At 42.6% G+C, this 144,179-nt stretch overlaps 2 protein-coding genes across 5 annotated transcripts in view; one reads left to right on the top strand and one right to left on the bottom strand.

Annotated features, from left to right (window-relative positions):
* LOC121531719 (protein MON2 homolog) overlaps positions 1-46,238 on the top strand; it is a 51,756-nt gene extending 5,518 nt beyond the window's left edge. The window contains exons 2-35 of one of the 4 annotated variants that reach the window (XM_041837119.1): positions 3,792-3,855; positions 4,069-4,196; positions 7,677-7,808; positions 8,213-8,342; positions 8,917-9,014; positions 12,143-12,268; positions 13,779-13,973; positions 15,759-15,883; positions 16,085-16,224; positions 16,475-16,628; positions 17,394-17,584; positions 17,907-17,988; positions 19,738-19,919; positions 24,469-24,581; positions 24,721-24,825; positions 25,073-25,153; positions 25,397-25,561; positions 28,636-28,737; positions 29,791-29,793; positions 30,613-30,723; positions 31,118-31,293; positions 31,501-31,663; positions 31,882-32,175; positions 35,361-35,559; positions 35,817-36,472; positions 36,808-36,951; positions 39,078-39,095; positions 39,519-39,647; positions 41,261-41,451; positions 42,070-42,130; positions 42,237-42,360; positions 42,651-42,858; positions 44,882-44,964; positions 45,458-46,238. In XM_041837119.1, the coding sequence (XP_041693053.1) occupies positions 3,792-3,855; positions 4,069-4,196; positions 7,677-7,808; positions 8,213-8,342; positions 8,917-9,014; positions 12,143-12,268; positions 13,779-13,973; positions 15,759-15,883; positions 16,085-16,224; positions 16,475-16,628; positions 17,394-17,584; positions 17,907-17,988; positions 19,738-19,919; positions 24,469-24,581; positions 24,721-24,825; positions 25,073-25,153; positions 25,397-25,561; positions 28,636-28,737; positions 29,791-29,793; positions 30,613-30,723; positions 31,118-31,293; positions 31,501-31,663; positions 31,882-32,175; positions 35,361-35,559; positions 35,817-36,472; positions 36,808-36,951; positions 39,078-39,095; positions 39,519-39,647; positions 41,261-41,451; positions 42,070-42,130; positions 42,237-42,360; positions 42,651-42,858; positions 44,882-44,964; positions 45,458-45,621 (5,037 nt within the window). In that variant the 3' untranslated portion in view covers positions 45,622-46,238. The remainder of the gene's footprint in view (positions 1-3,791; positions 3,856-4,068; positions 4,197-7,676; positions 7,809-8,212; positions 8,343-8,916; positions 9,015-12,142; positions 12,269-13,778; positions 13,974-15,758; positions 15,884-16,084; positions 16,225-16,474; positions 16,629-17,393; positions 17,585-17,906; positions 17,989-19,737; positions 19,920-24,468; positions 24,582-24,720; positions 24,826-25,072; positions 25,154-25,396; positions 25,562-28,635; positions 28,738-29,790; positions 29,794-30,612; positions 30,724-31,117; positions 31,294-31,500; positions 31,664-31,881; positions 32,176-35,360; positions 35,560-35,816; positions 36,473-36,807; positions 36,952-39,077; positions 39,096-39,518; positions 39,648-41,260; positions 41,452-42,069; positions 42,131-42,236; positions 42,361-42,650; positions 42,859-44,881; positions 44,965-45,457) is intronic. The other 3 variants (XM_041837120.1, XM_041837121.1, XM_041837122.1) reach the window with 3 other exon arrangements.
* A 16,744-nt stretch (positions 46,239-62,982) lies between these two features.
* LOC121531718 (protein phosphatase 1H-like) lies at positions 62,983-107,826 on the bottom strand. The gene is made up of 10 exons (XM_041837118.1): positions 107,230-107,826; positions 95,957-96,128; positions 88,532-88,891; positions 85,385-85,497; positions 85,221-85,305; positions 84,540-84,658; positions 76,562-76,625; positions 74,446-74,553; positions 64,586-64,737; positions 62,983-64,093 (listed from the first exon to the last, which is right to left on the bottom strand). Exons 1-10 carry the CDS (start codon positions 107,460-107,462, stop codon positions 63,946-63,948), a joined length of 1,554 nt encoding a protein of 517 aa, XP_041693052.1. The 5' UTR covers positions 107,463-107,826; the 3' UTR covers positions 62,983-63,945.
* Between the last annotated feature and the right edge of the window lie 36,353 nt (positions 107,827-144,179).

The following is a 144,179-nucleotide window of genomic DNA, read 5'->3' as shown; positions in this document are numbered from 1 at the left end:
TTCACATATCCGAACTGGCTTGTGGCGCAGCCTGCGTGACTTGGGAGAGAGGTGCCGCTCTGCTCGCTTGCAGCGGTGATGGGCATGGGCCGGTGTGTTTGACACTGGAGAGAGAGAGTAGCCATACAGACTTGCGCTAGTTAGACAAATTTGTAGATGCCGTAGGTTATCTATCATCCCATCTAGTAGTGTCTGTCTTGACTGCATCAAATCGATGTAAAGAACTAAGCTAGCTAGCTAGCTTACGTAGGCTAGTTTTTACATTTTTACATTTTAGTCATTTAGCAGACACTCTTATCCAGAGCGACTTACATCAGCAATTAGGGTTAAGTGCCTTGCTTAAGGGCACATCGACAGATTTTTCACCTAGTCGGCTCGGGGATTAGAACCAGCGACCTTTCGGTTACTGGCACAACGCTCTTACCCACTAAGCTACCTGCCGCCAGTTGAGGCCGTTTTGCTGCACTTCTCGTCCTTGTCTACAACAACTCCATTCAGATTAAATAATAGGGTCGTTCCATGTAATTTCAGCAAGCCATGACAGTTAAAAACAGATAAGTTAAGCATTATCTTGTTGAAATATAATTTAGTCTCTGAGAAATTAAGCTCATTAATTGCACCCTAATTGGCTATTTTAATTCATCGATTCCTATTATTATATTCCTATTATATTCAAGAATTATAGTACCTACCAGCTAATTAATTGCAGCCAAATTGGCAATTTTTTAATTTATAGGATTCATATAATATTGAATAAATATAGTACCCAAAATCCGATTTGGACCAAACTTTTTTCTAACAATGAATTAGACATGAGGAATCCAAAGTAATTGTCAAAGCCATCCACGGATTGGCGTGGCGTGTGGGGGGTCCGTGGTTGGATTCCTCAGAAAATCGTACAAAAACACATTTACTTGAACAGTGCAGATGCTAAGTTACCAAACGATAGATTGCTTTTACGATAGATTGCCATAGATTTTCTGTTAATTACCAAAATTACTGAAGATTCCGGTAACTTTGGTAAATTACTGGTAGCTTTGCAACCCTACCCTCTCCATTGACTCTCCATTGAAATCCCAGCAATCTGCTTCTGATTCAAGGCTCTCTGACTTGCTTTGTTATGTGACCGGTTGAAATCTCTGTATGGAGTTCAATGATCTTGATCTTCCTTCAAGGTTTCAGTAGGAGGCAGTTCATTGTTTGCCTGGATTGCAGAACCCATACTAAGTTTATTTTTAAACCAGGCATGTTAGACTACAGCCTCATTGTTATACATTTTTGTAATCATCCTCATCACCACCACCGTCGTCATCTTCCTGCCATGAGTGGCTCCCGTTTACATTGCATACAGGGTCCATTCACTGTGGCGTCTCTGATCGCTGCTAGTGCTAGTCCCACCTAACCACAATGGATGGTGTGTGAGGAGGGGTTGAGAAGGACCTTTTAAAGGCTGTTTATAACACGGCCTTCATAGATAACACAGCCTTCATAGATAACACAGCCTTCATAGATAACACAGCCTTCATAGAGAACACAGCCTTGCCTAGTTTAACTCAACAGCACTTTGGTCAAATTCACTTTGGAAAGAATTTCTGTCATGCCACAAGGAATATCAATGGTTTAAGAGCGTGGTTATGGTCAACCTGTTATAATGTATGGAGAGAACCAGCGCCCTGAGAAACCTTGTCCAGTGCCAACTGCTGTAACTTCATTAGCCAAGATAACAAGACTAACTTCATGATGAGGAAGTGTCAGCTCAGCAGCTGCTGCTTATCCAGCCACCCCCTATCAACAACACCTAGAATAAGAACTCAACGGCCCTATATTGCCCCTTCCCCCCCCCAACACAGATTTTATTGTCCTTTTGTGGAGGCCTAACCATGTTTGTGGCAGAGAGTTAATGTTCTCAACAAAAAAACGTCCTGCCTGCCTCCCATTTTGAATATGAGCCGCAGCCAATTGAATATTATTTTCATTCACTTCGTAGCACCGATGGCTGTATTTATATCTCAGTTTGGGCAAGCTTTAAAAGTGGCTACACCAGCAGGAACGGAATGATTATTAAAGAAAGTTCTGTATGTTGGTTTATTGCCCTGTTAAAGCCCTCAGCCTCGCTCCACACTGAGAACAAAGGAGATGAGGGAGACTTGCATTTCTCCAGATTAACTTTAAAGTCGCAGTGTGGCGTGGTGATCGGGCCTGTAGTTCTACACAGTTTGGCTCAGTCCACACTCCGAAGTATTAAGGCCCTGTTGCCTGGTAACCAAGAGGTTCAAAAGGTCGCGTCCTGTCCCGTTGACTCCCGTCTTCTGTGCGGCCTTGTTGCAGTTCAAATGAAATATTAAGTGATATGACTGTATAAAAGCTAGGAGAGGTGAAACACCACAGCACAGTAGCCACGGTCAGAAAGAACAACAACGGCAAGTGTTTCTCACGCTCTGTCTTCCTAAGTGGTTTAACATCATATGAATAGGGGGTGACTGCTTCTTGTTATTCATATCCTATGAATGACCTGCTGAGGTCTCGCACACTGTTCTCAAGCTAGGCCCTTTGTGGTCAGATGTTACCTGAAAGAAACCCTGCTAGGCTATGCATGTTTGAGTATGAAGGAGAGGCAGTGACTAGAACAGGATGTCTTGAACTTGGAACACCAATCCAATATTTTTTCAATTTAACTTGGGACTAGAATTGTGAGCAGTTGCCAAGAAACAATCGCTCAATGTCAAAGCACTTCTTGCTGTCAATTGTGGCACTTGACATCATTTCAATTATGATTATTAAATGCAGGGAGTGTATGTTAATAGGCCTTTGTTTTTTGGTGTGTTCTTCAGAAAGGGCATTTTCATGGTCGAGTCAGCCTATGAAATATTGGACACTGACAGTATGTTTATGTAGGCTATAGGCCCAGTCCGTATCACAGTGCATAGGCAATTGTTAATGATCTGCTTGCTGTTGTGGTTGGTTTAGGAATGGGAAGAAAAGAACAAGGCAAGAGAAGCACAGAAAAGAGGAGAACGAGGGGGCGAAGTTGGAGAGAGGGAGAATATCTTGACAGAGCTGCAGTTGCTGTAGAGATATAAAGAGGCCTCTGTTGACTGCTGAAAGCACAGCATGCTCTCTCTCTCCTTCCCTCTCCTCTCTCTCTCTCTCCTTCCCTCTCCTCTCTCTCTCTCTCCTTCCCTCCTCTCTCTCTCTCTCCTTCCCTCTCCTCTCTCTCTCTCTCCTTCCCTCTCCTCTCTCTCTCTCTCCTTCCCTCTCCTCTCTCTCCTTCCCTCTCCTCTCTCTCCTTCCCTCTCCTCTCTCTCTCTCTCCTTCCCTCTCCTCTCTCTCTCTCTCCTTCCCTCTCCTCTCTCTCTCTCTCCTTCCCTCACCCTCTCCTTCCCTCACTCCCTTGCTTTCTCTTTCTCACTCCCTTCCCCTCAGTCGCTCTTCTCTTCCCCCATCTTTCGCTTTCCCCCCTTCTCTCCCTCTCCTCCCTCCATATCTCCCCCATCCGGATCTTAGCCTCTCACTATGTTAGGCAGCACAGCTCCACACAAGAGAAATCACTATGGTTCCCTCTGTGTCTCCTCTCAGGTAAAGGGACTTAGGGTTAACTGATTACAGCCCTCAATGTTTCTGGCCACGCTTGTCTTCTCTGCCCTCTCCTCTGAGGATCATTAATAAGGACTAGGAGATGTCTACCTCAGGTATAACAGTGGATATAGAGGTGGTAACGCATCGTCAGCGGTCTCATAAGGAACATATAGGTCAATGTAATCTTAATGGGCCTCTTGTCTGTGCTTTCCTAGGCTGCCGAGTCGGGGATCGTCAAGATCAAGACCATCGCCGCGAGGAATACAGACATCTTGGCGAGTGAGTGAAGGAGGGAGGGAGGGACACCCTTAAATGCCTTGTTTGTGCGAGAAAGATGTTTTGGCTGAACCAATTATCCACGTACAGATCAGTGATTTAGACCTAATTCAAACAAGCAAAGGAAAGAAGAATGCATTCTAAGAGAGTTGTTCTAGGTGTGTTTTTGTTCTATAACAGCTGCCTGACTGCGCCCATGTATCGTCTCCCCCTTAGCTCTGAAGGAGAACAGCTCGGAGGTGGTGCAGCCGTTCCTGATGGGCTGTGGCACCAAGGAGCCCAAGATCACCCAGCTGTGTCTGGCTGCTATCCAGAGACTCATGTCCCACGAGGTGGTGTCTGAGGTAAGGAACACCGCTATGGGTCTAATTCTAACTTCCGATTTTTCACTTAGTCATGTATTGATGGCAGTGGGAGACTAAGTGGATGTTTTAGGCTCGCCCCTATAACTCTTTATAGTCTCTTTGATTAATATTGCATTATCAATGCGTATAATGCATGTACCGTGTTGATTGAGAAGGCTGAAATGAATTATTTAGGAGGAAAATGGTCCTAGCTGATATCAAACCTGCTGTGACTCATATATTTTAAGGCTAGTACAATACACACGGTACTAAACGCCTGGACAATTGATAGTGGAAGTGTACTCTCTGTTCCTGCATGGTCGCTACAACACAAAAGACTTCTACGCTTTCATTCTAAGCCCATTGAACAGTGCTTTGGTCTGGATGAAGGCCTACATTTGAAGTCAGGGCAGGGGGAGCACATTATTATGACCCTGGGCTTATACAAGTTTAAATACCACCAACTCTATCTGAGAGGGTGGGTTTTCTACTTTTTACTTCACACTGCAGTGCAAATCCCCATCTCTGTAGAACCGCTACCTACACCTCAACATGGAACCCAGGCTATTGTGACTGGCCCTTTATCCACTAAACCTCAACATGGAACCCAGGCTATTCTGACTGGCCCTTCACTCCCCGATTGCGGCCAATTTCCTTGACTTGCCTGGTGTTATCAGGGACACCTTGAACGACCAGCTAGCTAGCTAGCCAGGCCTACTGTGTGAATAACAACTCCCTGACTGACTGGCTCCCTGCCTGACTGACTGTGTACACCCTGCCGTGCATGCCTGGCTGGCTGGCTGTGTTTACGTGCTATCAGCAGACACCCTGCTTGGAGCCTTTCAACAGAGGCGTTCTGCCATGCTCCAGCACCTCCCCTCTATATATCACCGTCTGTGTGTCTGTAAGCCCAGGGCTTAACTAGTAGGATGCGCTTTTAAATGGGTAGTTGTTGGCTCCCACGTCTATGGGAACAGCTAGCATGTCATTGCGCTAACGCTAGTAGCAATGCACCCCACTCCCCCTGTTTAGTAGCAATGCATTGAAACCCTGCCCCCACCTGCCTCCAGCTTTCCTTGCCACCACTGCAGAAAAATATCTTAGGGGAAACACTGGACATGGATGGGGAAGAGGAACGAATCTACCGCAGTATTGATTAAATGTCTTGGTTTGTATGAGTGAACGGGAGTCATTTTTGCCTCAGGAAGTAAATGACCTGTCATGGTATTGCCCCCTCTTTTGAAGGACAGGTTCTTTTTTTCTTCAACTGGTTCGACTTCCCCCAGTTCCATTGGTTTTGTACGAGTTCTGTTGGGTTGTTCTGACCTCAGGATGTGACACAAGGACAATGTGTGTGGAGTCACTGCCCTGGAGTGCCACAGTGGCAATGTACAGTGGGGAGAACAAGTATTTGATACACTGCCGATTTTGCAGGTTTTCCTACTTACAAAGCATGTAGAGGTCTGTAATTTTTATCATAGGTACACTTCAACTGTGAGAGACGGAATCTAAAACAAAAATCCAGAAAATCACATTGTATGAGTTTTCAGTAATTAATTTGCATTTTATTGCATGACATAAGTATTTGATCACCTACCTACCAGTAAGAATTCCGGCTCTCACAGACCTGTTAGTTTTTCTTTAAGAAGCACTCCTGTTCTCCACTCATTACCTGTATTAACTGCACCTGTTTGAACTCGTTACCTGTATAAAAGACACCTGTCCACACACTCAATCAAACAGACTCTAACCTCTCCACAATGGCCAAGACCAGAGAGCTGTGTAAGGACATCAGGGATAAAATTGTAGACCTGCACAAGGCTGGGATGGGCTACAGGACAATAGGCAAGCAGCTTGGTGAGAAGGCAACAACTGTTGGCGCAATTATTAGAAAATGGAAGAAGTTGAAGATGACGGTCAATCACCCTCGGTCTGGGGCTCCATGCAAGATCTCACCTCGTGGGGCATCAATGATCATGAGGAAGGTGAGGGATCAGCCCAGAACTACACGGCAGGACCTGGTCAACGACCTGAAGAGAGCTGGGACCACAGTCTCAAAGAAAACCATTAGTAACACACTACGCCGTCATGGATTAAAATCCTGCAGCGCACGCAAGGTCCCCCTGCTCAAGCCAGCGCATGTCCAGGCCCATCTGAAGTTTGCCAATGACCATCTGGATGATCCAGAGGAGGAAAGGGAGAAGGTCATGTGGTCTGATGAGACAAAAATAGAGCTTTTTGGTCTAAACTCCACTCGCCGTGTTTGGAGGAAGAAGAAGGATGAGTATAATCCCAAGAACACCATCCCAACCGTGAAGCATGGAGGTGGAAACGTCATTCTTTGGGGATGCTTTTCTGCAAAGGGGACAGGACGACTGCACCGTATTGAGGGGAGGATGGATGGGGCCATGTATCGCAAGATCTTGGCCAACAACCTCCTTCCCTCAGTAAGAGCATTGAAGATGGGTCGTGGCTGGGTCTTCCAGCATGACAACGACCCGAAACACACAGCCAGGGCAACTAAGGAGTGTCTCCGTAAGAATCATCTCAAGGTCCTGGAGTGGCCTAGCCAGTCTCCAGACCTGAACCCAATAGAAAATCTTTGGAGGGAGCTGAAAGTCCGTATTGCCCAGCGACAGCCCCGAAACCTGAAGGTCTGTATGGAGGAGTGGGCCAAAATCCCTGCTGCAGTGTGTGCAAACCTGGTCAAGACCTACAGGAAACGTATGATCTCTGTAATTGCAAACAAAGGTTTCTGTACCAAATATTAAGTTCTGCTTTTCTGATGTATCAAATACTTATGTCATGCGATAAAATTCAAATTAATTACTTAACAATCATACAATGTGATTTTCTGGATTTTTGTTTTAGATTCCGTCTCTCACAGTTGAAGTGTAGCTATGATAAAAATTACAGACCTCTACATGCTTTGTAAGTAGGAAAACCTGCAAAATCGGCAGTGTATCAAATACTTGTTCTCCCCACTGTAAATGTTTGGCGGAATGAAGGTACATGTGACTCAGTAGACCCTGATGCGTTTAGAGCTGTGGGCTGGTCCGATCGGCTGCTCCGCTGTGTGTCTGTGTCTAATTCTTTGTTTATCGGTGTGTACATGTCTGCCTGTGAGCTCTAGTGCTGCTGTCACTTGCTCTGTTCTGTCACATTCCAGTTGATTGTGACCGTGACTGTCACTGCCTCCTTGATGTACAAGTAGGCTACAAGGCTCCCGAGTGGCGCAGCGGTCTAAGGCACTGCATCTCAGTGCTTGAGGCGTCACTACAGACCCCCTGGTTCGATTCCAGGCTGTATCACAACCAGCCGTGATTGGGAGTCCCATAGGGCGGTGCACAATTGGCCCAGCGTCGTCTGGGTTTGGCCGGTGTAGGCCGTCATTGTAAATAAGAATTTGTTCTTAACTGACTTGCCTAGTTAAAGGTAAAATAAATAAATAAATTAACTGTGTGTGTGTGTGTTCATCAGGCTGCAGCAGGGAACATCATTAACATGCTGTGGCAGTTGATGGAGAATGGGCTGGAGGAACTGAAGCTGCTGCAGACTGTCCTAGTGCTGCTCACCACCAACACTGTAGTACATGACGAAATACTCTCCAAGGTACCATAAACTGCGCACTGTATACAAACACCAAATGTTGTCATGCATGTACACAGTTGTACACAATACAAACACAGGTATCTTGCCTCGTGTCACAGAAGGTTGATATTTGCACAACCATTGCAGACATTTCATATATTCACAGTCCAGTCAGATAGCACATTCTTAGTCCCACAAACGTCTCATATTTGCCCGAGGAGTCATGTACTATTCCAAGTCTGTTTCCACATGCATGTGAATCCAGATGTGTGCCTTAGTAAATCTGTCTACGTTCAATTGTCCATACTAGTGTACCGCTTAGAATGTATTCCCCAATACATGGCTTGATCCTTGGTGGTAGCCTATGTTTTTCTGGATATTGTAACAGAGCCTGTGTCTCCTCTCCCCTCGTCCCTCCCTCCCAGGCTATCGTGCTGTGTTTCCGCCTGCACTTCACCAAGGACAACATCACCAACAACACGGCCGCCGCCACCGTGAGACAGGTCGTCACCGTGGTCTTTGAGAGGATGGTCGCAGAGGATGAGCGCTTCAAAGGTCAGGGTCAGAGTGCTCATGGGAAATGGAGTTCTTCTAGGACTGAACCATTTCTGTTTCTGTCCTTCAGTATTCTGCATCACACACACTTCCTCTTTTACCCTCCTCCTCTAACTTTGACCCTGTCACAGAGTAAGGGAAGGGAGTTAGTTTCTCCTTAGATTGCCTAAAGCTGCTTATCCCATGATTTAAGCCTGAGTTCAATGAATACATAATTCGTTTTTGTTGAGGTTTTTGTTCTGCCCCTTAAGATTTCACACTGCTGTCTTCCCACTCTGCATCTTGGGATTGGGAATCACTATTTAATTAAGTGACTTTTCCTTTTTGTAGTAGGTGTTGGACCGGCCTTTTCTGAGAGTGTGTTGTTTGGTGGAATGTGTTTTGTGGTTTGTGTGTTTGTTTGAGTGTGAGCGATTGATCCCTCCAGGCTTGTAGCCACAGCTGTGTCCAATGACCGTCTCTCCCATGTGTTCTCTCCCCCCTTTCCCCCTCTCTCTTCCTCTCACTCTCTTCTCCCCTCCCCCTCCCCCTCTCCTCCTTCCCCCCCCCCTCCTCACCTTCCTCTCTCCTCTAGGCATCGTGGAGCAGCCTACTCCAGTTCAAGGTAACACTAACCGGAGGTCTGTCAGCACCCTGCGGCCCAGCGCTAAAGACGCCTACATGCTGTTCCAGGTACGTCCACCAGGAGACAGTCCTCCATACCTCTCACTGTACCCCACCTACACCCTCTCGCCCATCAGAAGAGGGGGTGTAGATAGGGTTTACCCTGTGAACGAGGGCAGGAGAAGGGAGGGAACGAGGGGAGGGGAAGGGAGGGAACAACTTTGTGGAATGAAACACAGCCAGGCTGTCTTTATATACACTACAGTGGCTTGCGAAAGTATTCACCCCCCTTGGCATTTTTCCTATTTTGTTGCCTTACAACCTGGAATTAAAATCGATTTTTTTGGGTAGTTTGTATCATTTGATTTACACAACATGCCTACCACTTTGAAGATGCAAAATATTTTTTATTGTGAAACAAACAAGAAATAAGACAAAAAAACAGAACTTTAGCGTGCATAACTATTCACCCCCCCCAAAGTCAATACTTTATAGAGCCATCTTTTGCAGCAATTACAGCTGCAAGTCTCTTGGGGTATGTCTCTACAAGCTTGGCACATCTAGCCACTGGGATTTCTTCCCATTCTTCAAGGCAAAACTGCTCCAGCTCCTTCAAGTTGGATGGGTTCCGCTGGTGTACAGCAATCTTTAAGTCATACCACAGATTCTCAATTGGATTGAGGTCTGGGCTTTGACTAGGCCATTCCAAGACATTTAAATGTTTCCCCTTAAACCACTCGAGTGTTGCTTTAGCAGTATGCTTAGGGTCATTGTCCTGCTGGAAGGTGAACCTCCGTCCCAGTCTCAAATCTCTGGAAGACTGAAACAGGTTTCCCTCAAGAATTTCCCTGTATTTAGCGCCATCCATCATTCCTTAAATTCTGACCAGTTTCCCAGTCCCTGCCAATGAAAAACATCCCCACAGCATGATGCTGCCACCACCATGCTTCACTGTGGGGATGGTGTTCTCGGGGTGATGAGAGGTGTTGGGTTTGCGGCAGACATAGCGTTTTCCTTGATGGCCAATAATCTCTATTTTAGTCTCTTCTGACCAGAGTACCTTCTTCCATATGTTTGGGGAGTCTCCCACATGGCTTTTGGCGAACACCAAACATGTTTGCTTATTTTTTTCTTTAAGCAATGGCTTTTTTCTGGCTCTCTTCCATAAAGCCCAGCTCTGTGGAATGTACGGCTTAAAGTGGTCCTTTGGACAGGTACTCCAATCTCCGCTGTGGAGCTTTGCAGCTCCTTCAGGGTTATTTTTGGTCTCTTTGTTGCCTCTGATTTAATGCCCTCCTTGCCTGGTCTGTGAGTTTTGGTGGGCAGCCCTCTCTTGGCAGGTTTGTTGTGGTGCCATATTCTTTCCATTTTTTTATAATGGATTTAATGGTGCTCCGTGGGATGTTCAAAGTTTCAGATATTTTTTTATAACCCTGATCTGTACTTCTCCACAACTTTGACCCTGACCTGTTTGGAGAGCTCCTTGGTCTTCGTGGTGCCGCTTGCTTGGTGGTGCCCCTTGCTTAGTGGTGTTGCAGACTCTGGGGCCTTTCAGAACAGGTGTATATATACTAAGATCATGTGACACTTAGATTGCACACAGGTGGACTTTACTTAACTAATTATGTGACTTCTGAATGTAATTGGTTGCACCAGATCTTATTTAGGGGCTTCATAGCAAAGGGGGTGAATACATATGCACGAACCACTTTTCTGTTATTTATTTTGTAGAGTTTTTTGAAACATGTTATTTTTTTCATTTCACTTGACCAATTTGGACTATTTTGTGTATGTCCATTACATGAAATCCAAATTAAAAATCCAATTAGATTACAGGTTGTAACGCAACAAAATAGGAAAAACGCCAAGGGGGATGAATACTTTTGCAAGGCACTGTATATATACAAAAGTATGTGGGAACCCCTTCAAATTAGTGGATTCGGCTATTTCAGTCTCACCTGTTGCTGAGAGGTCATGCAATCTCCATAGACAAATATTGGCAGTAGAATGGCCTTACTGAATAGCTCAGTGACTTTCAACGTGGCACTGTCGTAGGATGCCAATTTTCCAACAAGTCAGTTCGTCAAATTTCTGCCCTGCTAGAGTTGCCCCGGTCAACTGTAAGTGCTGTTATTGTGAAGTGGAAACGTCTAGGAGCAACAACGACTCAGCCGCGAAGTGGTAGGCCACACAATCTCACACAATGGAACCGCTGAGTGCTGAAGCGCGTAGCGCATAAAAATCATCTGTCCTCGGTTGCAACACTCACTATCGAGTTCCAAATTGGCTCTGGAAGCAACATTAGCACAAGTACTGTTCGTCGGGAGCTTCATGAAATGGGTTTCCATGGCCGGGGAGCCGCACACAAGCCTAAGATCACCATGCACAATGCCAAGTGTCAGCTGTAGTGGTGTAAAGCTCGCTGCCATTGGACTCTGGAGCAGTGGAAATGCGTTCTCTGGAGTGATGAATCACGCTTCACCATCTGGCAGTTTGATGGATGAATCTGGGTTTGGCAGATGCCAGGAGAATGCTACCTGACCGAATGCATAGTGCCAACTGTAAAGTTTGGTGGAGGAAGAATAATGGTCTGGGGCTGTTTTTCATGGTTCTGGCTAGGCCCCTTAGTTCCGGTGAATGGAAATCTTAACGCTACAGCATACAATGACATTCTAGACGATTCTGTGCTTCCAACTTTGTGGCAACAGTTTGGGGAAGGTCCTTTCCTGTTTCAGCATGACAATGCCCACGTGCACAAAGCGAGGTCCATACAGAAATAGTTTGTCGAGATCGGTGTGGAAGAACTTGACTGGCCTGCGCAGAGCCCTGACCTCAACCCCATCGAACACCTTTGGGATGAATTGGAATGCCGACTACAAGCCAGGCCTAATCGCCTGACCTCACTAATGCTCTTGTGGCTGAATGGAAGCAAGTCCCTGCAACAATGTTCCAACATCTAGTGGAAAGCCTTCCCAGAAGAGTTGAGGCTGGTATAGCAGTAAAGGGAGGACCAACTCCATATTAATGCCCAAGATTTTGGAACGAGATGTTTGACGAGCAGGTGTCCACATACTTTTGGTCATGTAGTGTATGTACAGCCTAGACTTCCAGACTGTATCACAGAGGCAATGCTAGTAGCTGTCTCCAGCTGTCCTATGTGCATGTCTATATCCCCATCTTCGTGTGTGTCTATCCAGGACCTATGTCAGCTAGTGAATGCTGACGCCCCCTACTGGCTGGTGGGGATGACAGAGATGACGCGGACATTTGGTCTGGAGCTCCTGGAGTCAGTCCTCAATGACTTCCCTGGGGTCTTCCTGCAGGTAAACACACAGTACACACAACATAATACACAGTCCCTCCAGGATTTTGCAATCCCAATTTTGTTTTTGCTAAATCAACAATTCCCCAAGCGAGGGCTTGCAATTTTGACCAATCATTAGAAAAATAGATTTCTGCATAAAACAGTCTAGTTTTGTCACTATACCAGAATTTTGACTTCGAGAGCAGGTTTAGTATCACGATACTTGAAACCGAAATGATACTCAATACCAAAACGATACTCGATACTGAAATTATACTCAATACCAAAACCATACTCAATAACAAAAAAAAATCCATGTATTAGCTAAAGTCACAGAATAACCGCTGGCTTTATTTTCTTAAACACTGAACAATATGTTGATAACTGGTAAAACAACTAAAATAACAAATAGAATATCTTCTATTCTATATAACATGTAGGTCCAGGTTGTGGGCCCAACTGTCCTATACTGAGTATTGCCAACCCATAGTCTTTCCTGAGACATATTGTGCATTATATGTCCATTGCGCTGCACACAATTTAAACATAGTCTTGAATGATGCATGCCAAGATATAGAAGAGATAAGGGACTGTTAATATTTGCAATCACGCAACTAATACGCCGGTTCACCAGTATGAACGAAATTACAAACTGATTTTTTTGTTCAAGGCCTCTAGAACTGTTGTCCGCTAAAGATGATAATCTGTTTGCATCTGGCATTTTATTGGCTGTCCAGTATCCAGACGACCTGTCCTCAGAGATTCCTATACAGTTAATCTCTTTCCGTAACATGTTGAGGCCTGCTATTAAGGAGAATGAAAGGCTCAATTAAAGATGTTGCAAAACGGCTGTATTTGAAGCACCACTCCCTTCTGCCCAGTTTCCCTGATGTTATTATGGCAATCAAGCTGTTTTTACCATCCCTGTAACTGTCGCTTCTGCAGATAAATCATTTTCTGATCTTAAACTCTACTAAGAACTACCAAAGAAGCATTAGGCTCTTGGTCTGATATGCGCTTTTGAACACCTGAGTAAGCTCCCCTCATTGCACTGGCACCGTCGTAGCCTTGCCACGGCATTTGTTCACTGAGATCCTCTTATACTTTCAATCAGTTAAATTTTTTATTTTTCCAAGGCCTGAGGCACTTTTTCAGTCACATTTCAGTCACATTCCTGAAGAACACTTCCTAGTACATATGGAAATTAAAAAGGTTTATTAATGACTTTTTGGAGGGTTACTGTCAAAATGATCAATTCAATAAATAAATAAATAAATAAAAGATAGATGAATAAGAGCCAGAGCTCGTGGGCCCTCCCGCCTTGCGTGGGGGGTCCAGTACGACAGTGACAACGTGATACAGTAGTATAGTACAATACAGTACAATATAATTAAATACAATTAAGTATTATATGCATTGAAATAGAATACAATATGTCATCTCACTGTAGGTGTGTGTGTCTTTTTATATTTGTACTCTGACCCCCACCTCCTGCTTATCCCACCTGTTGCCATCTGACCACTGTATAGCACCAGGAGTTCAGCTTCCTGCTGAAGGAGCGTGTTTGTCCGCTGGTTATCAAGCTGTTCTCCCCCAACATCAAGTTCCGACAGGGCAGCAGCAGCGCCTCCTCGCCTGCCCCTGTAGAGAAACCCTACTTCCCCATCTGCATGAGGCTGCTCAGAGTGGTGTCTGTGCTCATCAAACACTTCTACAGCCTACTGGTGAGTCCCTGTGGTTATCAAACACTTCTACAGCCCACTGGTGAAAGTCAGTTACAGCTAGCTATTACCTAGTACTGTCTAAATCATCAAACACAACTACAGTCTAGTGGTGTGAGAAAAGGCAGGAACTATAGTTTGGGTAAATTCCATCTGAATTCAGTCAATTCAGGAGGTTAACTGAAATTCATCCTGTTGTCCTCTTATTGTAGAGATATATACTACCGGCCAAAGGTTTTAGAACACCTACTCATTCAAGGGTTTTTCTTTCTTTTTTACATTGTAGAATAATAGTGAAGACATCAAAACTATGAAATAACACATGGAATCATGTAGTAACCAAAAAAGTGTTAAACAAATCAAAATATATTTTATATTTGAGATTCTTCAAATAGCCATCCTTTGCCTTGATGACAGCTTTGCACACTCTTGGCATTCTCTCAACCAGCTTCACTTGGAATGCTTTTCCAACAGTCTTGAAGGAGTTCTCACATATGCTGAGCACTTGTTGGCTGCTTTTCCTAAAACTCTGCGGTCTGACTCATCCCAAACCATCTCAATTTGGTTGAGGTCAGGGGATTGTGGAGGCCAGGTCATCTGATGCAGCACTCCATCACTCTACTTCTTGGTAGCCCTTACACAGCCTGGAGGTGTGTTGGGTCATTGTCCTGTTGAAAAACAAATGATAGTCCCACTAATCCCAAACCAGATGGCGTATTGCTGCAGAATGCTGTGGTAGCCATGCTGATTAAGTGTGCCTTGAATTCTAAATCAATCACAGACAGTGTCACCAGCAAAGTACCCCCACACCATAACACCACCTCCTCCATGCTTTACGGCGGGAAATACACATGCAGAGATCATCCGTTCACCCACACAGCGTCTCACAAGACACGGCGGTTGGAACCAAAAATCTCAAATTTGGACTCCAGACCAAAGGACAAAGTTCCACCGGTCTAATGTCCATTGCTCGTGTTTCTTGGCCCAAGCAAGTCTCTTCTTCTTATTGGTGTCCTTTAGTAGTGGTTTCTTTGCAGCAATTTGACCATGAAGGCCTGATTCACACAGTCTCACCTGAACAGTTGATGTTGATGTGTGTCTCTTACTTGAACTCTGTGAAGCATTTATTTGGGTCTTCCATTCCTGTGGCGGTCCTCATAAGAACCAGTTTCATCATAGTGCTTGATGGTTTTTGCGACTGCACTTGAAGAAACTTTCAAAGTTCTTGACATTTTCCGTATTGACTGACCTTCAAGTCTTAAAATAACGAAGGACTGTTGTTTCTCTTTGCTTATTTGAGCTGTTCTTGCCATAATATGGACTTGGTCTTTTTACCAAATAGGGCTATCTTCTGTATACCCCCCTACCTTTTCACAACACAACTGATTGGCTCAAACGCATTAAGAAAGAAATTCCACAAATTAACTTTTAAGAAGGCACACCTGTTAATTGAAATGCATTCCAGGTGACTACCTCATGAAGCTGGTTGAGAGAATGCCAAGAGTGTGCAAAGCTGTCATCAAGGCGAAGGGTGGCTATTTGAAGAATCTCAATTATATAATATATTTTGATTAGTTTAACACTTTTTTGGTTACTACATGATTCCGTATGTGTTATTTCATAGTTTTGATGTCTTCACTATTATTCTACAATGTAGAAAATAGTAAAAATAAAGAAAAACCCTTGAATGAGTAGGTGTTCTAAAACTTTCGACATATGTGTACATATGTGGGTAGTTAGCTTGGGGAGCTGAGGATTGAGGTGTGTTTGTCTGTGTTGTGGTTGTAGGTGACAGAGTGTGAGATCTTCCTGTCCCTGCTGGTGAAGTTCCTGGATGGAGAGAAGCCTCAGTGGCTCAGAGCCGTGGCCGTGGAGTCAGTCCACAGGCTGTGTGTACAGCCACACCTGCTACGGTGAAGAGGAGGAGCGCACACGCACCCTCAACACACATATCACTGACCTCACCATACACCTCTGACACTAACCTTATAGCACACACAAACACACATCACTAACATTACCGCAAAACCTCAGCGCACATAACCTCAACAATCTCCTCCATATTATATATTTTTTACCAAACTTCCTATCAACCCTGTCTATATCCCCTCCAGATCTTTCTGCCAGTCCTATGACATGAAGCAGCACTCCACCAAGGTGTTCCGGGACATCGTCAACGCTCTGGGCTCCTTCATCCAGTCCCTCTTCATCATCCCCAACACAGGCAACCCTGCTGCCACCAATGCCCCTGCTGGTCAGTACCACACTGAGCACATTGAGAGGGACCTACTGTTGTCTTTACTTGTGTTACAGCTTGAGACTGTAGTTGGAAATAAAGAAAATGAATATCTAGGATAGGATTAGGCAACTCATGAGGGTATGGAAGGTTCTGGTCTGCAGGGTGCGAAGGCTTTTGTTCCAGCTCAATACTAACAGTAATATTTTGCTCTCTCTTCTACCTTCCCTCCCCCCTTCCATTCCTCAATCTCTCTGTCCCTCCTTAGGTGGGTCTGGGTCGGGGGCCCAGGCGGCTGCCCAGGGCGGTCCAGGAGCAGGAGGTCAGGGTGGGAGTCTGACCACTCAGGCTGCCTTCGAATACCGCGGTACCTGGATCCCCCTCATGACCGTCAGTGTGCAGGGCAGCGCCAAGGCTACCTAGTGAGTAGTACTACACACACACACACTAGACATCTAGCTATGTCTGTCTAGGTTTGAATCATCCATCCAATTATCACACACAGGGGCGCAATCTATTTGAGACAGATATTTAAACCAGAGAGAAACGGTTTGATTTTAAACCACAGGGGACGGAATTACGGTCATTATCAAAGACCTAGACACCCTGGAGGACAGTTGGCCTGTAAATACTGTCATTGTCATTATTCTACTCTAACTAGCTGCTATCTTTTAGTGAGGGGACCGAGACAAAGGCAGGAACAGAGAGAACACAAACACAGCAGATTCCACATGACACACACTGTGCCTGTTAGAGGGGAGGAAGGAGTTAATTTAACTGTGGATTAGTTGACCTAGCTCTGCTCTCTATGCATGGTTAGGAAGGGAATAGGATCTGTTGTCTGTAATTATGAGGAGATTGAGCAATGCTGGTGTTTTGATAGACTAGAGAATGAAACTAGCTGGTTTGTTGATGCAGGAGAGATGGTTGTCAGTCAACATTGTCTTAACACAACTCATTGTGTGTTTGTAATGAACACTGCCAGGGAAAGCTGATCCTGCAGGTGTCTAAGCAGCAGTCCAGTGAGAGTGTGTTTGTTAGTGGGAGCTGAATGAGTGTTTTTATTTGCATGTAGCTCCTTTGGACGTACACACTTTTTCTTACAACTGAGTAGGGTAGACAGACACACACACACACAATGCGTCATATCATACGTTTCCCTTTCCCTTTCCCCTTCCCTGCCCCAGTCTGGAGATGTTGGACAAGGTGGAGCCCCCGTCCATCCCAGAGGGTTATGCCATGTCTGTGGCCTTCAGTGCCCTGCTGGACCTGGTCCGAGGCATCACCTCCATGATAGAGAGAGAACTGGCCAAGGAGGAGGAGGAGGCGGCTGTACGCAGGGAGGCCAACCCAGACCAGAACGCCCAACCTGAGCCTGGTGAAGAGAGGGGAGGTGGAGGAGGATGAGGGAGGGTTGGGGGTTAGGACCGGGGTGCTTCTCTGGGCCAACACAAGAAGCCGAACCCTAGCTTGCAATTTTATTGACCTCTAGTGGCCAATCCAATACCTACAGTTCCTGAGGGCGTTAATGAATGTAGGCTTACTACAGTGATGAATGTGTTATCATCCCTATTCAAAAGCAGCATTCTGATTTTATATATAGATATATAAATATATTCAAAAGAAGCATTTAAATATAGATATCTGTACAAATGTGTATTTCTTGTCCACTCTGTTGCTAACTACTGTTTCTCGGTCAGGAGCCCATCTGGTCTGGGAGGAGATGGTCAGTGCGTGTTGGTGTGGTCTACTGGCTGCCCTCTCACTCCTATTGGACGCCAGGTAACAACACTTCTTATAGATCACCTCAAGGTCAATATAAACGCAACATTCAACAATCTCAAAGATTTTACTGAGTTCGTATAAATTAGGCCCTAATCTATGGATTTCACATTACTTGGAATACAGATATGCATCTGTTGGTCACAGATACCTTAAAGAAAAAGGTTGGGGTGTGGATCAGAAAACCAGTCAGTATCTGGTGTGACCACCTTTTGCCTCATGCAGCGCGACACATCTCCTTCGCATAGAGTTGATCAGGTTGTTGATTGTGGCATGCGGAATATTGTTCCACTCCTCTTAAATGGCTGTGCGAAGTTGCTGGATTTTGGCGGGAACTGGAACACGCTGTCGTACACGTCAATCCAGATCATCCCAAACATGCTCAATGGATGGCATGTCTGGTGAGTATGCAGGACGTGGAAGAACTGGGACATTTTCAGCTTCCAGGAATTGTGTACAGATCCTTGCGACATGGGGCTGTGCATTATCATGCTGAAACATGAGGTGATGGCGGCGGATGAATGGCACAACAATGGACCTCAGGATCTCGTCACGGTAGCTCTGTATATTAAAATTGCCATAGATAAAATGCAATTGTGTTCGTTGTCAGTAGCTTATGCCTGCCCATACCATAACCCCACCGCCACCATGGGGCACTCTGTTCACAAAGTTGACATCAGCAAACCGCTCACCCATACGATGCCATACATGCTGTCTGCCATCTGCCCGGTACAGTTGAAACCGGGATTCATCCATGAAGAGCACACTTCTCCAGCGTGCCAGTGGCCATCGAAAGTGATCATTTTCCCACTGAAGTCAGTTACGACGCCAAACTGCAGTCAGGTTAAGACCCTGATGAGTACAACAAGCACGCACATGAACTTCCCTGATGCGGTTTCTGACAGTTTGTGCAGACATTTTTTGGTTGTGCAAATTCAGTTTCGTCAGCTATCCGGGTGACTGGTCTCAGACGATCCTGCAGGTGAAGAAGCCAGATGTGGAGGTCCTGGGCTGTTGTGGTTACACGTGGTCTGCGGTTGTGAGACCGGTTGGCCGTACTGCCAAATTCTCTAAAACGACATTGGAGGCAGCTTATGGTAGATAAATTAACATTAAATTCTCTGGCAACAGCTCTGGTGGACATTCCTTCAGTCAGCATGCCAATTGGGCGCTCCCTCAAAACTTGAGACTTCTGTGGCATTGTGTTGTGTGACAATACTGCACATTTTAGTGGCCTTTTATTGTCCCCAGCACAAGGTGTACCTGTGTAAATATCATGCTGTTTAATCAGCTTCTTGATATGCCACACCTGTCAGGTGGATGGATTATCTTGGGAAAGTAGAAATGCTCACTAACAGGGATGTAAACAAATGTGTCTACAATTTGAGAGAAATAAGCTTTTTGTGCGTATGGAACATTTCTGGGATCTTGTATTTCAGCTCATGAAACATGGGACCAACACTTTACATTTTGCGTTTATATTTTTGTTCAGTATAGTATCCCCTCAAAGTAACTTGAAAGTGTGACGGGTGAAACTCAAGGTCAGTGTTAAGTTCAGGAGCAACCGAAGTTCTTGAAACTACTGCGCCCAGCAACTATGGTCGTGGACCATAGGTTGTTGTGTAACGTGTCCGCCGATGAAATGGTCTTCTGAGACTTTTTTTCACAAGTCAAAACGTTGCGGCAGTTAAGCATTCCTCAGTGTTTGTTACAAACCCATAACCCTCTGTGTGTCTCGTCCCCCTCCAGTACTGATGAGACGGCGACAGAGAGCATCCTAAAGGCGGAGCTGACCATGGCGTCTCTGTGTGGTCGTCTGGGCCTGGTCACGCCCCGCGACGCCTTCATCACAGCCATCTGCAAGGCCTCATTGCCCCCACACTATGCCCTGACAGTCCTCAGCAGTAATGCAGCCAACCTCAACAACAAGGGTCAGTACCCTGTGGGTGTGTGAGAGAGGGTGTTTGTGTGTGTTCATAGCTGTCTTCACTCATGGCTTTGTTACATATAGTAGGGTATCAGCTCTGGTATAATAAACCTACGTGCTTCTGAGGAACTTGATAAGCCAGTAGTTAGTAGTTTATGTGTACACTTAATTAGCTTTTCACCCCAAGTCTCTCTGTGTGTATACTACCTGTCAAACGATTTAGAACACCTACTCATTCCAGGGTTTTTCTTTATTTTGACTATTTTCTACATTGTAGAATAATAGTGAAGACATCAAAACTATGAAATAACACATATGGAATCATGTAGTAACCAAAAAAGCGTTAGAAACAAACCATATATATTTTATATTGTTAAAATAGCCACCCTTTGCCTTGTTGACAGCTTTGCACACTCTTGGCATTCTCTCAACCAACTTCACCTGGAATGCTTTTCCAACAGTCTTGAAGGAGTTCCCACATATGCTGAGCACTTGTTGTCTGCTTTTCCTTCACTCTGCGGTCTGACTCATCCCAAACCATCTCAATTTGGTTGAGGTCGGGGGATTGTGGAGACCAGGCCATCTGATGCAGCACTTCATCACCCTCCTTCTTGGTCAAATAGCCCTTACATAGCCTGGAGGTGTGTTGGGTCATTGTCCTGTTGAAAAACAAATGATAGTCCCACTAATCCCAAACCAGACGGGATGGCGTATCGCTGCAGTTTGCTGTGGTAGCCATGCTGGTTAAGTGTGCCTTGAATTCTAAAGAAATCACAGACAGTGTCACCAGCAAAGCACCCCCACACCATAACACCTCCTCCATGCTTTACGGGGGGGAAAACACATGCAGAGATCATCCATTCACCCACACCATCTCCAATTTGGACTCCAGACCAAAGGACAAATTTCCACCGTTCAAATGTCCATTGCTCGTGTTTCTTGGCCCAAGCAATTCTCTTCTTCTAATTGGTGTCCTTTAGTAGTGGTTTCTTTGCAGCAATTCGACCATGAAGGCCTGATTCACACAGTCTCCTCTAAACAGTTGATGTTGAGATGTCTGTTACTTGAACTCTGTGACGCATTTATTTGGGCTGCAATTTCTGAGGCTGGTAACTCTAATGAACATGTCCTCTGCAGCAGAGGTAAAACTGGGTCTTCCATTCCTGTGGCGGTCCTCATGAGAGCCAGTTTCATCATAGCGCTTGATGGTTTTTGCGACTGCACTTGAAGAAACGTTCAAAGTTCTTGAAATGTTCTGTATTGACTGACCTTCATGTCTTAAAGTAATGATGGTCTGTCGTTTCTGTTTGCTTATTTGAGCTGTTCTTGCCATAATATGGACTTGGTCTTTTACCAAATAGGGATATCTTCTGTATACCCCCCTCCCCCCAACTTGTCACAACACAACTGATTTGCTAAAACGCATTAAGAAGGAAAGAAATTCCACAAATTAACTTTTAAGAAGGCACACCTGTTAATTGAAATGCATTCCAGGTGACTACCTCATGAAGCTGGTTGAGAGAATGCCAAGAATGTGCAAAGCTGTCATAAAGGCAAAGTGTGGCTATTTGAAGAATCTCAAATATAAAATATATTTTGATTTGTTTAACACTTTTTTGGTTACTACATGATTCCATATGTGTTATTTCATAGTTTTGATGTCTTCACTATTATTCTACAATGTAGAAAATAGTCAAAATAAAGAAAAACCCTGGAATGAGTAAGTGTTCTAAAACTTTTGATCGGTAGTGTATATGTGTGAGAGTGTGAAGGTCTAGAGCAGGGATCATCAACTAGATTCAGCCACGGGACATTTTTTATTTTTTTCTTGAGCGGGTGGTCGGGGGGCCAGAACATAATTCGTAGATGTCAAATTGACCGCAAGAATCTCAAACAGATACAATATTAGACTAAAACATAATTTCAAAACGTATTTACATTTGTATACAATCATGTCTCTCTATTATGCATGGCAATACTTGGGAACAGATTTCCAAAATTAAAATAACTTGTAGCTGATTTCCTTTTGTTTTTACACTTTTATGTCCAACAATTAAAATTCCCCTATATATATATATATATATATATATATATATATATATATATATATATATATATATATATATATATATATATATATATAAATATAAATAAAGTTTTCTGCTCAGAAAACTTGGCGTGTCAAATAAAACCACCCGGGGGCCGCCAGTTGGAGAACCCTGCTCTCGAGCCCTGACTATGCGTGATCTCCATACTAACAACTGTGATACTCCACATACAGTGGGGAGAACAAGTATTTGATACACTGCTGATTTTGCAGGTTTTCCTACTTACAAAGCATGTAGAGGTCTGTAATTTTTATCATAGGTACACTTCAACTGTGAGAGACAGAATCTAAAACAAAAATCCAGAAAATCACATTGTATGATTTTTAAGTAATTCATTTGCATTTTATTGCATGACATAAGTATTTGATACATCAGAAAAGCAGAACTTAATATTTGGTACAGAAACCTTTGTTTGCAATTACAGAGATCATACGTTTCCTGTAGGTCTTGACCAGGTTTGCACACACTGCAGCAGGGATTTTGGCCCACTCCTCCATACAGACCTTCTCCAGATCCTTCAGGTTTCGGGGCTGTCGCTGGGCAGTACGGACTTTCAGCTCCCTCCAAAGATTTTCTATTGGGTTCAGGTCTGGAGACTGGCTAGGCCACTCCAGGACCTTGAGATGCTTCTTACAGAGCCACTCCTTAGTTGCCCTGGCTGTGTGTTTCAGGTCGTTGTCATGCTGGAAGACCCAGCCACGACCCATCTTCAATGCTCTTACTGAGGGAAGGAGGTTGTTGGCCAAGATCTCGCGATACATGGCCCCTTCCATCCTCCCCTCAATACGGTGCAGTCGTCCTGTCCCCTTTGCAGAAAAGCATCCCCAAATAATGATTTTTCCACCTCCATGCTTCACTGTTGGGATGGTGTTCTTGGTGTTGTACTCATCCTTCTTCTTCCTCCAAACACGGCGAGTGGAGTTTAGACCAAAAAGCTCTATTTTTGTCTCATCAGACCACATTACCTTCTCCCATTCCTCCTCTGGATCATCCAGATGGTCATTGGCAAACTTCAGACGGGCCTGGACATGCGCTGGCTTGAGCAGGGGGACCTTGCGTGCGCTGCAGGATTTTAATCCATGACGGCGTAGTGTGTTACTAATGGTTTCCTTTGAGACTGTGGTCCCAGCTCTCTTCAGGTGATTGACCAGGTCCTGCCGTGTAGTTCTGGGCTGATCCCTCACCTTCCTCATGATCATTGATGCCCCACGAGGTGAGACCGAGGGTGATTGACCGTCATCTTGAACTTCTTCCATTTTCTAATAATTGCGCCAACAGTTGTTGCCTTCTCACCAAGCTGCTTGCCTATTGTCCTGTAGCCCATCCCAGCCTTGTGCAGGTCTACAATTTTAACCCTGATGTCCTTACACAGCGCTCTGGTCTTGGCCATTGTGGAGAGGTTGGAGTCTGTTTGATTGAGTGTGTGGACAGGTGTCTTTTATACAGGTAACGAGTTCAAACAGGTACAGTTAATACAGGTAATGAGTGGAGAACAGGAGGGCTTCTTTAAGAAAAACTAACAGGTCTGTGAGAGACGGAATTCTTACTGGTTGGTAGGTGATCAAATACTTATGTCATGCAATAAAATGCAAATTAATTACTTAAAAATCATACAATGTAATTTTCTGGATTTTTGTTTTAGATTCCGTCTCTCACAGTTGAAGTGTACCTATGATAAAAATTACAGACCTCTACATGCTTTGTAAGTAGGAAAACCTGCAAAATCTGCAGTGTATCAAATACTTGTTCTCCCCACTGTATGTCATTAATCCTGGCTGTGCCTCAACTGTTTCCCTGTTCCCTCTAATTAGTATCACCAAGATTAATGTGTCAGGGGGGTATGTACAGTCACAAACATGCTCTCTCTCTCACACACACACTATTTGCATATTTGCTGTGAGAGATAAAGCTTGCAAATTGGCTTCAGCAGGATGGGTTTTTGCCTTAGGAGTTAATTAATCAAGTCTCTTGCATGTAGCTGGCTTGTCTCTGTCACTCAGTCTAGTATATGCAGGGGCGCAACTTTGGTTTAAAAAGTGAGGGGGACATTTTTTTTTATATTAATGTTTTTTAAAATCCAGTTGGATAAACACTCCAAACAGCCTACCCGACCGTTCGGAGGCATCCGCATGGTCCTAAAGCACACCGTTGTCTTGGTTTGTCACATTCCAATGATAAAACTGGGGGGGGACAAAAATGCAATTTCAGATGTCCCCCCCCCCCCATCCCCAGTGAAAGTTGCGCCCCTGAGTATATGAATGGAAATTACTGTCATTGTTATTATCAGGGGTGTCTTTCTGAGCTACATTGTGAGGATAAAAAAAAAGACTAATGTCGACTAAGGAGTAAATATATTGATTGACCTCCAAATGATTTGGACCTTGTGATCATTGCTTTCGTTGAGGACTCTAATTAAATGTGTGTGTGTTTTCCTGTTCTCCTCAGCCTACTCTATCCAGGGCCAGAGTGTGCAGATCATCAGTCCCTCCAGTGAGTCTCATCAGCAGGTGGTGGCTGTGGGACAGCCTCTCACTGTACAGCCCCAAGGCACTGTGGTGGTAAGGGACCTCTACACAACATTACTACAACAACACAACTAGAGGGCACGTTAGATGTTCACATATACAGTAGAGACAGTAGTGTGATATAACACTCTCTCTCGCTCTCTCTCTCTCTCTCTCTCTCTCTCTCTCTCAGCTGACAGCTAAGAATATCCAGTGTATGCGGACCCTGTTGAACCTGGCCCACTGCCACGGGGCAGTGCTGGGCACCTCTTGGCAGCTGGTGCTGGCCACGCTGCAGGTACAGTACCACCATACTGTACCCACCACACACACACGCACTGGCACAGCTCTACAGCATATTATAGCCAAACTGGGATTTCCTGTCTTTTTCGTCTATTGACAAGGCTAAATATTTCAATTAAAACATTTGTATTATATAGTAGAAGTGGTCTAAGTGAATCACTCTCTCTCTCTCTGACTTTTCTCACCACCTTCTCTGCCCTTCCTGTTCTCCATCTATCTCTCCCTTCCCTCTCCTCCCTCAGCACCTGGTGTGGATCCTAGGCCTGAAGCCTGGGGTTGGAGGTGCTCTGAAGCCTGGTCGTGCAGTAGAGGGGCCCAGCACGGTAAGATTCTATCTCCCTGCCTTACGCAGTCACACTGTAATGAGTTTAATTCTCTGCATCAATTAGCAACAACTCCCATAGGGTTTCATTGGCTATTCGCTACTCCTCTTCAGCCTTTAAAGCTAAACACACCAAACGTCAACCTAAGGTTTACATTGCTCTGCTGGATCGTACAGATGAACCACAGCCCACCAGCTTCACCTTTCAGCTATCTGACTCCCCCATGTTGTCTGTGTGTTACAGGTGCTGACCACGGCTGTGATGACGGACCTGCCTTTCATCTCCAACATCCTGTCGAGACTCTTTGAGAGCTCCCAGTACCTAGATGATGTGTCACTGCATCACCTGATCAACGCACTGTGCTCCCTCTCTCTGGAGGCTATGGAGATGGCCTATGGGACTAACAAGGTAATTACTACACATACATTTACATTTTTACATTTTAGTCATTTAGCAGACGCTCTTATCCAGAGCGACTTACAGTTAGTGAGTGCATAAATGTTTCATACTGGCCCCCGTGGGAATCGAACCCACAACCCTGCCGTTGCAAATGCCATACTCTACCAACTGAGCTACACATGCACTTCATTATTGTAGATGTAACCAGAGCGACAACGTATGACCTCTCTATCTTCTGTATGAGCCTTGTGTTACTTAATGTGTATTAGAAACCGGGTAGTTTGGGTCCTGGATTTTGATTGGCTGGAAGCTGTGGTATGTTTAAGCAACAATGCACGAGGGGATGTGGTATACGGCCAATATACCACGGCTAAGGGCTGTTCTTATGCATGATGCAACGGGGAGTGCCTGGTTATAGCCCTTAGCCGTGGTATATTGGCCATATACCACAAACCCCCAGACATTATAAACTGGGTGGTTCGAGCCCTGATTGCTGATTGGCTGACAGCCGTGGTATATCAGACTCATATACCACGGGTATGACAAAACATTTATTTGTACTGCTCTAATTACGTTGGTAACCAGTTTATAATAGCAGTAAGGCACCTCAGGGGTTTGTGATATATGGCCAATATACCACGGCTAAGGGCTGTATCCATGCTCCATGCTGTATCTATCCTCTATAACATCCGTAGAGTGCAACCTTACCTCACACAGGAAGCGGTGCAGGTTCTAACCCAGGCACTTGTCATCTCCCGTCTGGCTACTGCAACTCGCTGTTGGCTGGGCTCCCTGCTTGTGCAATCAAACCCCTGCAGTTTATCCAGAACGCAACACCTGGTGTTCAAGCTTCCAAAGTTCTCCCATGTCACCTCACTCCTCCACACACTCCACTCGCTTCCAGTCGAAGCTCGCATCCACTACAAGACCATGGTACTTGTCTACGGAGGCTATGTCCAAACCCTACACGCCACCTCTGGTCTCTTGGCCCTCCCACCCCTACAGAAGGACAGTCCCGCTCAGCCCAGTCCAAGCTCTTCTCTGTCCTGGCACCCCAATGGTGGAACCAGCTTCCACCTGAAGCTAGGACAGCAGAGTCCCTGCCCATCTTCCCGAAAACATCTGAAAGCCTATCTCCTCTTCAAAGAGTATCTTAAATAATCCCACAAACCCCCCTTGCACCCCCCCACCCCCCCGCTGACTTTGCTGATAGCTACTTCACTGAGGATTTTACTTACTATGAATGTGATATGAGGTTGTCCCACCTAGCCATCTTAAGATGAATACACAAACTCTAAGTTGCTCTAGATAAGAGGGTCTGCTAAATGACTAAAATTTAAATGTATCCAGGCACTCCACATTGCGTCGTGCGTAAGAACAGCCATTAGCCATGGTACAGTGGGGGAAAAAAGTATTTAGTCAGCCACCAATTGTGCAAGTTCTCCCACTTAAAAAGATGAGAGAGGCCTGTAATTTTCATCATGGGTACACGTCAACTATGACAGACAAAATGAGAAAAGAAACTCCAGAAAATCACATTGTAGGATTTTTAATGAATTTATTTGCAAATGATGGTGGAAAATAAGTATTTAGTCAATAACAAAAGTTTCTCAATACTTTGTTATATACCCTTTGTTGGCAATGACACAGGTCAAACGTTTTCTGTAAGTCTTCACAAGGTTTTCACACACTGTTGCTGGTATTTTGGCCCATTCCTCCATGCAGATCTCCTCTAGAGCAGTGATGTTTTGGGGCTGTCGCTGGGCAACACGGACTTTCAACTCCCTCCAAAGATTTTCTATGGGGTTGAGATCTGGAGACTAGCTTGGCCACTCAAGGACCTTGAAATGCTTCTTACGAAGCCACTCCTTCGTTGCCCGGGCGGTGTGTTTGGAATCATTGTCATGCTGAAAGACCCAGCCACGTTTCATCTTCAATGCCCTTGCTGATGGAAGGAGGTTTTCACTCAAAATCTCACGATACATGGCCCCATTCATTCTTTCCTTTACACGGATCAGTCGTCCTGGTCCCTTTGCAGAAAAACAGCCCCAAAGCATGATGTTTCCACCCCCATGCTTCACAGTAGGTATGGTGTTCTTTGGATGCAACTCAGCATTGTTTGTCCTCCAAACACGACGAGTTGAGTTTTTACCAAAAAGTTCTATTTTGGTTTCATCTGACCATATGACATTCTCCCAATCCTCTTCTGGATCATCCAAATGCACTCTAGCAAACTTCAGACGGGCCTGGACATGTACTGGCTTAAGCAGGGGGACACGTCTGGCACTGCAGGATTTGAGTCCCTGGTGGCGTAGTGCGTTACTGATGGTAGGCTTTGTTACTTTGGTCCCAGCTCTCTGCAGGTCATTCACTAGGTCCCCCCGTGTGGTTCTGGGATTTTTGCTCACCGTTCTTGTGATCATTTTGACCCCACGGGGTGAGATCTTGCGTGGAGCCCCAGATCGAGGGAGATTATCAGTAGTCTTGTATGTCTTCCATTTCCTAATAATTGCTCCCACAGTTGATTTCTTCAAACCAAGCTGCTTACCTATTGCAGATTCAGTCTTCCCAGCCTGGTGCAGGTCTACAATTTTGTTTCTGGTGTCCTTTGACAGCTCTTTGGTCTTGGCCATAGTGGAGTTTGGAGTGTGACTGTTTGAGGTTGTGGACAGGTGTCTTTTATACTGATAACAAGTTCAAACAGGTGCCATTAATACAGGTAACGAGTGGAGGACAGAGGAGCCTCTTAAAGAAGAAGTTACAGGTCTGTGAGAGCCAGAAATCTTGCTTGTTTGTAGGTGACCAAATACTTATTTTCCACCATAATTTGCAAATAAATTCATAAAAAATCCTACAATGTGATTTTCTGGATTTTTTCCCCTCATTTTGTCTGTCATAGTTGACGTGTACCTATGATGAAAATTACAGGCCTCTTTCATCTTTTTTAAGTGGGAGAACTTGCACAATTTGTGGCTGACTAAATACTTTTTTGGCCATATACCATACCTCCTCGGGCCTTATTGCTTAATACCTATATCCTCCAAACGAATCACTCCTATGTTCTGTTCTCGTCCTGTGTCAAGGAGCCGTCTCTGTTTGCGGTGGCCAAGCTGCTGGAGACTGGCCTGGTCAACATGGACCGTATAGAGATCCTGTGGAGGCCCCTCACTGGACATCTGCTGGAGGTATGTCTTATAGTCAACATTATAGTCTACTTTAGACCTTGTAATGGAAGAAGAGGGTAGTAAAGTGGTAGACTGTGTGCAAGTCTGTTTCTGTTCTCTTGCCAACTCCTTCTGGAATTGTCATGCCTTGACAATGGCAGCAATGGAGTTGCTGCTAGTAAAAGAGCACAAACGGATCTGGGGCCAGGTTAGTGAAGTGGGTTTTTTGGATATGCTGTAGCATGTAGCTGTATGTCCTTTGGTACATACTTTTCAAGCCCTCTCATATCATGGTAGGGACTCTCCCATTTCTAATGCTATTTAGTCATAGTGATATAGCTTTACAAATGCGGTCAAATATATTGCCACCCTTACACGATTCCCTGTTTCTTCAAAAAATAAGTTAAAATTGAAAACACTTTGTGTTCACATGTGTATTTGTTTGATTTTCAACTGCACAAATAAGAAGAAAAATATATAAACTGCAAATGCGATTTTTCAAAGTCAAAAAAGGCCTGGACTAAATGATTTACTGTGCCACTGGATGAATTTAACATTTTGATGGGAGACTCTGTTACAGAGGAGTGGATCATGTTGTTGTATGTTTTAATTCTGTAATGTATTGATTGTTGCTGCCTTCTTGGCCAGGTCTCCCTTGAAAAAGAGACTCTGGGTCTCAATGGGCTTTTCCTGGTCAAATAAAATAAAAATAAATGTGAATTAATTTCGTTGGAGATAAGTGATTCTCGTTTATGTGTAATTTACCTCACCTGTGGTAAGTTGCAGGGTAAAAATAGCGATTCAACCAGTTTTGAAAAGAGAAAACAGAGCATTCTGCTTCATTGTGTTGTAAATGAGAACTTGTTCTCACCTGGCTTACCTGATTAAATAAAGGTGAAATAAATTTAAAAAATAATAATAATATTGCACTCCATTGTGAAGTGCAAGGGTGCCAATATATTTGACTGTATCGGTTCTGTGTGTATGGGTGTGTGTTTGTCTGAAACAAACGGTTCTCTTTAAGTTGTCTTTTCTCTATCTCCCTCTCTTTTGCAACCCATGTCTGTTTTGCAGAAGGTAAGCTCGGAAACTTCTCCTCCCAATCATTTGCTTTCTCTCTCTTTCTCTTTCATTCTGTCTGTCTCCGCCTGGCATCAAGGTGTTGGAGCTGAGAGTGTGCAGCTTGCAACAGATTTATGTTTGCTTCGCTGTTATGTTTGATCAAAATGTCCTCGCACACATGAGTTGCATTTTTGGAACTCTTGTGTTTATTTGTATGCATACTATACAGATACCTGCACATTTAATGCATCTTACCTTATCAGCTCTCATGATATGCCAGCCTTTCTAGGCAAGTCACACACTTGTTTCACGTTGGCCAACAAGTAGACAACACAGACACTTGTGGGCTGTAAAGGATGATGCCAATATGGCATCTCACTCACTGTTGGTGTAGCTAACAGCTCAGGGGAATAGTGAAATGTGCAGCAATGCAAAGCAACGAAAGCTAGCTGATTTTACCAGAGCTTTCATGGTTATGTGTCTGTCAAATGGAATTACCTTAATTTCAATGTTGGGCGAACAGAAAATCACAGGCATACAGTCTCTGTTTTAACCTGCTGTGAAAAACAGGTGGACATACTGTTTGAACAGCCCCTGACTCAGATCCCTTGCTCTCTCTCTATCAATATCGCTCTCTTTCTTTCTCTCTCTTCTCTCTCCCATCCCTTCCTCTCTCCCGCTTTCTCCCCCCTCCCCACGCTCTCTTTCCCCCCCTCCCTCTGCAATGCCTGTGTGTGTGTACTGTGTGATGTGTCTGATCTCTCTCTCTCTCTCTCTCTCTCTCCGTGCTCCTGTGTGTGTGTGTACCCTACCCTATGATGTTATCTGCTGCAGGTCTGCCAGCATCACAACGCCAGGATGAGAGAGTGGGGGGCTGAGGCTGTTACCGCCCTCATCAAAGCTGGCCTGGCCTACAAGCACAATCCCCCTTTAGCACAGAACCAGGTACTACTACTACCCCATCTCTCTCATCTTCACCCAGTCACATAGTAACCCAAATACAGGGACTACTGTAACCTATTCTATCTAGAAGTCGGATGACTGTTACAATGCAATGGAAGGTGATAAGATGACTTGCTATTAGCCAGCTTCTCCATGCCAACCCACCAACACATAGTTGACATTATATATCTTAAGGCAGTGGTTTGTATGCTTGCGTTGTTAATGTATTATAACCACTCCCTTCTCTCTCTCTCACTCTCACTCTCACTCACTCACTCACTCACTCACTCACTCACTCACTCACTCACTCACTCACACCACACACACACACACACACACACACACACACACACACACACACACACACACACACACACACACACACACACACACACAGAGGCTGCAGCTCCTGCTGTTGAACCCTTTGAAGGAGCTGTCCAACGTGCTCCATGCAGACATCCGTCAGAAGCAGCTTGAGAGCGTGCTGCAGATCCTCCAGAGCCAGGGGGACAGTCTGGGGCCCGGCTGGCCCTTAGTGCTGGGGGTCATAGGGGCCATCCGCAACGACCAGGGGTGAGAGAGAGGAGGGAGAGGGGGAGTGACAGGGGGATGGATGAAGCAGAGGGAAAAGCTCCTTGATATTTTAAAGCTGAGATTAAACCCTTTTTAAAACCTATTTCAGCTTAACATGCTGTATTTCCTCTGTTGTCTAGTAGTTGGCTAGTCTCTCTGTGTTTGTGTAGGAGTCTGACAAGTGTCTGTCTATCCCCTGTCGCCTAGAGAGTCGTTGATCCGAACAGCCTTCCAGTGCCTGCAGTTGGTGGTGACTGACTTCCTCCCCACCATGCCTTGCACGTGCCTCCAGATCGTGGTGGATGTAGCCGGCAGCTTCGGCCTCCAGAACCAGGAGCTCAACATCAGCCTCACCTCCATAGGACTCCTGGTACAACTGCAGCGTATTGCATATTGTTTTATATTCTATATTGTATTGAGTTTTTACTTCATTCTAGTTCATATTGGTGCTGCGGTTATACAAAGCTTATAATTGCTGTTGCGTCCCCCCAAATCGTTACCTTTCTAGTATTTCAACATGATCTTTGAAAGTGACAGTCTGTACTAGTGATTTAATCAACCTCTCTCTCTTCCTGTTTTCCCCAAAAGTGGAACATCTCAGACTACTTCTTCCAGAGGGGCGAGGCCATCACCCAGGAGCTAGAGAGGGAGGAGGCAGCGTTGCAGAAGCAGGCCCATGAGAAGGGTGAGCCCCTGAACAGGCCCTTCCACCCGGCCCCTCCCTTCGACTGCCTGTGGCTGTGTCTGTACGCCAAGCTGGGCCAGCTGTGTGTGGATCCCCGGCCTGCCGTGAGGAAGAGCGCTGGTCAGACCATGTTCTCCACCATCGCTGCCCACGGCACCCTGCTGCAGCAGCCCACATGGCACATCGTCGCCTGGAAGGTATTCCGTTCAGTCAATTACAATAATCATAGAGAAAGTTAGTCCTGAATAATGCATGTCTCTGGCTGTAGACTCCTATGATTTTTTTTTTTTTATTCTTATTTATCCATTATAAAAGAACCAGTGACAGTTCTCATTTCACAGCCAAAAGAGCAAAAACAACCGTAAAATAAAAATAATTTATAGTTTTGAGGTAATGGATAAACTAAAAATAATTATAATATTATTTCAAAATGGAATGAAGGGAAGATTGATCAAAAAGTAGAGAAATAAAAGGGATTTAGGGTCATCATGGTTTGTCATTGCTTGTTATTTATTTTTTTCCCTAATGAAGGTTTTGGCTTTACCGGAAAAAAAAAAACAAGGGGGATGACCAGTGAGATATACCGCTGGAGCGCAGACTACGGGTGGGTGTTGCTATGGTGACCAATGAGCTAAGATAAGGCGGGATTTGCCTAGCAGTGATTTATAGATGGCCTGGAGCCAGTGGGTTTGGCGACGAATATGTAGTGAGGACCAGCCAACAAGAGCGTACAGGTCACAGTGGTGGGTATTATATGGGGCTTTGGAGACAAAACGGATGGCACTGTGATAGACAACATCCAATTTGCTGAGTAGAGTGTTGGAGGCTATTTTGTAAATGACATCGCGGAAGTCAAGGATCGGTAGGATAGTCAGTTTTACAAGGGCATGTTTGGCAGCATGAGTGAAGGAGGCTTTGTTGCGAAATAGGGAAACCGATTCTAGATTTAACTTTGGATTGGAGATTCTTAATGTGAGTCTGGGAAGGAGAGTTTACAGTCTAACCAGACACCTAGATATTTCTGTAGTGTTCACGATTTAGGTCAGACCCGCTAGAGTAGTGATTCTAGTCGGACCAGCTCGAAACCGGATTGCATAGCAGAGAAGGTAACAGTGGGATTCGAAATGGTTGGTGATCTGTTTGTTGACTTGGCTTTCAAAAACTTTGAAAGGCAGGGCAGGATGGATATGGTCTGTAACAGTTTGGATCTAGAGTGTCACCCCCTTTGAAGAGGGGGATGACCGCGCAGCTTTCCAATCTCTGGGGATCTCAGACGTTACGAAAGAGAGAGGTTGAACAGGCTAGTAATAGGGGTTGCGACAATTTCGGCGGCTAGTTTTAGAAAGAAAGGGTCCAGATTGTCTAGTCCAGATGATTTGTAGGGGGTCCAGATTTTGCAGCTCTTTTAGAACATCAGCTGTCTGGATTTGTGTGAAGGAGAAGCGGGGGGGCATGGGCAAGTTGCAGCGGAGGGTGCAGAGCTGGTGGCCGGGGTAGTGGTAGCCAGGTGGAAAGCATGGCCAGCCGTAGGCAAAATGCTTGTTGAAATTCTCAATTATTGTAGATTTATCGGGTGGTGATAGTGTTTCCTAGCCTCAGTGCAGTGGGCAGCTGGGAGGAAGTGCTCTTATTTTCCATGGACTTTACAGTGTCCCAAAACTTTTGGAGTTAGTGCTACAGGATGCAAATTTCTGTTTGAAAAAGTTAGCTTTTGCTTTCCTAACTGCTTGTGTATATTGGTTCCTAACTTCCCTGAAAAGTTGCATATCACGGGGGGCTATTTGATGCTAATGCAGTACGCCACAGGATGTTTTTGTGCTGGTCAAGGGCAGTCAAGTCTGAGGAGAACCAGGGGCTATATCTGTTCTTAGTTCTGTATTTTTTGAATGGGGCATGTCTATTTAAGATTGAGAGGAAATTACTTTTAAAGAACAACCAGGCATCCTCTACTGACGGAATGAGATCTATATCCATCCAGGATACCTGGGCCAGGGTCAATTAGGGAAGGCCTGCTCGCTGAAGTGTTTTGGGAGCGTTTGACAGTGATGAGGGTGGTCGTTTGACCGCGGACCCGCTACGGACGCAGGCAATAAGGCAGTGATCGCTGAGATCCTAGTTGAAGACAGCGGAGGTGTATTTAGAGGGTAAGTTAGTCAGGATGATATCTATGAGGGTACCCATGTTTACGGATTTAGGGTTGTACCTGGTAGGTTCGTTGATAATTTGCGCGAGGTTGAGGGCATCTAGCTTGGATTGTAGGATGGCTGGGGTATTAAGCATATCCCAATTTAGGTCACCAAGCAGTACTGAACTCTGAGGATAGATGGGGGCAATCAGTTCACATATGGTGTCCAGGGCACAGCTGGGGCTGAGGGGGTCTGTAGCAAGCGGCAACAGTGAGAGATTTATTTCTGGAAAGGTGGATTTTTAGAACTAAAAGCTCAAACTGTTTGGGCACAGACCTGGATAGTATGATGGAGCTCTGCAGGCTATCTCTACAGTAGATTGCAACTCCACCCCTTTGGCAGTTCTATCTAGACGGAAAATGTTATAGTTGGGGATGAAATTTCAGAATTTTGGTGGCCTTCCTAAGCCAGGATTCAGACACTGCTAGAACATCAGGGTTGGCGGAGTGTGCTAACGCAGTGAATAACTCAAACTTAGGAAGGAGGCTTCGATATTTATGTGCAGAAAACCAAGACTTTTACGGTTACAGAAGTCAATAAATGATAGCTCCTGGGGAGTAGGAGTGATACTGGGGGGCTGCAGGGCCTGGGTTAGCCTCTACATCACCAGAGGAACAGAGGAGGAGTAGAATAAGGATACGACTAAAGGCTTTAAGAACTGGTCTTCTAGTGCGTTGGGTACATAGAATAAAGGGGGCAGTTCTCCGGGCGTTGTAGAAAAGATTCAGGGCATTATGTACAGAAAAGGATATGGAAGGATATGAGTACAGTTCAGGTAATCCTAAGTGTTGGGTAACAATGAAAGAGATAGCATCATTGGAGGCATCGATTGAGCCGGTCTCGGCGTGTATGGGGGGGGAACAAAGGAACTATATGAGACAGTTTGAGAGGGACTAGGGTTCTACATTGAAATTGTATAATAAGAACTAACCCAAACAGCAATAGGCAAGGCATAATTGACATAGGAGAGAGGCATAAAGCAGTCACGTGTTATGATGTACCGAAAGGTAATCAAATGTTCAGTCACTGGGCCTCGTCTATCATGGAATTGTACTTTTGGGATCTATCAATTGAATGATCATACGTGATCAAGTGCTGAAGCTAATACTTTATACCCAGTATGCTTGTAACAACCTTATTGGTAATCTGCCCTCTTGCGGTCCATATTGACTACATTTATGTCTGTGTAAAACCAGGTACTGTTCCACCTGCTAGACTGTGTGAGGAAGTCTTCCTCCACGGCCGATAAGGAGAAGATTGAGTCAGGGGGCGGGAACATCCTCATCCACCACTCACGGGACACGGCTGAGAAACAGTGGGCGGAGACCTGGGTGCTGACGCTGGCAGGGGTAGCTCGTATCTTCAACACCAGGAGATACCTGCTGCAGCAGCTAGGTGTGTGTGCGTGCGTGCGTCTGCATCAGTTGCCTGCTACTGTAGATAGATATGATCTCATAAAGCCGTCAGTCTAGTTTCTAACTCAGTTGACAATGGTAAATAATAAAGACGGTACTCCTACTCCTGTCAATGCATTTATCCTGTCTCCACGCATCTGCAATACAATACCTTTAATACAATACAATCAATAGAATAACTTTAATAAATTAAGCCCAACAATTACCTTCTTATCTGATTGTGTGTCTACTCCACAGGTGACTTCTTCAAGGCGTGGGAAGTGCTGCTGGACCACATCCAGTCTGCTGCCCTCAGTAAGAACAGCGAGGTCTCCCTGGCCGCACTCAAGTCCTTCCAAGAGATCCTCCAGATTGGCACACCTGTCAAGGACTCTGCCATGCCCACCGAGGCCCTCGCCCTGGCCGTCATGGGCGTCCCCCCTGTCCTCATCGACCCCCTCAGCGCCTCGGGCCCCGGCAGACCCCTGCTGCGCTCCGACTCGATGCTTGAGAGGCTGATGCGCTACAATGGAGCTGAACTCCAGGCCCCTCCCCCGGGGGAGGAGTCAGCGCTGGAGGACGCAGCTCTGTGGTGGTCAGCATGGAACACCTGGTACCGGACGGGCACGGACAGCACGAGGCCCCCTATTGGCGGGACGGGGACAGACAGACCCTCCTTCATCCCCAGCCAGCCCTTTCTGACAGCGTTAGTCCAGATCTTCCCTGCCCTCTACCAGCACATTAAGACTGGCTTCAGCATGGAGGACCTGAAGAAGCTGGGGGTGATCCTCCATGGGGCCGTGTCCATACCGATCAGCAGTGATGCCTCGCCCTTCATCCTACCCTCCTACACCGAGGCTGTTCTCACCAGCCTCCAGGAGGCTGTGCTCACAGCACTCGACGTGCTGCAGAAGGTGGGTGGGCTGCCACACCAGATACATAACTTTTTTATAAAGGGTTGTTATATGAACAGCCAAAGGCATTTTCCAGGAGTTGAATTTAGCTAGTAGTCTGATCCACACACTGTTCCAAGCTCCAAAAGGTCCCTTTTTGAGTAGATGTTTCCACTTCTTTGTCCTCTGTGTTATAGAAACTAGCATGGCAATTTTGGAAAATGTTATTTTTCTCCTGCACTTAATGTGCTATTGAAGCTGATGGAACAATATATGATTGGGAGTCAGTAGTGAGTGAGTTCACCTGGTTCTAGTGAGGTCAGTAGTGAGTAAGGTTCCTGTCTCTCCCTCTGCAGGCCATCTGTGTGGGCCCAGAGAACCTGCAGGTCATGTACCCGGCCATATTCGAACAGCTGCTCCTCTTTGTCGAGTTCTCCTGCAAACCCCCCCAGTACGGCAAGCTGGAAACCAAACATGTGGCCAACGCTAAATACAACCAGGTAACGAATCACAAGCTCTCTCTGCCGTTGTCTTTCTCTATCGCTTTGTGTGCAAGTTTGTCTTCCTCTCTCTTTCTCTCTCGTTGTCTAAATATCTCCGATATTTTCATGAATGGAATGTTGTTGAAACGCCTGTCGTCCATTTCTCTCCACACTTTCTGAACATGGTCATTCCCCCTCTCTGACGTTCATGAAGCTCCTCCTGTTGCTTTCGTCTGGTCCTCATGTGCCCTGCCGTTCCCTATTGTCCTAATCACATGACATATAGCTGGGTCTTTCAAACCGCAGCAGCAGCCCTAAACCATCCCTCTTCTTTCTCTCTCATTCATGCTAGCCCTTCAGGCTGGCAGCACGCTAGCCGCTAGGTTACTTTTTTCAGGTTTTTGGCAGGTCACAGACCAAGTTCATGATTCTTCCCTTTTCTCAGAATGAAGGACAAATTAGACCCTATGAAGTCTACGTTTTATTGATTCACTTAACTCGTACAACCCCTTTTTTTGTAGGCTAGTTGATGATACCGTCTTTGTTCACGCTAAGTTCAAAACAGAAGGGAATCTTTAAAACGGGTAGGCAACTAGACTCAGCCGCGGGCCGATTTATTTTATTTTTTTGGATTAAATCAGAAATGGGGCCGGAACATAATTATAATAATTTGTACAATGCAAATTGACCACAACGAAGCCCCATTTCTGATTTACTCTATTTTTGCATATTTTTGATACTGAATGTTATCAGATGTTCAACCAAAACCTAATATTACATAAGGGAACCTGAGTTTACAAATAAGGGAAAAAAAAGATACTTATTTATTTTATTTAAATAACAAAGTTATGCAACACCCAATTCCTCTGCATGACCCAGCTGCGCTTCAGCTCACAGACAGCCTGACATTCTCCTGTAGAATTCTCTAATGCAGAGCAAACCAAACACTGCTTTCCACAGTAACAACCTCATACCAACTGTCAGGCGTGGTGGTAGTGTGATGGTTTGGGAATGCATTGCTGCCTCAGGACCTGGACGACTTGCCTTAATAGAAGGAACCATGAATTCTGCTCTGTATCAGAGAATTCTACAGGAGAATGTCAGGCCATCCGTCTGTGAGCTGAAGCTGAAGCGCAGCTGCGTCATGCGGCAAGACAATGATCCAAAACACACAATCAAGTCTACATGAAAATGGCTAGAAAGCAACACATTTTACATTTTGGAATGGCCTAGTCAAAGTCCAGACCTAATCCCAATTGAGATGTTGTGGCAGGACTTGAAACGAGCAGTTCATGCTTGAAAACCCACAAATGTCGCTTAGTTACAGCAGTTCTGCATGGACGAGTGGGCCAAAATTCCTCCACAGCAACGTGAGAGACTAATCAACAACTACAGGAAGCGTCTTTGCATTTAAAAGTGGCACAACCGGTTATTGAGTATAAGGGGGCAATTACTTTTTCACACAAGGGCATTGGGTTTGCATAACTTTTTTTTATGAAATAAATGAAATAAGTATGTAATTGTTGTGTTATTTGTTTACTCAGGTTCCCTTTATCTAATATTAGGTTTTGGTTGAAGATCTGATAACATTCAGTATCACAAATAGCTGATGGGGGCAAATACTTTTTCACAGCACTGTATATATGTTATTATATATTTATTTACTAAAAACTTTGGGGGGTGGGGGCAAAAAAGATTACTTGCGGGCCGCCTGTTGCCGACCCCTGCTTTAAAAGAAAGCTAGGATCTTACTCAGTGTTTTCCTAACTTTTATGTATTCTCACACTTACAAAAAAATACTGTCAAATCTGGTATTTAGTTAAGAATCTGGTGCACCAGCTCCTTTTCTATATTGATGAGTGGTTTTGTTTTCATGGTGGTGGTTGAATCACCTATGCTAATTAACGCTACTCGCTCACTCTGAAGTAAAATCTCCAAGTATGTCTGTCAGTTGACCTGTCAGTTTTATACTGTCTGTTGCTCAATCAAACCATTAACAAACATGATTGCCACTGTCAGTCAATTGGTCAGTGGCAACAAGTTGGTATAAGAACGCCAGGCACCAGCAAACAAGTTAATTCCCATCTTCTCATTGTTCTGTTTTTGTGTCGTACTATCGATCTACTCACTGGATCAACCTTTAGATCCAACTGTTTGCTCCGGTGAGTTACCACCTCCCTCCTTCAGCCCCTTTAGTACTCTTACTCAACTGTATTCAGCTGTGTACTACTGCTCAATGGTCCCATCACTACTACAGTAGATGAGGTCCTACCATGCAGTGGGTGAAAAGCCTCATCTACATCACTCACTCCATGTTACCTACCCCTCTTTGTTCTGTCTGCCACTAACAAGTGGTTATGCCTCTATCTGTCCCTACTACATACCTGTCAAGTCCCATCCTCATATCACTTATCTTACTGACTGTGTTTGGGTGTCGTCCATATTTGTACATGTATTTCTATTTCAAGTTTTATGGTGCTTTGGTCCTCTTAGTATTTACGCAGAGGGATGTTTTCAGCTTTAGGTAATCCCATTCTCTCTTTCTCTTTCTCACTCTCTCGTTCCTTCTCTCTCTTTCTCTACAGGCAGAATGGGTTGCCTTAAACTACGTGCCCTTTGCCGAGAGGTCCCTGGAGGTGGTGGTGGACCTCTACCACAAAACAGCCTGTCACAAAGCTGTCATCAACCAGAAAGTCCTACAGAACATCATCAAGGTACTGTCTCCAACATTACCATCAAGACATATTCATTTGTTCATAAGTGTTCATGTAAAAGGAGTAGCTCGAAAACTGGAACTCCTAGTTCTGGTTGTGGATCTACTCCCTGTCTACACCATTCTAAATATCTTATATCTCCCATTGGAGTCTATCATCATACTCCAGTGACTAGTGTTTCTGTCATAAACGAGCTGCTCTTTGTCGTTGGAAACAACATCCCTTCATAAAGCTGTCAGGAGTTCCTCTATTGTTTCCTGTGGGTCAATGGCATACCAAGTTCTTTCTCATTGAGGCCTGATATATGTGTGTGGGACCATCTGACCGCTCTCTTCCATTATCTTCTTATTAAAGCAATTCCCAAAACTAGAAGAGCACTCTGCCAAGAACTCATTACGAGTTTCCCTATGGATATGTTCAAACCAACCCCATCCTCCTCTCCCTCTCCTGAGAAAGGTCATAACCATAAAACCTTGTCTGTTTCTGTTCCGTTGCTTATTTTTCCATGTTTTTGAGACTAAAAGGCATTAACGTCAATGCCTCAACAGCTCCAGTTGTTTAGTTTAGATGCGTCTGTGGTTGATGATACACCTGTAGGTCTCTGCGTCATTACTGAGTCACACACAACACCATCAGGAATACTTTTTCCCCCTCAGTGTTCCTCTGAGTCTGTCAGTGTAATTGTTCAACTGCAATAGCAGATCTGGCACCAGGCATGTCCATATGTTGAAGACTCCCATTGTGTTACCATTACCCCTCCCCCTCTTGTTACAGAGACTCTGAATATGCTACACATTATCTCAATCACACTACATCTAAATATTAACCCTAGTGATCTTAATTTCCCCTTTACCCTCTCTCTCCTTGGATCCTGAGGAAATAGCCTGGAAATCGAGGCTAGGCGTTTGCTAAAGCACCAACAGACCTGGCAAGCAGGCTAGTCCCTACTTTGAAGACTCCCATTGTGTTCTAACCCAGCTCTTTTTCTCCTTCCTCCATAGACCCAGTGGTGTAAAGTACTTAAGTAAAAATACTTTAAAGTAATACTTAAGTCGTTTTGGGGGGTATCTGTATTTTACTGTACTATTTATATATTTGGCTACTTTTACTCCACTACAACATTCCTAAAGAAAAGAATGTACTTTTTACTCCTTACATTTTCCTTGACACCCAAAAGTACTAGCTACATTTTGAATGCTTAGCAGGACAGGGAAATTCTCTCATTCACACACTTATCAAGAGAACATCCCTGGTCATCCCTACTGCCTCTGATCTGGCAGACTCACTAAACACAAATGCTTCATTTGTAAATTATGTCTGAGTGTTGAAGTGTGCCCCTGGCTATTCGTAAATTTTAAAAACAAGAAAATCGTGCCGTCTGGTTTGCTTAATATAAGGAATTTGAAATAATTCATACTTTTACTTTTGATACTTAAGTATATTTTAGCGATTACATTTACTTTTGATACTTAAGTACATTTAAAACCAAATACTTTTAGACTTTTACTCAAGTAGTATTTTACTGGGTGACTTTTACTTGAGTCCTTTTCTTTTAAGGTATCTTCACTTTTACTCAAGTATGACAATTAGGTACTTTTTCCACCACTGCATAGACCCTGCGGATGCCCCTGGGCCTGAAGTATGCATGTCCGTCAGAGAGCACATGGAAGCTGGCCGTTTCGTCCCTGCTCAAGGTGTTGTCCATCGGACTGCCCGTGGCCCGCCAGCATGCCTCCTCTGGAATGTTTGAAACCATGTGGCCAGAGCTGGCCAACGCCTTTGAAGACTTCCTCTTCACCAAAAGGTAGGTACCCCATTTCTCAGGAAGTTCATCAAAAATATCTGAGGCACTCCCTTTTACCTTTTAAAAAGCTTGTGTTGTATTGGTATTTTCTTATTCAAAGAGTTTAAAGGTCCAGTATGTAGCTCTCTGGGCAACTTGAGCAGATTCACATAGAAATTAAAGTTATAGATCTGTTATTCTCATTGAAAGCAAGTCTGGTAAGAGGTAGATTTGTTCTATGTGCACTATTTCTATGCTTCCCATTCTTAAGTTTTCGCTTCTGAGTCCTTTTAGTTTCGGTTTTGTACACCAGCTGAAAATACAATATTTTTGGATATTGAAACATATTTCACCGTGGTTTAGATTGTACAATGATTCTCTACACTTGCTTGTTTTGTCACATAAATGGAAAGTAGGCGAACATGATAGAATTTTAGCAACCAGGGAATGGCGGAGCGATTTCTCAATATTGCGCCTTTAAAACAAGTCTGACAGACTGACATTTTGATGCACCTGCATATTCCTTAGAGTCTAGGAAACAGTAATGGATTCACTATAGACAATGCATTGAGGAATGGGGCTTGATTAGCGGTAAAGCAATGGCTAATTGACTGCATTTCTGTTTCTGTTGTTTTACAGCACACCTCCAGACAATGTGTCCATCCAGGAGTTCCAGATGAATGAAGCCATTGACGTTGAGGTAACATCTGACTGACTTCACTTCAAACAATCTTTGAATTAGATTACTGCCTTTACTAACTGCCCATCACTGAGGTCTGTTTGTGTCTTCTCTGTGTGTTCTGTAGGTGGTGCAGCTGATCAGCACAGAGATTTTACCGTTTGCCAACTTCATCCCCAAAGACTTTGTTGGTCAGATTATGACCATGCTAAATAAAGGATCCATTCACTCACAGTCCTCCTCATTTACAGGTAAGAAAACAGCACTGGGTCAGAAATACCCACTCTTATTCCAATACCTCATGCTTTTTCCACCGAAGATTCCCTAACGGGGGCCATACCTTTTTTCCCGAATACCTTTTTATTCTGCTGGCAACAATAGGATCAGATTTTTCTTTAATTACTAATACTATAATTAATAACAATAGGACATTTCTAGCATCACCTAAAGAAAATAAGGAGATAAGCTTTACTGTGTAGCGCTGATCTTTTCTACTTTTCTACTGCATCACCTCTAAGCATGTCTTTCCTACCATCCACAGAGGCAGAGATAGACGTGCGGATGCGGGAGGAGTTCTCCAAGGTGTGTTTTGAGACGCTGCTCCAGTTCTCCTTCAGTAACAAGGTGTCCACGCCCCAGGAGGGCTACATCTCCCGCATGGCCCTCTCTGTGCTCCTCAAAAGGTCCCAGGACGTGTTGAGGCGCTACGTGGACGATGAGAGGCTGAGTGGACGCTGCCCGCTGCCCAGGTGAGTCCACTAACACCACTAAAACAAGAGCCCTAGAAGACCACCTTCACCTCTACTGCTGCTACTACAAGACCCCCGGGACAGGGATTTAGTAGAGGGTAAATGCACCAAAACTCAGGCCATTTTGATTTTGTGAAGAGTGTTTATGAACATATTACACAAAATTAGCATTCAACAAGAGAGAGGGCTAACACTGGTACTTCAGCTGAGAACTGGCATCAGTTTCTCCATCCACATTCCTCTGGGTTCTCTCTCATTCTTTCTCTTTTATTCTCTTGGTATTCATACGGGGTAGATTCAGGCAATTCCACGGTAACAGGGACAGTGACTCAGATTTTTCACTTTAAAATATATCTCAAACAAAAACCAATGATTGCAAAGTTCTAAAAAAACATACAACTCTATGTACAATGAATTATTTTAACAATTTCCACTGAAAATTGTACAAAAACACATTTACTTGAAGAACAGTGCAGATGCAAAGTTTGATAACAGAATGATGGCACAAACAGCACAACCCGTCATTCTGTTACCAAACTCTGCATCTGCACTGTTCATCAAGTAAATTAGTTTTTGTAACATTTTCTGTGGAAATTGTTAAAAGTAGTCCTTGTGTGTCAAGTTGTATGATTTGTTGTCCCCGTGATGAAAACGGGGAGGGGACTGTGGATCGGTCTCCGCCCGTTCGTCCATTCGTTAGTCACACGTGATATCTCAGACAGCACTAGCCCAATTTTGACCAAACTTGGGTGAATGATGCGTCTTGCCATAGAGATCCGGTATTTACAAAATTACACTGATTGGCCCAAGGTGGGAGCTATCAATTAACTGACATTTGTGAGTCAACCCAGAGAGGAAGCGAGAGGGATGACTGGGCCCAAAATCTGTCTTCTCCAGCAGGTGGCGTTTTTTAGTTTTTTTTTACCAAGCAAGGAGTTTTTGTGGTCAATGAGAGAGTGTCGAATGGCTTATTTGCTACGTGTGGCTTATTTGATTTAATATAAGTTTCGTAGTGCTTAGGTTGTTATGAGTGTACTGATAAGTAGGACACGCGACAACCCGGTAACTTTGAGAAAAAAAACACGTTATATTGGAGTTGTGCCTGTTGTTCACACGCGTATCTGCCCTATCATTGGCTAGAATGGTCCCACCTGATCTTGCCTCCTCCTGACTGCCTTCTAGTCTGAGTAACAGTCTCTATAGCGAACAGTCCACTCCTTGCCACTACTTGTCATTGCAAAAAAGTATTTGGCACATGACATGGAGTAGAGGGAGTGGATTAGCTAAAGAGACTGGTACCCAGGCTAACTGCCTTCCATTTTTTAAGACATTTATTTTCATAATTCGAGTGGCCTCTTGAGCATCGGGTCAATATAATGGATAATCTGTGGTCACACACGATAACTGAAATGTGTTAGTCACACGTGATATCTCAATTGGCCCAAAAGCTGCATCATTCGTGGGGGACAACATGTTTCACTGTTGCTTTGTTTAACTTTGCAGTCATTGGTTTTTGTTTGAAAAATCTGAGTCTGTGTCACTCTGTTAGTGTGGAATTGCCCATTCCCTGGTAGGTGCACTGTCATCCAAGAATGTGTTCTGTGTTAGTTTACCATTGCAGCGTAGTGTAACAGTCTTTTCACTGTCTTCCGTAGTGGACAGAGGATGAAGCTTGATTGCCAACTTCTCAGGTTAATAGCATAATCAAATGTGCATCCTTCAGATACACATTTCTGTTTTCAAACTGCCCCTGTCCCATTTCTCTGTAGTCTTTCTCTATTACTTGAGCAAATGCCACACTGACTGTAACAAATTACATATATTCAGGTCTCCTGCTGCAAATAGGGTTTTTATTGAAAACGTTGTACCTATGATTTGTTTGGAGATTTGAAGGTTGGTGCTCATTGTATGTCCCCTGTTTGGTCCCCTTGTATGGTGCTGAATGCAAGTTATTTTATTATTTTTAAATGCACAACATTAATATGTAAGTATAATTGTTCCATTCCTTATATTTTATTTCTAGGCAACAAGTGACAGAAATCATCTTTGTCTTAAAAGCTATCAGCACTTTGATGGACTCACTTAAAAAGACCCAGCCAGAAAATGGTGAGTAGAAGTAAAGAACTTAGAAAACAGACACAGATAATTATTTTACTATATCGATCATCTAGTATTTCAGATCACCGTGTCACAGTACAATGGGACAATGTTTGCAAATGCAATTTAATTCTGAAGAGAGATTTGTATGTACAATGTTTGATTTTTGGAATCACAGAGGCATGCAAAAGTACCCTTGAGGTTGTTTATATCCTAATTTATCCAGACAAAAAACATTTACATTTGCCTCTGACTTTCTAATGGAAAATAATGATTTATTTAATTGCTTCCTCTCTCACGTCTGTCTGTCTCTCCTTTCACTCTCCTTTCACTCTTCTGCATCTCCTTCCTTTACCTCTCCTGTCCTATTCTTCTCTGCCTTCCTCTCCTCTCCTCTGCCCTCCTCTCCTTTCCAATCCCCACATCTCCTATTCATTGCACATGTTCTCCGCTCTGCTTCCCTCTTTCCCCACCCCTTCCCATGGTGTGTGCCCCCCTACAGTGGATGGGACCACGTGGGCCCAGGTGATTGCCCTGTACCCTACCCTGGTGGAGTGCATCACCTGCTCCTCCTCTGAGGTCAGCTCAGCGCTGAAGGAGGCCCTGGGCCCCTTCAAAGACTTTATGCAGCCCCCCGTCTCCAGAGTTCAGAACGGAGAATCCTGACCAGACCAACCCCCCTTTTTATAATGAAGAAATTCATAGTGAATGTGTCCTCCTGAGACCGAAACATACACTTCTTCATACAAGTGGACAGGGGGATAGACGGACGGGCTCTTTTACTCCGTGAGCCCATCTAACAGACAGTAACCCGTGGTAACTGAGCTCCCCCCACGACAGCTCGGTCCACAATGACGACGACTGACCTTCTACACATGACATCATCAATGTATGCTTCTAATACACTTTGGTTGATACCACCTCCCATTGTCATTCTGACTGGCTGGACTTGTGTATTAACTGCTACAGTAAAATAAAATTAAAAAATGTGTTTTCTTTGGGTTTAGTTTGTTTTATTTTGATTTCCTGAAAGGAGAGTCGATGTACAGTGTGTGGTGACAGTGTTGATGATGTAATTAAGAAAAAACAAAGTACTTGGGCTATATGTATCTTTAAAAAGAGAGGGGGGGGGGAATATGAGATGACCTTTTGTGACATTTTCAACGGCTAAGATTTTATTAAAAATCTTACTGGGACATTCCATGTAATCTATTAGCCGGCCTGAGAATGGATGTACTTGTCTGTATAAAATAAATGGGACAGTTCTACAATCAATAATCTGATTTCTGTGTGTGCCTCAGTGATGTCCTGTCCTTAACCCTGTAAATGATTTGAATGTATGCTCTGTGTCATTTTCTTAAGCATGTGAGATTGTTGTATGTCAGAGCTTGCTTAGTCTCGGAAATCTCAGACCTAGTTTATGCTGGAATATTGTTTACATTGTGAGAGGCAAGCTTGCTGGTCTTCTATGACTAAAATATAGAAAATGCATTTCCCACAATCCTGAACGAGTAACCTCCTCACTGACGTTTCCTGCGAAGTTGTATCAGAGGAACTCTGGTGACTGGGTGAGGGTCATGGGATGTATTATGCCATGTTCACATGCTAGTCGGAAATATAAAACTTGCTAATTCGTTGAAAGCGGCACGTGTATAACTACACTGAACAAAAATATAAACGCAACATGTAAGGTGTTGGTCCCATGTTTTGTGAGCTGAAATAAAAAATCCCAGATATTTTCCATATGCACAAAAAGCTTATTTCTCTCAAATTTTGTGCACAAATTTGTTTAGATCCTGTTAGTGAGCATTTCTACTTTGCCAAAACAATCCAGCCACCTGACAGGTGTGACATATCAAGAAGTTGTTTAAACTGCATTATCATTACACAGGTACACCTTGTGCTGAGGACAAAAGCCAACTTTAAAATGTGCAGTTTTGTTACACAGCACAATGCCACAGATGTCTTAAGTTTTGAGGGAGCTTGCAATTAGCATGCTGACTGCAGGAATGTCCTCCAGAGCTGTTGCAAGATAATTGAATGTTAATTTCTCTACCATAAGCTGCCTCCAATGTCATTTTAGAGAATTTGGCAGTATGTCCAACCTGCCTCACATTCGCAGACCACGTTTAACCACGCCAGCGCAGGACCTCCACATCCGGCTTCTTCACCTGCGGGATCGTCTGAGGGGTGTGCTGAGGAGTATTTCTGTCTGTAATAAAGCCCTTTTGTAGGGAAAAAACTCACTTCTGATTGGCAGGGCCTGGCTCCCCAGTGGGTGGGCCTGCCTGCCAAGTGGGTGGGCCAAGGCCCACCCATGGCTGCACCCCTGCCCAGTCATGTTGAAATTGATTAGAGCCTAATTTATTTATTTCAATTGACTGATTTCCTTATATGAACTGTAACTCAGTAAAATCTTTGAAATTGTTGCATGTTGCGTTTATATTTATGTTCAGTATACAACCAGTTAGCAAGTCGAAAATGTCCCAGTTCCGACTAGCACATCAACGCAGCATTGTAGCCACTCTATATTGGGCAAGTGAAATAATGTTCTATTTGGTTGCGTCTATGTATCTTCTTCAAGGTAACAGTCCGCAAAAACGAGTGTTAAGTGTTTCATTGTTGCGAACAAATTGGAGCTTGGGGTTTAGTCAAATGAGGGAAAGGACTGAGTGTTGTCTGGTGCACAGGGAAAAGGGGAGGAGTAGACTAGGGGATGTCTTGGGCAGGGTTTCCCTCAAATTTCAACTCTGCTCATGAGACGACTGTCTGCTCAGGAGGTCGGATGAACGTAACCTAGTACCAGGCGAGTGGAACCGTATGTATCAGATCGGAATTATAGATGCCAAATGTGTATGTTATAATTTGCAATTTTGTCTTGTGAGTGCTGCTATGTCAGTGTGTTTCTATCGGCATTTGACCATGTACTGGCTGAGGTAGTAGTTTGTGCTGTTGGTTGGGTTATGACATTGCCCGCTATGGAGATGACTGCGCAAACTACTGCCTTGCTAGTGCTGGTTTTGGACTTCAAGCCGAGGAGTTTACTGTTTATTCGTTTTAAAAGGTAAAGCTAAATATATGTTAATGTTGTAACAGTTACGTTGTTACAATGTAGTACTGTATTGTTGCAACATTCCTTCCGTTTTGTCTTACTGTACATTGTCTATGACAGCTCCAGGGATGGCAGCAGTTGTGATTTTTAACTCAAATAAAATTATTTTTGTGTGTAGTTTTTGGTATGTAACATTTAATTGATGAACTACAGCTTTTTGTATTATAATTTTTTGTATCCTTCATTACTTTGATCTGGTTGCATTTTTTATTGCATATTATCTAGGTTATCATGCATGCATTTCCCTGCAAAACCATACAATTAATGTACAAAGTGCCTCTCTTTTCGATTGGTTTGAGATACTAATTTTCAATAAAAGTTGATTGTACACCGGGGATAAAAATATGGAGCAAAGAAGTCATACAGCTGTATAGATATTGGGTTTTACCCTCAGGCAAAGTGGCTGCTGCCTCTCTCCAATCTGGAAAGCATGTAGGTCATGCTGTTGCTATATGATCGGGCGAGAGAGCAGTGACGTGGCGCCCCTACTGCCCACTGGTAAAACTGGCCAGATACAGCCGACAGACGCAGTTGCCAACTCCTCAGTAAGGAAAGTAGCTATTGGCTGTCCTAAAAGTCGCTAAATGACGCCATCACCTAATTTGCATAATTGGCCATGTGCATGTAATTGTGATGGAAGCTGTAGGAGAGAGGAATTTTTTTGTTTTCTTAAGTTTGGTTTGGTTTTTAACCTTATGGTCCACTTAGGAGCCTACAACAAGTCACAGTAAAACATGAACATTTTTAACCATAACATTTTAAAAAATTTTTTGTATACAATCTACGTTACCAATCTAAATGGACCCCAAATAAATAAGGGCGGGATCAGCCAGCGGCGGCTTCCCACATGCGCGATTCATTTGCAGTCTGGACACGGAGGGGTGAACATCTCCTGCTCTGACTGCTGCGCGAGGACTGGGCCGTGAATGCTTTGGGACGGGGGTGGGGCCCACGGCAGCACCCGCTGCTCGTTGAGAAGAGTAAGAACGATACGTGCTTTCACGTCAGAGTCTCCAATAACACCAGAAAAAGTCGCTAGATTTGTCGCTAGTCGCTTTTTTGAAAATGTGTCGCTAGAGGGGTCTGAACACTCGCTAAATATAGCGACAAAGTCGCTAAGTTGGCAACACTGCAGACAGGCAAGCAGGTTAGGTTTATGGCTAACCATAACGTCCTTTGTTGATGTTTAGCATACCATCAGTCACTGGGGGGAGAGAGCAATACTGCAACACGTGACATCTTATTGTAAGCAAACCATCTAGAGTAGAGTTTCTCAAACTCGGTCCTCGGGACACCAAGGGGTGCATGTTTTGGATTGTGCCCTAGCACTACACAGCTGATTCAAATAATCAACTAATCATTAAGCTTTGATAATTTGAATCAGCTGTGTAGTGTTAGGGCAAAAACCAAAACGTGCACCCCTTGGGGTCCCGAGTACCGAGTTTGGGAAACACTGGTCTAGAGGCAGGTGGCCAATTTAACTAAGGCACGTTGATACAAAATGTGCAGTGTTGTTCCTTTGGCACCACTGACTGACCTCGTAATCTGATAACTCAGTTAAATCATCATCAGACTGACTGACGTGCCACAGACCGACACAGTTGCAGTATTTAGGCTTCAGTACATACTACAGAGAACCTACACACATGGACCAGCTGGCCAATGCAGCTCAGCATTACCATTGTGTCTCTAAAATGTTGTGACTGGCTGCTGATTTGGGTCATGCATTGTGAGTTACCCTCTTAAACCCTAGCTAGCTGCTGGCCAACTGCCCCCAGTAGCATCTGCCTGTACTGTGCTGAGCCCTGAATCAGTATGGCAGCCGAGTCTCGTGATGGAGGGGGGTGGACTGGAATGGGTAATGCGTTTTTGATAGGCTGCAGTAGCAGGCGGCAGCCCCTGTCCGTGAAACTGTGCAGGCAGAAGTCCTCTAGCAGGAGTTCAGATTCAGAGCTGCCAGCCTCAGCTGAGACAGAGCCTGCGTCTGAAATGGCACCCTATATAGTGCACTACTTTTGACCAGGGCCAACACCCTATTCCCTATACAGTGCACTACTTTTGAACAGAGCCCTATCGGCCCAGGACAAAAGTAGTGCACTTTATAGGAAATAGGGTGCCAGCGTCAGCCCAGACAGAGATACTGTGTTTTGCTCTACTTTGTGAAGCTGCTGTGCTGACTGAAGATTGGATCCTACTACACTTGACCTTCCTACATTGACACACTGCGATATCTATGGGTTCACCGTTTATCATACGTCACGGTGCCGACAGATTTATGTTCACATCTTTGGGCACAATTGTTGCACACCAGAACCTTTTAGTAATAGAGCTTTGGAAGGATATATAATGTGTGGAGAATTCTGCAGGGCCATGACTGCCTGCCTCCTTGTTTTGCCCACCTCTGTCCCTTCATGATCCCAAGATGGATATGTCATCCATCCTCTTCAGAGAGAGCTTACACATAGGTATAAACAATATTGAACACTGGTGAGGCTAAGCTCATCTTTCCTTTACTGATTCAGCTGGCTACACCATGCCAGGATACACATAATCAGCAATAATATCAGCACTAATATAACGTGGCAGAAGTGAGAATTAACCAACCAAAACATACATTGTGAAAGCAATCAAATACTTTCTGCCTCATCTTTCCCAGTGATGGCAAACAACACTGTGTGCACAATTATTAGGCAAGTCAGTATTTTGACCATATCATCATTATTATGCATATTTCCCAACTCCAAGCTGTATAAACTAGAATGCTTATTGGATTTAAGCAGATCAGGTGATGTGTATTTGTGTAATGAGGGAGGGTGTGGCCTAAGGAGATCAACACCCTATATCAAGGTGTGTATAATTATTAGGCAGCTTCTTTTCCTCAGGCAAAATGGGCCAAAAAAAAAGATTTAACTCACTCTGAAAAGTCAAAATTTTTAAAAAGTATTTCAGAGGGATGCAGCACTCTTGAAATTGCTAAGATATTGGGGCGTGATCACAGACCCATCAAAAGTTTTGTTGCAAATAGTCAACAGGGTCGCAAGAACCGTGTTGAGAAAAAAAGATGCAAATGAACTGTCAAAGATTTTAGAAGAATCAAACGTGAAGCTACCAGGAACCCATTATCCTCCAGTGCTGTCATATTCCAGAACTGCAACCTACCTGGAGTGCCCAGAAGTACACGTTCTTCAGTGCTCAGAGACATGGCCATGGTAAGGAAGGCTGAACAAGACACATAAGTTGAAACGTCAAGACTGGGCCAAGAAATATCTGAAGACAGATTTGTCAAAGGTGTTATCGATTGATGAGATGAGAGTGACTCTTGACGGACCAGATGGATGGGCCCATGGCTGGATCAGTAATGGGCACGGAGCTCCACTTCGACTCAGACGCCAGCAAGGTGTAGGTGGGGTACTGGTATGGGCTGGTATTATTAAAGATGAGCTAGTTGGACCTTTTTGGGTTGAAGATGGACTCAAACTCAACTGCCAAACCTACTGCCAGTTTTTAGAAGACACTTTCTTCAAGCAGTGGTACAGGAAAAAGTCTGCATCTTTCAAGAAGACCATGATTTTTATGCAGGACAATGCTCCATCACATGCATCGAAGTACTCCACTGCGTGGCTAGCCAGTAAGGGCCTTAAAGATGAAAAAAGAATGACATGGCCCCCTTCCTCACCTGACCTAAACCCTATTGAGAACTTGTGGTCCCTTCTTAAACGGTCGATTTACGGGGAAGGAAAACATTACACCTCTCTGACCAGTGTCTGGTAGGCTGTGGTTGCTGCTGCACAAAAAGTTGATTGTCAACAGATCAAGAAACTGACAGACTCCATGGATGGAAGGCCTATGAGTGTTATTGAAAAGAAGGGTCGCTATATTGGTCACTGATTTTTTTTGTTTGTTGAAATGTCAGAAATGTTTATTTGTCAATTTTGAGTTTGTTTATTATTCTCACTTTAACAGATGAAAATAAACAAGTGAGATGGGGAACTTTTTGTTTTTCATTTAGTTGCATAATAATTCTGCACACTAATAGTTGCCCAATAATTGTGCGCACAGATATTCTCCAAAGAAAGCCAAAACCTCACTTTTACTTTCTTAAATATTCAGGTTTATTAACATTTTGGATTGACCGAGAGCACTGTAGTTGTTCAATAATAACATTAATCCTCAAACATACAACTTGCCTAATAATTGTGCACACAGTGTAAAGTGAGTGGAGTAAAGAGCAGTCAGAACAAGGCAGTGTGGGTAGCTATAGGGTACTGTAGGAGTTATGCAGGACAGCCTCTCCAGCTCGGCCTATCCAGCCCCAGTCATCCATCTTGTGTGGACGTTCACATTTGAGTCAGGCTGCAGATAAATCAGCTTCAGGCCATTCAGGCCCCAAGGCAATAAATTAGAGCCCATTCCCTGTGGAAAATCAGCCTGCTCCCTCCTATGATTATCATCACATCTGCACCCTAGAACAGAACCGGCTGCCGCGGCCTCCCCTGCTACAGCTTCCTCTGATGGACCAGACTGGAGGATCTGCCTCTTGGTGTGTAAACTAAACATTCTCTACATTCCCAACATGCCTTTGTATTGCTTACAACACTGTAACATTATAGTCAAAAGGAAAGGTGTCCTGAAAGCACAGACAAAAGGAAAGATGGGACAGTTGGCACTACAAGACGCTAACAAAGACGTGCCATCCACAAATGTTTCACCTTTTAGAGCTTTTCTCTTTTTCTGGCCCTGTAGCCCCAAAATGTCAACCTTTATAGGTTCAACACAGGCCCGATTCAAATCTAGGAAATGTACACCTTTACTACACAAACCTTTCCTACACACTTCTCAGTAGTTGGTGTGCAGACTTATAGGACTACTGTTCAACCCCTATTGTATTCAGCGCACACAAGGGAACCACGCCTGTTACGCACCTGCATAAGGTAAGTCTAAATACCAACTGCTGAGAAGTGCGAATGAAAGACATACATTTACTAAGTCTGAATCGGGCCCATAGCGCACATGCCTCACATGTGACTGTTTTCTTCCCCCCCTCACTCTGCTCCCATGTTTCTCTAGCTTGGGGGCTCAAAATATCTATGCAGTTTCCCTATACAGTCATTGATCCAGTTATTGATTGTGAGGTGCCTACTGCCTGCCTGGGCGTACCTGTACCCTCATCGCATTCACAGCGGCAGGCAGGGATGATGAGAATCGACCCTTGCCTTGCCCAGTCTGCTAGCTACTCCCTTGGTTCTGTTCTCTGCTGTGGAGCTATGTGTGGACCTTGGAAAAACAACCCACCCACACACAGGAGTGACTGACTGTGTCATCGCTGTCAAACAATCTGGACCACACACGCATGGGGAGAGTAGGAGTGGATTGCCAGATAAATGTTGGTCTGACTGTATGGGTATGGGTGGGATAAGGGTGGTATGGGCCAGATGGCTCTCAGACTCCTGCAGAGTACCTGGGAGTGTCAGACTCCCACTACAGCACTTTGATATCCAATATAGATTGTGTGTGTCTGTGTGTGTGTGTGCATATGTACGTGGGTGCATGGTTTTGTGTGCACGTGTTTTAATCACTACTCAATGATAGGATAATGTGGTCTGATAATAACAATACAGTATAATGGTCACTGGTGCTCCATAACTCAAGGTTACTTGCGTAACCCCGGTTCGATGAGAATATGAGTGAGATGTTGCATTATGGGATTTGCTTGGGCTTGTCTATAAGTTCGAAGTATTCAATCACACAGAGTCTGTTGGAGACAGACAGGTCGAGTGGCGAATGAGGCAAGTCCATCTCCTCCATAAAGGGAGGCACTCACCCACCAACTGGTCATTGTCAAGCACGCCTCTCTTCCTTGTGCTCTTGCGAGCAGGGAAAAGTGGTGAGACATCTCACTCATATTCTCATAGAACCAGGGGTTACGTAAGTAACCTTGAGTTCTATTTCAAATACTCGTTTTGATGTCTAATTATGGGATATGGCCAACTCCTGTAAAGCAGTCATGCTCTCTGAAGCCAGGGTAGTACCAACAGCATCGCTCCAAAGAAGGTGCAGTGACATCCAGTCGGTAAAGACCTCATAAAAGTATGAGGGGTGGCCACACATTCCAAAATGCTAATCTCCCATAACGAGATGCCTTAGAAACAGTGCCCAAGAGGTAGCCTTCCGGGCTGTAACCCTTGCTATTATATTTTCCAATACAATAGCCTCCACTACCCAAAGATAGCCGTTAATGAGGTAGGGGGCCTCCCGTTACAAAAAACGCAGGAGTCGTTGCTGCTCTAGCGCAATACTCTTGCTTTTGTCCAAGAAAATGCACCAGGCGCATGCTGGACACAAACGGTGGAGACACTCTACTTCTGTAAATGGTAAGAGCGGTGGGTGTAACCACAAGCTCCAGGCTGCGACAAGACAGTTGCCGCTGACCCTAGGCATAAAGGTGGTGTTTGGGTACCAAGGTATCCAGGAGGACCCTGGGGCAAACTGAAGGCACGAACAGTGGGCTGACAGTGCGTACAGCCCACTCACTCACTTTGCAGGCATAGGGTAGACGGCAAAGCTGGTTAGAAGATAAATATTACAACTCCCCGCTTTCCAGCGGCTCAAACGGCTGCCATGGGAAAGCCTCAAGGACAATAAACGGTCCCATGTGACGGGCTAAAGGCTTGGAGACTGGTTTTGCGTAAGCACACCCTAAAAAACGACACAACAGTGTTACCCTACTATGTAACAATCAAGGTCTGTATGACAGGCGAGATAGCAGTTAATTGGACCTTTGGAGATCTTCCCTCTGTTTCCAAGAGATAATGTATGTAAGTCACACCACTTCTCCAAAATGCATTGCCTGTTTTACCAAACAGTGGGCATGTGGGAGGGGCACTGGCAGATCCCTGCGTAACGGTGGTTAAAAGAACTGGTTAAAAGCAGGAGAGTGATTTCTGCCTACCAGGGTATCCTTGGTCATTGAAGGGCTCAAAGATGAGGGATAAGCCTGTTACACCGCTCAGTTAGTGGAGGGTGTCAGGCCTAGGCGAGAGAAAAAGCTTAGGGCATTATCCTTGAGAGGTGGTGCCGGTGCTTCCACCCCGAGTTGTGTGAAAACACCATATAGGGACGGGGTCTCCAAAACCCTCATAGGGTTGTCCCTTCTAACAGTTTGGATAGATATGGAGAGCGTGCTCTCAGGAACTGGTTTGAATTGCCAGCGTGCATGTGTCATGTGCACCCCAGGGCATGATAAAGTCGCAGGGGGGGGGGCAAAGAGTGTGTCCCATTGCTGGAATTGTCTTGTAATGCGTCCAAGGAATATGGGCGCTTGTACTCTCTGGTCCGTAATGGAATGGTGTACTGACTGTCCTATAGCTCGATATGAATACTTTTCTATCAATAGAGCTAAGTTACCATAAGATTTCCCCACAAAGATCCAGAGAAGCACAGTGGGTTACGGTGATCTTTGAAGTGAACCCCAGAAACCTGTTCCCCTGTTTATCGCCCACCTAGAGTGATGGCACCACTTGGTATTAGTACCGAGGAGGTGCCCACGTGATCCTGTTTAAACTGTATTGTTCAAACAATAGACATAGGTGAAAATGCTGTAAGGCAAGGGAAATGGGGGAGCCATGGTATAATGGCAAAGATCAATCTGTCATCCAGCTCTGTAAGAGAAGAAACCGGAGGGAGAGTCTACATGCTAGACTGTCGTCCTGGCTTAAAACCTGACAAGGTGCCGAGGAGATAGCTTAAGGGGGGGTGGCACTTGGGGGTAAGAGTGCACATCCCCCATCTTCCCATATGAGCGAGGCAGAGATGGGGAGAGACAGCTTACATTAAACCAGAGAGAGGATAGAGCAAGGAAGCCGGAGGCTTTGCACACTATCCTCCTCTGCCGAATAGGGTTGTGCCCTAGGTACGCCTCCTTTTAGGGGGTTAGGAGGGCGGACCACTGCTTAACTTAATTTTTCCCTGAGCTGCTGACGATTGTTTTTGTCCACTCACAGCACCCTCAGCACCTTTACTTCCCGTGGCTATGAATGCAGGTTTGAACTAAAGGAGAGAAGAGAGCTAGCAATAGTACCGTGTTGAAGGTAGTAATGCTGGTGTCGTTAGCTTGCTTTGCAGCTAGCTAGGCAGGTTAGCTTAAGCCTTGCGGCGGGAGCTAGCCCTTTGTTTATGTGGTTAGCTAGCTTTGCAGCTAGTTAGCCAGATTAGTTGAAACCTAACAGCGTGTGCTAATCTAGTCAGCCGAAGCCATGTCGAGCTAGCTAAACAGAGACTGACGAGTAGAAAATTAATTATACTTGAAGCAAAAACCTTTCGGTCTGTACTCAACTATCAACAGGAGCTGAAGTCCTACATTCAGCAGCATTATGGTTCGCCTGAGAACAGTTCAGTAGGAAGCCAGGAATCTAGTCAAGCTGAGGAGAGCTTAGTGAACCCGGTCACTTCTGCAGAGAAGAGAGACAAGAATGACGAATTGGAGGGCGAGTGGCTCCCTTTATGGAGGAGGGGCTCACCTCATTCACCACTCGACCTTAATTAAGTTCACCAAAGTGGTCAAACATGGCTCTCATCTGAACATTGAAATTGTCCAGTATGTTGTAGTAGATTCACCCCCTTTCTACTCTAATCGTCTGTTTACTACCAGTTTCGCTTTCTGCCAGGCCCAGTTCATTGCATTTCTGCTCAAATCGCTCAAAAAACGATCAAAGTATTGTTGCTGCCGTTCCAGTGCTTTCATTGTGTCGCTAATACGGGTATGGCAAAAACCCATATCCATCATTTTGTTCTGCAGAACACTGAAGAGAGCGTTAGTTTCATTGAAAATTCCATCATAGGCCATTAGCAAAAAGCAAACACGGTGGCGTTCTCTAAATGGTTAGCTGTATAAAAAAAAAATCTGCAAAGGCATTTAAAAGTTGCTCCTGGGCCTTGTTGGGTTCTATTTTTCTCATAATTGGATCTGTATGTGATGAATAACTTAGAAGGAATGCATTAATGATAAGCATAGGTTTGTACTATACTGATATAAATTGTTTCACATAACAGGCTGTGATTCATGTAAGGAACGTTAGGGGGTAGGACAGATAAGACTTGTATTTCTTACAGATACGAACACTCTCTCTTTGTTGTCTGTGAAACCGTCCTTGAACGTAGGTACATAGAGTACAGATTGGAAGGGTGTCTTTTGGGTGCTGACTCTACAGGTTATTATGATAGCAACTTATGCCTGGGAACGGTGGAGCGCCAAGGGGTGGAGCGCCAAGGGGTTGGGACTAACCCGTGCGCCAACGGATTGGCTGAGTAAAGTCTAAACCACACTCAGTCCTTTACTCTGATTGGCCAACAAAAGAGGTGGGAACTCTCTGTCAGAGTATTTGAGAAAGAACCTGTAAACAATGGTTTAGTTCTCTGTCTGCCCTGCGTGGTATTTCAGTGAGCCCGTATACGAACCAACATACTTATCATACATACATTTTGCATATAATAAATTTAGCTTGGATTGAATATCTCTTGATTATGTTTTCTCTTATTCCAATACCAGATTTGAATTACGCAATTTCTAACAGCCTGTTTGATGAGCTGGCACTCATCGATGCTACGAAATGCCAACTCCAGTTTACCTAGGTAGCATGTAGCAATTCAAATCTCACTGTTTTCTTTTACCTTTGCATTGTGCATGCTGATGTTCAATCTCCGTTGTTCAGTCAATGCCAGATCTATCTGTGAGCTGCCAAATGTCTTATGGGGCTATCTGGCTTTGGATGTGAGACAGATTTCTCATGCTTGTTGAATGCTATAGGCAAGTTGGTCAATTCGCAGTAACTGGCTCTTGTCCACACGCTGTCGCTGGTGGAGAGCAGCAGGCAGGGGAAGCAGTAGAGTCGGCTGCTAGCAGCGCAGCCACAGAGCCAGTCTTTCCGTTGATACCACCCAGATTTAAATGATTGTGTTACTTTCTGTCCCTTCCTTTGATCTAAGTCCCTAAAATCATGTGTTGGTCTTCCATCCCTTATCACCCCCTAGAAAATCCTAAACTGTTTCAGATGCAATATGTTAGCCATCCTGATCAGCTTAGTTTAGCTAGCAGTAAAACGAACGTAACAGCCTAAAGGTGGCAGATGACGTGTGAAGCCCATAGGCAGGAGCGAGCTCTGCCTATCCCAATACTTTTTTCACGCCAATACACATTATTTGAGTGCAATGAAAATGAATGGGACATATTGACACATGAAAGGCAATGATGCTCTCTGCCTGCCTTTCGCCGTCCGTTACCTGGCAGTATTGGTTAAAAAAAACATGCTAGCGCAAATCATGTCAATGCCTTGCATTGAGTTTGAAGGGGTGGGAGAAAGACACATGGCTACCAGATCACCGCAAAAAAATCAATTTTATCGTGCAGAAAAAAACATGAAGATGACAAGATGATTATTGATAGATTGTTTTTTTCCATACATTTTCACAGGGTAGGCACTTGCCGGCAAGGAGTCTGGATGTGAAGAATCACAGAAAGACAAATTGAGAGCCCTGGTATCAGAACAGCCAGCCAGTCGACCTCCTCTCTCCCTCCAGACAGGGCCCCAGCGCCCCAGCTGTCTGCTCCCCCAGGGGGGGCAAAGCTTCCCTGCTTGCCACACAGGGCTCACCAGAGCGCTGCTCTCCCCAGGAATCAATCACCAGCTCTTATTGCACCTTCCATCTGTCTATAGCAAAACGCCTAGTGCCATCTGGTAATTGAGCCCTAAACACTCCCTAGACACGAAGGCTTCCTATATGAGTCCTGTGTAGCATGTACTGTATCCATCTGATTTACATAATGTAGATCTATCTAAATCTGTTGTTGTAGATAGACACAATGGTACGTTCTGTTGATGAGTGTACCCTTTGTACATTTATTTTTACTTCTAACATTTACTAGAAAAGAGGCTTCAGAATGATAGCTCACACAGCATTTTTAATCAATTGGAAAAGCCATCCTTAATTTTTTACATTGCACTTATGTTTTCAAAACATTACAAATGCCTGTTTACTTCATTTAGTTTTTCTTGGAGTAACAAAAAATGTACAACACATACAGTATTACAAAGGAGAGACTTGTTTCAGACTTGTCTTTTTACAATTCTTTTTTACATTCTGCTTCTGCTTGAGTCTCTTTCTGTATTGTTTTGAGCTGGTCAGTCATTGAGCAGTTGATGAGTAAAATGTGTGTAATCAAAACAGAAACACTTTGAAACAGCTTGAAAAGAAAAATGCTAAGAACAGTAAAAGGAACAGAGACACGAGTTAACATGGAATAGGCATGACTAGAGACTGATTTGACTGGATTAGAAACCGTGTGGTTGTAGACGTCAACACCTCCCTAAAAACGTTTTTTTAAACAACTCAGACATGAATCCACTTAAACACCACAGATACATCTTGCAAGTCCCAAGTTCTGACATCATTAGTGACTATGAGTTTCTCTTTAGAGCATCAGTGACATCGGTAGAGGTCGTACGTGAGGTGAAGAGGCAGAATGCCTATTAATGTCGCTCCTGACTGGTCATCCAGGAGATAACATTGTCAGCCCACTGTATTGAATGAAGAATAGCCATACTACATTGACTGAAGAAAGTGCATCAACCATTTAAATAAATGCTAGTTCCATCCTCTGATCCATAAAAGGGAAAAGGGTGGGAACCCAAGACACTGTACATCCTTCATACTGTATCTGAACAGCAATTGATTCAGGTCAATGCCATAAATGGTTAGTTTGCAGAGTATTGTTCAGCAAAGTGTAAATACCAGACTGCATAATAACACAAGGATACAGGATAAAATACACTCTGTACAGAGAAAACATTCTGTACAACATCCGGCATGAGAATCGGTCACATAGCTCCCTGAGTTGTGTGACGTATGAACAGTAAACTTCAAGTAAATATAATTTCAAAATGACAAAGAACAGAGAGCAACGGTTTCATACCAGCATTCCAATGCATCTTATGCGTTTCTCCCAAACACTTGCTAATCAATGTATCTGATGTAACTCTAGCCTTTAAGGGTTGAATGTTAATTTGAGATACACACTTGTAACTTGAACTTTGGCTACAATTACACAACCATGTCTCAAGTAAGGATTCTGCCCTCAGAACATTCAGTAAACCATTTATACTTATGTCATATTCATGTCGCAATATATGACAGTTAGGGGAGTTTCCCTTAAAACAGGGATGGGCAACTGGCAGCCCGAGCGGGCCCTCCTTTTGAAGGCCTTTGGATCAATTTGCCCCCCAAAAACATGTTTTTTAGGTGGGTTTTTGGGAAATTCAGTCGGGGTCTCAACTTTTTGTTGCGAGTTAAAATAGTAGAATACACATGGTGCAATTTAGAAATGTGGTTGGCATCAACAGTTTCTCTTGTTATGTCAGTCACAGAGTCAGTCAATTAGCCCATGACAGCTAAATCATTTTTGATTGCTAAGTTAGCTGGCTGCTAAACTATCTAAACTTGTTATTATGGTCGAATTACCATCCATGGGCCCCCATTTACTTTGGTAGTCAGTCTCACTCAGTTATCATATTAAAAACGGCAAACATTTAGCTCCACCCTATGCCAAAATGTGTAGAATTGCAGAAAACTTGCTTCAAAACTGCAACATTTTCTTTACACCCCATTGCAAAATGTGTAGAATCTCACAAAATTAACTCTAAAATGTTTTTTTGTTGTTGTTGCTCTCTGTGTGTAAGCGAGCGCAACTGCAGCCCCTCATGATGAGTTCAGATTTTTTGTGGCACCCATCAATACAATGTTGAACAGAGCTAGACTAAGCTATACTAGTATGAAAACTAGTGACATGACATTCATTAAGTAAAGAATGGCACATGTACAGTACCTATGCCGTTTCATTTTTCAAAAGTCAACAAGCACACAAACAGGATGATGCAAACATGTATTTGCATATAGAAAAAAATGCAAAGGTAAAACAGGGACAAGGGATTGGATCTCTTGTTTAAAACAAACCAAAAGCACGAGGTAGATGTTTCACAATTATGTATCAAATGTAGGGTTGCAAAGCTACCAGTAATTTACCAAAGTTACCACAATCTTCAGTAATTTTGATAATTAACAGAAAATCTATGACAATCTATCATAACTTTGGTAATTGATACTAGTACAACTGTAAAAATAAATAAATAAATCATCATATATAGTATTAATTTATTATATCTGTGTCCATATTGTCCATGGGTTTCTAGTAGATAGATCATATGGTTCAAGAGAAAATAGCCTAATTAATGAAAATAATTATTTAATCAACAATGGAATTATTTTCATTTACAAACTGGGTGGTTTGAGCCCTGAATGCTGATTGGCTGAAAGCTGTGGTATATCAGACCGTATACCACGGGTATGATAAAATATAAATTTGTACTCTTCTAATTACTATGGTAACCAATTTATAATAGCAATAAGGCACCTCAGGGCTTTGTGGTACAGTATATGGCCAATATACTATGGCTAAGGGCTGTATCCAGGCACAGACCTTAGCCGTGGTATATTGGCCATATACCACACCCCCTCTGGCCTTATTGCTTAAATTATACCATGGCTTTGTTGAATACTTGTTTCTGATTGGCATTCAAGAGCGTGCATTATTTCCCTATAACGCACGGTATATCAGCACCGTATAATTAAATGGCTATAGTTCACTCTTAAATGTTTTGTTTGAGCTGCTTTTGAAAGCAAAAGTCGAATTGAAAACATTGCCATTGTTGAATTAGATTTTTCATAATAGCAAGCTAGGACTGATGGTTTGGTTAGCTAAACTAGCAAGTCTGTTTGGTTACCACGGCAACTAATGTAGGTATCTAGTAAACTTGCTAGCTACTTGTGGAGGTTGAATAATACACATTTCTAGTGTGATAATTTATAGCCATGGAAATAAAAGGGATAATCAACTCAGTGGAAGGTCAGTTTCACTCCGCTAGCGCGTCATGGAACACATCTTCCACGTCGTTCATTATTTTCCATAGAACGCATAGCCCCTCGTTGATTATCCCTTAACTCTGCAACTCTTCCAACATTTTTCACAACTGCCACCAGTTTGAAGCCAAAACATTGACAAGAAATACATAGACATAGTAAAATAAAATAAAGTTTGTAAAAAAAAAATATTATATATATTTCATGCTAAAACCCTCATATTAAACAAATGCTATTCTCAAAATTATGGTTTATATTTAGGATAATGTTTAACAGCTTTGTCATTCTATATTTTTGTAATCATCTTATTCAATTATTTAATGTATTTTACATGTGATAAAGCCACACAGAGTGCAAGAGATTATTGCAGACCCTGTGATAATCGAATACACCCAAAATGGCCACTAAATGTCTTGTGATGGATTACATAAAATCATTGAAAGATACCAAAATTCTGATAGTCTACCGGTAAACTTAGAAAGTTTCCAGTAATATACCCTCCGTTTGCAACCCTAATCGAATGTGAAGATATGTTCCTTCATATCCTCTTAAGTAAATTCACATTCAGGAGAACAGCAATGACAAAGAAAATACAAACCCATCAATATGGAGAAAAAGTAAACAATGAGATTAACATTGTCACTGGCAATAAAACCAGTCTGACTTAATTCATTTTACACTTGGAAAGGAACACCCAAACTATGGTTCTGAAAGCTATAGTATGTCTGTGGTAGAATTGTACAGTCTAGGTCAGGGGAGTCATTCATTTTGCCCCACACTGACAATGGGTTATATTTCCTAGCTGTCAAAATTAGCAAAAAATAGACAACTATCCATCATTTTTGGAATTTGATGCTCCCTGACTGTCTAGCTTTCATTTTGGTGATTAATAGCGAGCTGGACACAGTCAAGAAACTGTATGAATGTAGGTCCATGATCATTTCTACACCCCCCAAAAAACTATTTAAACAAAAAGAAAATAAATATATATATATATATTTCTTTTTTACTCAAACCACCCACAGGCCAGATTGTATGTTTGACACTCCTAGTCTAGGTCAGTGACTTATGTATGTAATGGATGGTTGACCTTAGTCAGAAAAGACACACAGAACATCATAGGAACAAAACAGGTTCCATAACGTATACTGTACACACAACTCAAACAGGGTATATACACCTGAAATCTATATCTAAAATCCATTCCTGTTTAAGCATATTTACATGTTCATAATCAGTAATATATTAACAATATCTGATCTAAATAGGCTAAAAACCAACACCATAAAGCATTGCACTTCGAAAGACAGTCTCTTTGCCCTTCATTTAAAATTGTCCCATGTGATATCCAAAAGAGTAGTAACACCTCTGTGAAAGCAATACCCTTCCATTGCAACAGAAACCATAGCCTACTGAATAGTTTGAAATACATGGCCCTCATAGGCCTTTGAATCCAGAATTATCCCTTGTTCATTTGCAGCACAGAAACAAAAGAAGAAACTGAAGGTACTGTATATTGGAACATCCTGAGAATTTCCTTTCACAAGAGAGAAGCACAATCATTCTACCCTGTACTGTACAACAACCAGGAGCCATTTTGCATCCTTAGGAAAACAGTCCAGGATTAAGCACTGTGTGAGCACCAGGGCATTGATTTAAGGAAAGGAGGGTTAGGATGGATGGGAGAGGGGGAGCAGCCTGTTTAGAGTCCCATGGTGGGTGGTTAGCTGGGCTTCAGCTAGGTCTGCCGCTTGGACGAGTGCCTAAAATAGCACCCTATACCCTATATAGTGCACTACTTTTTATGGCCTTGGCTAAAAGTAGTGCAGTGCACTATATAGGGAATAGGGTGCCATTTCGGACACAGGCCATGTCTTGAGTCCCATAGTGGGTGGAGGCGAGCTGGGCCTGGGCTAGGTCTGCCGGTTGCCGTACATCAGAGGGATGATGTAGACAGAGATGTCATCTCCAGAGCCCAGCCGCTCGTTGGCTATCCTCCAGCCTCGGTCCTTCAGGACCCCCCGCGCCCTCATGACTAGGTCCTGAGCTGCCATCGTGTACCTGGAGCACAATGGAAGAGACAAAGGACAGTATACTTAGACATAGAGCAGACAGCTAGTTCTATTCATCTCCAGTGTGTGAACAAATAGCAAGAGAATAATGACATGACAACCTACCAATTAGAAAGTCTCTAAACTCTTCCACCGGCCACCTAAAGCTAACTTACTAAACCCCAAACTAAGAAAGCCTTGAAGGGGTGTAGAACCTTTCGTAAACGATTTGAATGTTTTTCCTGTTTTGATTACTTAATCAACCACCATGCCATTGTATCCTCAAGAAACAAACCTTTCCATTACTAGTCTCACAAGCTCTTTATCAACTTACATACTTATCCAAATGTTTAGAAATGTGTGTAATTACGACAAGATAACAACGTTCATCCTCTCCAAATAAGAGTGGGGTGAGCGGAAGTTCAGGCTTGTGACTACATTATCTATCAGTCTATCTGGCTAGGGGCAGCAGCTGTGCTACTGTAGTATGAGTGGAACATGCCTATGCTGGTCGTCAGGGTCACAGTTGGCCAGGAAGCAGGTGACTGCTTCAGCAACCTCCTGGTTGGAGAGAACATCCCACAGCCCGTCTGTCCCCATCACCAGGACGTCATCAGCCCCGTGTTCGTACTGCGTCAGATGGTAAACTTTGACCTGTGGATGGGCATAGAGGGAGGTGATGGTGATGTTATTACAGAGAGAAGGTCACAGAGGCACATCCTGTCTGTAAACCATTTGTAACAGGTCTCCTTCACTCTATCAAATCAAAGTTTATTGGTTGCGTACACAGTTTAGCAGATGTTGTTGCGGGTCCAGTGAAATGCTTATGTTACTAGCTCCTAACAATGCAGTAAAATGTCAAACAGTACACAATAATAAAACATGTATAAAAAAAAATATATATATATCAGAATAAATCAAATTAACAACCAAATAGCACTGTAACGGTAATCCAAACCAATCTATATACACCAGATGAATTTACACATGATGTACTAAGAGTAATATGTACAGCAGTAGGTATAGAGTGGGTTATGTCAAGAATCCAGTATATAAATAAATATGCGGTGTGTATAAACAGTAACTAAAATGCAATGTACAGTAGTAGAAATATTAGAATGAGCTATATAGAGAATACAATATTTAAATACGCAGTAGAAAACCCCATGCAAAATGGATAGAATTGCAGGAAATTAGCTTCCGGACCAGAGTATGGAATATACACTGTGTACAAAACATGAATTTTAATCCATATCAGGTCCTTTTTATGTGCTATATTGTAGTTGGGGAAAAATGTTTAGAGAAGTGTTTCCTTCTTTTATGATTGGTAGTGTATGTTTTCATGTGTATTTATGTGAGTGTGTTGTATGTGTATTTATGATATATGCATGTGTTCTTGTGTATTTATGATGTGTTTATGTACACTGAGTGTACAAAACATTAGGAACACCTGCGCTTTCCATGACATACAGTGCATTCGTAAAGTATTCAGACCCCTTGACTTTTTCCACTTTGTTACATTACAGCCTTATTCTAAAATTGATTAAATAAAACATGTCCCTCAATCTACACAAAATACCCAATAATGACAAAGCAAAAACAGGTTAAGAAATTTTTGCAAATGTATAAAAATAAAAAAACATATACCTTATTTACAGTGGGGAAAAAAAGTATTTAGTCAGCCACCAATTGTGCAAGTTCTCCCACTTAAAAAGATGAGAGAGGCCTGTAACAAAATGAGAAAAATAAATCCAGAATATCACATTGTAGGATTTTTAATGAATTTATTTGCAAATTATGGTGGAAAATAAGTATTTGGTCAATAACAAAAGTTTCTCAATACTTTGTTATATACCCTTTGTTGGCAATGACACAGGTCAAACGTTTTCTGTAAGTCTTCACAAGGTTTTCACACACTGTTGCTGGTATTTTGGCCCATTCCTCCATGCAGATCTCCTCTAGAGCAGTGATGTTTTGGGGCTGTCGCTGGGCAACACGGACTTTGAACTCCCTCCAAAGATTTTCTATGGGGGTTGAGATCTGGAGACTGGCTAGGCCACTCCAGGACCTTGAAATGCTTCTTACGAAGCCACTCCTTCGTTGCCCGGGCGGTGTGTTTGGAATCATTGTCATGCTGAAAGACCCAGCCACGTTTCATCTTCAATGCCCTTGCTGATGGAAGGAGGTTTTCACTCAAAATCTCACGATACATGGCCCCATTCATTCTTTCCTTTACACGGATCAGTCGTCCTGGTCCCTTTGCAGAAAAACAGCCCCAAAGCATGATGTTTCCACCCCCATGCTTCACAGTAGGTATGGTGTTCTTTGGATGCAACTCAGCATTGTTTGTCCTCCAAACACGACGAGTTGAGTTTTTATCAAAAAGTTATATTTTGGTTTCATCTGACCATATGTCATTCTCCCAATCCTCTTCTGGATCATCCAAATGCACTCTAGCAAACTTCAGACGGGCCTGGACATGTACTGGCTTAGGCAGGGGGACACGTCTGGCACTGCAGGATTTGACTCCCTGGCGGCGTAGTGTGTTACTGATGGTAGGCTTTGTTACTTTGGTCCCAGCTCTCTGCAGGTCATTCACTAGGTCCCCCGTGTGGTTCTGGGATTTTTGCTCACCGTTCTTGTGATCATTTTGACCCCACGGGGTGAGATCTTGCGTGGAGCCCCAGATCGAGGGAGATTATCAGTGGTCTTGTATGTCTTCCATTTCCTAATAATTGCTCCCACAGTTGATTTCTTCAAACCAAGCTGCTTACCTATTGCAGATTCAGTCTTCCCAGCCTGGTGCAGGTCTACAATTTTGTTTCTGGTGTCCTTTGACAGCTCTTTGGTCTTGGCCATAGTGGAGTTTGGAGTGTGACTGTTTGAGGTTGTGGACAGGTGTCTTTATACTGATAACAAGTTAAAACAGGTGCCATTAATACAGGTAACGAGTGGAGGACAGAGGAGCCTCTTAAAGAAGAAGTTACAGGTCTGTGAGAGCCAGAAATCTTGCTTGTTTGTAGGTGACCAAATACTTATTTTCCACCATAATTTGCAAATAAATTCATTAAAAAATCCTACAATGTGATTTTCTGGAGAAAAAAAATCTCAATTTGTCTGTCATAGTTGACGTGTACCTATGATGAAAATTACAGGCCTCTCTCATCTTTTTAAGTGGGAGAACTTGCACAATTGGTGGCTGACTAAATACTTTTTTCCCCCACTGTACATAAGTATTTAGACCCTTTGCTATGTATCAATATTAGGAATGTGTTCTTAATGTTTTGTTCAATCAGTGTTAATATATATGTATGTGAATGGTGTGTATGGACAGTATGTGAATAGAAAAGGCGTGTACAGTAGTAGTTATATAGGATGAGCCATGACTAGAATACCTATAAAGTGGGTAAAACAGTCTGCAAACATTATTAAAGTGACTCTGTAGAGTTTACAGATGTGTACAGTACTATGCGTCGCTGGTGTGGTTTAATGAACAGGCTAATGACGATAACGGAATTGCGCTGAGACTCAGACTATTCACTTAAAATGTAAGCCAAACAAAAACCATTGATTTCAAAGTTTAACAAACCATACAACTCTATGCACAATGACTACTTTTAACAATTTACTCTGAACATTTTACAAAAACACATTTACTGGAAGAACTGTGCAGATGTAAAGTTTGGTACCAGAATTTCAGTAAAATCTCCCTCAGTTTTTTTGTGTCCACGTTTTCCAAAAACTCTTAAATATCTGCTTCAACTTCAGATTCAACGATGTCTGCAGAACAAATGGGATGTCAGCTATGAAATTACACAATAACTTTGAAAAAATCTATTTTGGTTGTTGAAGTAAGTGAAGTGGATGCTATTCTACACACTGACTATTATTTTAATGAGCTCTGCCCCCAAACAAGACCACATTTGGTTGATCCAGACCAAATCTGAACCATTCATAGACATCTATGTTTCACAAGTTAGGACATCAAAATTCAGCACAGTAGAGCTCAGTAGGGTACCGTAGAGTACAGCTCAGTACAATATAGTGTACTCAACTCGTGTGCTCTACTGTACTATACTCTACTGCACTGTGCTGTCCAAACTTGTGAACCCAACTGTGGTTTGTGGCTACTATGATTTCCCATTGTAGCCATTTCAATTGCATAAATTCGGTTTCCGATTTTTCGGAAATTGGCTGGAGTCTTCAAAGTTTTTGGGTTTTGATGCATTTCTAATACCTTAAGACTTTTTCTAAAACCCCTTTTCCATCTGTTTGACCAGAAATCAAAGCCTTTGCTTATTCAGAATCTTCAGGATGGAAAATGGTTGAAAAATGTATATACAGAGCCTTCGGAAAGTATTCAGACCCCTTGACTTTTTCCACATTTTGTTACGTTACAGCCTTATTCTAAAATGGATAAAATATTTGTTTTCCTCAGCAATCTACACACAATACCCCATAATGACAAATACAGAAATACCTTAAATTACATAAGAATTCAGACCCTTTGCTATGAGACTCGAAATTGAGCACGTGCATCCTGTTTCCATTGATCATCCTTGAGATGTTTCTACAACTTCATTGGAGTCCACCTGTGGTAAATTCAATTGATTGGACATGATTTGGAAAGGCACACACCTGTCTATATAAGGTCCCAGAGTTGACAGTGCATGTCAGAGCAGAAACAAAGCCATGAGGTCGAAGGAATTGTCCGTAGAGCTCCGAGACAAGATTTTGTCGAGGCACAGATCTGGGGAAGTGTACCAAAACATTTCTGCAGCATTGAAGGTCCCCAAGCACACAGTGGCCTCCATCATTCTTAAATGGAAGAAGTTTGGAACCACCAAGACTCTTCCTAGAGCTGGCCACCCGGCCAAACTGAGCAATCGGGGGAGAAGAGCCTTGGTCAGGGAGGTGACCAAGAACCCGATGGTCACTCCGACAGAGCTCTAGAAAAGGCACCTAAAGACTCTCAGACCATGAGAAACAAGATTCTCTGGTCTTATGAAACCAAGATAGAACTCTTTGGCCTGAATGCCAAGCGTCACGTCTTGAGGAAACCTGGCACCATCCCTATTGTGAAGCATGGTGGTGGCAGCATCATGCTGTCGGGATGTTTTTCAGCGGCAGTGACTGGGAGACTAGTCAGGATCGAGGGAAAGATGAACGGAGCAAAGTACAGCAAGATCCTTGATGAAAACCTGCTTCAGAGTGCTCAGGACCTCAGACTTGGGCGAAGGTTCAACTTCCAACAGGACAATGACCCGAAGCACACAGCCAAGACAACGCAGGAGTGGCTTTGGGACAAGTCTCTGAATGTCCTTGAGTGGCCCAGCAAGAGCCCGGACTTGAACCCGATCGAACATCTCTGGAGAGACCTGAAAATAGCTGTGCAGCAACGCTCCCCATCCAACCTGAAAGAGCTTGAAAGGATCTGCATAGAGGAATGGGAGAAACTCCCCAAATAGATTTGTGCCAAGCTTGTAGCATCATACCCAAGAAGATTCGAGGCTGTAATCGCTGCCAAAGGTGCTTTAACAAAGTACTAAGTAAAGGGTCTGAATACTTATGTAAATGTGATATTAACGTTTTTTTATTTTTAATACATTTGCTTAAATTTACAAAAAAAACGTTTTGCTTTGTCATTATGGTGTATTGCATGTAGATTGATGAGGGGAAAAAAACGATTTAATCCATTTTAGAATAAGGCTGTAATGTAACAAAATGTGGAAAAGGTCAAGGGGTCTGAATACTTTCCAAATGCACTGTATGCCGTAATTTCTCACAAATATAGACTCTTAGCTTTCATTTGACACCCAATTTGACATGCTCCTATGGACTACACATTGGTGCTCATGGGTCCTTTTACATGGAAATGACCATATGTTCTTCCTTTCCTTGATTTTTTATTTTTGATAACAGACAGCTAGAGCCTGCAGGTTCCACAAAGAGGTCTTCTAAATGTATAGATCAGTGCTACTGTGCCCATTAACTCTGCCACAGCACACTCTTTTTTATTTATCTGGTATAATAAAAAGGCATCCTGCTGCATGTCACACTCTGAGAGCACCAAGTAATGCCCCTGGCTTTGGTCTCTGGACAAAGTGCCATGGTTTTGATGTATTGTTGTTTCCATGTGCTGGTAGAGGGAGTACTATGATGACAATGACCAGGGGCATATTGCTATGTTGTTACTCCATAAGAGGAATGTCCTTCACCTCACACAAACTGAGAGTGCGAGTCAGTCAATGAACAAACACTGCATGATGACAGTGTCGCTAATGTATCATCAGTCATCAGTGACATGTTGTGGACCTTACGATCACAAGTCAAAAAGCTATTGGCAGAAAATTAATGCCTCTGTCTGACTGGAATAATAACCAGTGGGAGTAACAATAAAGAATCTATTTTACAATATACAAGGGAGTCGCCGACATTGAGACGCCTTACTGTAAAACAGTGATGACACTCCCACTAACCGCATCTTCCTTTTGACCTACAAGCACCAATGTTTGAACATGTGATCAACAGGAAATGCCTTGAACTTGGGTTCACCGAGTCTGAAACTGCAAAAACCACTGAGGACCAGATTCCATAGCAATTTACGAACTCCATCTTATATACACATCACATACAGTGCATTCGGAAAGTATTCAGGCCCCTTGACTTTTTCCACATTTTGTTACATTACAGACTTATTCTAAAATGGATTAAATCGTTTTTTCCCCCCTCATCAATCTACATGCAATACACCATAATGACAAAGCAAAAACAGGTTTTTAGAAATTTTAGCAAATGTATAAAAAATAAACTGAAATATCACATTTATATAAGTATTCAGACCATTTACTCAGTACTTTGTTGAAGCACCTTTGGCAGCGATTACAGTCTTGAGTCTTCTTGGGAATGACGCTACAAGCTTGGCACACCTGTATTTGGGGAGTTTCTCCCATTCTTCTCTGCAGATCCTCTCAAGCTCTGTCAGGTTGAATGGGGAGCGTTGCTGCACAGCTATTTTCAGGTCTCCCCAGAGATGCTTGATCGGGTTCAAGTCCAGGCTCTTGCTGGGCCACTCAAGGACATTCAGAGACTTGTCTCGAAGCCACTCCTGCGTTGTCTTGGCCGTGTGCTTAGGGTCGTTGTCCTGTTGGAAGGTGAACATTCACCCCAGTCAGAGGTCACCTCCCTGACCAAGGCCCTTCTCCCCCGATTGCTCAGTTTGGCCGGGCATCCAGCTCTAGGAAGAGTATTGGTGGTTCCAAACTTCTTCCATTTAAGAATGGAGGCCACTGTTTTCTTGGGGACCTTCAATGCTGCAGACATTTTTTGGTACCCTTCTCCAGATCTGTGCTTGACACAATCCTGTCTTGGAGCTCTACGGACAATTCCTTCGACCTCATGGCTTGGTTTTTGCTCTGACATGCACTGTCAACTGTGGGACCTTATATAGACAGGTGTGTGCCTTTCCAAATCATGTCCAATCAATTGAATTTACACAGGTGGACTCCAATCAAGTTGTAGAAATAGAAACAGGATGCACGTGCTCAATTTTGAGTCTCATAGCAAAGGGTCTGAATTCTTATGTAATTTAAGGTATTTCCGTATTTGTCATTATGGGGTATTGTGTGTAGATTGTTGAGGAAAACAAATATTTTATCCATTTTAGAATAAGGCTGTAACGTAACAAAATTTGGAAAAAGTCAATCTCTAAAAACCTGTTTTCGCTTTGTCATTATGGGGTATTGTGTGTAGATTACTGAATACTTTCCAAATGCACTGTACATACTGTCTGCACATGTATTTACAGTCACTTTAAAGTTTAGAGCAACAGCAAGGGCAGATAAACAGCAAGGATAGAGGATAGGGAAAAAAAGGTTCAAAAGAAGAACTCTTCAAAAAAGCTCATCTACAGTACGGGTAGCACACAGTCTGAACCATGACTGAACTCAGAGGGCGATGAATTAAAGATCAAGAGAGTGTTGAGAGCTTCGTGACTATCAGGAGTCAGGAGGTAATTGTTCAGTGGAGGGTTGGTTGGAAGGTGAAAACTGGTGAGAAAAAAAAAAGGTGAAAACTCCTTTTAAGACGATGGGTTTAAATGTGAATGTATGTATGTATGTCAATAAGACATGTACAGTGGGGAGAACAAGTATTTGATACACTGCCGATTTTGCAGGTTTTCCTACTTACAAAGCATGTAGAGGTCTGTAATTTTTATCATAGGTACACTTCAACTGTGAGAGACGGAATCTAAAACAAAAATCCAGAAAATCACATTGTATAATTTTTAAGTAATTCATTTGCATTTTATTGCATGACATAAGTATTTGATACATCAGAAAAGCAGAACTTAATATTTGGTACAGAAACCTTTGTTTGCAATTACAGAGATCATACGTTTCCTGTAGGTCTTGACCAGGTTTGCACACACTGCAGCAGGGATTTTGGCCCACTCCTCCATACAGACCTTCTCCAGATCCTTCAGGTTTCGGGGCTGTCGCTGGGCAATACGGACTTTCAGCTTCCTCCAAAGATTTTCTATTGGGTTCAGGTCTGGAGACTGGCTAGGCCACTCCAGGACCTTGAGATGCTTATTATTAAGCCACTTCTTAGTTGCCCTGGCTGTGTGTTTCGGGTCATGTCATGCTGGAAGACCCAGCCACGACCCATCTTCAATGCTCTTACTGAGGGAAGGAGGTTGTTGGCCAAGATCTCGCGATACATGGCCCCATCCATCCTCCCCTCAATACGGTGCAGTCGTCCTGTCCCCTTTGCAGAAAAGCATCCCCAAAGAATGATGTTTCCACCTCCATCCTTCACGGTTGGGATGGTGTTCTTGGGGTTGTACTCATCCTTCTTCTTCCTCCAAATACGGCGAGTGGAGTTTAGACCAAAAAGCTATATTTTTGTCTCATCAGACCACATGACCTTCTCCCATTCCTCCTCTGGATCATCCAGATGGTCATTGGCAAACTTCAGACGGGCCTGGACATGCGCTGGCTTGAGCAGGGGACCTTGCATGCGCTGCAGGACTTTAATCCATGACGGCGTAGTGTGTTACTAATGGTTTTCTTTGATACTGTGGTCCCAGCTCTCTTCAGGTCATTAACCAGGTCCTGCCTTGTAGTTCTGGGCTGATCCCTCACCTTCCTCATGATCATTGATGCCTCACGAGGTGAAATCTTGCATGGAGACCCAGACCGAGGGTGATTGACCGTCATCTTGAACTTCTTCCATTTTCTAATAATTGCCCCAACAGTTGTTGCCTTCTCACCAAGCTGCTTGCCTATTGTCCTGTAGCCCATCCCAGCCTTAAGCAGGTCTACAATTTTATCCCTGATGTCCTTACACAGCTCTCTGGTCTTGGCCATTGTGGAGAGGTTGGAGTCTGTTTGATTGAGTGTGTGGACAGGTGTCTTTTATACAGGTAACGAGTTCAAACAGGTGCAGTTAATACAGGTAATGAGTGGAGAACAGGAGGGCTTCTTAAAGAAAAACTAACAGGTCTGTGAGAGCCGGAATTCTTACTGGTTGGTAGGTGATCAAATACTTATGTCATGCAATAAAATGCAAATGAATTACTTAAAAATCATACAATGTGATTTTCTGGATTTTTGTTTTAGATTCCGTCTTTCACAGTTGAAGTGTACCTATGATAAAAATGACAGACCTCTACATGCTTTGTAAGTAGGAAAACCTGCAAAATCGGCAGTGTATCAAATACTTGTTCTCCCCACTGTATGTATGTCAATAAGTCATACGTTAATGTTGGTATGTCACTAACTTCAATGCAGACATTATAATGTTTGGATGGAATGATGGACAAAAGTAGTGCACTATATAGGGCAGGGTTCACCAACTGGCGGCCCGCGCATGGTTTTATTTGGCCCCCAAGTTCTGAGCAAAAAATAATATAAAATGTGTTTTTTTGTGTGGAATTTTAATTGTTGGACATAACTGTAAAACACAAAGAAATCAGCTCAAAGTGATTTTAATTTAAGACATCTGTTCCCAAATATTCCCACTCATAATAGACACACACACGACGTGATCGTAAACAAATGTAAGCAAGGTTTGAAATTATTATGTTTTAGTGAAACATTATATCTGTTTGGGCTTCTTGTGGTCAATTTGCAGTCTACAAATTATTTGTAATTATGTTTCGGCCCCCTGACCATCCGCTCAAGAAAAACATTGGCCCGCGGCTGAATCTAGAACAGGGTGCCATTTGGAACACAGACAGTTTCCTGTCATTTGATCATGATGACATTGAGGTCAGTGAGGTCTGATGCACTTTTATGGCACTATTAGAGACTCTCCAGGTTATTGATAGACAGGAAATAGATAAGTACAGTACTCTACCTCGGGGCAGCAGGACAGGAAGGGCTTGATGTAGATGTTGGAGTCATGCACTTTGAGCTCGTGGTCTCCCAGGCCCCTGGTGACCCCGATGGTAGCCAACACACGTGCCTGTGGAGGGATGAGACCATCAAAGAGAGGAACTATAAACATCACCTCCCTCTGACCCTATGATCCTCACTCCCCAACTCTGTTTTGGCAACACGTATTATTTCAAACCAATGTTTGGGTTCATTTGATCCATTGAAGTCCTTTGATGTGTGTGGACCTCAGGGTCAGAGTCAATTCTACCGGTTTTTCAACTCTGTCAACTTGGCGGGAGATGGAATTTAAATTCCAACCATGAATTGAAAGAATCGTCTTTGAAAAATCTCCCTATTAAATACATTAATTAATTTCAATTCACTGCTAGAATCGACTGAGTTGAAATTCTATTTACTCTGGCCCAGACTAAGGGCAAATTTAAAACTGGACCAATGATGGCCTCATGACTTTAATAATGATGACCCCCAAGGATATCTCCCTGGAGACTTCTCTTTGCTACAAGATACATGACTGCACATCTTATCTTCATAAACCCACACACCCTAGCGGTTTGAGAGGCGAGCCAGCAACCAGAGGGTTGCCAGTTCGAATCCCGGGTCAGATGGGACAAATCTGTCGGGAGGTGAGCTGCCAACTGTAGGGTTGCTAGTATCATATCCTAGATGCCATTGCCTACTGTTGTGCTGTTGAGCAAGGCACTTAACCCCCCACAACAACATCTCCCTGGGCGCCCAGTGTGGCAGCCCCCAGCACCTCTCCAAAAAACCTGTATATGTATGTACTGTATGTGTGGGTTTAGGAGGGGTTGGATTAAAAGTGGAAGTAAAATTACAGTTGGACCTTGTGTGCAATTGACCAATAGTCATTTTAAATCTTAACACACACACACACAACCACCATTTAAAAAATAAAGGCAAATAAACACAAGCACTGCTACATAATCCACGTTTTGCCACCTCTAATGCAATGGAAGTGATTGTTCACTGTACCATGAAGCAAAGTACAACATCACGGCATGTTCCGGTTCTGTGAATCCTTAACGATCTCTCTCCTCTCTACCTAGTCTAAGACACCGACGCTGTCTACGGTCTCCCTCATTTGTACGCTGTGTGAAATTCCTTTTGATTCCTACTGTCTGCACATATCGCCTCTGCCTCTGAAAAGGGCTAGCTGCTTGGAGCTGGGGAGCAGTGCTAATTGTATAAGGAGCCATGTGAGGAGGAGAGAGAGAGAGAGGAAAGAGAAAGGAGGGAAGACAGAGGGGGCGAAAGAGTATAGAGGGGGCGAGGGGAGAGAGAGGAGGCAGTCGTACAGTCAGTTGGGATGAACTGGGATCAGTATGCAGTGCAGATGCCGCAACGAGAGCGAGATGAGAGAGAGAGAGGAGGAGAAAGAGAGAGGGAGAGTCTAAGGGGGAAAGACAGAGATAAAGCTCCTTGAGCGGAGGAGAAACATCCTGGGATTAATTAATTAATTGTTGAGGGTACGTACGGCCCCGACAGGCTGTGCCGGGCTTTGAAGTGCGGTGGCGCTTCTCTCCAGCACAACCCAATCCTCTCCCCTCCCTTCTATCACTCTATATCGCTCTCCCCCTCACTTCAAAGGAGGGACTCGGCTCGGCCGGCACTTGACGTCGTGGGCACAGATGACTGTGATAGGAGGCTTACTGTGGTGTGGTAACAGACCGCACTTGGGTGACATCTGCCTGGTCCTCATCTAACTGACTACTGCCTGCATGTCAGATGAGGGGCATAGGCCCTAACATGCAGGGTAGCATACGCTGATAACCAGACTTTGGCTTGGCATCTCAGGAACCCCATTAACATGATATAGGCTAGCAATCTTATTGTGTGTTCAGTGCAACTGTTATAAAGATGGTCTGGAATGCCACCATTGTGAGCCTTCCTGCAGACAAAGACTGCTCCCTCCTCCACAGAGTGACACTGGGCTGACTAATGGTGCCCTGGTGGAGCTTTGATTACAGCTCAGCAAAACAAGGCTGTGGGAGTAGCCCTGTTAACAGGCAGGCTCACGGGCGGCTGGGGCCGGGGCGGACGGGTGAGAGCAGTCTTACCTTCTTCCCTTCGCCATAGATTAGGGGAAACTTCAGGTCGTCATCCTCAATGGTTTTATATGCCCTGCACACAGGAGAGGAGAGAATACTTATGTTTTTTTGTGTTTTATGGCAGCCAGGCAGGCAGAGGTTCGTATGCAGTGGAGATACACCGCCTCATAGCCTCCCTCAGGGCCTGCAGCCTAGACGAGTGAGGAGACAGGGATAGGAAGAAAGGAGTAAGAAAAAAAACACACCCAGACAATACAGAAAAGGAGAGACAGATAGAGAACTTGCATATTTTTCTAGCTGTGACAAAATGGTAAATGCCAATGAATGTATGAGATGTTACTGTTTTAGATTGTTTTGGTGTGTGGTGTGTGTATAGGGAGGGGTGATTGATTGATGTTTCCCCCCTGTATATTCCCCCATATTCTCAAAGCGGTGTTTAAACTACCTCAACTCATGTGTAATTCAATTGTATGTGGGAGTCTATGAAGATGCATTACAAGAGATCAGACTGGAAAATATTACACACGTGCTACGGAAAGGTCCCAACATCCGCATTCCATTTGAATCTGGGTATCTATAGTACATTAAATGTTAAAAGTCCATACTTGTCTCCAATGTACTCGTGAGTCATGAACACAATGCTTACTGCCCATTATTTTTCAATGTAAACCTTCCACTTTCCTTGCTTAGCAGTAGTTATGACCATATCGAAAATAACCACCCGATTGCCACAAATCACACACCATTATACTGACTAAAATGATTCTGGGTTTCCTACTCCAAATTCACACCTGCGTGTGAATGTGAAAAACACCGGCTTGGTAATAGAAGCAGTCCATGCATACCTTGTCGGATTCATTTCAGCTGTGCTGGTGTAGAGAGAAGAGGGTTAGACAGGACTGGAATGGTTTTTAGATTACAGGTTCCACTCGGGGAGACCATATGTTTCCACTCTAAGCCAGCAGGTCACACACACTCAGCACTTTCTGCAGAGGTAGAGCTGAGGCCAGGTTATCCATCCATCCATTTGGCATTGCATGAACTCTGCGTGTAAGGCTGTGCACTGAAATACGGTTGTTTATGACGCTGCTGAACTAAAACTAGAATAGACAATCACTATAATAGTATCATACTGTAGGGTTATTTTCATTCCAACATTTCATTCATCATTTTACCTGCATAAAATACCTAATAATTAAAGAAACACTGTAATTTAGAATTTTGTACAATTAGTGTGGGAGAAGTGGAAAAACTATTGTTCTCCATCAATAAAGAGAAACCACATGGTATTGACAATTTAGATGGAAAACTACTGAGGATGGTAGCGGACTCTATTGCCACTCCTGTTTGTCATATCTTTAATCTGAGCCTGGAGAAAAGTGATTGTCCTCAGACCAGGAGGGAAGCGAAAGTCATTCCGCTACCCAAGAACGGTAAAGTGCTCTTTACTGGTTCTAACAACCGACCAATCAGCTTGCTGCCGGCTCTTAGCAAACAAAAAAAACAAAAACGTTTGACCAGATACAATGCTATTTATTTGTGAACAAATTAAACAAGACTTTCAGCATAATTATAGAGAAGGGCACTCAACATGTACTGCACTGAAACAAATGACTGATAATTGGCTGAAACAAATTGATAAGAATATTGTGGGAGCTGTATTGTTAGACTTTAGTGCAGCATTTGATGTTCTTGACCATAATCTGTTATTGGTAAAACGTATGTATGTGTTATGGCTTTACATCCTCTACCAAAACCATGGGTTGAGAGCTATCTATCCAATAGAACACAGAGGGCTTTCTTTAATGGAAGCTTCTCTAATGTAAAACATGCAAAGTGTGCCATTCCTACCTATAGGCTAAGCACGCACCCCTGAGGGGCCTCCGTGTTGAGGGTCAGCGTGGCGGATGTGTTTTTGCCTACCCTCACCACCTGGGGGCGGCCCGTCAGGACGTCCAGGATCCAGTTGCAGAGGGAGGTGTTCAGTCCCAGGGTCCTTAGCTTAGTGATGAGCTTGGAGGACACTATGGTGTTGAATGCTGAGCTGTAGTCAATTAACAACATTTTCACATAGATGTTCCCTTTGTCCAGGTGGGAAAGGGCAGTGTGGAGTGCAATAAAGATTGCGTCATCTGTAGATCTGTTGGGGCTGTATGCGAATTGGAGTGGGTCCGGGGTGTCTGGGATGATGGTGTTGATGTGAGCCATGACCATCCTTTCAAAAGCATCTCATGGCTACAGATGTGAGTGCTGCGCAGCGATAGTCATTTAGACAGGTTACCTTGGCGTTCTGTGGCACAGGGACTATGGAGGTCTGCTTAAAACATTACAGAACGGGTCAGGGAGAGGTTGAAAATAACAGACACCCAGTGAAGTTTTGCGTGAACTCCCCGTCTCTGAGCTTGCTGGAGATAAAGCATTTGTGACAGCGTGACATACACACATGAATCCTGCTATAATATCTGCTCCCACTCACACCTCTGGGACAACACTTGGTTGCTGCAAACAGCACCAGACATTCACAGGCTTCCTGACGAAGACCCAGTTTGGCGTCAAAACGTTGTCTGATTAACCTACCCCTGGGAGCATATACCAGTGTGGATTTATTGTTAGTTAATGTAGACTATTGTTTTAATCATATGAGGTCTATTTACGACCACCACAGTGTGGTATGTGACTGAGGGAGGGGAGGAGAGGTGGTGGGTGTAGCTGCTAGCTTCTTGTCTGTATCCTCTCTGCTCTGCTGATGATGAGAGATGGGCAGGAGTGCAGTGATGTCATCTCTTATGATCGGGCAGGTCCACTGCTCAGTGCAGAGGGGTGACAGAGACATTAGCTCCACGTGCTCAGCATCCTAACCACACACACACGATTTCTTACCCGGGCCACGCCAATCGGCGGTTGAAGGTGTGTTTTAGGACGCTAAAGGCCCGTTACGGGTATGGGGGTGGTATGATAGTATCAGGGACAACACCCCCTTCTAGGTGTCTGTAAATGTAAATGTAAATGTGTCTAGCAGCTTGATCAACATGGTACTTTTTGGTAGTAGGTTTACAGGCATATATTATGGTAAGTATAATTGAAACTTGTATCTCATATGGTAAGTGGTGAAATAAGTATAGGTAGTTATAATTGTAATGGCTTAGCAGATTATAAAAAAAGACTATCAGTCTTTACTTGGCTAAAATAATATCTATTGTTTAAAGGAAATTCACTCTACAATTACAGAAATATATTTCTATAATGGGCAAAGAAACTCAAAAGGGGTGATGATATTAATTAATAACAATTTCGAGCCGAATTTGCAAACTGTCCAAACAGATCCGAAAGGAAGGTGGATAATTTTAAATATGCCATTGGACGATAAACATATTTGGCTAATTAATCTATATGGTCCAAATAATGATGATCCACACGAAATGATATATACTAATCTATCGTGCTTACAAGCAACAAATTACTATTATTATGGTGATAGATTATAATTCAGTTTTAAGTACCCCAATGGATTGTAAAGGAAATCACACTACAAACTATCACCCTCATGCACTTAGGGAAATTACGAATATCATGGACACATTAGAACTAGTGGATATATGGAGGCTTACAAATCCAGACTTAGTGAGATATACAATACATTACCAAAAGTATGTGAACATATGCTCATCGAACATCTTATTCCAAAATCATGGGCATTAATATGCAGTTGGTCCCCCCCTTTGCGGCTATAAACACCTCCACTCTTCTGGGAAGGCTTTCCACTAGATGTTGGAACATTGCTGCAGGGACTTGCTTCCATTCAGCCACAAGAGCATTAGTGAGGTCGGGCGCTGATGTTGGGCGATTAGGCCTGGCTCGCTGTCGGCGTTCCAATTCAAATCAAAGGTGTTCGATGGGGTTGAGGTCAGGGCTCTGTGCAGACCAGTCAAGTTCTTCCACACCGATCTCAACAAACAATTTCTGTATGGACCTCGCTTTGTGCACAGGGACATTGTCATGCTGAAACAGGAAAGGGCCTTCCTCAAATTGTTGCCACAAAGTTGGAAGCACAGAATTGTCTAGAATGTCATTGTATGCTGTAGCGTTAAGATTTTCCTTCATTGGAACTAAGGAGCCTAGCCCAAACCATGAAAAACAGCCCCAGGCCATTATTCCTCCTGCACCAAACTTTACAGTTGGCACTATTCATTGGGGCAGGTAGCTTTCTCCTGGCATCCACCAAACCCAGATTCCTCCGTCGGACTGCTAGATGGTGAAGCGTGATTCATCAGTCCAGGGTCCAATGGCCGCAAGTTTTACGCCACTCCAGCTGACGCTTGGCATTGCGCATGGTGATCTTAGGCTTGTGTGCGGCTGCTTGGCCATGGAAACCCATTTCATGAAGCTCCCGACGAACAGTTCTTGTGCTGATGTTGCTTCCAGAGGCAGTTTGGAACTCGGTAGTGAGTGTTGCAACCAGGGACAGACGATTTTTATGCGCTACTCGCTTCAGCAGTCCCGTTCTGTGAGCTTGTGTGGCTTACCACTTCGCGGCTGAGCCGTTGTTGCTCCTAGACATTACCAATTCACAACAGCAGCACTTACAGTTGACCGGGGCAGCTCTAGCAGGGCAGAAATTTGACAAACTGACTTGTTGGAAAGGTGGTATCCTATGACGGTGCCACGTCTATGGAGATTGCATGGCTGGGTGCTCGATTTTATACAACTGTCAACAACAGGTGTGGCTGAAATAGCCGAATCCACTAATTTGATGGGCTGTCCACATACTTTTGTATATATAGTGTACATGGAGGAGGCTTAATCAAGCTAGTCGTCTTGATTAATTTCTTGTATATTTGCGCTGGTAACAAAAGTAAAACAAGTTTTGATAGGGGGCGGAATGCGGTCGGACCATCAAATAATTGGTATCCACATTACTCTTACAGAATTTCCACCTGGGTGAGGATATTGGAAATGTAATCAAAGCCTACTGGATGACAACAAGTTTTAACCAAGCGAAAGGATTTTATAAGTGACTTTTTCCTGCATAACATAGGTAGAGCAGTTCCACTTATTGTATGGGACAGTTTTTAAAAAATTGACCTTTAGAGGTCATGCAATTCAATACTCATCTTTAAAACACAAACTATTTCAGTCAAAATGTTCTTTGTTAATATGAAGAAATAACGATACAGATGGATAGCAATAAAAACTGTAACATAGAGGCACAGAATAACAGAGGAAAAAGAAAAAAAAATGAAGGAACTTATTCGGGAACAATCAAGTATAATCTATTATAAAAAATCAAGCCAATCGAATGGAAAAAGTTGAAAAATGCACCAAATTCTTTTTGAATCTTCAACATAGCTACCAAAAATAATTTACAGAAACTTACAAATGACGGAGTCATCCATGATTCACCAAATTATATTTTGAAAGAGGAAGCAAAGTACTTTAAGCATATGTTCTCTTTTCAGTCTCCTCCATTTCCACTAACTGAAGGTAACTGTAAGGATTTTTAATTTTAATAGTGTAAAATTAACAGCTGTACAGAAAGACTTCTGTGAGGTCCAAATTGCAGAGGAGGAACTTCTTGATGCAATTAAAGCCTTTAGGCCAGGGACAACTCCAGGGCTGGATGGCATACCAGTTGAGGTATATGAAACCCTTTTTTGATCTACTCAAAGATCCACTATTAGCATGTTTTAACCACTCCTATTAACATTTTATACTATCAGGTACTCAGCAAGGTGGTTTGATTTCACTACTACTGAAACAGGACCCAGGTGGTAAATATAAAGATCCAGTCCATAAAAAAACTGGAGGCCGCTTACACTTACTTCAGTGTTGTCGGATATTATTCATCCTAATCTGATAGGTTTTTTAAATGGACGATACATTGGAGATAATTAGACAAGTACTTGAAACAATAAAACACTATAAAAAACCTGGAAACCAGGCCTGGTATTCATAGCTGACTTCGAAAAGGCTTTTGATGAAGTACGATTGGAATTTATATATAAATGCCTGGAATATTTAACATTTTGGAGAATCTCTTATACAATGTAACCCCAGGTGTAAAATAGTAAATAATGGCTAATTCTCAGAAAGTATTAAAATGGCCATCGAACTGTTAGCTATTAAAATCAGATCCAACAATAATATCAAGGGGCTAGAAATTCAGGGCTTAAAAACTAAGGTGTCATTATATGCTGACGATTCATGTTTTCTTTTAAATCCACAATTTTGATCCCTGCACAGCCTCATAGAGGATCTAGATAATTTTTCTAACCTCTCTGGATTACATCTGAATTATGATAAGTGTACCATATTACCTAAAATAATTACCTCTCCTTTGAATCACTACTTCCCATTCTCCACCCAGCCCAGCCTAGCCCAGCCCAGCCTCCATACTCTGGCTTCTCTGCCTCCATCTCACCCTCTCGCTCCTTCCCTCTCTCCCTCCCTCCCTCTACTGCTGTGCCTACCTGGCTGCTGGGGCATTTGAACATGCACGCTGCTAAACATCCATCAATTGAACACGGCCCTAAAACACCACCGCCTCCCATCCTTAACAACCCCCCATCTGCACTGTCAGTTCACTGCCAACTAGGCATGAGAGAGAGAGAGAGAGAGAGAGAGAGAGAGAGAGAGAGAGAGCGTGCGAGAGAGAGAGAGAGAGAGAGAGAGAGAGAGAGAGAGAGAGAGAGAGAGAGAGAGAGAGAGAGCGTGCGAGAGAGAGAGAGAGTGCTGTATTCCTTTATTAGACCATGGCCTTGATTACACATCCCTCTGATGGAACCCGGCGTGTGGCACACAAACAATATGCAGACAGAACATACACAGCACACACTAGGGGCATCATGAACCCCAAAAATCTGAGTGGGTACAAAGTGCGTGAGAATGGCTGGGGGGGTGGTCCGGAGTGGGGGATAGGTCCCCTGTCCATAAGTTGGAGATTTTAGAATTTTTTTAAAGACTGAAAGGAATGGGAGTCTTATTCAGTACATACTGTAGTTATTGCTTGCTTTTCTAAAGTTGATCAACCATGCCAGCAGGCATGCCAGCTAATATACTGTAGTTAGAGAAGCTAGCTACTCTAACTTGATAGCCTGAAATGACTGAAATGGCTTCTTGGTAGCTAGTTATGAGGTTGGGAGATTGGCAACCTACAGTGTTTCTGGGCTAGCTAAAACCAACATCATAAAATTGCTAAATGGCTAGTAGTATTAGAGGACAATTCTGAGGGGGCACGTGTCCCTGTGCCCTCTATGGGCATGACGTCTCTGACACACACACATACAAATGCAGTCCAAGTGTATCTGTCTCTACACTAGAGTCCAGTTCTGAGAAGGGCCCACTTCACTGTAAAGGAATCTGTTTAAAATACATCAGACATCAGTTCTGTTCCAAGTTCTGGACTCAATGAGCAGCACTGCCCTGTCCTACATCGGCACATCTAAACAGTACACAGACAGAACCGCATTGAGAAAGAGCCAGCACTGATAAATCTCCCCTTAATCACCGCTTTCTCGGTCTGTCCCTCTCTTGCGCTCCTCAGTTCTCTATGGAGTGAATCAAAGACGCTGTGGAGCTGTGATTGGCCCTAGTTCTGTCCAGGGATCACTGATGAGCTGAACTGACCCTGTCATTCATACAGATGACACAGAATGTCTGGGTCTATCAGAGCATTTCCTGTCAATCAGCTGGCACTCTGTACATTGATAAGAATGGGGGGTTCAGATAGACAAAATGATTGCGGAAAAATTACATGATTTCAATAGCGGAGCGTAGTTGCTTGTGAAATTGTGACGTTTCAATCACAAATCCTGCAAAGATGCCTAATCTTGATTATCTCATGATTATGGATCTCATGATTATGGTAAAATGGAGGGGTATGATGAATCGCTCAATGCAGCACCTGTCTGTAACTTATTCCAATGAGAGGACCAAGGCCTGTCATTACTTGATTACCAGTAATCAAACAGATAGATAGATGGATACCCACCAGCCAGACATAGTGAAGTCCCTATAGAGCATTCTCTTCCCCACCTCCTTCCTCTGTACTCGTCTGGGGAACTCCAGATGTGTAAACTCTCCCCCTAACAGGTGTGGCTGCATGTAGGCCTTCACATAGAAAGAGAAGAGAGAAGAGATTGGCATGCCCAAGGGATAGGAAGACAATCAAACAGTCAATTAAACCAGCCCAGACACCAGGCAGAATAGTTAAGCTTAGTAACTGTCTCTGAACAGAGAGAGTAAGGGGTCATGTCTTTTGATAAGTGAAAGCTGTGCTCAATAAGAACAGAGCAGACCTGGGTTCAAATACTATTTGAAATCTTTAAAATACTTTTGAGTGTTTTCTCTGCTCTGCCTGGAGTGCCAGATAAGTGGGGTTTGCACTTTTTGACCAGTCTATTGGTTCCATTGTGCCAGTCAGGCTCAATCAAGGCCAGCTAAAATATTTGAAATGATTTAAAATACTATTTGAACCCAGGTCTGGGACAGAGAACAGTCCAGGTTCACTGTGATTCAGGGGGTTGTAGTGGAGTTCCTCCTCTTACCAGGAACTGTGGGCGTTATTACACCAGCAAAGAGACCAGGTAGGAACGCTAAGCATAGTGAATGTCTGAACAGGGAGGGGAGGTCCTGCATTGTGATACAGTGTCTGTTGAGTTCCTCTTCTTACCAGGAACTGCAGGCGCTGCCTCTCTGACTCAGGTGTGAACTCTGTAGACATGGGGATGACCTCTCCTCCTCGGATAATGATCGCTCTGAAGGGCAAAGCAATCTGTGTTTATTCAAACTGGTTGAGTGTTTATTTTAGTGTGTACGTGTGTCTGTGTGTCTCACCTGCTGTCCCCGGCATTTCCAATGTAGAGCTTTCCGAGTAAAAAGAGTGCACACAGAGCGGTACAGCCTCCTGAGACGTTAAACACAGCCTTGTCTCTCTCAATTTGGGCATCCTGAAAACCCAACACAACAAACACATCATAAATACACTGAGTGTACAAAACATTAGGAACACCTTCCTAATATTGAGTTGCACACCCTTTTGCCCTCAGAACAGCCTCAATTCGTCAGGGCAGGGACTCTACAAGATGTTGAAAGCTTTCCACTGGGATGCTGGCCCTTGTTGACTCCAATGCTTCCCACAGTTGTGTCAAGTTGGCTGGATGTCCTTTGGGGGGGGGGTTACACATGCTAGACCACTCTGCCTTGCGCTCTTCTGTTGGCTATCAACTATCTGATGAAACAACTGTGTGTGTTTGTGTGTAACTCTCCTGTAACCAGGCCCTAGTGACACCCTCTACCCTGCCCCCACCACTGCTGTCGCCTTAGAGGAGAAACACATTGCTCAGGAATGCGTGTGTGTGTTAGGGAGGGGGAACTTGGTGAACAAAATGTGTCCTTCACCCAGGGTGAGTTATGACTCTGTAGCAGTGCATATATATATATATTTCTCCTGCTATCAAACGCCCGTGGCTGCACGGAGGAAAGCCTTCAATAATGAAAATGTCGGCATTAACAACTAGCTACACCCCAAACCCCCCCCCACCTCACCCCAAAAAATCACCCTTGCCTTCCTTGCACTAACACTCGCACTTGTCTCGTCTTGTCTTACTAGCGCTGATTTAATGAGGATTTAAATGACTGTGATATGTAGTTGTCTCACCTAGCTACCTTAAGATGAATGAACTGTAATAAAATCTAATCAAGGTTTCTTTGTCACATGCACAGGATACAGGGTGTAAACGATACAGTGAAATGCTTACTGCAAGCTCTCCTCAACAGTGCAGTACACTTTCAATCGCTCTCATCTGCTAAATGACTAAAATAGGTCAATGCAAGACAACAGTTAGGATTATGGTTCGCGCCCTATTACAGGTCCATTTGACTGCAGCTTTAGTCGGGTATATACAGTACATGTCTTTACAGGGTGGGAGACTAGGCTGAATATCGGATCTTCCCCAGTTATTTCTGTGCTTCTCAATGTAAACAGTGTTGCCATCGTGAGCCACGTTTCTTTTTGATGTTTACACATCTCTGTGTTTATTAGGCTCTGGCAGCCTCCTCCAGAAACGGCCCGTGGTGGTGATTCATGTCAGCCTGAGAACTAGAATCAGAGCCAGTGGTTGGTGGTTATCCCAGATAAGATAAAAGAGGGGTAAACTAGTGTGAAATATGCACCACCATCACCCAAATCGTTTGACGGATTTCATTTGAGAATAAGGTTAATTAAAAATAAGAAGCGGGATTAACGAAGAGACGGGGAACAAAGGGACAGGAAAGTGCAGCTTCAACTCCAGACAAGAGCCAGAGGGGATGAGGGGAAGGGAGGAGGAACAAAACAATTATGGGAGAGAAGAGGGATACAGATTGCCTTGTGCCTGTGAAATAGAGTGAAGAGCGAGAGAGGCAGAGAGCAGCTATATCACATTATGAAATCAAGTATAGGAATGAGCTGAATATACTGTGGAATATCATGGTGAGGGTTTTTGACATTCTCTATAACAGACTGCTGTTAGATCAAAGGCAAAAATGTGCATGACATACACTCAACTGTATCGGCATGACAGTGTACTGCTGTTTGATGAAATTGTGCATTTATATATAGACGTTTAATCTTAAATCCTTGTACATCACACATTCATTATAACACAATCGTTAAACATCAACACAGTCTGAAATGTGCACAGGTGCATGGGAAATAGTGCATTATTACAGTTGATAGCTTGGGTTGACAGTGACACTAGACTTGGAAAATTACACTAACTCACTCAATGGATGACTGCACACTGCCATCTAGTGGTGATGAAGAGGAAGCAGCTACCGCTGCAGTACACAGGTTTGTCTTAAGTTATGCAAGTTATTGTAAATTGTGTGAAACACGTGAGACCAGAATGCAGTTGGCACTCTAAGTGATCAGCATTTCAGACTTTGATTTTATCAGTGGACTAGACACCAGGAGGTGAACTCTCTCTTAGCTCTCTAGATAGGAAACACAACGGACTCATTTAGCGAGTGACAAAATGTATCTTGAAGCCAAAGCCAGAATCATCAATAACAAGATTAAACAATGAGGCTAATAACCCATGACCTTTCTGACCCCTCATTGACCAAAGCCTGTCAAGAGCACACTCTTTTGATTGGCTGTGTGTCTGACCACTGGGCCACTCAGTGAGCTAAGTCTAAGTCCACACATCCTCTTACAGCACGACAACCAGATGGTGTGCAGCACTGAACAATTTTTGGCCTGTGGGTTAGAAGGGAAAAAGTATATCTATGCTGCTGTGGACTGACTGGCACCATATGCTGCTGATTTGAGAGGAACAGTCACAGATAATGGATTAGAGAGAATGGGAGGGGGGCAATATGCCGACGCTACACTACACGTCGCCTTATCGCTGGCAGCCAGCTGTTAAATGCCCACTCAACTCTCAGTACTAAGGAGCTGCTGAGGAAAGCAGACACAGCTAAAGATCGAGCTAATTCAAATCAAACCTGGAGTTATAACACATTAACCTATTTCAGACATACAGGCAGAGTATGTACAACAACCGGACAGTTATTCTTAGAAATAAAAAAGGAAGCTGCATTTAGACAATGCTTACTAGTCCTATTCCCACTGCCCAGTGGACTGTGATGTTGATCTCAGTATGCCAACTGCATATCATCAGAAAAAAACATGTAATTGACAAGATGCCGCTGATCAATGCCTATCGACTAAGCAGATAATGATGGGAATGAGTGGAGCGCTGCGATGTCTCTTACAGTGAATGTGTTGTAATTAATGGATGATGGTTAATATGTTCTTTCAGACAAGGGCTGAATTCACCAGGGCACAACATAGTGGAACGTTCAGAGAGAAATAGATCATACACAACAAACATGCCTGTCTCTGAGATGTAGAACAGGGAATCACATCAACTCTATTCATGACATTGCTATCTGCAACATTCCACAATGTTTGCCTTCTGAACATGGCAATGAACTCACCATCTCTTTGAAGGCGTTCTCGATGGCTCCCATCACCAGGCTCTCATGATGGACCTTCTTCTCTGTGAAAAACCTGGTGGGGGGGGGGTGACTGGGGGAGCCGGGAGCCCCTGCGGCCCCCCGCAGTGAGGCGGCCCTGGTGATGCCCCTGTGGGTGGTGGGGGTGAGGTGGTGGTTGGTGGGCTCTTCCCCCTGGATGATGGGGACCAGCAGGGCCGGGTTCCTCAGGACATCCAGTACCTCTTGGAGGTGTTCTACGATGTGGTGCTGGAGCAGCTTAGATGCCACCACCGCTGCCCCTGAGCCAGCATGGCCGTCAAACAGCCCCCAGTAGTGGAAGGTCAGTCCGGGCTCTGCATCCTGGACACACAAACACGGACACACACATTTTGCAATGTTAAAAGCTGGCACGCACAGACACACACAGGAGTATAAGTAGAACAAAACACAAACAATTAGCCAAATCAAAAAATTTATATTTTCAATATTCATGTTTATATTTTTCAATATTCATAAAAATATATACATTTTAATCTAAATACTACACATATTACAGAGCAAGTGGTAAAGCTTCATATGACACCAATGTTTGCTTTGTAGCACCTACATATGAAACACTATGGAGTCTTAAAGGAGTCCTGGTTAAGGCGAAATTGTCACAAATATGCCAACTTCAATAAATTATTTCTCATTATGCTTTTACACTGAACAAAAATATAAATATAACTTGCAAGAATTTCAAAGGTTACACGTGGTCTGCGGTAGTGAGGCCGGTTGGACGTACTGCCAAATTCTCTAAAACGACATTGGAGGCAGTTTAAATTAACATTAAATTATCTGGCAACAGCTCGTGGACATTCCTGCCGTCAGCATGCCAATTGCAATTGCGCAAAACTTGAAACATCTGGGGCATTGTGTTGTGTGACAAAACTGCACGTTTTAGAGTGGCCTTTTATTGTCCCCATTACAAGGAGGCACCTGTATAATGATCATGCTGTTTGATCTGCTTCTTGATATGACACACCTGTCAGGTGGATGGATTATCTTGGCAAAGGATAAATGCTCACTAACAGGGATGGAAACAAATTTGTGCACAACATTTGAGAGAAATAACGTTTTTGTGCGTATGGAAAATATCTGGGATCTCATGAAACATGGGACCAACACTTTACATGTTGCATTTATATTTTTGTTCAGTACAGATACAAATGTCAAATATACACGAGTATACCAAACATTAGGAACACCTTCCTAATATTGAGTTGCACCCCCCTGCCTTTTTGCACCCAGAATAGACTCAATTCGTCTGGGCATGGACTCTACAAGGTGTTGAAAGCGTTCCACAGGGATGCTGGCCTATGTTGACTCCCATCGTTGTGTCTAGTTGGCTGGATGTCCTTTGGGTGGTGGACCATTCTTGATACACACGGGAAACTGTTGAGCGTGAAAAACCCAGTAGTGTTGCAGTTCTTGACACAAACAGGTACGCCTGGCCTGGTACCTACTACCATACCCCGTTCAAAAATGCACAAATATTTTGTCTTGCCCATTCAACCTCTGAATGGCACGCATACACAATCCATGTTTCAATTGTCTCAAGGCTTGAAAATCCTCTTTAACCTGTCTCCTCCCCTTCATCTACACTGATTGAAGTGGATTTAACAAGTGACATCAATAAGGGATCATAGCTTTCACATGGAAAGAGCAGGTGTCCTTAATGTAGGTGTCTTTTCTCTCCAAAACTCTTGAGCGTGCCGTCCATAGCCAACTCTCTTGCTATCTCACTCAGAATGACCTTCTTGATCCAAACCAGTCAGGTTTCAAGACTGGTCATTCAACTGAGACTGCTCTTCTCTGTGTCACGGAGGCTCTCCGCACTGCTAAAGCTAACTCTCTCTCCTCTGCTCTTGTCCTTCTAGACCTGTCTGCTGCCTTTGATACTGTGAAACATTAGATCCTCCTCTCCACCCTCTCCAAGCTGGGCATCTCCGGCGCGGCTCACTCTTGGATTGCGTCCTACCTGACCGGTCGCTCCTACCAAGTGGCGTGGCGAGAATCTGTCTCCGCACCACGTGCTCTCACCACTGGTGTTCCCCAGGGCTCAGTTCTAGGCCCTCTCCTATTCTCGCTATACACCAAGTCACTTGGCTCTGTATGCAGACGACACACAACTAATCTTCTCCTTTCCCCCTTCTGATAACCAGGTGGCGAATCGCATCTCTGCATGTCTGGCAGACATATCAGTGTGGATGACGGATCACCACCTCAAGCTGAACCTCGGCAAGACGGCGCTGCTCTTCCTCCCGGGGAAGGACTGCCCGTTCCATGATCTCGCCATCACGGTTGACAACTCCGTTGTGTCCTCCTCCCAGAGTGCGAAGAGCCTTGGTGTGACCCTGAACAACACCCTGTCGTTCTCCGCTAACATCAAGGCGGTGACCCGATCCTGTAGGTTCATGCTCTACAACATTCGGAGAGTACGACCCTGCCTTACACAGGAAGCGGCACAGGTCCTAATCCAGGCACTTGTCATCTCCCGTCTGGATTACTGCAACTCGCTGTTGGCTGGGCTCCCTGCCTGTGCCATTAAACCCCTACAACTCATCCAGAATGCCGCAGTCCGTCTGGTGTTCAACCTTCCCAAGTTCTCTCATGTCACCCCGCTCCTCCGCACACTCCACTGGCTTCCAGTTGAAGCTCGCATCTGCTACAAGACCATGGTGCTTGCCTACGGAGCTGTGAGGGGAACGGCACCTCCGTACCTTCAGGCTCTGGTCAGTCCCTACACCCAAACGAGGGCATTGCGTTCATCCACCTCTGGCCTGCTGGCCCCTCTACCTCTGCGGAAGCACAGTTCCCGCTCAGCCCAGTCAAAACTTTTCGCTGCTCTGGCACCCCAATGGTGGAACAAGCTCCCTCACGACGCCAGGACAGCGGAGTCACTCACCACCTTCCGGAGACACTTGAAACCCCACCTCTTTAAGGAATACCTGTGATAGGATAAAGTAATCCTATCCCATCTGAAACCCCACCCCCCCCCAAAAAAAAAAAAAATTATATATATTGTATAGTGGTTATCCCACTGGCTATAAGGTGAATGCACCAATTTGTAAGTCGCTCTGGATAAGAGCGTCTGCTAAATGACGTAAATGTAAATGTAATGTTTTGTACACTCAGTGTATGTCAACAATCCTTCCTCCAAAGGACTAGTCTATGGATTACATTTAGTGAAAATCCCTAAAATCATGGTCTTTTTTTTGTCTGGTTATCAGTAGGAATCACTCATTGAGCAAGCCAAAAACAGTACTTCATACTGGTATAATTTCACTGCTGAAGTGAGTCATGGGGTACTTGTGTAGGTGTATGTTGGTGTAGGCTTTCAGTGGGCCTGAGTACAAAGGGGGAGGGTTGTGTGGGAGAGGAGGCTAAAATAACAGCAGAGGGGGTATGAAAAGCTGAAATGTCTTGAGTTAATAAGTATTCAACCCCTTTGTTATGGCAAGCCTAAATAAGTTCAGGAGTAAAAATGTGCTTAACAAGTTACATAATAATTTGCATATGTGCATTTCTGTACCCCACACATACAATTATCTGTAAGGTCCCTCAGTCGAGCAGTGAATTTCAAACACACTCCTGATTCAGCTAACCATAATGTTGGAGATTAGTTGATAAGGTCAACGGTGGTGTGTATGTATGGATGCCAAGGGAAGCCAGGTTTCCCTCCAAAAATGACAAAAGAATAAATAGCATTAAATAATGTATCTTTCGTCTCTCTGTGTTTCATAATTTTCCTTCAATTCGCAAGAGGCTGAATGTATCTTACCGGACAAAGCATCAGAGCAAGCAAAACAGCACCCCTCTGTCTCTGTAGGCCATCTGTCTGATGCTGTCTGGTCAAAAAGAGTATGATATTGTTGCCGCCCGTAGCATTGAATGCAAGGGAAGCCAGCGAGCATTTGGCCTCCCTTGATAAAACAAATATACAATAATAGCCAATCAGCGTTGAGCTAAACTGAGTGAGGTCAACTGTGAATGGTCCGGGAGCACCAAAAAATAAATAAAAAAATTAAGTGTCAAGGGAAGACAGTTTGGATTTGGCTTCACACCAATCACATCACGTCAAAAGCCAAACATCACTGACATAAAACTTGAATTGTTGCATCTCGTTGTTGTCCTCCGGTGGCTAGCTAGCTAGCTGAAGTTGGCCCTTTCCTAAATTAGCCATGGATGGATTTGGACTTGTGGTTTATCTTAATTCTCCATACTGGTTAAAATGGCAATTCTGATCCAACCATAAATTCATACATTGTGTCGCTGACCTGAGAGGATGGAAGTTCAATATGTAGCTAGATTTAGTAGGCTAATGTTAACTAGCTGGCTAATCATTGCCCATGAAAGGAAGTTAGGCTAGGGAGCAAGCATTTTAGCCAGGTAGCCTAGGCCAACAAAAACTAAAATTGTGTACTGTATGACAGTCTTAAACCATTTCAGCAACATTATTATTATATTATATGAAAGCGAGGATGGCATTGGCGTTTCTCTACAAGTTTTTTTTCTACTTACGCGCACATACACACACACACACACACAAGTACCATGGACAGCCACATGATATTTAGCTTACATTGATTGGAATAAATCATTTTTGGAATATTTTAGTTGTCACTGTATTAGACTAAGCATAGGTGATTTGATGACGTTGAAATGTTGAAGTTGAACTGGTGCTGGAATAGTGGAGGAAGTTCCTGTTTTCTTTGCGACTTGTGGTAACTCTTCGGTGTTATAAGTCAATAGTTGTTTAGTAGTCCCAAAATGTTGGAAACATTAACTTCATTGACAATGCTGTAGGTCATGTAACTGTTTGTTACATGCAATATGCTTTGTGAACTCCACCGGACAGATGTTGCTCTCCGGTTTTGTGATGAAACAAAGGTGAGGTTGAATTTATTCTGCCACTGTCTTCTTATTGTCTCGGCCTTAGGTTTATATATCACGGTGGCATATGAACTAACAAGGTATAGAGCGAACAACGCAATTATCACAACATTTTTTTCCCGGCTTGGCTTCCCCAGTGATTGTACCCACGCATCGCTACTGATGGTCAAGTGTGTTAGCTCTGGGCTAAAATAACAGTAAACACGCCCTGTGTATTAGTGCTGGGCTGGAAGGAATCTCAAAACTGTGCACACCACACCCTGCAGTTCTATTCAGAACCAGGGTTAGTGAACACTGCTGTAGCTGGAAGGCAGAGGACAGCAGCCTCAGTTAGCCTTGTTTGCACCAGGCTTATATGCCAGGCTGGGTAAGACTATGGCCTCTATTTTAACAAACCTAAAGCAATGGTCAATCTAAGCAGTGGCAGTAGCGCTATAGGTTCGGGGGGGGTCAGAATTATTTTTGCTATTTTCACAACCACAATTATCTGAGCAGTTGCTGGCGTTGGTGTGAAAGGGCTGGGTTTTGATTAATAAACAAGTTGTGGGTGTGTCGAGGATTGCTTGGCCACTCACTGGCGAATCAGAACATGCTCCATGGCTAAATATGTGGTTGTTTCAAGTTGTGTATTTACGGTATTTTATGTATTGCCTTGGAATCAACTCCAATTCCCATGTTTGTCCGTTATAGTTTGTTAAACAGCTTACAGAACAAAATAACAACATTAAGCAAAATCTTTGCTAAATATGTTAACTTGAACCTGTTTGCAGCCCACATTGTTGTATGTAATGAATGGCTTCAATGTGGAAAGATATACATAGCATTCACACTGATATAGGGGCTAGGCCTACTGTAAATTGCATTATGGCTGAGCATGGACATGCCAAATGTTGTCAATAAGCAAGATTAAATTCACTAAAAAGAGAGTGATTAATTCTAATCAAATTCTAAACAAAACAACTTGTTTTAAATAGGTTGTGTCTAAATACACTTACAGGCACCATAATTGCTTCCCGTGGGCATATGATATTAAAACAACGCAGACTATGGAGGGTTTTACACACATCCAATCCTTTCACAGTAGCTGGACAAAGAACCAAAATAAAGACAAAGTGAGAATGTCCACTCACAGTTATACTGCTCCTAAATATAAATTTTTATATACATATTGGAACCATCTTACAGATCGCATTCACACTTCTCCAGAAGTTGCAATGCATGCGTGGCACGGACATTCTCACCATAAAACCAGGACAGTGAATCATTCAAATAAGTTTGGTTTTAATAAGATTCAACGAAAAACAAGCAATCTGTTCCTTTTTCAACAACAATATATACATGTAAAATGTAATGATATCATAAAATCGCCAGCATAAAAAAAAAGACAACGCATTGCTGTTGACCCAGCCTTCGTTATAGTAGGCCTAGGGTAAGGGTAGCCTATAGAGGGCTAGGGTTTAAAACATATGAAACAGAAAACAAACAATTGTTATGAAGATTCACATCTCTCATTTCATGATGGGCATGGACACATGTAGCCTACATCATGGAGGGGGTTTTAAGCACGTCCAAAGCATGGCTAAAATAATGTCGGCCTGCCTACAATACATAGATTAAAAAGGAAAAATGTCAGCTCACCGTTTTGCTCCTCTCAAACTTGATATTTTAATAAAACTTTGGTGATTAAGATGTATTTTCAAGCTGTCTCACGATCCAAACACTTTATCGACGGTCTTGACTAGCCTACTTGATTACATTGGGCAGGACAAAAAGAAAACAGCCTTCATTGAGAGGAGGGGAGGCTATGCTTAGTTTTTAATCAAATAAAACAAATAAATGTGGAAAAAACGTTGTTTGTTTCCAAATACGAAGTATACAGGCACCAAATCAGATCTTGTTCCATGCGCATATGGGCAGTGTGTGTCACGGTTTCCTTTGTAAAATTCATGCCATAACCAACTGTGTTACCGCTAAAACCAGCTTTTGGTTGGTCTTAAATATCCCTACCAGCGCTGTCTGAAATTAGCACTTTGGATCATGTTTTTAAGGACACGCCTCAAATATTTCCACCCCTCTCATCTGAGCGCAAGCCTGCTGATGTTAGACAGGTAAATTGCCGAACCTGGCGTTAGGGCTGGAAAATGCCAGTGAGCCAGTTTTTACATGACGGAATTGCAAACTAACGTGCATTTGACTCTAGCGCCGCCTTAACGCCAGTCGAAAATAGAACCCTAGGACTGATGTGAGGCTGAGGAATAAGGGTTAGGTTGGTGACCACTACAGTAGCTGAAAGGCAGTACTTTAGCCTACTAATTACTGTAGCCTGACAAACTCTCGTTTACCAGGCTTATAGGACATGCTGGGGAATAGACTATGGCTGATGTGAGGCTAGGGAAGAGAAGCGTCTACAGGTCCTGATGTGACAGAATGGGGGGGAAAGCCCCCAAGGGGTTAAGACTAGGTCTGGAGGGGTGGGAGGGGGGTACTCACAGCGTTCTCCCTGAGCCCCAGTCCCTCTCCGTTGGGCAGGGAGGACCTCCTCCGGGTAGTGGGGGTCCTGTTGGGGGTGGAGTTGCCCCCAGCACTGGGTCCCCTCCTCACCACCACCACCTCACAGCATGCCTGGTCCTCGTTCAGATGGCTCTTCCCTGCATTGATCACCCTGCAGAAGGAGAGAAGAGCACAAGAATGTGAGGAGCAGAACCAGACACACACTGTGGGAAAAGTATAGCAGATTTCAATGTAACGCTGTGTGGTTTGTGACACCCTACTACAGAATTTCCCAAACTCGTCATCAAGCTTTGATTTTTTGAATCAGCTGTGTATTGCTTTGGCAGAAAACTAAACTTGCACCCCTTGAGTTTGGGAAACGCTGCCCTAACATATACAAGACCTGGGCAAATAATTTCCCTCGTACATGAAGGACTGGGCCGCAGGGAAATCTGAACCAATGGATACATTTTGTCTGCTTTTGTCCAGTCTAGACTCCAGTGTTACAAAATATGAACATGTACTAGTCTCGCCTTCCATTGCAAATGTCAATGCAAACATTAATGCCAGGGTATGTACATTAGTTGTTACATAATCTGTACTTGAGGGTTTGCTATAATAGACTGTTAAAAAATAAAAACATAATTCACGATTACTGAATGTCCACCTACAGTGCCTTCGGAAAGTATTCAGACCCCTTGACTTTTTCCACATTTTGTTACGTTACAGCCTTATTCTAAAATGTATTAAATTGTTTTTTTTACCCCCTCATCAATCTACACATAATACCCCATAATGACAAAGCAAAAGAGGTTAAGACATTTTTGTACATCTAATTCAAATAAAAAAACGGAAATATGACATTAACATAAGTATTCAGACCCTTTACTCAGTACTTTGCTGAAGCACCTTTGGCAGCGATTACAGCATCGAGTCTTCTTGGGTATGACGCTACAAGCTTGGCACACCTGTATTTTGGGAGTTTTTCCCATTCTTCTCTGCAGATCCTCTCAAGCTCTGTCAGGTTGGATGGGGAGTGTTGCTGCACAGCTATTTTCAGGTCTCTCCAGAGATGTTCGATCGGGTTCAAGTCCGGGCTCTGGCTGGGCCACTCAAGGACATTCAGAGACTTGTCCCGAAGCCACTCCTGCATTGTCTTGGCTGTGTGCTTAGGGTCATTGTCCTGTTGGAAGGTGAACCTTCGCCCCAGTCTGAGGTCCTGAGCAGGTTTTCATCAAGGATCTCTCTGTAATTTGCTCGGTTAATCTTTCCCTAGATCCTGACTAGTCTCCCAGTCCCTGCCACTGAAAAGCATCCCCACAGCATGATGCTGCCACCACCATGCTTCACCATAGGGATGGTGCCAGGTTTCCTCCAGACATGACGCTTGGCATTCAGGCCAAAGAGTTCAATCTTGGTTTCATCAAACCAGAGAATCTTGTTTCTCATGGTCTGAGAGTCTTTAGGTGCCTTTTGGTAAACTCCAAGCGGGCTGTCATGTGCCTTTTACTGAGGAGTGGCTTCCGTCTGGCCACTCTACCATAAAGGCCTGATTGGTGGAGTGCTGCAGAGATGATTGGCCTTCTGGAAGTTTCTCCCATCTCTACAGAGGAACTCTAGAGCTCTGTCAGAGTGACCATCGGGTTCTTGGTCACATCCCTGACCAAGGCCCTTCTCCCCCGATTGCTCAGTTTAGCCGGGTGGCCAGCTCTAGGAAGAGTCTTGGTGGTTCCAAACTTCTTCCATTTAAGAATGATGGAGGCCACTGTGTTCTTGGGGACCTTCAATGCTGCAGAAATGTTTTGGTATGCTTCCCCAGATCTGTGCCTCGACACAATCCTGTCTCGGAGCGCTACGGACAATTCCTTCGACCTCATGGCCTGGCTTTAGTTCAATTTCGAGTGTGATAGCAAAGGGTCTGAATACTTATGTAAATAAAGGTATTTGTTTATTATCTTTAATAGATTTGCTAAAATAAAAAAAATAAAAAAACGTTTTGCATTGTCATTATGGGGTATTGTGTGTAGATTGCTGAGGATTTTTATTTATTTAATCAATTTTAGAATAAAAAGTCAAGGGGTCTGAATACTTTCCGAAGGCACTGTATATCTATATGATAAGGAAATGAACTGACAGACAGGGTGGACAAAGCAGGGCACCAATCTTTTGTCTCCAGCTAAGTACACAGCTGAGTACAGACATACTGGAGAGAACAGGATATTGGCAGGAAGAGAAGCTGAAGTTCACACAGTCAGATCACTGATAATTGGTCTCCTTGTAAGGCTTACACAATGGGTGATCTCCCAGGACCCTATAGACTCAATCATAGAGCCCTCACATTGGCAACAGACCTGTAGAAAAGTGATAGTGCTCTAATTAACTGTTTTCATTGGTAAGCACTAGTGCACCCAACTTAAAAAGGTGAAGAGCACCAAACAGTATAGGAGCAAAGTGATTAGGTTTAAAATATTCATCCTACCTCTGAAGCAAATATCCTAGCTATCCAGTCCATTTCCTTTCTTCCAGTGCCATTTTAAACCATACTGGGCAAGTTACCAGTTTGTTAGAGCCCATGATACTAGGTTTGAATAGCTCAGTTGGTGTGCAGAGCTGTTCAATGTTTTAATTATTGTATGGGCCATATACAGTGTAGGATTTAAGTGTTTGCTAAACACCTGTATCACACTGAAACTCACCCAACACCTTTATCTGGTCCTCTGTAGCTCAGCTGGTAGAGCACGGCGCTTGTAACGCCAAGGTAGTGGGTTCGATCCCCGGGACCACCCATACACACACAAAAAAAATGTATGCACGCATGACTGTAAGTCGCTTTGGATAAAAGCGTCTGCTAAATGGCGTATTATTATTATTATCAAAGTGACACTGGTCTGAGACTTGCAATAAAGGCTTAACCTTACATTAGTCTGAAAATTAGTTTAACCAGAAACTGTCCTTACTGAGGAGACTTTCTTTGTTTCCATGGTAGCAGGCCAGCCAGGTGATACAAATTGACATCCACCTCAGCAGAGTTTCCCATAGAGGAATAGAGAAGATACGGTAAATGAATGATCCCTTTGTGTTTGAGCCCAGACTGTCTGAGGCTGAGCTAAGGAGGCTGAGCCACTGAGCCGGAACCCCGACCACCACAAGTGTTACACTTGAGCGTTAAGAAGTCTTTAATCTCTGATCTGAGTGGAATGGGCAGCCATGCCCTGGCCTAAGGAATGAAGAGTTTCAAGTTTCAAAGTTTATTTTCCACGTGCACAGGATACAACAGGTGTAAAACAGTAGCAACATTTTTACCTTGAGAGATCTTTCGAAGAAGAAGAAAAAACAAGAAACAGGAGAAACTCAATGTGCAGGGGTACTGGAGAGGTTGAGGTGGGTTTATACATAATAAGTGACTGGTAGTAGGATATACATATAAACAGTGCTGAAAAGTGACTAGGAATATATAAATATTGATGGTAATATACTAAATGGTAATATATACATGTAAACAGGCATAATAGTGCCCAGTAGCAGGATAAATAGTTAAAAACGAATGGTAATGGCAATCAATAATCAATGGACAGCAACGTAATGGAGTAATACATCTAATCAATAATCATTTTAGCAGCAGTGTAGGTTGTGTCTGAGTGGGTAGCGACCTGTGGATGGGCATAGTAGAGTCAGTCAGTGTGGATAGACTGTGGGAGAGGGAGAGCAGTAGTTGTGAGCCATTTAACAGTCTTATGGCCAGGGGATAGAAGCTATTTAGGTGTCTGTTGGTCTGAGCCTTGGCTTTGATGCACCGGTACCGCCTGCCGGACAGGAGCATGGAGAACAGTCCATGTCTCGGGTGGCTGGAGTCTTTGGTAATTTTTCGGGCCTTTCTCAGACACCGCCTGGCATGTACAGTGGGGAGAACAAGTATTTGATACACTGCCGATTTTGCAGGTTTTCCTACTTACAAAGCATGTAGAGGTCTGTAATTTTTATCATAGGTACACTTCAACTGTGAGAGACAGAATCTAAAACAAAAATCCAGAAAATAACATTGTATGATTTTTAAGTAATTAATTAGCATTTTATTGCATGACATAAGTATTTGATCACCTACCAACCAGTAAGAATTCCGGACCTGTTAGTTTTTCTTTAAGAAGCCCTCCTGTTCTCCACTCATTACCTGTATTAACTGCACCTGTTTGAACTCGTTACCTGTATAAAAGACACCTGTCCACACACTCAATCAAACAGACTCCAACCTCTCCACAATGGCCAAGATCAGAGAGCTGTGTAAGGACATCAGGGATAAAATTGTAGACCTGCACAAGGCTGGGATGGGCTACAGGACAATAGGCAAGCAGCTTGGTGAGAAGGCAACAACTGTTGGCGCAATTATCAGAAAATGGAAGAAGTTCAAGATGACGGTCAATCACCCTCGGTCTGGGGCTCCATGCAAGATCTCACCTCGTGGGGCATCAATGATCATGAGGAAGGTGCGGGATCAGCCCAGAACTACAAGGCAGGACCTGGTCAATGACCTGAAGAGAGCTGGGACCACAGTCTCAAAGAAAACCATTAGTAACACACTACGCTGTCATGGATTAAAATCCTGCAGCGCACGCAAGGTCCCCCTGCTCAAGCCAGCGCATGTCCAGGCCCGTCTGAAGTTTGCCAATGACCATCTGGATGATCCAGAGGAGGAATGGGAAAAGGTCATGTGGTCTGATGAGACAAAAAAATAGCTTTTTGGTCTAAACTCCACTCGCCGTGTTTGGAGGAAGAAGAAGGATGAGTACAGCCCCAAGAACACCATCCCAACCGTGAAGCATGGAGGTGGAAACATCCTTCTTTGGGGATGCTTTTCTGCAAAGGGGACAGGACGACTGCACCGTATTGAGGGGAGGATGGATGGGGCCATGTATCGCGAGATCTTGGCCAACAACCTCCTTCCCTCAGTAAGAGCATTGAAGATGGGTCGTGGCTGGGTCTTCCAGCATGACAACGACCGAAACACACAGCCAGGGCAACTAAGGAGTGGCTCTGTAAGAAGCATCTCAAGGTCCTGGAGTGGCCTAGCCAGTCTCCAGACCTGAACCCAATAGAAAATCTTTGGAGGGAGCTGAAAGTCTGTATTGCCCAGCGACAGCCCCGAAACCTGAAGGATCTGGAGAAGGTCTGTATGGAGGAGTGGGCCAAAATCCCTGCTGCAGTGTGTGCAAACCTAGTCAAGACCTACAGGAAACGTATGATCTCTGTAATTGCAAACAAAGGTTTCTGTACCAAATATTAAGTTCTGCTTTTCTGATGTATCAAATACTTATGTCATGCAATAAAATGCAAATGAATTACTTAAAAATCATACAATGTGATTTTCTGGATTTTTGTTTTAGATTTCGTCTCTCACAGTTGAAGTGTACCTATGATAAAAAATTACAGACCTCTACATGCTTTGTAAGTAGGAGAACCTGCAAAATCGGCAGTGTATCAAATACTTGTTCTCCCCACTGTACGTCCTATGTCTTCTGAGAAAGTGACTGTTGTATTCGGTTGGTTACCTCGTTCCACTTCCTCTACATTTGGGCCTCACTTACTCTGTCTGACCTTAATAGACCCGAATGCATTTGGAACCGTCATTGTGTCCTTTTGCCTGGTCCCAATAATGGGACAGTGGCTCTGTTCCAATATCCACAGTCCACACTTCGAAACAAATCAATGTATTGGACACTGCTAAGTGGTGCACTAGTGCGGATATGGGAACGTAGCCGCTGATGCTCGGCCTTGACAGTTAGGCACTAGAATAATACAACCAATGTGCATGTGAAGGGTGATTATTGTGTAATCACAGTCATCGTCAGAACAAAGCCAGCACAGTGCAGAGAACAGCAAATCAACAGCCCTCATTCTAAAATGTGCATCTGAGGAGAAGTATGATTCTCTCATCACCAGTAATCTTACTTCACAAGCAGACCTTGATCATGAATAAGAATAGACAGCTCTTATTGAATATAAGTCCTCTCTTATAGACGCGGTAAAGAGGTCCATGGAACGTAGACCGTGGGAGATAGAAGGATGCCAGATTAGGGTTGGGCGGTATCCAGATTTTCATATCGTCATACCGTCCTTCTCTCATTCCTGGATTTACGGTATTACTGGCTTAGTACACAAGGGGGCGCCTAGCTAAATATGCTAAAGAGCCAAAACGAAAACAAATTAAAGTTAGACATATATAGGTAAGAGCAACCGAAAGTCATTTTTGGTGAGTTTAGACATTTACAAGTGAATGTGAATGAGAGACATTGTGCAAATGAACAAAGTTGATGCATGCTTGTTTGAAGGAAGAACTGTACTAGCTCTGAAGCAGCATGTGTACGCTGCAGGCTCAGAGGAGCGACTCCGGGATGCTGACCTTCTAGGCAGAGTTGCAAACAAAAAGCCATATCTCAGACTGGCCAATAAAAATAAAAGATTAAGATGGGCAGTCTGAGATATGGCTTTTTCTTTGCAACTCTGCCTAGAAGGTCAGCATCCCAGAGTCACCTCTTCACTGTTGACGTTGAGACTGGTGTTTTGTGGGTACTATTTAATGAAGCTGCCAGTTGAGGACCTGTGAGGCGTCTGTTTCTCAAACTAGACACTAATGTATTTGTCCTCTTGCTCAGCTGTGCACCGGGGCCTCACCCTCCTCTTTCTATTCTGGTTAAAGACAGTTTGCGCTGTTCTGTGACGGGAGTAGTACACAGCGTTGTACGAGATCTTCAGTTTCTTGGCAATTGCTCGCATGGAATAGCTTTCATTTCTCAGAACAAGAATAGACTGACGAGTCTCAGAAGAAAGTTATTTGTTTCTGGCCATTTTGATCCTGTAATCGAACCCATAATTGCTGATGCTCCAGATACTCAACTAGTCTCAAGAAGGCCAGTTTTATTGCTTCTTTAATCAGCACAACAGTTTTCAGCTGTGCTAACATAATTGCAAAAGGGTTTTGTAATGATCAATTAGCCTTTTAAAATGATAAACTTGGATTAGCAAACACAATGTGCCATTGGAACACAGGACTGATGGTTGCTGATAATGGGCCTCTGTACACCTATGTAGATATTCCATAAAAAAATTAAATGTGTTGCACTAATGTATTTTCTGTGAAGAAAAACTGTAGTTGAACGCCCCTGATCACTCTATTGAAAAAAATATATATTTACACGACTTTCAATATAAAACATCAATATACAGCTGGACTCACCTGCTCCCGCTTTCTACAAATATGAAAATGTATTAAAAAACCATCCTGTGGCCATTTCCAAATACCCCGGTATACCACCCAAGCATATGCCGGATTGGTGCACATTCAACAAATCTGATCTAACAAAGTGGATATTCGTCAAATCCGTCAAGATTGATGTATTGTAACAGGCCCACAATGTAATTAATAGTCAGATTTTGATATATTTGGCTGTTTTCAATGTATAAGATTTAGAACAGGGATGGGCAACTCCAGTCCTCTGGGGCTGGAGAGGTGTCACCTTTTCAACATCCCTAGCAAACACAGCTGATTAAACTAATTGCATTCTAAACTGAAGATCATGATTAGTTGATCATTCGAGTCAGGTGTGTTAGCTGGGGCAAAAGTGTGACACCAATCAGTCCCCTGAGGACTGAAGTTTCCCATCCCTGATTTAGAAGTGGTCTCTTTTCAAGTTTAGAAGAAGTGACTGCTAATTGCTAACTCCCGTTCATATAAGCTGGTAGCATAGCTAGCATAGAGAAATCAGTGGTGGTAGTCAGTCCTTTTTAAATGTAATGCAGTTGATTGGTGATGACATTAACATGTATTGGGGTTGACATCCATACAAACATTATACTCCGACTTTTACCTCAACAGTGTGAAATACACATAAACAACAACCTAAATGTAGGCCCATTTTGCTGGGGGCAATGAGGAGATTCTGGATCTTTCCACCCACGTGTTTCCATGGCCTTTCCATTGAGTTCCATCCCTTACATTCTGATTACATTGTCAGGATCTATTTATGACAAAGGCACAATTGATTGAATATTCTAAACCAAAGAAAGTGAGTGGATCACATTCAAATCACACTCAAACCATTGTATTAGGAGAAGAGAACATATGACACTGATCCAGTTCCTGTGTATGACGGTCACCGTGTATGGTGGATAAAATGAACTGAAACTGCTCTCATTTCCTTGTGGACATCTACCCTGTTACTAGCCCTCTTACAAGAAAGAAAGAGAAACGTGCTACTACATCATGTGATTGCCCATCCACTATCCAAGTGTGTACAGTGATGTGCATGTGTACTCTGTACGTGTAGTTATCTGTGACATTCCTTTAGAAATGCACGTCTGCCACCCTCCAGTCATCACAATAGCAGTGTTCATTCTACAAACAGACACACATATTGACTGATGTATTGATCCTCTTCCATTCAGTTCATGAGTGCTATGTAGCTGCAGGACAGGAAGTGGGAGGGAGGGACAGAGAGAGACAGCGACAGATAGACAAAGTCATATAAGGGGGTGAGTAGACTTCATGTAGGCCTACGGAGGGGAGCATGAGTAAGAGAAAGAGAGAAAAAGAGGTGGGGACATAGAGAGCAGGACTCTCTGCCCTTCTGAAATGTTGGCGCTCACAGGACCTGACAGCAGACCAGGAGAAAGTGTGCGAAGCGGCCAGGTCAGGGGAGGAATGCTGTAGTTCAGACTGCTGCAATACCACTTCTATTCTTCCGCCACCCATCGTCAATCTGTGAAATACAACAGCCCGAGCCCAGCTCTTATAACGCAGCCTCTGACTATGTTATATCACAGTTAAGAGGGAGATTCCTTGGCACGGGACACTGTTCTCAGTGGAGATCACATCATCTTAATATGGGCCTGGCTGCCGGCTGAGAGGGGAGGGAGGGGACAGATCTCATCACAACAACAGAGCCTGATGGTCAACCAGCTGTTGACAAATCCACAGCAGTGTAGCAGTGCCATCCCTACACAGACAGCTGGCAGAAGCATTTTAGGCATAGCCTCACAGGGACTAGATTGCTTTAATTTTCAGAGTGGCGTGCAATCTGGTGCTGTGCTGCATGCATGCTGAGCAGGTGCTGAATGACCATGGTTGTCCAAATATAGACTGCTAGTCCTTTTTTCATTCTTGTGATTGAAGCCTGAGGGAGTGCACAGACAAGTCACTCTCAACATCCCACGGTGGAGGGATGCAGACCGGGAGGTGTTTTAGTGTTGTTTAGAGGAACACAGCAGCCCCAACATGAAACCTGTTTGTACTTTGAAGTTCAAACCATGACTATCCTGTGCGGCAGGTAGCCTAGCGTTTAAGAGTGTTGGGCCAGTAACCAAAAGGTCACTGGTTCGAATCCCCAAGCCGACTAGGTGAAAAATCTGTTGATGTGCCCTCAAGCAAGGCACTTAACCCTAATTGCTATGGATAAGAGCGTCTGCTAAATGACTAAAATGTAAAATGTTAGGCAGTATCTTGTAATTTGCTGCACTGGGAGAAAATGTTATGCTCAGTTGTGACATTGAGGTGGATTTGTGCCAGTGTCCAACTTGAGATGGAGAAGCATTTGCATAACTAAATTGGGTTCATCGTCAAGACACGGGAGTTGTAACATTAGATGCAGAGCGAGAGAGCTCCTTCCTGCACACTGTATACTTGTATAGCAAATTGCTAAATGTATCCTATTATCAGTGTGATATGTCAGTACCAGAGCTGAGAAATGACTAAGAAACGGAAAACTGAGCAGGATCGATAGACAGATTAAGCTTGAGGAAAATAGACAAGTATTTAATGGCCGACAGGGAACAGAAAAGACTTTCAACAAAGCATTTTTTCCACTTCCCATCCTGGCACAATCCACACCTGTCTCTCTGTGAACACATTATAATGTCTCATTTAGGTGGGTATAATACAGCAGTGTCCTTCGCCAATCAATGTCAAATATAGCTGCTTCAGAAGAATGACATGCTTATAAAGTATGTTTCAAGTTATCCTCCATGCCTTCTCCTCCATACAATAAGCATTTCATTGGCATTTGAAATAGTAAAAACATTTCATGATGTTTATTTTTATTTTATTTTTTATTATCAGCACGGACTGCTCTCTTCATTGAAGCACTGTGAACAAGTTAGCTTTTTCATAAGTCAATCGGCAGCAGTAACTGTTACTTTTACAGTGTGGTTTAACAGTGTGTGCAAAGGAAAGTGTTTACAAACCCATGTCCTCAATAAACTATCCACAACACAGTGATAGAATCTGCACATGCACTAGAAATAGGGCATGCATAAATAATGAAACTGTAAAGGGAAGTGATAATCCATCATTCCCAGACAGACACAATGATATATAGCATGACAAAGCAAATATTGAATAAGCAAATATAATAATAATAATAATAATATGCCATTTAGCAGACGCTTTTATCCAAAGCGACTTACAGTCGTGCGTGCATACATTTTTGTGTATGGGTGGTCCCGGGGATCGAACCCACTACCTTGGCGTTACAAGCGCCGTGCTCTACCAGCTGAGCTACAGAGGACCACAAATATCATAGCTAGAATGCCATTATAGTCCACATGTAGGCCTAACTCATGGTACTGAAACTACTACTAGTTGCACTATATCTATCATAATATTTGAGCCATGATGCACAATGGCATGCATTAGTATTTTGTAGGCCTAGGTGGTGTAGTAGACAGCAAGTATGGTATGGGTAAATGCTATAACAATAGGATACTAATGCACCTTTCTGTTGTTGGTTACTGTTGTTGTTAGGGCATAAGACTGGAATTTCCATGAAATGTCATTTAGTAGCCTAAATACAACCGTGTTTATCTCTGTTTGCGTTTCAGACATCAAGGGGCAACCTTTGCACCCACTAGCAAGATAGAAGCTACGATGACAGACCGTATAACCCAGTGACGGGCAACTCCAGTCCTCGGGGGCCGGAGTGGTGTCACTTTTATCCCCATCCCTAGCAAACATAGCTGATTAAAGTAATTACATTCTAAACTGATGATTAGTTGATTATTGAAATCAGGTGTGTTAACTGGGGCTGAGGCAAAAGTGTGAGGCCAATCAGGCCCCGAGGACTGGAGTTGCCCATCCTTGGTATAGCCTATTCACATGGAAATAAATGGCGCACAATAAATAATATGTTTATGCTTCTTCCTCTGGTCCAGGGAGCGTACTGAACCTCCCTCTTTAAATGCTGCTGATGCTATAGCCTGCTACGACTTAAAGATGGACGCATACTTACTCTGCATAACCAGTGGCCCATGGCAGCCTCTTCGTCTCTTTCAGAATGAGGATCGGCCGAGCAATATGATCCGCCGAGCACTCGATTTCATCCGGTGACAGTCCCAGAAACTCCGGTCTTGTGTACGGGTATTTCAGTGGTAAATCCGAGCCACCGAAATGGTCACCGTTTGAACTGCCAGCCATCATACCGCCCATAAAATTGGCCACAGCTGATTTCACCCGTGTGAGCATGTTCTTGCCGCAGCGTGTGTCCGAGCGATGGTAATGTGCGGGTCCCCTTGCCCCGAATATCACCTTGGCTCTGCGGCGCGTTTTGTGGACGGCAAAGGTTCAGATATGCGCCCCTCTCTCTTTCATTCAGTCCCGAATGAACGCGGAAATAAACTCATGATGAGCACAGTCATGTGACAAACCGGTTGCGTTCTGGATTTGGTTGCACAGCCATCGTGCTGTGATCAGTTTAAACTATTAGCAGCATGCCAGGCAGTAGGTCAAAGGTAGGCTAGTAGTTATCCTAGAATGCCTTCTAATGGCAGGTATACTACAAAAGCATACAAGAAGTCGCCTACTTGTAAGCTAGTCACATCAAATCCACTGTTTGCTTGCCCTCTGAAGTGTTCCTTGCTCAAACCCTCGAAATAGGGTGAGTGCAGTCAGCTGACACATACATCCTCTTTGGAGTAGCCTAGTCAGACTCCTTTTCTGTCTGACAAAGCATTTAAAGTTCATTCTATTTGACAGACTCTCCCACATGCCCTTCTCAGACATGTCAAAGTTGTCCCATTTGTGCATGGGAATAGAACTTCCAATTGCAGTAGGGACTGTGGAACCAGTAGCCTAATGTGTCAACTGCAGTAGAATAACCTAACCAGAAAATTAGGGGTCTTTCGCACCAAATTGGTTTGGAGCGGTTTTTCCGAACTCTGGCGCATTTCCCCCCTTAGGTCGGTATGTTTGGACTGGTGTGAACACTGTATCCACACTCGGGAGCGCACAAAAAAACGCATTGTGGCTCGCTCAAAAGGGGTGGTGTCGGTCCCATTCCATTCCTACAATGGTGCGATTCCCTGCAGGTGAGAACACAGTCTGGACCAAACACAAGAAACACACCGAGCAAAATGTTGAAAACACGACTATGCCCCACATCCAATCTATGTTCGGTTTTGGTTGAATGTGAAAGTAGAAAATCTGTATTTTTCAGGTGGATGATAAGACAACTATACAAAGACGTCTTTCTACGTTCGGTTTCGGTTTAAAGTTGAAAAAAAAAGAATTTTTCAGGTTGTTGTTTCAATGACTTCAAAACAACTTAATTTCAATGTACTTGCAGCCTATACACATGGACACAGTATAAAAAAACTGGTCTATGAAATTTTTAATTAACATTCATACATCACTCCAGTATTTACACACATTATTTCTTTACAATATTCAAGTGATAGTTGTCTTTCTATTCCACTACTGAAGAAGGATGACTCAAATCATCATACCTACTCATACTTCACATTTTGATACAATACATATTAACAAAAGGGTTTCCATTAGGTTTTGATATTAACATTTCATGTAACATTTAGTAATCATTATTTGTGCAACCAACATTTTTTATTTTTTTTTACAATTATATTGTTTACAAACAAGCTTATATTTTGGGTTGGACATTGCATGCTGTTCTTACTCTTTTAATCAATGGCAACATATTGCAAAACCAATGAACACACGACTCTTGCAAAACCAATGCAGTATGTGCAAAAGCAACACATATCTTGGTATATCTTAGTATGAAAAACAGTAGAAATTCAGTATGTACCTTCCACTATGTCAAAATTGTGCATGGTATGGAAGTTTAGTTTCACTTTCCAACCAATCCAGTGCATTTTTGTTGAAAATGAAAAATTTTGAAATCAATAATATGTCAAATCAAATCAAATTGTATTTGTCACATACACGTGTTTAGCAGATGTTATTGTGGGTGTAGCGAAATGCTTGTGCTTCTAGCTCCGACAGTGCAGTAATATCTAACAAGTAATATCTAACAATTTCACAACATATACCCAATACACACAAATCTAGTAAGGAATGGAATTTAAGAATATATACATATATAGACAAGCAATGACAGAGCGGTATGGACTACGATACAGTATAATATTATAGAATAGAATACAGTATATACATATGAGATGAGTAGGTCAAGATATGTAAACATTATTAAAGTGACTAGTGTTCCATTTCTTAAAGTGGCCAGTGATTTCAATAGGCAGCAGCAGCCTCTAATGTGCTAGTGATGGCTATTTAACAGTTTGATGGCCTTGAGATAGAAGCTGTTTTTCATTCTCTCTGTCCCATCTTTGATGCACTGTACTAACCTCGCCTTCTGGATGATAGCGGGGTGAACAGGCAGTGGCTCAGGTGGTTGATGTCCTTGATTATCTTTTTGGCCTTCCTGTGACATCGGGTGTGTAGGTGTCTTGGAGGGCGGGTAGTTTTCCCCCGGTAATGCGTTCGGCAGACCGCACCACCCTCTGGAGAGCCCTGCGGTTGCGGGCGGTGCAGTTGCCGTACCAGGAGGGGATACAGCCCGACAGGATGCTCTGAATTGTGCATTTGTAAAAGTGTGTGAGGGTTTTAGGTGCCAAGCCAAATTTCTTCAGCCTCCTGAGGTTGAAGAGGCTCTGTTGCGCCTTCTTCACCACACTGTCTGCGTGGGTGGACCATTTCAGTTTGTCAGTGATGTGTACGCCAAGAAACTTGAAGCTTTCCTTCTTCTCCACTGAGGTCCCGTCGATGTGGATAGGGGGGCACCCTCTGCTGTTTCCTGAAGTCCACGATCATCTCCTTTGTTTTGTTGAAGTTGAGTGAGAGGTTATTTTCCTGGCACCACACTCCCAGAGCCCTCCCCTCCTCCCTGTAGGCGGTCTCGTCATTGTTGGTAATCAAGCCTACTACTGTTGTGTCGTTTGCAAACTTGATGATTGAGTTGGACGCGTGCTTGGCCACGCAGTCATGGGTGAACAGGGAGTACAGGAGGGGGCTGAGCACGCACCCTTGTGGGGCCCCAGTGTTGAGGATCAGCGAAGTGGAGATGTTGTTTCCTACCTTCACCACCTGGGGGCGGCCCGTCAGGAAGTCCAGGACCCAGTTGCACAGGGTGGGGTTCAGACCCAGGGCCTCAAGCTTAATGATGAGCTTGGAGGGTACTATGGTGTTGAATGCTGAGCTATAGTCAATGAACAGCATTCTTACATAGGTATTCATCTTGTCCAGATGGGATAGGGCAGTGTGATGGCGATTGCCTCGTCTGTGGATCTATTGGTGCGGTAAGCAAATTGAAGTGGGTCTAGGGTGACAGGTAAGGTAGAGGTGATATGATCCTTGACTAGTCTCTCAAAGCACTTCATGATGACAGAAGTGAGTGCTACAGGGCGATAGTATTTAGTTCAGTTACCTTTGCTTTCTTGGGTACAGGAACAATGGTGGCCATCTTGAAGCATGTGTGAACAGCACACTGGGAAAGGGAGAGATTGAATATGTCCGTAAACACACCAGCCAGCTTGTCTGCGCATGCTCTGAGGACGCGGCTAGGGATGCCGTCTGGGCCGGCAGCCTTGCGGGGGTTAACAAGCTTAAATGTCTTACTCACGTCGGCCACAGAGAAGGAGAGGCCACAGTCCTTGGTAGTGAGCCTCGTCGATGGCACTGTGTTATCCTCAAAGCGGGCGAAGAAGGTGTTTAGCTTGTCTGGAAGCGAGACGTCGGTGTCGGCGACGTGGCTGGTTTTCCTTTTGTAGTCCGTGATTGTCTGTAGACCCTGCCACATACGTCTTGTGTCCTAGCCGTTGAATTGTGTTATGATGAGTTTCTTGTATTGAGAAGTTCAATATGCAAGAATTTACTTAGACATTCTGTGGTGATTTTACCAAGTATTTATTTGATTACGAGCCTGTGGGTTCATCTAACAAACAGACATAGCCTTGCCCCCTTGTCAGGTGAACTGCCCACATCCACAAATCTCACATCTTTTATACTCTTGGTTACACATTTCCTCAACCACATCTGGCCATCGTCAATGAGCACTACCCCTTCTCTGTCATGACCTCTTACCCCCAAGCAGGACGTTCCCTCCATACATCATTCTAATATAAACCCCACTATCTTCCTTGGACAGATTGGAATTTACTACCCCAGACTTAGAGTCACCCAGAACCACTTCTCTCTACTAACTTTAAACTAGTTACACATTCATATGAAATGGCCCCATATCCTCATCATATCAATCCATATTTTTTTATGTCTATGGTAAGTAACAATTCATTAAATATAACATTACTTAACCCCCAACACTTCACATAAAATTCACATAAAATCAAATGTTCTCCAATCAGTATTATACATATATGATTCGATTCTTAACTATGCTAGATAACTGAACCATCATCTTAGACATGCTACCAAGAAAAACATCCATATAAATGAATTGTAACCATAATGACATCATCCCCACAAATACAAAGATACATGACCATTACTAAGTTACATGGATATTACAATATATTCAAATGAATATATCAAAATAAAATAACTTCAATCTTCTTCATCCATCTTCATACAGATGAACCCCAAGCTTGTCACTGGTCACATGGAGCGCTAACTGATCTACTGAGATAGTCTTCTTTCCACATCTTCAATCCTGTAAACCTCTAATTTCATCTTATACATTTCCAACTTAACATTCCTCAATCAACATTATCAATGTACTCTAACCTTGAATAACATATAGATTCATAATTTATCCTTTCTCTCCTTGCATTTATATTGACTGATACATCTCTATTCATACTCCTAATACCTTCCTATATGTCTCTAATATTTCCCATAGCTTTATTTAAATCCCCAATACCTTCCTAATCTTAATGGCCAACATGTATCCCCCATATAATCACATACATTCCCTCTTTATCTACTATTATAGCATCCAATGCTGTGTGATTATCACTTACATAGTCTAATGAGTAACATCTCAGACCCAATTGCTTAAAAATCCAAGATTGTTAAAATATACAATGTTCAACTCCGACTTTGTTCTCCTATCATTCCTGATATGACATACACATTATAACACTCTATTTTCACTCCCTGTTAAATCATTACATCCCTAAACTATTCATGCTTTAAAAATTCAACCAAAATCAGATCATATGAAAATACAGTGGGGAAAAAAAGTATTTAGTCAGCCACCAATTGTGCAAGTTCTCCCACTTAAAAAGATGAGAGAGGCCTGTCATTTTCATCATAGGTACACGTCAACTATGACAGACAAATTGAGAAAAAAAATTCCAGAAAATCACATTGTAGGATTTTTAATGAATTTATTTGCAAATTATGGTGGAAAATAAGTATTTGGTCACCTACAAACAAGCAAGATTTCTGGCTCTCATAGACCTGTAACTTCTTCTATAAGAGGCTCCTCTGTCTTCCACTCATTACCTGTATTAATGGCACCTGTTTGAACTTGTTATCAGTATAAAAGACACCTGTCCACAACCTCAAACAGTCACACTCCAAACTCCACTATGGTCAAGACCAAAGAGCTGTCAAAGGACACCAGAAACAAAATTGTAGACCTGCACCAGGCTGGGAAGACTGAATCTGCAATAGGTAAGCAGCTTGGTTTGAAGAAATCAACTGTGGGAGCAATTATTAGGAAATGGAAGACATACAAGACCACTGATAATCTCCCTCGATCTGGGGCTCCATGCAAGATCTCACCCCGTCGGGTCAAAATGATCACAAGAACGGTGAGCAAAAATCCCAGAACCACACGGGGGGACCTAGTGAATGACCTGCAGAGAGCTGGGACCAAAGTAACAAAGCCTACCATCAGTAACACACTACTCCGCCAGGGACTCAAATCCTGCATTGCCAGACGTGTCCCCTGCTTAAGCCAGTACATGTCCAGGCCCGTCTGAAGTTTGCTAGAGTGCATTTGGATGATCCAGAAGAGGATTGGGAGAATGTCATATGGTCAGATGAAACCAAAATATAACTTTTTGGTAAAAACTCAACTCATCGTGTTTGGAGGACAAAGAATGCTGAGTTGCATCCAAAGAACACCATACCTACTGTGAAGCATGGGGGTGGAAACTTCATGCTTTGGGGCTGTTTTTCTGCAAAGGGACCAGGACGACTGATCCGTGTAAAGGAAAGAATGAATGGGGCCATGTATCGTGAGATTTTGAGTGAAAACCTCCTTCCATCAGCAAGGGCATTGAAGATGAAACGTGGCTGGGTCTTTTAGCATGACAATGATCCCAAACACACCTCCCGGGCAACGAAGGAGTGGCTTCGTAAGAAGCATTTCAAGGTCCTGGAGTGGCCCAGCCAGTCTCCAGATCTCAACCCCATAGAAAATATTTGGAGGGAGTTGAAAGTCCGTGTTGCCCAGCGACAGCCCCAAAACATCACTGCTCTAGAGGAGATCTGCATGGAGGAATGGGCCAAAATACCAGCAACAGTGTGTGAAAACCTTGTGAAGACTTACAGAAAACGTTTGACCTGTGTCATTGCCAACAAGGGGTATATAACAAAGTATTGAGAAACTTTTGTTATTGACCAAATACTTATTTTCCACCATAATTTGCAAATAAATTCATAAAAAATCCTACAATGTGATTTTCTGGAATTTTTTTTCTCATTTTGTCTGTCATAGTTGACATGTACCTATGATGAAAATTACAGGCCTCTCTCATCTTTTTAAGTGGGAGAACTTGCACAATTGGTGGCTGACTAAATACTTTTTTCCCCCACTGTATCATAACCCCATGATAGGAACCAATTAAGTACTTGCCTAGTAACATAGATATTTACCACTCTAAACATCCATATCAATATCAACCAATACTTCAAATGTATATAATGACTAATATGCTAATACATTAACCCAATTAATCAACATATTCATGATTTCATTCACAATCCTTACATTAACTTCCATGTTTGAAACAGTATGATTCAACAATGTCTACTCAAAATAATTCATATAAACGTATCCTAAGACATTACCATAATGTATCACTGTTTTTAACCCATCATCTATATAAAACATTTCTCAATTGAACAATCAATATCCTTCATTTTGAAAATAATTATACTAATACATACTAATGAGTCACTTAAATCACTGATTCATGTTATAAATTATAACCAACCAAATTACTTAACTCAACCAAATTTAAAATGACAATTGTTTCACTTTATCCTTATCAGTGAAAATTAAAACCCTCAACTTTATCACCCATTACAACTGTCATAATGTACACTTATATTAACATATAAACATCCATAATTCTATTATGACTTTCCTCATCCTGATAATAACTACAGATCATTATCTCAATGCACTCTTAATACTATTAATTTAGCAGTGTCTATACCTACTACCCAAATTATCAAATTTAGATAAACCAAATTTTATTATCAACACAGCTAAGCAACCCCTTTATTTCTCCCGGCACTTAAATCTTCTGGCGTCTCTTCATTATGTTCTTCAGACCTCTTCACATTTCAAAATGACTTGCCCATGACAATGTCACCACTACAATGTCTTATTCGATTCACCACCAACTCCTCAACCTCATTGTCTTGTCCATTTGCCAACCATTATGCCCACATCATTAAAAATGTTGCATTTGAACAGATCTTTCTCCATTCTCACACAATGGTAGACTCCTTTCCCACTCCTTCAAGATAAAAACATGAGAAAATCCCTTGATATCTTCGATTGGTTGTTGTAGACCAGTTGCATGTAGACGTGGTATTTTACAAAAACATCTTCAACGCCTCTGATATTCATCTTCAGCCGGTTCATAATTTGTTACTTTTATTTATTTAGGTTCACACCATGCTAGTCCAAATTATCCCTGCCATGCATCAAGACACCATCTGTATTTATCTCACTAGAAGACAAACATTTTAATTGATTACATTTCTAATCCATACAATCCATACAATCATTCACCATATGACAAATTATTATGTTTTAACAATTATTCTTAATGCCAATTTCTAATATACTTCCCAATTTCTATTAGATAAACCCTTTAAATACATATAACCGAATGGAATGACAGTCAGTTGATTCCTGAAAATCTGGAAGATCTTGAAATTCATGGAGGTCTATAGCTCCGTGCCTCCACTGAGGTAATCAGCCATAACCCACAGCTCATCAGTATCATTCCTCTGACATCGTCTTCCATCAACTGATAATTGTCATCAACAGCAGCCTCATCTCCCTCATCTCTAGATCGTCAGTTTCCTCGTAGCAATCTGTTGCAGTGGTTGACATGATACCTGGTCAATCTCCCCTCTATCCATACCCCCGTTGGTGTAGACTGTGTGACGATGCATGAACCTTCTTCCTTCACTAGTTCTATGATCATGCAGAGTCCTTCTCCATTTATCACCATCTCTCTGTGGAGTGTGTCCTTCTATCAGCGTACCAATAGTCCCTGCTGCAAAAACACACAGAAAAAACAAAACAATGCACCGCCGCAGCGGTGCCATCTTCCTCCTCTGCGTTAGAAAAGTCCTACAGTGGTACATATAGATCTAGGAATCTCTCTCTGCTACTTGCCCCTCCATCAAGGTAGCCAGCAACACCTATTACTAACCATCCCACTTGGGTTTTGTCCATCTCTGACTTCTTTAATCCTTTACCACCACATAGTCTCCAAGTCGCAGAAAATGTCCAGATTCTCCTGTCAGGTCTGGCAGAGAAGCCTTCACCTTTTGAAAGAAATCTTCAGAACATTGTTTAGGTGAGACACAGCATGCTACTTCATCCTGTCTTCTTATCAGTCCTGATAAGCCTTTTAGATTAGGAAGTGCACATTCTTGCAGCTTGTTGCAGTCCACTCATGTCATAGAAAGGCCTCCTCTAAATTCTGCCTTATACCACAAATACATTTTCCCCTAAAACATTTAATCTAACCCATAACACATGACTTACTACTGCTCATATTCTTAATACAATATGCAAATGTGCCAATAAATCCTCTTACCATTACTACCCCCTTTTATGAACACATGAGTCACAACGTGATTCATGCTTTCAAAAACAAAACACCAACATTGCCTAAATTAAAATGACAACATTTGATAATACCTCAATTTACTTCTATCCCGTAAAGTAATCCAAGATTAGTACAATTGACTAGCAACAGGTATCCCTCATTCAGGGAAAGCGCTCTCTCTCTTTTGTTATTTTATGGCTTCGAATCACATATATTATTACCAAATTATAAACTTCTTCACACTTTTCAGTATTATAAATTACCCTCAACTCGGTAAAATGAACTATCTTAAAATCCTCAGCCCTTGTTTCTAGGATTTCCAGTGTGGATGATCAAATCACACTAGAAAGTCAGTACAGAGTTCAGAGGTCATTGAAATGATTCAACGAATTGTTCCATCCAATAGTATACTAAACATTACCAACATTCAAAACATTTCATAAATGTTGTGTATCCCAAGTGTACATTAAGTCCTCATGACATTTCTTCTCATAATAAATCATGTATACCCAAAACTCAGTCAAAAAAGAAAGAAACTCCATAAAATTCACTGTGTGTGCTCCTTTAAGACTTATCACCTTTTACCTGTTGAAAACCCCCTAAAATCAAAATAACAACCCTTTATAAACATCATACTAGGTGTGTTGTGTTTTGTTTGAAAAACCCAATTGAAAACAACAAACAAAAATAGCCAGGCCTCACTTAATTTGTTAGCTCCCTTTTACGACCTAATAACTTCACTAAACTGCTCCCCCTAGCCCTGGGCAACATTCCAATGAGATAAGCAAATCCCCTTTCTCCTGGAAGAGAAATTATACATTTTGTATAACATTCAATTACAATCAATAATCCAAAAATAGTAAGTACACACAAAACATGATACAGATATACACAGTCCTACCTCATCAATAATTGTTTGTATCAATCTAATTCCTCATATCTACTCCATAAAAATATTATATAAAATCTCTCAAAAGATGAAAACCACTCAAAATTCCTTGAGTATACAATGATTATGTTTAATTGATTACCCTTCAGATCATATCCTCTTTAAATCTCACAATGATTATTGAACCCCTAAATCTGCTCCATGTGATCCCATATCAAATGATCCATTATTGTTTACTTGATCAACAACATAGGAAAATCTGTTTCCCCTTCTATTGTTCCTGTCACCCCTGTAAATATCATATTTCATTCATTAGCCAATACAATCACGTACTCCGTGTAAGTAAGACGTGATATTTTATCCCAGGCATCTATTTAAAAATTGTTTGATACGTTGTCTCCTACTCTCCCCTTAACATAATGCTATAGGAGACTTCCATCAATCCTGGAAAAAAAACTTCCACTCACAAGACACTAGATAATACCACGTTTCATTAAGTTCACTACACCTTCTAATATAAACCTATAACCCCTTTCTAGTAATTTAATCATCGCAGCCTGTTAAATGGATGTTTTAAAATATAAAACTATTGTTTAATAACTTAATAACTTACAAAAAATGTTTATTTAATCCATCATCCTAAACAGATTATCATTTTTAGAATTAATGAACTGTCTGCATAACTCAATGTTGTTTAAACAAACTATATAATGCAATAATAATAATTACCAATTATAAAATAATTTTCCATATTCAACTATCTAGACATGTTCTTCATATCATCCCAATGCGTCCTACATACAGTTGAAGTCAGAAGTATACATACTCTTAGGTTGGAGTCATTAAAACTCGTTTTTTCAACCACTCCACAAATTTCTTGTTAACAAACTATAGTTTTGGCAAGTCGGTTAGGACATCTACTTTGTACATGACACAAGTAATTTTTCCAACAATTGTTAACAGACAGATTATTTCACTTATAATTCACTGTATCACAATTCCAGTGGGTCGGAAGTTTACATACACTAAGTTGACTGTGCCTTTAAACAGCTTGGAAAATTCCAGAAAATGATTTCATGGCTTTAGAAGCTTCTGATAGGCTATTTGACATAATTTGAGTCAATTGGAGGTGTACCTGTGGATGTATTTCAAGGCCTACCTTCAAACTCAGTGCATCTTTGCTTGACATCATGGGAAAATCAAAAGAAATCAGCCAAGACCTCAGAAAAAACATTGTAGACCTCCACAAGTCTGGTTCATCCTTCGTAGCAATTTCCAAACACCTGAAGGTACCACGTTCATCGGTATGCACAAGAGTACACAAGTATAAACACCATGGGAACACGCAGCCGTCATACTGCTCAGGAAGGAGACGCGTTCTGTCTCCTAGAAATGAACGTACTTTGGTGCGAAAAGTGCAAATCAATTCCAGAACAACAGCAAAGGACCTTGTGAAGATGCTGGAGGAAAAAGGTACAAAAGTATCTATATCCACAGTAAAACGAGTCCTATATCGATATAACCTGAAAGGCCGCTCAGCAAGGAAGAAGCCACTGCTCCAAAACCGCCATAAAAAAAGCCAGACTACGGTTTGCAACTGCACATGGGGACAAAGATCGTACTTTTTGGAGAAATGTCCTCTGGTCTGAGGAAACAAAAATAGAGCTGTTTGGCCATAATGACCATCGTTATGATTGGAGGAAAAAGGTGGTAGCTTGCAAGCTGAAGAACACCATCCCAACCGTGAAGCACGGGGGTGGCAGCATCATGCTGTGGGGGTGCTTTGCTGCAGGAGGGACTGGTGCACTTCACAAAATAGATGGCATCATGAGGAAGGAAAATTATGTGGATATATTGAAGCAACATCTCAAGACATCAGTCAGGAAGTTAAAGCTTGTTCGCAAATGGGTCTTCCAAATGGACAATGACCCCAAGCATACTTGCAAAGTTGTGGCAAAATGGCTTAAGAACAACAAAGTCAAGGTATTGGAGTGGCCATTACAATGCCCTGACCTCAATCCTATAGAACATTTGTGGGCAGAACTGAAAAAGCGTGTGCGAGCAAGGAGGCCTACAAACCTGACTCAGTTAAACCAGCTCTGTCAGGAGGAATGGGCCAAAATTCACCCAACTTATTGTGGGAAGCTTGTGGAAGGCTACCCGAAACGTTTGACCCAAGTTAAACAATTTAAAGGCAATGCTACCAAATACTAATTGAGTGTATGTAAACTTCTGACCCACTGGGAATGTGATGAAAAAAACAAAAGCTGATATAAATAATTCTCTCTACTATTATTCTGACATTTCACATTCTTAAAATAAAGTGGTGATCCTAACTGACCTAAGACAGGGAATCTTTACTAGGATTAAATGTCAGGAGTTGTGAAAAACTGAGTTTAAATGTATTTGGCTAAGGTGTATGTAAACTTCCGACTTCAACTGTATGTCAATATAGCCCACTTATCACTACTTCCTTTCACCCTCTTACGAAATCGTGTCATTAGTAAATTGTCTCCACAAAGCAATACTACCTAATAACATATTTTCATTCACTTAAATATAAATAATTATTTTAATACCAGTCTTATTAAACAATCCAATTCAACATCAATTCAACATGTCTCATCACCCAATTAACTTACTTACTTTGTAAACCCTCTACAATATCTATTATTCTCTATCGCTAACTTTCCATATAACGTTACCTCAACAGATGACAAATTATTGTAAAGTTATAGTCAAAACAAATAAAACATCTATTCACCGATATGCAACTTTAATTACTATGTTATACTATTCGCTATGTGCTGGTAAGACAATTCCTTTCACGTAATGTTATCAATTCATCTAGTAATCTAGGTCAATAGCATCAATGCAAAATATTTGCTTTCTGTCCCTACCTGGGCTCGAACCAGGAACCCTCTACACATATCGACATCATTTACCATCGAAACACCATTACCCGTCGCTCCACAAAATCTGCGATCCTTGCAAAGCAACTACTTCCAGTTCACAGAGCAAGTTACGTCACCAAATGAAACCCCACTAGCTCTCATCGCTAACTAGCTAGCCATTTCACACCGATAACATTCACCAGCCTTTTGACATCCTCTTTTTTTTTTCAACTAGTGATCTGTTTACACCTCATTTAACCCATTATTACACTTAAAGCTCTTTCACGTTCAGCGAGACCCAGTTGCTAACACCCGCAGACAAAATATGGAAACCCCTTCTTACTAGTATACCAAATAACATCCATACTCAAGCCGCGTTCTGCATTTACCTCTATTTTAGGGTTTAAAAACTGAGTTAATAACATTAACAATCCTAAATTGCTGTAGTAACGTCATGTTTGGTTCAGTTTATCTATTACGATAGTATGTCCATAATACTTCTAACAAAGCTACATTATCCCTCGTGTTTGTTTAATATTCCTATTATTCTCTAAATTCCCTTGCTTCACTTTCCATGAATATAAGACATTCGCTTCTCTGTGCGTCCTAAACTACATTATATTTCCCCTGTAATCAACTAAGATTATAGATGCAGCTCATCTGAAACCAACACTCCTCCATTATCAGAATACATCAGATCTAGGTAAATATCCTTTCTAAGTAGGCTAGAAGGAACACCAAACACTTGCTGTATTTTTACCATCACATATTGAATTAATATCCATATTATCAATATCCAATTTATTTATAGACATTACGCCACCATTCTCAATCGTTTAATCTAGCAAACCCTTAGTCAACGCCCAAAAAGAAATAACTACCACACAATCGTCTCTCTATACTTGTTAAATAAGTGAGTCTTTCTATTTGAACCAAAACACGCTACAAATCTTCCATTCAACATCACCAAACCAAATACTCTGTAGTATCCTTTCAAGCAACACATACCATCAGTTGAATTACACTCATAGATACAAATTTTACTCTATGCCATTGAAATGACAAATGCATTTCACAAATAGCTAAATTACAATGATTTGTCATCTTACCCTCTGATACACAATGAAGTTCCATCACTTTGTTAGCTCTACCCTGATAATTAGTTCAATGGAAACCCTATATTAGCTTTGTGCTATATTATACATTACGTCTATAACCACATTACTTATGGTCAGTTTATTCCTTAAACATTTACATTTTAGTCATTTAGCAGACGTTCTTATCCAGAGCGACTTACAGTTAGTGAGTGCATACATTTTCATTTTCATACTGGCCCCCCGTGGGAAACGAACCCACAACCCTGGCGTTGCAAGCGCCATGCTCTACCAACTGAGCTACAGGGGACTGTAAACCTCATCTCTATCACATGATCCAACAACAGTAAAAACTTAGAAAACCTATATTAATTACTTCCCCACCCACAACGTATGTCTACGTTTTGGGTGAGCAAGTTCAATACAGACATGGCACTCTAATTTTCTCATTACTATTTCCACATCGTCACAACTCCATATAGAATGTTTGAAACTTCTAGGTACTCACATCAAAGAATACTTGCGCTCTTTAAATCACATGCTTTATACGCCTCTTTCATATAATCTAAATCCCATTTTGTGATGCTTACGGCGATATTGTCAATTATATATTTTTGTGCTATTTGTAATTTACCCCTTTTAACTACTCTATTGAGGATATTCATTATCTGTACATGCTGACCTATCACTAAGATATGGTTCCACAATGTTTTGTATTATTAGTTCATGCAATGTTAGTAAATTAAACACTTGCATCAAATCTCCACCCTGATGTTATTAAAATGTTGTTTGCTTATTTAGACTTTTCGTGCTATAATACAATAGGTTTACTTATCTCTGCTCTGGTTCTTTCTGTCGTATTACTTATTGCTTTCTCTCTCTCCTTCCTGTTTGGAACAACTTCACACGCCTTATTCTCTTGTTACTACAGCACTCTACCTCTCAGAAGGTTGACCCTCCTTAATTTGTACTTCTCCTCTATATTGCTCTTACTCCTGTAAAGAATGACAGCTTATTTTAATTGTAACCTTCCACCAGGGATTTGAACCTTTATCCCTAACCTCGCTGAGGACTTGAACCTCGCACCTTTCTACGTTCGTCTACCAAGACGTTATTGCTGAGGACCTGAACCTTGCATCTTTCTACGTTCGTCTACCAAAGACGTTTATCGCTGAGGACTCGAACCTCGCATCTAATAATGTCTAGCCAACAAGAGCGTACAGGTCACAATGGTGGGTAGTATATGGGGTTTTGGTGACAAAACGGATGGCACTCCGATTTCCAGACAACAGGCCCTCCGATTTGACACATTGAACTCTATCTGAGAAGTAGTTGGTGAACCAGGCTAGGCAGTCATTAGAGAAACCAAGGCTATTTAGTCTGCCAATAAGAATGCAGTGGTTGACAGAGTCGAAAGCCTTGGCCAGGTCAATGAAGACGGCTGCGCAGTACTGTCTTTTATCGATCGCGGTTATAATATCGTTTAGGACCTTGAGCGTGGCTGAGGTGCACCCATGACCAGCTCGGAAACCGGATTGCATAGCGGAGAAGGTACGGTGGGATTCGAAATGGTCGGTGATGTGTTTGTTAACTTGGCTTTCAATTACTTTCGAAAGGCAGGGCAGGATGGATATAGGTCTGTAACAGTTTGAATCTAGAGTGTCACCCCCTTTGAAGAGGGGGATGACCGCAGCATCTTTCCAATCTTTGTGAATCTCAGACGTTACGAAAGAGAGGTTGAACAGGCTAGAAATAGGGGTTGCGACAATTTTGGCGGCTAATTTTAGAAAGAAAGGGTCCAGATTGTCAGCCGTAGCAAAATGCTTGTTGAAATTCTCGATTATTGTAGATTTATCGGTGGTGACAGTGTTTCCTAGCCTCAGTGCAGTGGACAGTTGGGAGGAGGTGCTCTTATTTTCCATGGACTTTACAGTGTCCCAAAACTTCTTGGAGTTAGTGCTACAGGATGCATATTTCTGTTTGAAAAAGCTAGCCTTTGCTTTCCTAACTGATTGTGTATATTGGTTCCTGACTTCCCTGAAAAGTTGCATATCGCGGGGGCTGTTCGATGCTAATGCAGTACGCCACAGGATGTTTTTGTACTGGTCAAGGGCAGTCAAGTCTGAGGAGAACCAGGGGCTATATCTGTTCTTAGATCTGAATTTTTTGAATGGGGCATGCTTATTTAGGATTGAGAGGAAAGCACTTTTAAAGAACAACCAGGCATCCTCTACTGACGGAATGAGGTCAATATCCATCCAGGATACCCGGGCCAGGTAATTAGAAAGTCCTGCTCGCTAAAGTGTTTTAGGGAGCGTTTGACAGTGATGAGGGGTGGTCGTTTGACCGCGGACCCATTACGGACGCAGGCAATAAGGCAGTGATCGTTGAGATCCTGGTTGAAGACAGCAGAGGTGTATTTAGAGGGTAAATTTGTCAAAATAGACGTTCATTTTCCATATTCCATTTCTCATCATTCGGATGTTGAAATATGTTGTCCCAGTGTTCATTGTTGGATGTTGAAGTTTTTGGGCGGCAAAAAGTATCTGAAACAAAGGACATGTACCGTCAAATCTTGGGTGAGAACCTCCTTCCCTCAGCCAAGCTGCTTACCTATTGCAGATTCAGTCTTCCAAGCCTAGTGCAGGTCTACAATTTTGTTTCTGGTGTCCTTTGACAGCTCTTTGGTCTTGGCCATACTGGAGTTTGGAGTGTGACTGTTTGAGGTTGTGGACAGGTGTCTTTTATACTGATAACAAGTTCAAACAGGTGCCATTATTACAAGTAATGAGTGGAGGACAGAGGAGCCTCTTAAAGAAGAAGTTACAGGTCTGTGAGAGCTAGAAATCTTGCTTGTTTGTAGGTGACCAAATACTTATTTTCCTCCATAATTTGCAAATAAATTCATTAAAAATCCTACAATGTGATTTTCTGGATTTTTTTCTCTCAATTTGTCTGTCATAGTTGACGTGTACCTATGATGGAAATTACAGGCCACTCTCATCTTTTTAAGTGGGCGAACATGCACAATTGGTGGCTGACAAAATACTTTTTTCCCCCACTGTATATATATATATATATATATATATATATATTGTATATATGCAACTCCTTAGTTGCCCTGGCTGTGTGTTTCGGGTCGTTGTCATGCTGGAAGACCCAGCCACGACCCATCTTCAATGCTCTTACTGAGGGAAGGAGGTTGTTGGCCAAGATCTCGCGATACATGGCCCCATTCATCCTCCCCTCAATACGGTGCAGTCGTCCTGTCCCCTTTGCAGAAAAGCATCCCCAAAGAATGATGTTTCCACCTCCATGCTTCACTGTTGGGATGGTGTTCTTGCGGTTGTACTCATCCTTCTTCTCCCTCCAAACACGGCAAGTGGAGTTTAGACCAAAAAACTACTATGACCTTCTTCCATTCCTCCTCTTGATCATCCAGATGGTCATTGGCAAACTTCAGACGGGACATGCGCTGGCTTGAGCAGGGGGACCTTGCGTGCGCTGCAGGATTTTAATCCATGATGGCGTAGTGTGTTACTAATGGTTTTCTTTGAGACTGTGGTCCCAGCTCTCTTCAGGTCATTGACAAGGTCCTGCCATGTAGTTCTGGGCTGATCTCTCACCTTCCTCATGATCATTGATGCCCCATGAGGTGAGATCTTGCATGGAGCCCCAGACCGAGGGTGATTGACTGTCATCTTGAACTTCTTCCATTTTCTAATAATTGCGCCAACAGTTGTTGCCTTCTCACCAAGCTGCTTGCCTATTGTCCTGTAGCCCATCCCAGCCTTGTGCAGGTCTACACTTGTATCCCTGATGTCCTTACACAGCTCTCTGGTCTTGGCCATTGTGGAGAGGTTGGAGTCTGTTTGATTGAGTGTGTGGACAGGTGTCTTTTATACAGGTAACGAGTTCAAACAGGTGCAGTTAATACAGGTAATGAGTGGAGAACAGGAGGGCTTCTTAAAGAAAAACTAACAGGTCTGTGAGAGCCGGAATTCTTACTGGTTGGTAGGTGATCAAATACTTATGTCATGCAATAAAATGCTAATTAATTACTTAAAAATCATACAATGTGATTTTCTGGATTTTTGTTTTAGATTCCGTCTCTCACAGTTGAAGTGTACCTATGATAAAAATTACAGACCTCTACATGCTTCGTACAGTGAGGGAAAAAAGTATTTGATCCCCTGCTGATTTTGTACGTTTGCCCACTGACAAAGAAATGATCAGTCTATAAATTTAATGGTAGGTTTATTTGAACAGTGAGAGACAGAATAACAACAAAAAAATCCAGAAAAATGCATGTCAAAAATGTTATAAATTGATTTGCATTTTAATGAGGGAAATAAGTATTTGACCCCCTCTCAATCAGAATGATTTCTGGCTCCCAGGTGTCTTTTATACAGGTAACGAGCTGAGATTAGGGGCACACTCTTAAAGGGAGTGCTCCTAATCTCAGCTTGTTACATTTATAAAAGACACCTGTCCACAAAAGCAATCAATCAATCAGATTCCAAACTCTCCACCATGGCCAAGACCAATGAGCTCTCCAAGGATGTCAGGGACAAGATTGTAGACCTACACAAGGCTGGAATGGGCTACAAGACCATTGCCAAGCAGCTTGGTGAGAAGGTGACAACAGTTGGTGCGATTATTCGCAAATGGAAGAAACACAAAATAACTGTCAATCTCCCTCGGCCTGGGGCTCCATGCAAGATCTCACCTCGTGGAGTTGCAATGATCATGAGAATGGTGAGGAATCAGCCCAGAACTACACGGGAGGATCTTGTCAATGATCTCAAGGCAGCTGGGACCATAGTCACCAAGAAAACAATTGGTAACACACTACACCGTGAAGGACTGAAATCCTGCAGCGCCCGCAAGGTCCCCCTGCTCAAGAAAGCACATATACAGGGCCATCTGAAGTTTGCCAATCAACATCTGAATGATTCAGAGGAGAACTGGGTGAAAGTGTTGTGGTCAGATGAGACCAAAATGGAGCTCTTTGGCATCAACTCAACTCGCCGTGTTTGGAGGAGGAGGAATGCTGCCTATGACCCCAAGAACACCATCCCCACTGTCAAACATGGAGGTTGAAACATTATGCTTTGGGGGTGTTTCTCTGCTAAGGGGACAGGACAACTTCACCGCATCAAAGGGACGATGGACGGGGCCATGTACAGTCAAATCTTGGGTGAGAACCTCCTTCCCTCAGCCAGGGCATTGAAAATGGGTCGTGGATGGGTATTCCAGCATGACAATGACCCAAAACACACGGCCAAGGCAACAAAGGAGTGGCTCAAGAAGAAGCACATTAAGGTCCTGGAGTGGCCTAGCTGGTCTCCAGACCTTAATCCAATAGAAAATATGTGGAGGGAGCTGAATGTTTGAGTTGCCAAACGTCAGGCTCGAAACCTTAATGACTTGGAGAAGATCTGCAAAGAGGAGTGGGACAAAATCCCTCCTGAGCTGTGTGCAAACCTGGTGGCCAACTACAAGAAACGTCTGACCTCTGTGATTGCCAACAAGGGTTTTGCCACCAAGTATGTTTTGCAGAGGGGTCAGATACTTATTTCCCTCATTAAAATGCAAATCAATTTATAACATTTTTGACATGCGTTTTTCTGGATTTGTTGTTGTTATTCTGTCTCTCACTGTTCAAATAAACCTACCATTAAAATTATAGACTGATCATGTCTTTGTCAGTGGGCAAACGTACAAAATCAGCAGGGGATCAAATACTTTTTTCCCTCACTGTAAGTAGGAAAACCTGCAAAATCGGCAGTGTATCAAATACTTGTTCTACACATACATATACATGCCCTTTTAAAAATATATTTCCCTTTATTACTTTCCAACCCCAACACCCCTTCCCTAATTGGAGTAAACTAGTGAACAACAATGCTTAGGCCTCTACTTCCAGCTTATACATACTATATACATTTTATGGACACAGTCAATTTTACAATAATTCTATTTAGTTTGTTTTTACTCCTGAACTTCCTCTACCCTCAACCTCTCCGATCATTTTCATGATGTCCATCCGGTTTGCCTCTACATGCCATATCCCCCAAACTGTGCTCTTTCACAAAAGCTCTCAACCTATATACTTATTGTGCTTATTATGGACACAGTATGCTTACATTATTAGTTATCTTGTTGTTATTAGTTGTTGTTAGTTGTTATTAGTCCCATCCTTCAACTCCATTCAACACCACCCATCTTTCTCTTAACACCATCCATATTGGATTTCTATTTGCCATATATTTTTCAACTGTACTGTGATGTTTTACAAAAGTTCTGTACCTTTCTATTCTCATTGTTTCTACAGATTGTAAAATGAAAATAAACATTTTTGCTATAAGTATTATTATATTATTGATCGATTGACTATGACTTTTCAGATCACCCAGTAATGCTATCTGCAGGGTTAGCTCCAGGTAAATATTGCAATCCTTTAGCCATTCCTGGACCTGTGTCCAAAAACAAGCTACAAATGGACAGTACCAAAACAAATGATCTAATGATTATGTCTCTTCACAGCAAAATCTGCAGAGCTGGGAAGATTGTATCCCCCATTTAATAACATTGTATTGGTAGCAAGAATTTTATATAATCTGCCGTCGTTTTGTGTATCATTTCATAATCACTATGCCATGGGACCGGTACGTCAAAGGCCGACAGACAAGTTCCTTACTTTTTCCCCCTTCCACTTTCCTCTTCCATTTTTGCGGTAATGCTGCAATTATTTGGGTGTAATTTTGGGTAGAGCAGACATTTCCATATGTTTTTGTTAGCTGCATGTGTGACATAACTCCACCAGTCCTACCGATGAGATCATTTACGAAGATTATACCTTTTTTAAACATTTTGTAAAAAAAAAAAGTTTTTTTATCAATTAGTAAATATATGTTTAACCATAATATTTGTTGCATTATTTGTTCTGTCGTTTCTGGAGGATTCAATTGAAATTGCAACCAACTTTCTATGGCTTGTTTTAGAAATAGTGATATTTGGGAGAGGATTTCCTTTTCAAATAACTGAAAGTGAGAGGTTGTAATCTGAATAAAGGGAAAAAGGCCATTCTTGAACATTGGGTGAGACAATCTTACTAATTTGCTAGAGAACCAGTTCGGATTGAAGTATAACTTTTGTATGACTGAAGAGAGACATGAAGAGAGACAGTGAGAGAGAGAGAGAGAGAGGGTTATCCAGACTGTTTTCACACACTTGCTTTAACCACCACGCGACAGAAAGAGAAAGAAAACAGTTATGAGCTGAACATAATAGTATGTCAGTGGAAGGGAGGACAGTAGCAGGTGACCCAACTGTGGTTTGTGACTACTATGAATTCCAATTGTTGCCAAGTCAGTTGCAGTCATTCTGTTAGTGATATTTAGGTCATTGTGTTACCATTTTGGTAACATAATTACATATTTTAATCAATTAATAAATCATAAACCAAATTGTTATCAGTAAAAACACTATAAATAATTGGTAGGTCTACCTTTACTTGTTACTTCTGTGAACTTTCATTATCATCCCTCCTCATGAGGGAGAGAAATTAGAAAATATCTTAAAGATACTGTATGTGGCTTTTTGGTAACAGAATGACAAGACACTAGGCAATATTTCTTACAGAAGGCAAATAATTTCTGCAAAACTAAATAGAAATGTTGACATTAGTTGGCAGGGGTCTTTACTTCAACATTAATGTGTTTTGATGTATTTATAATACCTTTTAAGACTTTTTCTGCTAGATTTTTTGTAAGACCCATTTTACATCTGTTTGACTAGATATCAAAGGCTTTGCTTATTCCTAATTTGTTGAATGGAAAATGGTAGAAACATTTATATATACCTTAATTTCTCAAAAATATAGACTCAGCTTTAATTTTACATAAAACTTTGTGTACTCCTATGAACACATGTTAGTCCTCATTGGGCCTTTTACATGGGAATCCCCTTATACTAATGAGTATACACTAATAAATGGTTGAATATATCCTGGTTTCAAAAGGAAGCCTGGATGATTTTCAGTGCTGCTGCCAGATGTTTTTATGAGACATATGAAATATGAGGCTGCCGTTTTATGCAATACCAGATGGCCGAAGGTGAAATGATATTGATGATGAAAATGAACACAAAGTAAATGATTAAGGACTTGTGTTGTCTACAAAATGAGCCCAAATCAATCAGGCTCTTCTTACCTCTGACAGACAAGTAATGAAAGCCAGAATCAACCCAGTCAACTCACTCATAATTATTGCTGAATATAGAGTCTAAGCTTTAGTATTATTGTTTTATATTTAATATTTCTGCTCAGGGCTGTAATGCTGTGACGGAGAATAGGGTATATTCAAGCACACTAAGGTCATGCTAAGGTCAGAGCAAACATGCTAGGGTATTGGGCATACACCCTTGACTGGGTCAGTGTTAGCTGAGATTGACCTGAAATTAACGTCAATGTCTGCTACAGATATGGTACGAAGTCACCAAGAGAACCGGCATGGAGTGGAACGAATGAGAGAAGAATGCCTGAAACAATCTGATGTGTGTGATGGAGAGAAGTTGTCAATTGCCTATGGCTCCTATGTAAGTTAGTAATGGTGTTTCAGGTTTGTTATAGAAGTTAGCTACAGTACAGTAGTAGATTTGTACAAGGGGTTTATGGTTGACCTCCTGGCATTATGGGTGAGTGTGTGTTATTCCAAAGGGAAAATAATACTTTTGCAACATCACTGTTCTCCCAAGCTGCATGAACAGAAGGCTATACTACAGAAATGTGTTGGTTTCAACAATAAAGATGAATTTTAAGTCCTCTTTCATTGTCAACCAACAGTTGCAAAAAAGATCCTACATTTTACATTATAGTCATTTAGCAGATGCTCTTATCCAGACCAGTGATCAGGGACATGACTGACAAACTGCTGGGTAATTGGTCAGGCAGCTGGTGTTGTGAATAGTCTGGCAAGCTGTAACGCCATCTCCGTGCTAGAAGCGGTTCTTGTGTTTTTTTTGCAGATGTTGCAGGAATTACCATAACAGTATTAGACTGTATTCTCACTACAAGAGATTATCTAGAGGTTTCGAGAAAGTACCTTCGGCAAGACCTTTTATTGTAATGTAAACTTGCGAACTTGTCACGTCTTCTACGCCACCTCCGGAGGTCGCGGCGAGCATTTCTCGAGAGTCACCACCCTCCTAGCCTTCAGATGTAAACGTAATTGTTTTGTTGAGCCAAATGCTCCTACAGTGAAATTCTGTTTTTGAAACAGCTGAAATGTATAGGCATTTTCCTTTTATTAGATTCTTGTTTTATTGAGTTTTTACCTGAAATTGCAGTAAAAGCTGGTTACTCTGAAATTGACGCTGTAACTTTAAGGGAATCTCAGAACCATAATTTATTTCAATGCAAAGACAAGCAGGAAAGCAAGCAGCAACTCAGTGAATGAACCACGTTTTCAGTCGCAATTTGCTGTTTTTCATGTAATGATTTGAATGATATTGATTAAAAAAAGCATGGTTTGTTCTAAGTTATACACCTGATGGGTCTAATCCTCAATGCTGATTTGTTAAAAACGCATTCCAGCTGGTGTCTATTCCACAAGTTACCACCGGCTAAATCTATGAAGTTAAAATTCCTGTCTACTCTGTTCCATCTGACTGCGCAATCCACTGTCTCATCAGCCCAGCCAGGCACTTTATAAACTCCATTATAAAAAGCATCTAGACATTATCTCCCATTTTGTTTAGACTAACATTTAGTTTTCAACAGCGGAGATTTGTTTAAATCTTGCTGTCTGTCTCTCCGACATTTGCAACATTGTTTCAATATTCAAATTCGATCTCCAGCTGTCCCATTGCAATGAACGTGTCGGGACAAGACAGACAGGCAGGCAGCATTTCTCAGCCAGTCGAAATAATGAATCAGCTGGCATCATTTTTATGGATGTATACAAAGAAATGTCAATTGAAAAAAGGTGAAACGAAACGAATTGCAGCTAGTTTGCAGCCTTTCCAGCTTCAGTTTGAAGTGATTGTGTTAGCTGTTGTTGGCTAGCTCCTCTGAACAACAGTGTCTTGACAAGTGAGCACATTTTCTATTCCAGGCGAAATCAGGCCTCATTAGCTCATTGTTATGGATGTATCCAAATAAATGTCACTAGAAAACTGCTTAAACAAATGCAAATGCAGCTACTTATTATTCTGGCTGCACTTTTTTGACGTGACTGTAAATTAGCCGTAGTTGGCTAGCTCTAGCAAGCAAGGGATAAGAACGTTGCCAGCCAGTATGGCAATGGAACATTTACAACACAACAGTTTGTGACAAAACCATCAGCAGAGTTGAAAATGCGATGGAAACCCGTTTACATTTTATTTTCTATTCAGTACATTGGAATTTAACCAAAAATATATTTTTATGTACACTACGTCAACACGCAAAGCCTTTTATCTGCATGAAAACACATCTCAGGTGAGAAAATGTACATATTGTTTTACGCATATTTTATAATATTCACATGAAAATCTGTCGCCAATTAGATGGAAACCGTGACAGTCTCGGTTTTGTCATGGGACAGTGAGGGATTGAGGGAAGAAGCCATTAGGTGTGTGTGTGTGCGTGCGTGCGTGTCAAGGGAGAGGAGGTGGGGCTAGTAATCAGCCCACATGGCCTGCAGATGAGCGGCTCACAGATGGACAGACAGACCGTCGCCCACTTATTCAAGGGCCTTCACTACACTATTGGATTATCTGTGGGCCTTCAAGGTGGTGTGTATGTGCATGCGGCAGGTAGTTTAGTGGTTAAGAGCGTTGTGCCAGTAACCGAAAGGTCGCTGGTTCTAATCCCCGAGCCGACTAGGTGAAAAATCTGTCGATGTGCCCTTGAGCAAGGCACTTAACCCTAATTGCTCCTGTAAGTCGCTCTGGATAAGAGCGTCTGCTAAATGTAAATGTGTAATGACTCGACAAAGCTCAGAGATTTATACAGTGCTTTGTTCAGCTGATTAGTGGATCTGAGCAGTGCTGCATTAAGAAGAGGAAGCACTGGTAATGAATCCGATTACCAGGATCACATTGAGCCAATAGAGCCCAGGCCTATCAGTTAGTGGAATCAGGGAATTTGTTGTTAAAACAGTTGTGTAAATAATATCAGGGATAGTTTTAAGAGACAGAGACTTCTGTCTTGTATTTAATCTGGAACACATTTTATTACCGTCTGGGCTATCTCAAATGCACTCTTCCTGACTGTCCAGTTTTGCTCTGAACCACAGGACACACTAACCGATGCTTGCTGGCCACAAGCAAAATAAATTGTAAAAACTCCAGCACGCACGATTTTACCTCTGCACATTTATTGTGGTCGACATTTCGGTAGCTTTTTCAACCCTGACCCTGTAACCTCAAAGATAAAAGCAGTGGTATGCTTTTGGTGGTTAGTTGTTACAATCAAGTTTGACCACCAGGTGTTACTAGTTCATTCAGAATCCTAGGAGATTCAGTTGAGGCGCTCATCTGGCTTCAATCACACCAGAGATCTCAGTATTGGACTGAGTGAGACCCACTCAGTAAGTTTGTTGGAACTGGTATAAGCACTGAGGAACTTCACAAACAACCCCTTTGAGACTTTTCTTTTTAGCTTTTTACAGTCCTTGATCTTTTGTCTTTACCGATATAGCCCTTTGAAGAATATGACTGAATGAGTGTGTCTAGTAAGTGTGGGTTTTTCATCACACAAGACATGATGCTGTGCGGCTACAGAGTCCTGTAACGGAGACAAGCTGTGAGTGTTGATGGCGAGATTTATATGAGCAAACAGGCCCAGATTCCATTCCTATCTGCTGAGTTTCAGGGTTAAGCTGTGGATGTTCTGACTGACTCATCATCAATCCAGCCCTGGCCCATTTGTTATTTGTATTACTGTGTGTGTGTGTGTGTATGTGTGTGTGTGTGTGTGTGTGTGTGTGTGTGTGTGTGTGTGTATGTGTATGTGTGTGTGTGTGTGTGTGTGTGTGTGTGTGCGCACACATGCGTCTGTAAGTGTGCATGAGTCTGTGAGTGGTTATGTGGCTCACTCTCTCTGTCTTTGGAAAAGTGGAAAGGGAATACTCCACTTTTCACACACTGTTAGAAATTGCAATGTTGTACTAAGAGAGGAAACCATTTATTTTCTGAGTATATGGCCACAACTAAGTATTCAAAGAACAAGAATTCAACAAAAAATTTAATTAATGTGTCACATTCTGAGTCTCATCTCATCACTGCCTTGTCACTAAGCAGAGGATATCGGGCATCCAAGCCTTGACTGCACTGTCTATGGACAGCCACAAGGGGGCAGTGAATAACTGAGTCTCTGTAGAGGGTCAGCGGAGAGAAGCGTTACTATACTTACATTATAACCCTGATATTAAATCTTCTCAATGCTACTGTATATGCTTCATACTCAAATGTAAGCACGTTCTGGGAGGCTAACCTAATTAATATTAGTCTTTATCAGGCCTAATCCCTATTTGACACATTATGAAAGGGAAAATCTAAATTCTGCACATGCTAATGTCTAATTTATTTATCATGGAGGGATGTCACACATTCTGTGTGTGGGTGAAGTGTGTTGAATATATTTTAATAGAAAGTTGGCAAAAATAGATAAGATTTTGCTACCATGGAAAGGAAAATAACTATTTGTGGAAAATTCACCCTGATTAACTCTTTAGTCATATCCCAGTTTACCTATTTGCTTATGGCCTTTCCTACACCTAGCGACTTGATTTTAAAATTAAATGAGCAAAATGTATTCCATTTTATTTGGAACGTTAAGCCAGACAAAATTAAACGGGCCTATTTTTCTTACATAATATGAATTCGGAGGGCAGAAATTATAAAATATTAAAGCATTAGACCTCTCACTAATGGCTTCAATCATACAAAAGTTATACTTAAATCCGAAGTGGTTCTCTTGCAGATTAGTAAGATGTCTCACCCCATGTTCAAGAATGGCTTTTTTCCCTTTATTCAGATTACAACCTCTCACTTTCGGTTATTTGAAAATGAAATAATCTCCCAAATATTGCTATTTTTAAAACAAGCCATAGAAAATTGGATGCAATTTCAGTTTAATCCACCAGAAAAGACAGAACAAATATTACAAAAAAATGTATGTTTAAACTCAAATACACTAATTGATAAAAAACCAATATTTTTGGGAAAAATGTTTAAAAACTGTATAATCTTTATAAATTATATCATAAATAGGACTGGTGGTGTTATGTCACACATGCAGCTAACAAAAATATATGGAAATGTCTGCTCTACTCAAAATTACAACCAACTATTGTAGCATTACCACAACCAACTAATTGCAGCATTACCGCAAAAATGGAAGAGGCAAGTGGAAGGGGTAGAAAGTAAGGAACTTGTCTGTCGGCCCTGCATTAAAGACCAAATTGGTTAAAGAAAATTGTGATAAATAAAAAAAGTATACCAGTTTCATTTAAGGACCCAAAAATTCACAGCTGTGCCATATAGATTGCAAAATAGTTGGGAAGTGATTTTTGATGTACCGATTCCATGGCACATGGTTAATGAACTGATACACAAAACAATGCTGGATTCAAAACTTAGAGTTTTTCAATTTAAATTAGTATACAAAATCCTTGCAACCAATAGAATGTTATATATATATGGTGGATACAACCATCCCAGCACTGCAGAGGTTGCTGCGAAGAGACAGAATCATTAGATCATTTGTTTTGGTACTGTCCAGCTTGTTTTTGGTCGCAGGTTCAGGAATGGCTGAAGAATTGCAACATTTACCTGGAGCTATCTCTGCAAATAGCACTGCTGGGTGATTTAAAAAGTCATAGTCAATCAATCAATAATATAATAATACTCTTAGCAAAAATGTGTAACTTTAATTTACAATCTGTAGAAACTATGAGAATAGAAAGGTTCAGAACTTTTGTGAAACATCACAGCACAGTTGAAAAATATGGCAAATAGAAATCCAATATGGATGGTATTAAGAGATAGATGGGTGGTGTTGAATGGAGTTGAAGGATGGGACTAATAACATCTAACAACAAGCAATAACAACAAGATAACTAATAATGTAAGCATACTGTGTCCATAATAAGCATAAGAAGTATATAAGTTATAGGTTGAGAGCTTTTGTGAAAGAGCACAGTTAGAAAGATATGGTATGGCATATAGAAGCAAACCGGATGGACATCATGAAAATGATCGGAGAGGTTGAGGGTAGAGGACGTTCAGGAGTAAAAACAAACAAAATATAATTATTGTAAAATTGACTGTGTCCATAAAATGTATATAGTATGTATAAGCTGGAAGTAGAGGCCTAAGCGTTGTTGTTCACTAGTTTACTCCAATTAGGGGAGGGGTGGTAGAGGTAGGAGAAAATAATAAAGGAAAATATATACAAAATACATATGGGGGATTAGAAATGAAGCAGAAAATTACATTGATGGAAGCCACAATCTATCTGCAAAATTAAAGCTGATCTAACCCCTATTTTGTAATTTTTTTTATAAAAACCCGTCTTGAACACTAACACTAGGGAATCTTGAAATAGCCCAGATAATCTCACTGCCACACTATGTTTGTGTCCCCAAATGGCACCCTATTCCCTATATAGTGCACTACTTTTGACCAGGCCCCATAGAGCACTATAAAGGGAATAGGGTGCCATTTGGGACGCATATACAGTGCATTCAGAAAGTATTCAGACCCCTTGACTTTTTCCACATCTTGTTACGTTACAACCTTATTCTAAAATGGATTAAATTGTGTTTTTTCTCTCATCAAACTACACACAATACCCCATAATGACAAAGCAAAAACTGTTTTTTATAAATTTTTGCTAATTTATTAAATATGAAAAACTGAAATATCACATTTACGTAAGTATTCAGACCCTTTACTCAGTACTTTGTTGAAGCACCTTTGGCAGCGATTACAACCTTGAGTCTTCTTGGGTATGATGCTACAAGCTTGGCACACCTGTATTTGGGGAGTTTCTCCCATTCTTCTCTGCAGATACTCTCAAGCTCTGTCATGTTGGATGGGGAGTGTTGCTGCACAGCTATTTTCAGGTCTCTCCAGAGATGTTCAAGCGGGTTCAAGTCCGGGCTCTGGCTGGGCCACTCAAGGACATTCAGAGACTTGTCCCGAAGCCACTCCTGCATTGTCTTGGCTGTGTGCTTAGAGTCATTGTCCTGTTGGAAGGTGAACCTTCGCCCCAGTTTGAGGTCCTGAGCGCTCTGGAGCAAGTTTTCATCAAGGATCTCTGTTCATCTTTGCCTCAATCCTGACTAGTCTCCCAGTCCCTGTCGCTGAAAAACTTCCCCACAGCATGATGCTGCCACCACCATGCTTCACCGAAGGGATGGTGCCAGGTTTCCTCCAGACATGACACTTGGCATTCAGGCCAAAGAGTTCAATCTTGGTTTCATCAGACCAGAGTCTTGTTTATCATGGTCTGAGAGTCCTTTAGGTACCTTTTGGCAAACTCCAAGCGGGCTGTCATGCCTTTTACTGAGGAGTGGCTTCCGTCTGACCACTCTACCATAAAGGCCTGATTAGTGGAGTGCTGCATAGATGGTTGTCCTTCTGGAAGGTTCTCCCATCTCCACAGAGGAACTCTGGAGCTCTGTCAGAGTGACCATCAGGTTCTTGGTCGCCTCCCTGACCAAAGCCCTTCTCCCCTGATTGCTCCGTTTGGCCGGGCGGCCAGCTCTAGGAAGAGTCTTGGTGGTTCCAAACTTCTTCCATTTAAGAATGATGGAGGCCACTGTGTTCTTTGGGACCTTCAATGCTGCAGAATTGTTTTGGGACCCTTCCCCAAATCTGTGCCTAGACACAATCCTGTCTCGGAGCTCTACGGACAATTCCTTTGACCTTATGGCTTGGTTTTTGCTCTGAAATGCACTGTAAACTGTGGGCCCTTATATAGACAGGTGTGTGCCTTTCCAAATCATGTCCAATCAATTGAATATGCCACAGGTGGACTCCAATCAAGTTGTAGAAACAGCTCAAGGATGATCAATGGAAACAGGATGCACCTGAGCTCAATTTCGAGTCTCATAGCAAAGGGTCGGAATACTTATGTAAATAAGGTTTTTCTTTTTTTCTTTCTTTTATAAATTAGCACACATTTTTAAAAACCTGTTTTCACTTTGTCATTATGGGGTATTGTGTGCAGATTGCTGAGTTATTATTAATTTTAAATCCATTTTAGAATAAGGCTGTAACGTAACAAAATGTGGAAAAAGTCAAGGGGTCTGAATACTTTCCGAATGCACTGTATCTGATGTACCCAGACAGTGGGTCTCTCATAATGAAATTCACTGTTAGAATCATAGTGATTAATGCTAGACTCCTATAGACCCCAGTTAACCAGACTATAGTGCATGCCAGAAAACTGTCAGTTGTGTCTTTTGAAAGCCTTGAGCAACTCCAGAGAGGTCAGAGAGCAAGTCGTTGGGGATGGCCCAATGGATTACACTTTGAAGAACTCATGTCATGTGGCTTTGAAGATGATATGGAGTTGTTTTTCTTACGTACATATTCTAAGTTGACTGAGCAGGTGAAGGTGGACTGGACAGTGAGTAACTCATTGGGGTTGCCCCATAGGAGATGTATTGATGGATTGCATTGTTTCCAATGGCAGTCATGTTGCTTTGAAGATTTGATGTAGTCATTTTTCTTACAGAACATATTTCACGTTGACTGGATAGGTGAAGGTCGAAGGTGGACAATCGTCAGAGTCTATTTATTGATGTCACATAGTAGATCATAGGCCTACTGTAAATCAATATTTTATTACCGGGGTTTTGAATTCTAGTCAATTCAGAAAGTACACTGAAATTTTAATTATCTTCAATGCTTTTCAATTAGGAAAAGTGGAAGTGGAATTTGGTTTACATTCTGAATTGACTGGAATTGAAATGAAATCAGTAGCAGTCGGTGCCATTTAAGATGAGGGAGGACAATACTTTTTTTAATGAGCATGGCCTTATTTCTCTTACTGCATATTGGATGACTGTCATTCATATTCCATTCACCCAGTTCAATGTAACAGCGATAGGTTTAGGTTACTACACGATACTCACATTTTCCCTTTACCCATCATGAGGTTTCTACAACCTCGCCTATGAATGAAAGTTTACAACGTAGGTGCACACAGGTCGAGAGAAATATTTGACGTGACAGACAGTGACACATGGACAGACAGTGACACATTCAATACCGCCTATGCACAAGTGAAGACATTCCTGTCCCTATAACTGTGTGTAGAACACAATGCCATGGTAACCCACTCACTGCACTGCAGACATGTCTAACACAACAATGTTCCCCCAGAGAATGTGAAGGTTAGATAAATTATATTAACGACATCCTTGACTTGCCTCTCTCTGTGGATGGCATTGAGCAGTAATCATTCTTCTGTAAGCTTTTTAACAATCAACTTTTCAATTTATTCTCAGATTCTGAGATCCTGTAAGGTAGAATGCTTGGCATGCTCACAATATGTTACAACAATATGGAAATAGATCAATCTGGCCTAATGTCCCTTACGTACCGTACATTTCAACACATATGGGCTGTCAGGGTATGTTCCAGTGAACTGTTATGACACATATGATGTCATGAACTATGAGAACGAACTCAGAATAAATAACAACAGAACAACACCTTGTCATTCCTTCAGGTCCAATTCATGTTGACAGGTTGGATTATTCCATAGTTACTTGTATCACTGTTTCTGGAAACGGTTAGATAAAAAGCTGGAACGCTTGCCTGTGTCCCAAATGGCACCCTGGTGTACTATATAGGGAATAGGGTGCCATTTGGGATGCACAGTGGTGTAGTGGAGATTGTACGAAGGTATACACTGTATACCCACTTTTTTTGTGGGCATTCCCTATACTCACTTCTTAATCCTCACGATCTGTATCAAAGTGGTGTAGTGGAGGTATACGCCATATCAATTAATAAGGCTGATGGAACAGATCAGAATGTTTAGCTTAAAATGTTGATAAACTATTATTTCTTCATATTTTAAGTACAACAATGTGCACACAGCGGTAGGCCTACGCACAAATGTTCCAAAATGCAATTTGCGGGAAAACACTGTTCTAAAATATCCCCACATGCAAGCAGTTTCATGGACAGAGATGGAAATATCCGTTAGAAATTTAGAAAGAGGGGAGAGCTAAAGATGCAACAACTATCATGGGTTGCTAATATGACTAGAATAATTCCTTTGGTTGCTAGACAATACAACGGGAGAGCTCATATGAGGAAGTCTTTATAAAATAATTGCCTCCACGTTTCTATTGTGGGATTTTGGCAATAGGCTACTTTGAAGCAAGGTAAGACATGCCTCATAATATGAAGTCAAACGTCCAGATTTCAAACAATGAAGGAACAGGAAAAATATAGAGATGCTAATGATAGGACTAACCATCTTCTGGTCGATTTAAAGGCTTTCCCAAAAACTGTCTCAATTAAATGTTAACTAGCTACAAAGTAGCCTATGCCTACTTGGCAGAATTATATCATGATTACTTGAATCAATCCAGTGGCTATTTGTTTTGCATAACTCCATCTCATGTGAGCTACAGAAACACCGCCAACCAAACAACAGTGCTAGGTGCCTGCTCATTTGAATGAAAAGGTAACTACACTCAAACATAAAACGTTCTTAGATTTTTCCCAGACCTCAAAAGTGGTCTCCTGATGTGGTTTAAGCATTGTTGTGGACTTAGAACATCCAATGTTGTTGTTTTTCTATCAAAAAGTGTGACTTTGTGTAACGCCCTGGCTCTGGGGACTCTTATATGTTGAGCCAGGGTGTGGATTGTCTATGTTGAATTTTCTTTGTCAGGTTCTAGATCATGTATTTCTATGTTGGCCGTGGTGGTTCCCAATCAGAGGCAGCTGTGGCTTGTTGTCTCTGATTGGGAACCATACGTAGGCAGCCTGTTTTGCACTTGTTATTTGTGGGATCTTGTTCCGGAGAGGTTTGTGTTTGTTATGACCTAGGACTTCACGTATCGTTTAGTTGTTTTTGTTCGGGTGTGTGTACTTAATAAAATAATGTACGCTCATCACGCTGCGCCTTGGTCCGGTTCTTATAACGATCGTGACACTTTGAGAGTGAAAACCTGAAAAAAATGGGACAAATCTGAAACCTGTGAATTTCTGACTCAGTTGACAGTCTAATTTATCTATTTCAATAATATACCTACTATTAGCCTACTTGCACAGTACATCTTGGGTTGGCCTGAATGTGAAAGACCAATATGGGATTTATCATTTTAGGTTATTCAGAGTGTATGTCACTGTTTGTCATAGAATTTTTCACACAGGGTGCCTTTCCTTCGCCGGGCGGGCCCACTCCTCTAGGCACCACTACACCACTAGGGACGCACACTCAACCTGTTTATTAATCATTAGCGAGGACATGACAATTTGGTTGGGGTTCCAAGCAACCACAGAGCTGTGGGGGAATGGGATTTGTGTGGGGTAATGTGTCCTGCATGTTTTCCTCTGGTGCTGCTGAATGCATGAATGCCCGCAATGTTGCGTTATTTATCAATTGTGTCACTTTGACAGGATTGAGTTACTGTTTATCAGAGTTGTGTTCACTCATCGTATTGTTATCTTTCATAGTGCATCTTGTGTATTGCTTGTGTTCTGTAAAGTGAGATTCTTGTCGATATTTGTGTCTAAAATCAATACAAATAAAGTATGATTATTTTCAGTAATTTGATGGAAATTAAGATACTCCTCACTACATATTTTCACTTTAATTACTTGAATACTGCACCTTGTCATAGTGCTGAGGACTAGATCATAGAAATAGAATGAATACAGTAGAACAGACTTGGAACCTCTAAACCTGGCAAGCTTGGTAAACACATGAGTGCACTCGCAATGGCTGCCTGGTATGTGATGCAATCATTTCCATGGTAATGTAGAATGTTCATTCAAATTACAATTCTGTGGCTCATGTAATGTCAGTTGAGTTGATTCAACAAATCACATCACAGATTGATGGGTAAACGTACTGCTTTTACTTCCTGTTTTGCTCCTACGGGTACACTCGCATGGCTGCCAGTCCACCCATTATGCCATCATTGACTTGAATTGGGATGCCTGTTTTTTATCATTCTATTTCTATTATTTGATTACTGCACCATGTCATAGTGCTGAGGAAGATTTGAATACTGCCTCGTGTCATAATGCCAAGGAAGATTTGGCAGCAAGCCAACCAGCCAAGCAAAGATCTGCTTTAAGTCTTTAGGTAGTTACTTTGTTTCCAAACTTCTATTCCAGCCCTTCGGTTAGGCAGGCTGTCTCTGGCTGTGTGGGCGGAAGGTGGGCCTGGTTGCGTCTATCTCACTTTCCTGGCTCTGCCTTTGATTCCTGGCCGCCTGCCTGGCCTCTGAGCTCACTGAGAAAGACTGTCCTCTGTTTGTCTATCTATCTCTTTGCGACATCCACAGGCTCTCGCCGTGTGATCCCAGACACATCAAAACACCTCTGATTAACAAACGATATGACATTTTACTCTTCCTGGAATTACTCTGTGAAATTCACCCCCTTGCCACTTTCAAGGCCCCCGCAAACAAAAGTAAAACCACAATGGACAGCTATGTGTTTCACTCTCTAATTAACTTATGTTCGATTTTATTTTCAAGGTGACCCTGATCTTAAGAAATTAGGAATGTTTAGTTTCACAACAATGGCTTGTTTTGAGGAATCTCTGAATGTCTTTTTCTCATCTCATGCAGCATCCATGTGTGTCACAGGAAACAGCAGTCTGACAGGTTCTTTGAGTTCCAAGAGGTCATTCCAATAAAACAAAACGTTTCTAGGAACAGATCACTTATGGGTATGGGGTAAGCTGACTTAAAAGCACAACAGTTTTTATAAAACTGGTTGTTTGGATCCTGGATGCTGATGAGATGAGCAGCGTTCGAAGCCGTGCTGTATTGGCCGTCACAGACACACCTATGCCTGCTAACAGTTCCATCTGGAAATGATCACTGTGCCTCCATAGGAATATCATCAAAGACAGTACTGTATGCCTGTCTGACCTCGGAAATAATGTTTCACTTCTGAATTTCGATCTCCGTAGTACCATACGTAGAGTTGACAGTGCCCAGAAGAGACGAGACAACTTTTTCTGAGCAAGTCGAAATTACACATCAACGTCATTATCATGGACATATCCAAGTAAATGCCAATAGATAAAAAGCTAAAACAAATAAAAATGCTGTCACGACTTCCGCCGAAGTTGGTGCCTCTCCTTGTGCGGGCGGCTATCGGCGGTCGTCGTCACCGGCTTTCTAGCTGCCACCGATCTACGTTTCTGTTTTCCATTTGTTTTGTCTGTATTGTACACACCTGGTTCCCATCACATTAATTTGTTTCCCTATTTAACCCTCTGGTTCCCTCATGGTGTTGTGCGTGATTGTTCTTTGTTTGGTGTTGTATTCTGCTGTGAGCTGTAGTATTTCCCTGCGTGGAAATTAGATTTGTTGTTTTCCGAGTGAAGTTTGTTATTTACTCAGTTCTGTGTCCTGCGCCTGACTCTGTCCTACCGCTGCACACTGACATCTGACAAATGCAGCCAGTGTACTGTCATTCCAGGTTCAATGTTTGATGTGACTGAGTTAGCTGAAGTTGGCTAGCTAGCTAGCAATTGGTAAGATCCTTATCCAGTTAGTAAGATTGTCTCACCCAATGTTCAAGAATGATCTTTTCCCCTTTATTCAGATTACAACCTCTCACTTTCAGTTATTTGAAAAGGAAATAATCTCCCAAATATCACTATTTCTAAAACAAGCCATAGAAAGTTGGATGCAATTTCAATTTAATCCTCCAGAAATGACAGAACAAATAATGCAACAAATATTGTGGTTAAACTCAAATATACTAATTGATAAAAAAAACATTATTTTTTTGAAAAAAAGTTTATAAAAGGTATAATCTTCGTAAATGATCTTATTGGTAGGACTGGTGGAGTCATGTCACACATGCAGCTAACAAAAACATATGGAAATGTCTGCTCTACCCAAAATTACAAGCAAATAATTGCAGCATTACCGCAAAAATGGAAGAGGAAAGTGGAAGGGGGAAAAAGTAAGGAACTTGTCTGTCGGCCTTACATTAAAGAACATCATTGGTTAAAGAAAACTGTGATAAATAAAAAAGTATACCTGTTTTGGACCAAAAGATTGACAGCCATCCCATATAGGATTGCAAAATAGTTGGGAAGATATTTTTGATGTACCAATTCCATGGCATAGTGTTTATGAACTGATACGCAAAATGACGCCGGATTCAAAACTCAGAATTTTTCAATTTAAATTATTATATAAAATTCTTGCAACCAATAGAATGTTATTTATATGGGGGATACAATCTTCCCAGCTCTGCAGATTTTGCTGCGAAGAGACAGAATCATTAGATCATTTGTTTTGGTACTGTCCATTTGTAGCTTGTTTTTGGACACAGGTCCAGGAATGGCTAAAGGATTGCAATATTTACCTGGAGCAAACCCTGCAGATAGCATTACTGGGTGATCTGAAAAGTAATAGTCAATCGATCAATAATATAATAATACTTTTAGCAAAAAAACATATTTTCAATTCACAATCTGTAGAAACAATGAAAATAGAAAGGTTCAGAACTTTTGTAAAACATCACAGTACAGTTGAAAAATATGGCAAATAGAAATCCAATATGGATGGTATTAAGAGATAGATGGGTGGTGTTGAATGGAGTTGAAGGAAGGGACGAATAACATCTAACAACAAGCAATAACAACAAGATAACTAATAATGTAAGCATACTGTGTCCATAATAAGCATAAGAAGTATATAAGTTATAGGTTGAGAGCTTTTGTGAAAGAGCACAGTTAGAAAGATATGGTATGGCATATAGAAGCAAACCGGATGGAC

Source organism: Coregonus clupeaformis, chromosome 19 (genome assembly GCF_020615455.1).
Source record: "Coregonus clupeaformis isolate EN_2021a chromosome 19, ASM2061545v1, whole genome shotgun sequence".
NCBI classification, from domain to species: Eukaryota; Metazoa; Chordata; class Actinopteri; order Salmoniformes; family Salmonidae; genus Coregonus; species Coregonus clupeaformis.
The sequence above is the reverse complement of the archived record's forward strand: the minus strand, read 5'-3'. Positions and strand labels throughout refer to the sequence as shown.

Coding starts and splice junctions, on each gene's coding strand:
- LOC121531718 (XM_041837118.1), bottom strand. CDS start 107,462: ATGCTCACACGGGTGAAATCAGCTGTGGCCAATTTTATGGGCGGTATG. Junction 96,129..107,229: donor TGGGCCACTGGTTATGCAGA/GTAAGTATGCGT, acceptor CTCCTTCTGCAG/GGTGATCAATGCAGGGAAGA. Junction 85,306..85,384: donor GGAAATGCCGGGGACAGCAG/GTGAGACACACA, acceptor TTTGCCCTTCAG/AGCGATCATTATCCGAGGAG.